The sequence below is a fragment of the Lolium perenne genome, chromosome 5 (assembly GCF_019359855.2).
Source record: "Lolium perenne isolate Kyuss_39 chromosome 5, Kyuss_2.0, whole genome shotgun sequence".
NCBI lineage: Eukaryota > Viridiplantae > Streptophyta > Magnoliopsida > Poales > Poaceae > Lolium > Lolium perenne.
In genome coordinates, this window is record NC_067248.2 from 8,269,747 (window position 1) to 8,413,925 (window position 144,179).

Genomic DNA, 144,179 nt, shown 5'->3' on the forward strand with positions numbered 1-144,179 from the left:
GGGATTTTGGCCGATATGTAAGGTAAAAGGCAAAGATTTGCGGTACCAAAATTCGGATCAACTGGAGCGGCACTACTCTGGCAAAATTCTGCCGTGCCGCCCGTAGTCCAGCCAAATCGAGGTCGTACTCTGACCAAATTGACCTCGGACGATGGCAACGACGAATATGGCTCATTCCGACCTATTCCGTCCGATTCCGGTGATGTCCATGACGACCGGAGCTTGGGGAGAAGCGGCGGCGGACAGCCAGCTAGAACCAACGAAAAAAATAGTGCACTATTTCGGCGTTATAGCGGCGGTATAACGTATTTAGAGAGTGAACGCTATGCTATGCATATTTGGCTTGCTATGACGCTAATCACGCTATTAGCGGCGCTATGCGTGCTAGTTTTCGTAGCGTTATAGCGGCGCTATTTTTATAGCGTTGCAGCGGTGCTATTTTTATATGGAAATCGAGCAGCCGACTAGCTATTTTGGATCTTTTGGTCCACGAGCTTCCGAAATCCCTAGTCTAACAGTAACCATTCAACCCGTTGGAAACCACAGAAGCACATCGACAGTTCTCACTCCTCCTCACACAACGCGTACATGTTGAAGAAGAACAAGAATCAACATCACATCTGTTGACGTGTATAAGTAGATTGCCTAGCCCTTTCCGTAAGTTCGGACTTTTGATTCAAGTGGCTAGTGTATGAAGCTTAACATGGTATCAGAGCGCCAGGTCTCGAGTTCAAATCCTGGCTTTCTCAATTTATTCTAAAAAAAAATCCCCGCAGCCTCCTGCCGTGTGGTCCCGGCCTCCCGCTGCCTTAGTTGTTTCTAGTTTTTCAGTACGATGAGCTGCAATATGCAGTTCTTCTTCTGAATCAGATGATGACCGCATGCATTATCCATCTAGTTCATCATATTTTGATTAATTACTACTTCTGCTATGTAGTTGGCTTTTAATTTTTTGCATGTTGATAGGTTAATTAGTTATCTACTTGTCTACTTGTTGGACTGACAAATCTTTGTCTTCCAATGAGATCAGGACTTTCTCAATTTAATTTGTTGATCGTTGTGATGTGGATAATTTTTGAGCTGCTGAAATCCTTAGTATACATACTACATTGTTATATTTTAACTTTTTATGAAACACTATTTTGTAAAATAGCGTGCTATTAGCACGTTATAATCTTCATAGCATATTTTGGAAGGCCACACTATTTTGTTTAGCGCGCTATTTTTTTCCTTGGCTAGAACAGCAAGCAGCTGGTAAGCTCGCATGCACGTGCTGCTAGCACGCAGCAGGCGGTCGACCACACATACATGCGTGGCGGTAGGCGGCATGGGTCGGGCGCGAGCTCAGTCGAGTGCCTCCCGATCCGCATGCGATGAAAGATGATGGAATGTTTCATGAATATTCTTTTTACAGTTTGAGGATGCGAAATCTTTTTCACCGCGATACTTTTTGCAAAGAATTTGATGTAGTTAATCGCATGCGCCTTTGCCCTTTGGCTGGTTGGAGTATCTTCTAGTGATGCTCTAACCGTGATATACAATTTACTAGACCATATTGGCGCGCTTTGCCGCATCTGTCCAATTTTATAATAATTTTTAGAATAATATAGTAATTATATATTTTTTTTTTGCACAACATGCGTGTATTAAATTTGCGTCAATTTGATCATATGTATTAATTATTTAAAAATAATGTGAGCTTAATTTAATGAGTTTCGAGCCCATATTCCTCGGTAGGATCCAGAGTATACATCAAGAGGGGGAGCATAAACTGTACGCATTGGTGCAAAAACAAAAGAAAAAAGTGTGGTAAAACTTGAAGGGCTGCTCCAAAATTCACACGGTCAAAGAAAGTCATCTTATTCTCAGAAAAGAAGACAATTGCATACATTAGAACTTGATTTGGACCGTAACGCCAGTTCCAAAACGGTAAATACAAGGATTTGGACCGGATGTCAAATCATTGTGGTACGGCCTTGGTGTTCCATTTTACTGTTACTTAATTCTCGGCACAGACTGACCAAATTGTCTCCAAACCTGATTAAACTGTCCATACATTTCAAGAATTCTTATTAGCTCTTTATTCAAAAAAAAATACTCCATCTATTTCCAATTAGATGTCACCAATTTATCTAAAATTTTATATATCTATACACTAAAACAAATAGATGTATATATTTTTTCGATAAAGGGAATATATTAATATCAAAACGATACCAATTACACACAGCTTCTGCAACAACGCAACACCCTAATGGCACTACGGATGCACACAGCCAAAAAAAAGAAAAGAAAACTAAGAAACAAAAGTCCCGCTACAGTATCTCGGGCCTAACAACAGCAATACATCCACCGCCAAGACAACACCTGAAATGCAGAATCTCCAAAAACGACGCCTCCAAGAAGGGAACAGTGCGCGAACACCATCGTCGCCCGATCAACGATCTTAGGTTTTCACCCTGAAGATAGTCCCCGCTCTCAAAACAATGCCTCCAACAAGGTCATTGCCAGGCACAACCAGTTAAGGCCAGACCTTGGGTTTTCACCCTGAAAGATAGGACTCTGAATTTCACCTGTGTTGTCGCCCCCACTTTCATACCGCTGCTATGATGCCCGGAACACCAAGCAAGTCCCTCAACAACGCGGAGACTTGAACCTCCCTTAGCTAGTCCTCCCCTCCGGCCTACATGAACTTCTCTTCTTCCGACTTTCATCATGGATCCATAGTCACTTGATGTCAACACATAAAAAGAGCTTCACGCCGCTCCCTCCAGAACCAATCGGTCGGAATAAAAGCATGGGTGCGCACGATCGAATACCACCGATCCAGCAAACTCCAGGCAAAAAGCACTGTTACATTCGCCGGCGGAGCCTTCCAGAACTCAACACTCCGGCTAGATCACGAGTCCAGGCCTCCGGTAGGTCTTCCTCTTCACGCAAGAGAGACCCTAGGACCACCACCTTTATTCAGGTCGGACCCCCACGTCGGTGACCATCCCGGGCTGGCCACTCCAACCCTCCACCGGCGACTCCGTCGCCGGCTTCCAAGCATCTCCATCTGACCGCCGGAACGCGGTGATAGATCGATAGATCCACCACCACCAACCGCAGGCCAACCCTCTCCGGCGAAGAAGAGGGCCACCTCCACCGTCTTACCCAAGGCTGCTGCCCCGGGCGACCTCGTGTCGCGGGTGAAGCCCGAGATCGCCTCCACTCACCGGCGAGAGGCGGGGGGAAATTGGCGCAGGCCATGAGCCTGGCCGCCGCCCACCACCAGCCCCTATCGGAGTGCTGCGGAGAGCCGACGGGAGGAGGGAGGCCGCAGCGCTGGCCGCCGCCCATCCCAACCGCACCGGCCGAGGGAGAGCCGACGGGAGAAGGGGGCGCAGCGCAGGCCGCCGCCGCCCAACCCATCCGCGCGCCCGCCATGCGTCGAGGAAGGGGATCCGGCCGCCGTCCACCAGGCGTCGACGAGGAAGGGCCCCCGCCGCCGCCACGCCCCGAGGGTCTTTGCCCCGGCGGCGCTAAAGGCGGCGGCGGCGGCGTTTAGGGCTGGGGAGTTACGGGAGGCTGGGGAGTTTACGGGAGGCTATATACGGGTAGATGTATACGCATATAGACTAATTTGCGGTAACAGAGGGAGTAGAATCATCTACGAGTAGGATACTGGATTCAAATTTCTCATAATCAAGGCACACGTGCGAGCTGAAATCCGCTTCTTATAGCATCTTCGCTTGTGACCCCTATACGGTGTCCGACACATAGCCGTATGGGGATGCCCACGGCACATCACAAATTGGGGCGCACCGGCTCCTAGCCGCAACCCACAAACGCGGTCCCCAAGTTACAAATTCAAACATTGCAAACAAACGCCGATCGCATAATTTCCGCGTCCACAAAAACGATCACATAGTCTCAACGATCAAGTCGTCGCAAATATCAACAAATCAATGTCTAGCGAACCCAAAAAATAAGGGGTGCCTAGGCCGGCCGGCATTACATAGCCGCGAGAATCAAGGGGGCGAGATCGTCCACCGGGGAATCAGGCACGACGATGGTCGGCGGTGGCGGTGTAGCGGTCGACGGTGAAGCCTATGTGGCTGGTGGAGTCTGGTGGGGTCGAAGCATCCTGCATAGTCCTATTCGTAGTCGCACGTGGAGTTGCAGCGCTGTGGGCTGTGTTGTTGGTGGAGCTCGCTTCTCGGACATGATCATGGCACGCTACTCTGCGCACCACGCCTTCACATCGTCGTCCATGCCAATTGTCGCTTGTGTCGACGAGCAGGATCACCAAATCCTCCTTTCTCTTCTTCGCCGCGACCTTGGCCTTGATCAGGTTGGCATTTTCCTCCCTGCGAGCATCTGCAAGCACGAACGGGCGGGGGATTCCCATTTCAGGGCGTCAGTTGGCTTGGGGCTGAGCGGGAGGCAGACCTGATGGTCTTGGTTGGGAGGAGGGTAATCTATCTATACCCCTAATAATAAAGGGAGTAAGGTTTCCGTGGTTTGGTACGTGTGTTTCTGTCGTCCGTTTCGTCCGTCGCCTTTTTACCTTCGATCGATTCCAGGAAAAAAAAACGTCTTCGTACCTCACTGGATAGAAATACCCAAGTCGTGTCGGTTCCAGTATCCTACCCATAAATCAGATCGGCCGCCTCCTCTGAGACCTCGAAATTGTTAAACTTCATGCACTAGCCACTTGAACCAAAAGTCCGAACTGGTGGAAAGGGGAAGGCAATCCACATATACATTTCACAACACCCCAACTCGCGTGTGACGGGAGAAGAGAAAGTCAACACGTGAAAAAAGAAGAGCACACCGAAACAGGGCATCAGCGGTGGCTAAAAAGGGGGGCAACAACAATTTTTAGGCTTAATTGCGAAAACCATGTGAAAGCCAAGATTTGAACTCGAGACCTGGGGCTCTGATACCATGTTAAGCTTCATGCCCTAGCCACTTGAACCAAAAGTCCGAACTGGTGGAAAGGGGAAGGCAATCCACATATACATTTCACAACAGAAATCTCGCTATCAGTTCGAATTCCATCAAAGCAATATGTCCCACACCTTGATTTACAACGGAAAGGCGCATAAAGCTCAAGTTCAAGCGGCGAGAGGACCTGGACGTCCGCGACAACAGACCTTGATTTACAACGGAAAGGCGCATGAAGGTCAAGTTCTAGCGGCGAGAGGACCTGGACGTCTGCGACAACATACGGCAGGACACATGCCAACGAGGTGGCTCTGGCTTCGGCACCTAGACCATGCTCTCCATGACGATGGAGCCGCGCTGGGTCGGTGCTGACTCTGGGTACGTCGCACACAAAGGAGACGCCGTGTGCCCGCCGATCGAAAATATCCATGGCGGGATCGAACATACCCGGGCTTGGATCGAAGCTTTGAGGGGGGCGGCGGGCGCTACAGGGCCGGAGCCTGTTGCGGTGGATGTCCAAACGTGAGCCTAGGTAGAACAATGCCTAGCGACGGGAGCTATGGGTCACGTCCATAGACAACCAGCGCCAGCTTTGGGAAGGAACTAAGGAAGCCACGGCGGGGTTCACGACCATGGCACACAGACACAGCCTTGAAAACCCAACCGCCGGCGCTAGCTTGGGAAGGGAGAAACGGCGGGTACGGGCCGTCAGGGTCAGCTCGGGTTCGATGTGATTGGCGGCAGAGGACCGGGGCGTACGTACGTGCGCGCAGGTTCAGGGAGACGGTGAACTCTGCGGGTGTGCAATTCAATGCCACCGAGATGACAAACCAGATCTTCCTGCCGATACGGAGCCGTGCTGGTGCAGATCGTGCCGTGGGGAAACCAACTCCTACAGGCAGCCAGCGCCGGGAGATGCATTGATGCAGTCGTGCAGAAGTAGAGGACGTGCACAATCGCCATGCCATCAGCGACCGCCGCCGGTGCGAAGGGAAAACACGGACCGACCGGCTTAGAGCGCATGCGCGCGTACACGCAGACGACCAGCGGCGCGCAGACGGCCAGCGTGTATGCGCGCCGGTTGCCGGCAGGGTGCGAGACTGCGTTGAGGCGCTTCGTTCCGAGGAGGTCATCCGCGGCTGCCAGTGCTTCCTGGAAAAAGGAGGTACGGAGTACTACTTACTTTGGTACATCGGAATATCTGGGCTGAGTCGTGGAGAAAAGAAAATTGTACTATGTGAAAATCGTGTTTGACTAAATACATCAGCTACCTGTATTCAAAATAAACTACATCAACGATGTTAATTCATCTACTTTCGCAAAAAAAAAAAGGTTAATTGTTCTCACCACCTTGATAAATTGTTTCACAAAGCATTTTTTATTGCCTCCATTAAACTGCTTTTTAAAAGATTCTAGGAAAAGTATGGAACCAGAAAGTCTAATGCTATCATTTACATTCCTGACTTCTTAATTTCTTTTAATCAACTACAAAGTTTATTACTCCATCCGTCCCACGAAACATGTCCGAGGCTTTTTGTCAAAAGTTGGATATATCTAGATACTAATAGGTACATCTAATTTTTGATAAATCTTCGACATATTTTGTAGGATGGAGGAAGTACATATGTATATATGTCTATTTTTGTTTCCGTAGCAACGCACGAGCATATACCGTATAAAATAATGTAAAGATTATTCAAATATATATTTACATATTTCTGTTACACAAAAAGTTGTGGACCTAGGTTTTTAATTGTGAAATTCTCCGTGATCTTCACATGCAAATTAGTTATGAGAAGGTGTATACATACCCTATGGGCGATATAGAGGACAACTCAATCAACAATTGGAGGACATTTGGAATTATATGAAAAATTATTCATTTGATTTGACGTGATGCCGTAGCAACGCACGGGTTTTGTCCTAGTAAGACTGAAATTGAAACGAAACGATATGATAATAATATTTACTATTAAACACGGATCGGTGGATGGTGGTGGTCATATGTTAATAAACCATCGTACGTAAAAAAATCGCCACACGCGCAGCACAAAACCATAATCTGTCCCTCCAAGGCTCCAATCGATCCGAAAGGAAAAAAAAACCAAGGGAAAACCGGCCGGCTAACCATCCACGCACGACTCCTCTTCGTTTCAGACAAAAAAAAAGAAACAGCTGGCCTACCTATCCACGACTCCTCTCCGCATCGAGCACGCCCGCTTAGATCTGTTCCGTATAGAGTACACTCGATTTCCTTGCGGCGTCAGTCTTTTCTAGATACGATTGATTTTCTTGTGATTTCTTGCCACATTACAATCTGTTCCAGATCATGGACGTCTATATATACGAGGCCTAGGCGATGGTGGACGATGACGTCCCCACCAAGCAACCTTGCGCCGCCGCCCCCAGCACCGCCTGACGGCAATCCCGCGCCGCCGCCATCAGCATCGTCCGATAGCAACCCCGTGCCGCCGCCCAACAACCTAGCGCCGCCTGCCACCAACCGCGTTCCGCCGCCATTGGCGCCTTCCTCTGATCCTCAGCCTTCGTATCATTCTTCCCCTGTTCTCAGAGATTCGACGCCGCTATTTGAGCGAGCGATCATTCTCCGTTTTGTTCGAGATGGATTCATCATTCGTACACCAGGGATTGCGATTTGGGAAGGTTCGATTTCGCGCCTTTACGATTTGAGTCGTAATTTTGTCACCGAAGTGGATGACAATGTTTCTGCTCCTCCGGTTGGATCAGCGCGGGAGTGTGGAGGATTTCAAATCTTGTTTGGCCCGATTATTGGATGTGGGTTGGATCGAATTTTCTTGGATCGAGCCCAGCGTTCTCGTTCGCCCATCGGTCGTAGTTGTGAGTGGATCGCGCGGTGTCATGGGGATCCAGATTATTCGATGGCGTCGTCTGTTGGGCCACAGCCCACTACTGTTCATCGGGCCACGCATTTAGCTTCCACAGCGGACAGGATTAGGGTTAACCCTAGATCATTTGGCACTGGATCGGTGGTTTTCGTCACATCGCCTCCACCCACCAGATCTGATCTCCCTCAACCATCTCCTCCTCGTCGCTGGTCTGGAACAACCACTGGTGATCGCAGATCGTTTGCTCAGATTGTTGCCTTGCCGCGGATGGATCGGAGATTCGGAGGGCCGCGCAGATCTTCTCCGAGAAGAAGCAATTACTTCGGGTACCGGCCAAGAGCTGGATCTGATGCAGATCGAAGGGATGAACAGCGTCGATGGGAAGATGAGCGCCGCCGTGAGGAAGATTGGCGTCGCGAAGACGAGAATCGGCGCCGTGAAGAGGAGCGACGACATGCAGATCAAGAGCGCCTCCGATTCGAGGAGCGCAAGAGGCAGGATGAACGCAGGCGTCTGGATGAAGAGCGTCAACGCGAAGCAACCCGTATCTCGGAGAGGGTTGCACGCGAGCGAGCTCTTGCTGAGAAATCTCGCAAAGATGAAGAACTGCGTGCTCGAGATCGATGGGCACACCGCTCGGAGATGGTTCCTGGTACCACCTCCAACTTCAACACCACTCGATCTGCCGAAGTAAGTCCTGTTGCCCCATCCTTGCCATCTTCTAATACTGTTGCAGCAGATGTTCATAGTCCTCAGTTGCAAAATCAGAATAGATCCGCCGTAGTTGCCGATAGTTCTCAATCGCTTGTCTCTCTGCCGGAACCGGTGGGGTCCTCTGTACCACCACCAGTTCCTGCCTCCACCACTGCTGTGACTAGAAGAGTTGATGTTCCGCTCAGAAACCTCTCCTGTTTTTACTGCAATGGTGATCATCACATTTCTGTTTGCCAAGAAAGAGATCCGTGGGATTACAACGCCCCTTTCTTTGGCAGTGAGGAATTTGGGTCAGGGTTTTACTCTATTCCAGTTCCTGAAGAAGATAATTATCCAGTAGAGCAGCTCAACTATGCTCATATCACTGTTGAAAAGGGTGAAGTTAACTGTAGAAATATCGAGCATGAGTTCAATGTCTGGGCTGAGTCTATGAAGATCAATTGGTGTTTCTTTGCAAAAGAAGTTTCTGCTACTGAGTTTAGAACAAGATTTCCATCTGCCAAGACTATTGAAGAGCTGGCCCACTTTGGGAAATTGTTCATGAGGACTGTACCTGGTGCAATCATCAGTTTGGAGAAATGGGCTGGTGACATTGAACCAATTTCCATCATGCAGGAGGCTTGGTTCAGGATTAAGGGCATCCCCATGAAATTCAGGAACAAGTCTACAGTATACTATGCTGCCAGCCTTGTTGGCAAGCCCCTTGCTCTTGACAAGAACTACCTCAGACACTTTGCCTATGTGAGGGTAAAGATTGGCAGTCAGGACCTGGCCTTGGTGCCCAACTCTAGAATTGGTGAGATAAAGAAAGGTTTCTATGAGTTCCAATATTCCAGGGAACTGTTTGACCCTTCCTCTAATACTGGCAACAAGACTGCTGTTCCTACTGATGCTCAAGGTGGTGAAGGTGATTAGGGGACTCCAAAAAGGCAGAGAACAGGCATGCAAGATTCTGATGCAGGTTCTCAATCTGCTCCTCCCAAGGTCTCTGGAAATTACAAGGGTTCTCACAGGCAAACTGCTATGCATGAATCTCCTATTCCTAGGAAAGATACTGGTAAAAGGAAATTGTTTGAGCTGGAGCTTCCATGTGCCCCTGAGAAGAATTTGGTTCCCTCATCTGGTGTTCCTGACAAATCTCCTCCTCTTTCAGAAGTTCACAAGGAGGTGGTTGGGGCACTTGCATCCCTTCCTTCTCACTCCTCTGAGAGCTCTTCTTCACAGAGAGCTGCTGATTCTTACAAGCAATTTCTTACTTCATTGGCTAGATCTAATAGTGACAAAGCCTTTACAATTCAGAAGGAGTACAAGAATCTTCTTGATCCTATTGCTGAAAATGTCAATGAAGAGAGTGATCCTGTTGATGAACTGGTTGATTATGATAGCAGTGACAATTCACAGGATTCTGATACTCCATATTTGACTCAGGGGCAGGGGATCCTTGCTTTGGCTGCTCCCTCCCTTATATCTGAGAGGACTGCAGTTGTTATTCCTGTTGATGGTCCACAACCTGAGCCTGATTCACAAGAAGAACCTCTCTCACAGGTTGATAATCCCATCATTGATGTTCCAGGTGCTGGCAACTCCTCTTCTTCTGGTGGAAATCAACAGCACCCTGCTCCCAGGATGAGTTCCAGAGTTGGAGCCAGAGGCACTCATACCTCAAGGATTGGATCTAGTGTCATGGAGAATATTGAAGCCAGCAATATCCCAGGTACAAATTTAAATACTCACAACTCCTTTGCTTTATTAGATGATGAGGAGATCTTAGCTAGAGCTCTTGAAATGGGAGTTTGTCCTACTTCTTTTTCTCTTGAAAATGTTAATTACCTGAAAGATTTAGAAATTGCTAGACATAATATGGGTGTGGTACAAAACTCTGTTGTGAATTCCAATGATGTTGACTCAAACCCAATCCTGCTGCTGGGTCTGAGTGAGGAGCAAAGTGAAAGTGACAGAGATATAGAAGAGGAGGCCTTCACTCCTGTTTTATCCAGAAGGAAAAGGAGAAATAAAAAGTCTGCCTGTAAGATTGGGAGAAGTGGAACACAGTCGACATCAGGTGATGTCATTTTGGGAGCACAATCAACATCAAGTGCTGCCCAGGTGAAAGCAAGAAATGACCACCCTGTGTGTGGCATTATTGCTGGAACCAGAATTAGGAAACAAAATCAAAAGTATATATGATAGGTGCTTCCCTGAACTGCAGAGGTGTTGGAAAGAAAGGGATGAGTGCCTTCTTGGCAAATTTGATCAAAGAACAACAGCTGGATTTTATTGGTCTCCAGGAAACAATTAAAAAAGATTATTCTTCTGCTTTTCTCAGAAGAATTGACCCTAGTGGTGATTTTGATTGGAAATGGATCAGTTCTGTTGGCAGAAGTGGAGGTATCCTGGGTGGTTTTAGGCTATCCAGATTCACCATTTGTGATACTTCTGTTGGGAAATTTCATATCAAGGTTACCTTGCTTGATCTCAAATTAAATGTGAAATGGTGCTTCATTATCATTTATGGAGCTGCTCAGGCCTCTGATAAGGAGGAATTTCTGGTGGAACTTGGTAACATTTGCAGCAATCAAACTCTACCAATTTTGGTTGGAGGTGATTTCAATATCATGAGATTTTCAAATGAGAAGAACAAACCCATGCCTCATAACAAATGGTCAGATATTTTCAATTCCATCATTAATACCTGTGCCTTGAGAGAGATTCATATGACTGGTGGTCAATACACCTGGTCTAACAATCATTGTGATCCCACTCTGGAAAAATTAGACAGATTTTTGATGAGTAGCTCTTGGGAGGAACTTTTTCCTCTTGTAACAGTTCACAAGTTGGTGAGGGATGTCTCTGATCATAATCCCTTAATTTTAGATACTTTGGATATCATGGTGAAGAAGAGAGATTTTAGATTTGAAAAAAGATGGCTCAAAGAGGATAATTTCCTAGACAGAGTCAAAAGGTGCTGGGAACAACCAGTTCATGCCAGGACGATGCAGACAGATTAATGAAGAAACTAAAAAATGTCAAGAAAACTCTGAAAGGCTGGGGAGCTAATCTGAGCGGGACAGATATCAAAAAAAAGAAAGATATTTCCAATGAATTGAAGGAATTAGAGGAGTTGGAAGAGACTGGTCCACTTTCTCCAGCACAAAGGATAAGGAGAAGTACATTGCAGCAGGACCTGTTGTCTGTATTGGATAATGAAGAATCCTTTTGGAGACAAAGATCTAGAGAGAATTGGCTCCTCCATGGTGATAGCAACTCTGCTTTCTTTCACAGAGCTGCCAATGGGTGTAAAAGAAAGAGAACTATTTTTTCTCTGAAAGATAGGGACACAATTATTCAAGGTGATGCTGCTCTGTTGGAGCATGCTACTGCCTTTTACAAAGATTTATTTGGTCCAGTCACTGACTCTGGGATTAGGCTGAGAGATGATGTCTGGACAGAAAGAGAAAAACTCAATACCCTTGATTGTGCTGAGATGGATAGACAGTTTACCTTGGAAGAGATCAAAGATGTTATTGATCACATGGAGAAAAACAAAGCAGCCGGTCCTGATGGCTTTCCCATTGAATTTTATCAACATTGCTGGGAAATTGTGAAATTTGATATCCTGCATGTTTTCAATGACTTATTTGATCATAAAATTGGCCTGGACAGAATTAATTATGGGGTCATTACCCTTATTCCAAAATCTGCTGATGCTGATGTCATTCAAAAGTTTAGGCCGATTTGTTTGTTACAAGTGTTCTTCAAGATTGTGACAAAGACTTTGACTGTTAGAGTTTCTCCTGTAATGGATAAGCTCTTACTTCCCTGCCAGACAGCTTTTATAAAAGGGAGATACATCTCAGATGGTGTGATGTTGTTTGCAGAAATCCTGAGAGAGGAAAAACCAGGAAGAAACAGGGGGTAGTCTTAAAAATTGACTTTGAAAAAGCATATGATAAGGTAAACTGGGGGTTTCTGTTTGATTGTTGTAGACAGAAAGGCTTCAGTGATAACTGGATGCAGTGGATTAAAAAATCAGTTGCTGGTGGGACCCTCAGTGTCAAGGTTAATGACAAAGTGGGCCCATATTTCACTAGTCACAAGGGAGTGAGGCAAGGTGATCCCTTTGCCCCCTTCCTTTTTAATATGGCTGCTAACAGTCTGGCTAAAATGATCCATTTAGCTCAAGACAATGGGCTAATCACGAGTGGTGATAATATGGTGCAGAATGGGGTTGCAATCTTACAATATCTTTGATGACACCATACTTTTACTACAAGATGATATTCAGCAAGCAATCAATTTGAAGTTCTTGCTTTACATTTTTGAATCCATGTCCTGACTGAAAATCAATTTTGATAAAAGTGAAGCTATGATGATCCTTGATGACAATATAAAACAGAATTTCTTTCTTTGAGTTGTTCAAATGTCGGATGGGCGGTTGGCCAATCAAATATTTGGGGACTCCTGTTTGTGCAAGAAGGGCCTCGAAATCGACATGAGATTCTTGGAGGAAAAAACCAAGAAAAAGATGTGTGGATGGATTGGCAATTCTATGTCCATTGGAGGAAGATTGGTCAAAATTGATGCTTGTTTGGCTAGCACTGCAGTGTATCAGATGTCCTTGAGGTTGCTGCACAAAACAAATATTGAACAGATTGATAAGCCTATTAGATCTTTCTTTTGGGCTGGAAGTGCTGATAAAAGGAAATATCACTTTGTGAAATGGAGATGGATCTGTAAACCAAAGCAAAAAGGTGGCTTAGGTGTTAAAGACTTGACTAAATTTAATATTAGTCTGATGTGTAAGTGGTGGTGGAAGCTGGAGCATGATACTGGGCCTTGGCAGGATTTTATGAGGTTAAAGTATTTGAGAGGAAAAGGCATTTACTTTGCAAAAAACAGACCTGGAGATTCTCCACTTTGGTCTGACATGCTAAAAGTCAGAGAGTTGTATCTCTATGGCAGGAGAATGAATGTTGGGAATGGTTTGTTAACCAGCTTTTGGGGAGATTCTTGGTGTAGCACAAGGCCTCTCAAAGATATGTTCCCTGTACTGTTTGATATTTGTAATGAGCAAAATATTACTGTGGCTGGAGCTGCTGATATGGGATGGAGATTCTCCTACAGAAGATGGCTGACTCCTGATCTCATCATTCAGGAGGCTGGGTTGCTTCAGCTGATGAATCAAGTTAACTTGACTCAGGAAAGTGACATTCCCAGATGGAAATGGTCAAAAAATGGCTGCTTCACTGTGAAATCAGTATACAGACAGATATGTGGGAGTGGTAGGGACAGATCCTTTAAACATTTGTGTAAGAGCAAAATCCCTCTCAAAATCAAAATTTGGCTCTGGCTAATTTGGCATAATGCAATAGCTACCAAGGACAATCTCCTCAAACGAAATTGGTCAGGAAACCCCAACTGCCAGTTCTGCAATGAACCAGAGACCATTTCTCATCTCTTCTTTGGCTGCTCTGCAGCCAAATTTGTCTGGACTGCAGTGGCTACTACTGTCAATTCTCCCACTCGACCTGGGAGTTTCTCCCAATTCTTTTGGTGGTTCCCCCAATTTGCTCCTGTTAGTCGCAATACCCAGATAGCTGGTTTGGCAGCTATCTGCTGGGCCATCTGGAAAACTAGAAATAAAGCCTGTTTTGAGCAAAAAATGATTAGCTCTCCTTTTGATCTAATCAGCTACGCTGCTGTTTTCATGAACTACTGGGCAGGTTTACATGGAGAACAGGATGCATCAGATCTTCGTGCTGGTGCTGACGGGCTCTTACGCCTAGCTGAGGTAGCTGGAGTTAGATCCTCTGGAAATGATGGCCGAGGTGATCGTCTGCGTTTGGAGGACAATAGAACTGGAGAGGATGCAAACGATGATGCTGTTGCTTGATTGCCCTGGGAGTTATGCTTGTAGTTGGTCCCTTTTGGCTGAAGTTGTTAGCCTGTTAAAACTTTCTGTTGGTTTTGTAATCCCCCTTAAAACGCTAGCATTAGGCGGCGATCCTCCGCTTTTTGTTTCTGTTGTTTCGTGAACTCTGGTGTATTTTCGTTATCTCCTTTGATAATGAAAATTCGATCCCTGTTGGATCGTTTGAAAAAAAAAAAATACGAGGCCTAGGCGCCTATGAAAGCTCCAACGAGGAACGAATCTATCTGTACGATCTGTAGGATCTATACATACGTGTTCTATGCATGCTAGAGGCTCTGATCTGATTCCACGGTGAGGATGATGACAGGGACGAGCTAGAAGTCGCGCCATGGCAGGACTCGCCGACGCCAACCTTATCTTCTCGTCGATGTCGCGCTTAGCCGACGCCAATCTTGTCTTCTCGTTGATATCAAATCGGCACACGCGCGATCCATCCCACAGCATGACTGGCTCCACGTCGTTCCTGGAAAAAGAAACAGCTCACTCCGCCCCACATAGTGCACGCGATGCGTACGATGGTATGAGTTCGAAGATGTATCTGTAGCTTAATCGATCCACATGATCCACATCGTGTACGGCAAGATGTAATGAACCTGTATAAATATTCACGGCAACTATCAAACTCCGTGGTGACGTGATCTCCTGAAGCAGCTGTCAGCCCACAGAAGCAAGTACGAAAACCGAACAAAATTATATATGTATACTTAGGTTGCACTCTCTGTTCTCTAATGCATGTCCATGACACTATGACAGCATATTTCCATTTAGCGGAATCAGTCCCCAATCTATGTCGATGCAAGCATATTCCATTGAGCATAAGTAATCCCCAAGATATGTCAATGCAAGCATATCATGTTGTCAGTTTGACTAGAGCAGTTTTTATTTATTTAGAAGCACAGTTTCAAGTTGGTAAGTTCGATGGCTGAAAGTCTGAAAAAAGCATCTTGTTGTATATTCTGGAATAACAATACCATGCTAGACCAATAAAACAACGTGCCAATGCCAATAGTTTTGTAGAACCATGGACATCCAACTTTGTAAGATTAATCATGGCAAGTACCATATGCAAAGATTTTTTTTGGAGACCTAATGAACATCAGCGACAGATATTTGAACTACTTTTTTTTTGCCATTTTCTACATTCTTTGTATCAATGTGGATTTTCAAATGTATTTTTTTTAGATACACAGGGAATTAAGATTAGAGGCCGTAGCAACGCACGAGCATTCAGATAGTATATAGTATTATGTGATTTGGTTGGAAGGTAAATTCATCAATATGGTAGACAAACTTTTTTGGCGAACACCTTAGGGCATGTACAATGGTAGAGAAGACACGTCTTCTCTTAGCTATCCACATCATCTAGAGAGGACACTAACCATAACGTGTACAATGCATCGTCTCTTTGTGTTATCTCTGTCGTCGTGGTGAACGAGCAGATGCCATAGGATGGCTTAGATTTGGGCCGAATGGACGCTAGAGGATTCGGGGGAGGGTTTGTGATCAGGTAGGATGAACTTCCGGATGGTTTCCTCAAGAACTTGGCCAAGGCCAGAGGTTGAAGAAGAAAGACACAAGGAAGAACTCGCTCTAGATCACCATGTTCATTGATTCTCATAAGTTACAGGTTTATGCTTCTCTCTCTGTGTTCCTCACGTACATGCCCGTAAGGAGGGCTGCCCCCTCTCCTTATATAGGGGAGAGGGTGGCTTACAGGGCAAGAAACCCTAATGGCATCTTTGACTAGACAAACTACTTTACAAAGCTACTTTAACCCTAGATGACGCCGGAGTCCTCTTTAATCAGGGCTGCTGATGTCCTCCGGCTTCTTTTAGCGTCATCCCTCTCTTTGGCGCCAGGGCTCTGATTAAAGCCACTTTGCTTAGCTCATCCTTGTCTTCTTGCTCTGAAGAGAATCTTTGACCAGTCCTGCCGACAGACCCTTCAGTCCGGTATCTTCTTTACCGGGTTCCGGCATACCCCCTTGGGGATGCCGGCTTGGCTTCACTTGGCCCAAACTCCTATCTTACCTTCCGGTAAGAATACTAAACCGGTATCTTGATGGCTTAAACCATCCGGTGTGGCATGCCTTTGGCATACTGGGGGTTATCCCCCCAACATTAGTCCCCGAAGCTGGTATAGTCTGGAGGATTCTATCCTACAGACCATGCCAGGTTTTCATCTTCTCAGGATACCGGTTTAATCTCTCCGGCCTGAGCTTGGATCCGGCATCTTTGCCCTTCTTTGTCTTTTCTTTTCTTTGCAAGGCATCTTCCGGCATCTCTCTTTTCCGGCATCATTCGCATTTACTCCTTCCTCGGCGAAGTCGAGAATATTTTGGGCCCCGCGCCTGTCAGTGACATGCGCACTGTTAACTGCCACGCCAGTGTCAGTTGTCACTTCGCTTCGACTCCCGCGCGGTCATTAAATGCCCCACTGCGGATCCCACTAACCACCGGGGATCCTGTGTGCGCTCCCGTGTGGCCTTTCCTTTTTCTCGCGTGTACCTCTTCGCCACGTGGCGGCCCAAGGCGCGAACCGTCGCGGGCCGCGAGGCGAACCGCCGCGGCCCAGCGGTTTTCAGCCCACTTTCTCTCTCCTTTATAAGCACAACCGCCCCTTCTTCTTCATCTTCTTCGCATTCCCCATTCTTCGCGCACAGTGCTCCTTGCCTTTGCGCTTCCGCCGCTCTCCGTCCGTCGTCGCTCGTTCAAGCTCCGGCGCCCGGCGAAATCACACCGTGCTTCCGCCAGACCTCGCCGTGCGGGAATCTTCAGCAGCATCTTCACCGCGCCCGCTGCATTCGTGCTTCTCCGCGAGCTTCTCCGCCTCGCCGTCGACGGTGGTCGTTGGCGACCGCAGGCCCTCTCCTTCGCCGGCGGAAGTCTTCCTTAGTGACCGCGCCGCTCAAGGTTGGTAGCAATTTTACTTTGCTCGCCGTTCGCTTGCTTTTCAGATCTTGGGTCTGCGGTGTTCTTATTTCTTCTTTTTCTTTGGTTTTCTTCTTACTCGTAGATCTTCATGCGGGGTTCAAGTGTGGGATTTCTGTTTTTCTGCCTACCCATCCAATGTCTGACGAGGAATCTTCCTCCGCATCTTCTTCTTCCCTTTCTGTTAAGCGCCGTAGACAATCTTCCGGCGAGTCCACGGCTTCAGATCCGATGGACACCGATTCCGGCAACCAGCAGGAATCCGGTAGCCGTCAAGAGTCCGGTGGCCATCTAGAATCCGGTAGCTTTAGCCAAGCATCCGGTAGCCACCTTGAAGCGAGTAGCTCTGGTGAAGCATCTAATAGCTCCAGCCAATCTTCCGGCGAGGAGCCTTCCCCAATCACCCGCGGAGCCTGGATGGGCTCCAATGTTACTGAATATGAGATCGACTGGTTGTACCGGTCCCGCCGGATTCCGGAAGGGGTAGTCTGCCGGATTCCTGGTGACGAAATCGAACCGGACCCCGAGCCCGGTGAATATGTTGTTTTTCTCGCTCACTTTGAGCGCGGCTTCGGCCTTCCTGCCTCCCCTTTCTTCCGGGAGTTTTTAGATTTCTATGAACTCCAACCTCACCACCTTCCTGGCAACGCCATCTTCTACCTTTCTTGCTATGCCACCTTCATGGAGGCCTATATCGGCATTCGTCCCACTCGTGAGACGTTTGCCCGCTTCTTTTGTTTGCGGATAAACTCCGTCCAGGGCAAGGAAATCCCTAAGCCCAAACCGCCCGTGGAGTGCGGATCTTGCATCGTTGGCTCCCGTCAAGGGAGCACTTTTCTTAAGTTTTCCGGCCTCGAGTCTTGCCGCGCTTGGCAAGGAACCTTTTTCTATGTGAAGAACGAGGGCCGCGCCAATCTTATTGATCTTCCTCCGTTCCAAGCGGGGCCTCCTAGCAGAAACAATTGGAGCTACAACCCGAAGACGGATCACGCCGAAACCAACCGGGTAGTACGCTTCTTGGCTTCTCTGAAGAAGGAGACCAAGATCTGCTCTGATGATATCATCCGCACTTTTATATCGCGCCGGGTGCTTCCTCTGAAGCGCCGCGTGCATAGGATGAGCGAGATGTACGGCCCTGGCGATCCTACCAAGATCACAAGCCGTCCTCTTAGCAAGAAGGATGTTGTTCGCAAGGCTAAGCAGATTTGTCAAACTGCTATGCCATTTGAATGGGAATGGGGCCTCCTTCCCCTCAGCACTGCTAACCCTCCGACCCAAGAAGTAAGGGATTACGCAATTGGGGTAGTTTTTCCGGTAACTTTCTGCTTTTATTAACTTTCCTTTTTTCGTGTTTCAGGCCAAGGACCGCTTCCCCCTCATCCAAGCCGAGCGACGTGGGATTCCGGTGAAGCGCGCCCTTGACTCCTTCGACCCAGATCCCTACATTTTTTGGAAGGATCTGAAGATGGGCAGGACCCCAGCTGCGCGTCTTGGCCGGGACCCGCCGGAGCCAACCGGGTCCTCCGATGACCTGACCATGCTCGAGGTATTTTCTTTTCTGGTCTCTTATACTTTATCGTTATTGCCTTGTTGCGAATTGCTTCTTAGCCATATTCAACTCATAGATCCATGAGCGCGTGCCGCCCCTGCGCGCCGAGGCCGGCTCTGAGTTTGTGGATAAGCTCATGGCCCAGGGCCAAAAGAACAAGCAGCCGGCATCTAATGCCGGTTCCAGCCAGGCCCCTCCCTCCAAGCGCTTCCGGCCCGAGCCCGTGGGGGAGAAGGAAGTGGGCGTGCGCCGCTACGGGCGCAAGGCGATGCCAACTGCTTCCGGGTAAGTTTCTCATTTTCTGGCTTGCCTCTTTTTGCCAAGTTCTTTTTTCGGTTGCTTTTTTCCAACTATTTGTCTTTTCTTTTTCTCAGCCCTGCGCTCAAGCTTGGCCCAAGACCATCGGGCTCTGAAGGATCCGCAAGGACCTCAACCCCTCCTCCTCACTCAGGCCCGGCACCATCTGGTGCCGGCAACACCTCTGCCTCCCTTTCGGGGGGCACAACAAATTCGGGGCGTGCGGCCCCTTCATCATCAGATCACCGCACGGAGGAGGACCTCTCCTTTTTCCCAGAGAACCAAGATACCGGCGCCAGCAACATCGGCGCCGAAGAAGAAGAAGCTGCCGGGCGGGCGGAGCCTCCTGCTCCTCCCGTCCTTGAAAAGACGACAACTTCCGCGCCGGAATCTTCCGCGCCGGAAGGCTCCAAACCGGGTGACGCGCCTAGCGCTCCCCCTTCTCCAAGGACCATCCTTATGCCACCACCAGACGCTCCTCGCGCCAAGCCCTCCAGGGCCGCTCCTACCGCGCCGCCGCCCAAGACTTCCGGGGCCGCTTCTACCGCGCCGCCGCCCAAGACTTCCAAGCTCATCAAGGGGAAGGCGACGGCCTCCAGCGCCCCTTCCGGCGGCCAGCAACCCCTGGTGCTGCACGTCGCCAAGGCCGCCAAGGATGCCGCCACGAAGGCCACCGGCCTCCTTGGCCGCATTGCGAGTTCAGCGCCAAGGCCGGGACACAGGGCACCTTCGCCCTACGCCCAAAAGTGGAACGCCGCGGACATGACTCCGGCAACCCGCGGCACAGGCAGGACAGGCTGCCGGCACCTGACCCTGTCGGGGACCGGTCTTCCGAGGAGCACTTTATGCGGCTTCGCAGCGCCGTGAAAGAGCTCGACAGCGCGTGGTACGATTCCACGAACAACTTGATGGTACGTTCTACTAACTTTTTTCAATCTTTACCGGTTTCCTTGCTTCCGGCTTTGCTGTATCTTTAGTTCATGCCGGTTTCTCTCTTGTCTATCTTCCCAGTCCCCGAGTTTTGTGGTAAGAGCGCAGCTCTTAGCGCAAAACTTAACTCAAAAACTTAGCGTGAAACCGGCACTGCCAGTCCCCGAGTTTCGGGTTAAACACCTTCTTCTTAGCGCACAAATTGTCTTAGAAACGCGCAAAACCGGCACTGCCAGTCCCCAAGTTTCCGGTAAAGAACTTTGTTCTTAGCGCAAAACTTATCTTAGAAATGCGCGAAACCGGCACTGCCGATCCCGAGTTTCGGGTTAAGAACTTTGTTCTTAGCGCAAAACTGAACTTACTTCTTTTTCTTGAACAGCTCACGGCTGACGCTCGGAAGGCCCTCTTCGAGGAGCTTCTATGGGAGCATCGGGAGCTCGCTGAGGCACACGATAAGTGCCAAGGTAATTTTGTACGACCGGCATCTTTTTACCGGAAACCTTTTTTCCTTCTGACACTTATAATTTTTTCTTGACAGTGATCCCGGAAGCTTCCATCGATGCCCTCAGGGAGCAGCTCGCCGCCGCCCAACGTACGATTTTCTCCTTTCTCCTGTTACTTGGTTTCCTTTTCATCTTTACTAGCATAACCTTGTTAACACCCTCTTTTCCGGTTTGCAGGGGAGAAGGATCAGCTCATCCGGCAGCATCAGGAGGAGCTGAACGCCCACAAGACCAGCTACCAGGAGCTCAAGTCTCAGCTCATTCAGCTGGGGCTTGATCATGCCAAGGCCCTCAAAGCCGCTGAAGCGAATGCAGCGGCCAAGTTGGACGAGGCTCTGGAGGACGCCAGCAATGCCACTGTGGTATTGCGAGCTGAGCTGGAGGAGCTGGCCAAGGCCCGGAAGGGTGCCGAGGAGAGAGCTGCGCGCCTGGAGGAGGAGCAGAAGGGGTGCAACCATTTGATCCAGCAAACCGATACCCTTGCCTACCGTAAGTTCTTTTCTTTTACATACTTTGAGTACTGCATACGATCCTTTTTTCTTCCGACTTCATGTTTTCTTTCGCTATCTTGCCTCCCGGTTACATCTTTCCTTCCGGATGCATCTTTCCTTCCGGATGCATCTTTCCTTCCGGATGCATTTTCTCCCGGATTCCTTTCCTTAGCCTTTTTCTTTCTTTGCACAGGCCTCTTTCCGGACTCCCAGAGGTATGCTGTCAAGAAGGTTGACGAGCACCGCACTGCCCAAGGCCAAGCGAATCTCGCCGTGCCATGGACGCCCTATGACCATCTGGTCGCGCTGAATGCGCGGGTGTCTCATATGCGCGCAATAGATCGCAATCTATCTGATATCCCTGATGTAGCTACCCAGCTCTTCAGGATTCTATGGCCGGGCGAGGTGGTGCCGGACACTTTCTCCCTCATCAGCGATCGTCTCATGGGCGCCGGCAAGAGGATCCGCGAGTGGTAGTGCTCTGCCGCCCGTGCTGGAGCGGACTCTGCTCTCCGCGTCGCTTGCTCCTGGTACCCGGAGCTTAACCTGGACGCCCTTACCGGCGTGCGTGAAGGCGCGGAAACCGATCTGGACCCGATCCTCACCGCTAAGCGGCAGGATCGTGCGTACCACATTGCGGAGTACGCCGACATGCGCACCTTCATCCCTCCCCCTCCTAACGTCAAGGACTATCTCGACGAGGAGGAGGATGAAGCCGATGAGGAGCCTCTGGACGACGCTGGTGCCGGCGACGCTCCTCCGGAAGCCCCTGCTGCCTGATGATCTTCCATTAAATGTTTGCCTGCTAGATGTCTTTTGGTCCTGTTTGCCTCAAAACGATGCTTGTTAAATTCTGCCCCGGTATGCCGGGGCTTATGATGTAAAACTTTAAGTCTGCTTGTGGTTGCCGTACAACATTTTATGCCGGTAAATTATACCGGTGTTAATTATCTTATGTTTGCCTTAGCATATTTGCCTCTGGTTTTGCTTTTATCCTGCACCGCAAAGATTTCTAGATTGTTTCCGCATCCAATTCGATGCATACTTGGTTCTTTTGCCTTGGCCCTGCCTGCCTTCTCTGGGCGTTCTTTGGCGTATGAGCACAAGGTTCTTTCACCAAACAAGCATTTTCTTGAACTTAGAAATAATTTCGAAATTTTGCAAAAAACCGGTTAGACCGGGGTTAGTTAAATTTTCCGGATTGTTCTTTCCTGCTCTCCCTCTTCGCAGTTCATGTGCTTATCTCCTACCGGTTTATCTTGCTTGCCATGAAGCCGGTTTGCGGACAGCAGCAGAGTCGAAGACTCCGGTAGGATTTAGCACACTACTAAACCGGAAAGAAAAAACATTCAATAAGCAACCGGTAAACTGAAAAAATAAACAAGTTACATGCAACCTTATTGGGGTAGTCCCCGAGATTCATTCAAGGTTCCGGCATCTTTTATTCATAGCATGCAAGGTACAAAAAGGAACTTCTTACACCACCACTTCAAGAGTAGAAAGGACGCAACAGAGCTACGTTCCATGGACGCTTGCTCTCCTCTCCGGATCTGTCCGCCTTTCCTTTTTTCCACTCCTGTGCATCGATCAGGTAATATGCATCATTGTGAAGCACCTTGCTTACAATGAAGGGACCTTCCCATGGTGGCAAAAGCTTATGCCGGCCTTCAGTGCGCTGCACTAGGCGAAGCACAAGATCTCCTTCCCGGAAAACTCTCGGGTTAACCTTCCGGTTATGGTAGCGCCTGAGGTTTTGCTGGTAAATGGCTGTTCTTGCCAAAGCCAGCTCTCTTGCCTCTTCTAGCAAGTCCACATCGATTTCTCTGGCCTCTTTGACCTCTTGCTCAGTATAGAGCTGTACTCTTGGTGAATCATGAATGATGTCAGTTGGTATGACCGCTTCTGCTCCATAAACCATGAAGAACGGAGTGTATCCGGTAGACCGGTTTGGAGTTGTCCTTATACTCCACAGTACCGATGGTAGCTCATCGAGCCAACATCCCGGTGACTTTTCCACTGCATCAATGAGTCTAGGTTTGATACCGGAAAGTACCAAAGCATTCATTCTTTCCACCTGGCCATTGCCTTGTGGGTGTGCCACTGAGCACAAATCCAACCGGATGCTGTTGTCCTCACAGAACCTTTTGAACTCACCTTGAGCAAAGTTGGTTCCATTGTCAGTGATGATGCTGTGCGGGTATCCATACCGCAAAATGACATCTTTCAAGAATTTTACCGCTGTATGCCCATCACATTTTGCGATAGGTTTTACTTCTAGCCATTTGGTGAATTTATCCACCATGACTAAGATGTGAGTCATCTTTGCTCCTTGCGATTTTGAATGGGCCAACCATATCGAGGCACCAAACAGCAAACGGCCATGTTAACGGTATTGTTTTTAAACCGGACGCTGGGGTATGATTTTGCTTGGCGTACCTCTGGCACCCATTGCATTTTCTTACCAAATCCTCCGCGTTCTCCAAAGCAGTGGGCCAATAAAACCCATGCCGGAATACTTTTGCTACCAGCGCCCTTGATGAAGCATGATGCCCACATTCTCCTTGGTGAATTTCCTCAAGCATTTCTTTCCCTTCTTCCGGCTCCACACATCTTTGAAGGACACCGGTAACGCTTCTCTTGTACACCTCACCATTGATGAATGTATATGCTTTGGACCTTCTTTGTATCCTCCTTGACTCATTTTCGTCATCCGGCAAGGTGCCGTTGATCAGGAATTCCTTAATAGGTTTAACCCATGATGGTGTCTCTCGAACCAAAAACACCGGTGCATCTATCTCCATGCTATCTACCAGCATCATTTCTTCCGGTATGGGTACAACAGTCCCCGAGCTCGCCGGAGCAGTCCCCGAGTTTACCGGTGCAGTCCCCGGGTTTCCTTCATCAATATCCATGGGTACTACATGCGATTCCGGTACAAAAATTGATTCCGATTCTGGGCTTGGTTTGATCGAAGGTGCTCTTAAGTGAGCTAGAGCTATTCCGGGAGGAATTTCTTGCCTGGATGAGCCCAGCTTGGACAAAGCATCCGCGGCTTCATTTTCTGCGCGCGGCACATGGTGAAACTCACACCCTTCAAAGAATCCGGCAATCTTTTGCACGTGAAACCTGTACGAGGCCATGTTGGCATCTTTTGCATCCCAATCCCCGGAACACTGCTGTACCACAAGATCTGAATCTCCATAGCAAATGATCCGGTGTGCACCGATTTCTTTTGCGACCTTAAGCCCATGGATCAAAGCTTCATATTCAGCGACATTATTGGATGCCCTGAAATGTACTTGCAAAACATACCGGAGGTGGTCTCCTTTTGGTGAGGTGAGCACCACACCGGCACCTAGACCCTCTTTGAGCTTGGATCCATCAAAGTGCATTTTCCAGTATTCTATTCTCTGATCTGGCGGTTTGTATTGCATCTCCGCCCAATCGACTAGGAAGTCAGCCAAAGCTTGTGACTTGATGGCATCCCTTCTTTCGTATGCCGGCACGTATGGTGATATCTGGATTGCCCACTTTGCAATCCTTCCGCTATCATCCTTGTTGCACATGATATCGGAAATTGGTGCTTCACTCACCACTTTCATAGGATGTTCCTCAAAGTAGTGTTTGAGTTTTGTGGCGGCCATGTACACGCCATAGGTCATCTTTTGGAAATGAGGGTAGTTTTGTTTTGAGAGGGAGAGCACCTCGCTCAGGTAGTATACCGGCCTCTGGACGGTTTTTCCTTCCTCTTCTCTTTCAACCACAACCACTACACTCACAACCCGGTTTGTTGCTGCTATGTATAACAGCATAGGCTCTCTCTCTAGAGGTGAAGCCAGTATAGGTGCTGTGGTGAGCATCGTTTTTAGCTCCTTAAACGCTGCGTCTGCCTGAGGGGTCCAGACGAACGTATCAGATTTTTTCATTAGAGCATAGAGTGGCAGAGCTTTTTCTCCCAACCTGCTCACGAACCGGCTTAGCGATGCCAAGCTTCCGGTAAACTTTTGCACATCTTTTAGCTCTCGAGGGACAGTCATTCTTTCTATCGCCCGGATCTTAACCGGATTGACTTCTATGCCCCGGCTTGACACCAGGAAACCGAGCAGCTTGCCGGCAGGGACACCAAAGGTGCATTTTGCCGGATTGAGTTTCATCCGGAACCGTCTTAGGTTATCGAATGTTTGCCGGATGTCATCGATTAAGGTGTTTTTTACCTTAGTTTTTATCACAATGTCGTCTACATAGACTTGCACATTCTTTCCGATTTGATCAAACAAGCATTTTTGCATGCAGCGCTGGTACGTTGCACCAGCGTTGCGCAAACCAAAAGGCATAGTGACATAGCAATAAGCCCCGTGCGGGGTAATGAACGCAGTTTTTATTTGATCTTCCTTTTTCAAGGGAATTTGGTGGAAACCGGAATAGGCATCCAGGAAGGACAACAACTCACACCCAGCGGTTGAATCAATCACTTGATCGATCCGTGGTAAAGGAAAAGGGTCTCTTGGGCAAGCCTTGTTTAGGTTGGTGTAGTCGATGCACATATGCCACACCTTCGGAGCTTTTGCCTCCAGGTTCTCATCTTTTTTCTTTTCGACCATTACCGGATTGGCCAGCCACTCTGTGTGCGTGACCTCCACAATGAATCCGGCAACAAGCAGTTTTGTCACCTCTTCTCCTATGATTTTCCTTCTATCTTCAGCGAACCGGCGCAAGGGTTGTCGCACCGGCTTGGCATCTTTCCGGACATTCAAGGAGTGCTCAGCCAGCTCCCTCGGAACACCTACCAAATCATCAGTTGACCAGGCAAAGATATTCCGATTCTCACGGAGGAAGCTGACGAGCGCGCTTTCCTATGCTTGATCGAGTCCGGCACCGATACGAACGGTGCGCTCTGGGTAAGCCGGATCCAGCACAATGTCCTTTGTTTCATTCGTCGGCTTGAATGCCGGTGAGCCCATGTTTTCACTCATTGCCGCTAAGCTCAATTGTGAGGACTGAGCCAGCGCAACAGCTGTTTGCATTCTTTTCTTTTCCTCCGCGATCACCAGCGACTCCGCTAGGTTTGATCCGGCAGACGCAGTTTCCAGTGAGACCTTATAGTTTCCCACCACTGTCAAGGGCCCACGAGGTGCCGGCATCTTCATCTTGAGGTAAGCCGTATGAGTGGTAGCCATGAAAGCTGCCAATGCTGGTCTTCCCAACAACGCATGGTAAGGAATGTCTAGATCCACCACCTCAAACTCAACATTTTCAACCCGGCAATTGTCACGTCCTCCAAATGCCACGTCCACCCGGACTTTTCCTATCGGGGCACAGGACAAGCCAGGAACGATCCCGTGGAACGTTGTGCGCGTTGGCTGAAGCATGTTTTCTGTTATGCCCAACGTACGCATGGTGTGCTTGTACATGATGTTTATGCTGCTGCCGTTGTCTATCAGCACCTTGCTGAACTTCACTCGAGTCTGTGGCCCTTTCATGATTGGATCCACAACAAGAGCGTATCCACCCGGATTTGGCATGATCTTGGGGTGATCCTTAAATGACCAGGTAATTTCCTGATTTGACCACAGCATGTACTTGGGGACTGCCGGCATCACGGCATTGACCTCCATGGAGCGGCGGTGTACACTTTGCCTGTCTGTTGGCTCAGTGACAAAGACAACACAGCACATATCCGGACCCTCGTAAACATTCCGGCCTAAAGGTGCCGGTGGAGGTGGTTGATCATCTTGCTCCACCCGGTTAACTTGCCGGTACTGCCGCCGGTTTGGCTGCACCGTAAAGCGTTTGCCCCGGTAAGTGGCGGTGGTGGCGGTAGCTGTTGCTGCCGCGGCATGTCTTGTGGTGGCTGTGCATCTTTTACCGTTCCCTTTTGCATCAAGTACTTGGTCCAGGTACAATCCTTCGTCAGGTGGTTTGATGGGTGTGCCGGATTCGGTGTGTGCCACCGGCAAGGTTGGTCCATGGCAGCTTCCATGGTGTATTTTGCGGGTTCTTGCCAGTTTCTTTTCTGGACCCAGGGTTTCTTTTCCACCCACTGTTTCTTAGGACCCGCCCATGGCTGCGATCCGGTTCTTTGCCTCATCGCCGCCGGCCTCGGGGTTTTCTGCCGCAGCGGCAACTTGCTGCGGACCGTACCTTCGATCCGGAAAATCTTCTCTTCTTTTGTTATTCCGGTTATCCCGGTGTTGTTCGTGGCGCAGCTGTTCCGGCTCAGGTTGCACTGCCGGCTGCGTTGGGTCTCCCAACGCATAGCTATCTGCCACACGTATCATCTCTGCCAACGTTGTCGGCATGTTCCGCTGCAGCTTTTGCCACAACGGTGAACCTCTCCTGCACCCACTGCTAAACCAAGCAATGGCCTGTGCTTCGATTACCCCTTCACAGGAGTTCCTCGTAGTGTTCCACCGGGCCAGATAATCCCGGTCTGTTTCGTTCGGGCGCTGTACGCACAGAGCGAGTTGCTGACTTTGTTTGGCCTCTCGATAGGTGCTGCTGAAATTGCTCACAAAAGCTTCCTCAAAATCCAGCCAGCCATTTATGCTTCCTGCCGGCAAGTTGTTTAGGCAGATTCTTGCCGGTCCAACCAAAAACGATGGTATGATCCTCACGGCCCAACGCCGATTTCCTCCTCCTGCTACGGTTCCTCCACCGCCTGCGACATATACCGCGGTCATGTAATCCGCGAGCCAATCTTCCGGCTTCGTGGTGCCATCGTATGTTTTTGTGTCACGGGGCAACATAAAGTTGCGAACTGGTGGTTTTTCTTTCATGATCCTTGGGCCAAAGCACTTTGGGCCTGGAGGACCTTCCTCCTCGATCATTTCTGACAAATACACTCTATCCAGACGGTGCCTCGCATCCCGTTCCGGTAAGTATCTCTCTCCCAGACGTTCTCCCAATGGGTTTCGGTATGCTGCCGGTCTCGCAGAATCAGCTTCATCGTAACATTCCGGTACCGCGGCCCTTGCCTGCCGGTACCTTGGGGGATCTATTTCCTCCTCATCGTACGCTGCCCTTGCAGCTCGATAATTTTGCCCGGTCTCATATCTGCCGGCATGATTGTTTCCGGCATAGCCTCCTCTGGCGTAGCCTCGTTCTGCCCCTTGGCTTTTTCTACCGGCATCATGTTGCCCGGCTTGTTGCTTTCCGGCAAGAACCGGATCATACACAGTCATCTGCTGTGCGTTCATCTCTTTTTCTCTTCTTCTATCCGGATGGGGAGATGATGCCTGCCCATGGGACTTGCTTCCGGCATTCTTTGTTGAACGCGCGGACTTTGAGGCCGCGGCCTTGTTCAGCTTAGCTAGCTGCTCAGCATTTTGCTGCTCAATAGTTTCCAGCAGCTCTCTAACACGCTCTTGCTGTTTAGCCAAAGCATCTCCGGAAAGCGACTCGCATAGCTCTACCGCAGCTTTAGCAGCTTTTATAGTTTTATCCGGGCTGCTATACTTAGGCTTTTCCACGATGCTAACAGATGCAGAGGTACTTTTGCCGGCATGAATCTCCTTGCGCAAATCCTGATCTAGGTTGCGAGCTTTTAGCCGGTTTTCCGGCATCCTAGCGACATGCGCGCTAACGAAGCAAAGCCATGGGCAGCGTTGTACTCACGTAGGGTAAGGTTCAGCTCGCGCCGCGCCCGGATGATGTCCTTGCCGCTCTCGAGCACCTTTTGGCGCTGCGCCTCCAGCTCCGCTCGAGCCGGCCGGATCGACGTTTTGCGCGATAGGGGTGGCGAGGACGTTCATCGCCGCTGAAGCGGTGTTCCGGGTGGCGCGGATGACGCTCCCGCCGCGCCGCATCGCGCTCCGGGCGGCTTGGCCGCACGGGTCGAAACCGCGCGACCGGCACCTCCACCCACGGCTTCGTTTCTGCACCAACCACACCGGTCATCATTACCTCGACGCCGGCGGCGCGGCGCAAGACAGAGCCATCTTGGCGGGTCCGGTGCCACCAGCACCGGCGAGAGGCGCTGGCGCACGGGGACGGTGCCGAGGTAGACGCGGTGGCTGCCAAACTCGATGATGCGTCCGTTCTTGGGGAAGATGCCGCCGTTGGCGAAGCAGCCCGCGTTGTCGTTGATGAAGTCCATGGCGTAGATGCGCTGCACCAACGCGGACACCGTACGCTCGCCGGAGATCTCGAGGACGCCCGCCCGAATGTGAACTACATCAAGCGCCACTTCATGCCCCAAGGTGGGCGCCAACAGTCGACGTGGTGAACGAGCAGATGCCATAGGATGGCTTAGATTGGGGCCGAATAGACGCTAGAGGATTCGGGGGAGGGTTTGTGATCAGGTAGGATGAACTTCCGGATGGTTTCCTCAAGAACTTGGCCAAGGCCAGAGGTTGAAGAAGAAAGACAGAAGGAAGAACTCGCTCTAGATCACCATGTTCATTGATTCTCATAAGTTACAGGTTTATGCTTCTCTCTCTGTGTTCCTCACGTACATGCCCGTAAGGAGGGCTGCCCCCTCTCCTTATATAGGGGAGAGGGTGGCTTACAGGGCAAGAAACCCTAATGGCATCTTTGACTAGACAAACTACTTTAACCCTAGATGACGCCGGAGTCCTCTTTAATCAGGGCTGCTGATGTCCTCCGGCTTCTTTTAGCGTCATCCCTCTCTTTGGCGCCAGGGCTCTGATTAAAGCCACTTTGCTTAGCTCATCCTTGTCTTCTTGCTCTGAAGAGAATCTTTGACCGATCCCGCCGACAGACCCTTGATCCGGTATCTTCTTTATCGTTCCCAGATACCCCCTTGGGGATGCCGGCTTGGCTTCACTTGGCCCAAACTCCTATCTTACCTTCCGGTAAGAATACTAAACCGGTATCTTGATGGCTTAAACCATCCGGTTTGGCATGCCTTTGGCATACCGGGGGTTATCCCCCCAACAATCTCTTGCAATTAATGGAAATCAATTAATTTTGGTAGGAAAATAGGCTGCTAAGGGAAGACATGTGGTACAATGGAGCAAATTGTCTTCTCTTATTTTCTAAGGGATCATCCCTTAGTTAAGGGAAGGCAACCTTCTCTTTTTCTATTCTCTCTCCTCCAACTCAGCAAATATCTTACGTGGCGGTTCTAAGGGAAGGCTGACGTCATCCCATTGTTCATGCCCTTAGAGAATTGGATGGATCCAATTTCCCTGAAAAAACAAATATAAGAGTAAACTTGTTTGGAACTTGCTTTTCTCTGCTTCAGAGTTTCCGTTCGATCAAACTGCGCCCTCTCTTCTCGCTGTCCCCGTCTTTGCCGTCAACGCCCACCGCCCGAGCGCCTCCCATCCCTTCACCCTCGCTGCCGGAGCCGCTTATCCTCCACCCCTCCTCCCTTCACCCTGGCCATCTGAGCTCACAGTATCGACAGATCTAGGGAGGGGCAGGCGGGCAGTGGCGCAAGACCAAATTCCTCCATCTCTCCTCATCGTTGACTGCAAGAAGGCCTGGCTATATTTCCAGGAGGTAAGCGTTTCCTAATTATGAATTCCTGCAAACCTGTCTGTCTCAAACTGACTACCTAATCCTTCCATGCTCACACCTAGAATGGAGGACGAAGATGTGCTGAAGCGTATACTTGACGGAGCCGAGGACCCGAAGGATCTTCCATTAGCACTGTTGCAGAAAATCACGGGAAATTTCTCCAGTGACAGAATAATTGGCAAGGGAGCATTTGGAGAGGTTTACAGGGTACAGTTTGGCATTTTACAGTATTATTACTTTTAAAGATCTCGTGCCCACCAAAATATCACTTTAACCTGTACCACTGGTGGAAGCAGAACTTGGACACACCCTAGTTTAGTTTTTAGAGCTAACAATCATTTTAATGCTGACCAACAGGGTGTACTTGGAGAACGGATTGTTGCTGTGAAAAAGATCCATATAAGTGTACACACAATTGATGACAAACTATTTCGTCGTGAGCTTACCAGTCTGATGAAGATTAGTCATGAAAATGTAATCCGCTTTCTTGGGTTCTGTTCTCATGAATATCAAAAACTAATAAAACAGGATGGGTCAGGAAAATTGATCTTGGCCAGCGTATTAGAAAGATTGCTCTGCCTCGAGTACATCAGCAACGGAAGCCTTGATAAACATATTACCGGTACAATGTTTAACTTGTTTTCTTTGCTAGTGCTCAATTTAAACTCAGGGTCAATAACATTTAGGGACAGAATTGAAATCAGAATGTTTTATCATTGCTGGGCACGAAGTTTAACATATCTCCTTTGTTTTTATGTATATATTCTTGGGACCGTATATTCTTCTGCAGATGAATTGAGAGGACTTGACTGGGAAACACGTTATGAAATAATCATCGGTATTTGCGAGGGCCTGCGTTATCTTCACGGGGAAAAGATTATTCATATGGATCTTAAACCGGCAAACATATTATTACATAATCAAGATGACAAATATATTCCCAAAATCACGGATTTCGGTTTGTCAAGACCAAATGAAAACTCGCACACTGTCGGTAAATGTTATGGCACAGAGTAAGCTATGGATTGGAAGAACCATACTTTCTATCATCACATCCCTACATTTACCTGTGTCATAATGCATCACACTATCATATTTTGGTGCAGAGGATATTTGGCTCCAGAATACAGGGACCATAGCGAAACTACACTCGCATGTGATATATATAGTTTGGGTGCCATAATCATACAATTAGTAACAGGGTGTACGGATATCCCTAACGAACATAAGGTAAGAGTAATTTCTCTAACTTTTTAGCACAAGAATACAACACTTTAATATGCATACTATCCTACTGAGTGGCATATCTAATAGAAACAACATGTTTCTTAATGGAGATAGTTTACACTGTAAGATTCTGGGATTATCACAAACAATAATCATTCGTTAAATTTAGGTACTTCGAAGGTGGAGACACAGGTGGAATAAGCCACCGACGCAACTACAATACCAGCAAATAACTAGATGCATCGACATAGCGGGACGCTGCAGGGAACAAACACAGAAATATAGACCCACAATATCAAATATAATCCTCTTTCTGGAACAATCAGAAAGCATACATGGCCAGGTAAGCTAGCTAGTTAAAATACCTTGTAATCAAACCGTGGAAAGGGATACATCATTGGAAGTCAAAGGAGAAAACAACATTAATCATTGAGATCAAAGAGCTAATTAAGTGTGGAACAATCAATTAGTCAACTTAAAGGGTGTGGTAATTTGGTTCCAGATTCAAATACATAGGTTAGCTAATCAGGGTTGGCGTAAATAAGAAGTTAGAGCTATGGAAGCAGAATTTGGAATCAAAGGGGTTTAGAATTAGGAGAACCAAGACCGAGTACTTGTGATGCGACTTTAGTGGTGTTAGGTGCGAAAACGGAGATTTTGTTTAGAAGGAAAAATAGTGCCTAAGAGGGACACCTTCCGATACTTGGGATCGATGCTAGAAAGCAATGGTGATACGATGAGGATGTTTGCCACAGGACACCATTGCTTTGCAGCATTGATCCCAAGTAACGGAAGGTGTCCCTCTTGGGCACTATCTTCCCTTCTAAACTGACATCTCCGTCTTCGCCACCAACACCACTAAAGTCGCATCGCATGTACTCAGTCTTGGTCCTGCTAAGTCTAAACCCCTTTGACTCCAAAGTCTGCCTCCATATCTCTAACTTCCTATTCAAGCCGGCCCGAGTTTCATCTACTAGCACCACATCACCAACAAAGAGCATACACCAAGGAATATCTCCTTGTATATCCTTGGTCACCTCATCCATCACCAAGGAAAACATGCATGGGCTCAAGGCTGACCTTGATGTAGCCCTATCATGATTGGGAAGGTATCGGTCTCACTATCACCTGCGCCGAGCACTTGTCACAACACGATCGTACATATCTCTGATGAGGGTAATGTACTTTGTTGGAATCTTGTGTTTCTCCAGTGCCCACCACATGACCGTCCTTGGTATCTTGTCATACGCCTTCTCCAAGTCGATGAAGACCATATGTAGGTCCTTCTTCCGCTCTCTATATCTCTCCATAAGTTGGCGAAGTAAGAAAATCGCCTCTATAGTTGATCTCCCGGGCATAAAACCAAATTGGTTTTAGTGACATTCGCCACTCTCTTCAAGAGATGCTCGATTATTCTCTTCCAAAGTTTCATAGTATGGCTCATAAGCTTACTATGAAACTTTGGGAGAGAATCATCGAGCATCGCTTGAGGAGAGTGACGGATGTCACTAAAAACCAATTCGAGTTTTATGCCCGGGAGATCGACTACATCGACTACATAGGCGACTTGGTGTATGCTCTTTGCTGATGATGTGGTGCTAGTAGATGAAACTAGGTCCGGCTTGAATAGGAAGTTAGAGATATGGAGGCAGACTTTGGAGTCAAAGGGGTTTAGACTTAGCCTACCCCAACTTTTTTGGGAAAAAGCTTTCATGTTGTTGTTTTATCAATTATACTCCTGTCTGAGGCCCAAACATGTTCTGCTCCTAGTTCTCTAGTTGATCCGTAAGAGCAGGAACAACATGTGATGTTTGATGGGGTTTGCCTATGTAATCTTGTTTCTATGTGATCTAAAAATTTATGCATCACCAACTTATGTCTGATACCATATCTTATCCTCACATATCACTTGGTTGACATGAATTGCATTCACCATTGATCTTTTGCCTCCATAAACGTGGAGTGTAAACATACAGGTTTAGCTTAAATACATTTAAATTTTTTTGCCTTCGTACAAATGCAACTTATAAAATTGAGAGAATATACATCATCATCTAAACACATGACATCTAGCTTTCTTTTTGCAGATAAGTCCTCACTTCAGTGAAGATGACATGCTAGGGATTAAGCCACTCGAACTGCTGCTACCTTCTGAGCTGAAGAACAAGACATCACGCTCAGTTGAGCTGACCAATGGCACCCGTAATTGCATTGCCTTCAACATTGAACTGCCAAGCCTAAGGTACATCGCACTACCAGAAAAAGGCATTGTGCAACCAGAAGCGAAGTGCACTGTGAAGATAACAGTGCAACCACGAGATAACAGTGCAACCGGAAGCGATGCCGACAAGTTCATCGTGAAGAGTATGAAAGTGAGCCAGGTTCTGATGGATGAAGATATCACACAACGCATGTTCGAAGAGGCCGGTGAAGTTGTTGATGACGTGAACCTGGTGGTTGCATATGAGCCTATGAAGCCCCTGAAACTTTCGAGGGAAGACACCAACATGTCAGCTGAGGAAGTCCCCAAGGTGATCAAATGTGATCCGTCTTAATGTGTTTGTATCATTGTATGGGTCTTCTGTCCCTTTCTCCTAGACTGTTTCTTGACGCATAAATTTGTATGCTCCCAGGCAAAGAAGAGAGAGATTGTTGAGTTTGCTTCCGGAAAGGGCAAAAACAAACTTGGTAGCAGAGAAAAAGAAGAGACAGATTCCATGGTAAGCTTAGTCAGATCGATAATCCAACAATCAATATTGATGAAATGACTTATATGTTAATCTATGTATATCGTTGTTATGCATAGGACATCAGTTCAAGAGTTCAAGGACAATGTACCAAGCAAACAAATCAGCACAATTTTTACCCTCCACAAAGCTTTTCACGCAATTATCCTACAAACATGAAATACCTAGGGGGCGAGAGTGACCGAGCCGTGGATGTTACAAGCGGGGCTATGGGTAGCCTGCTCGACAAGCTGGGCAAGCTCGTCACAGAGGACTACAGTCTAGATATGAGCATCAAGAGTGATATCGAGTCTTTATCGGTAGATCTGGTGATGATTCACCTAGACCTCCCCGAGCTGGAAAATGTTGTCCGGGCCAAGTTTTTCATTGACGAAGTGCGGGAGCTGTCATATAACACAGAGGATATGATTGATAGCTTCATGGTGCACGTCGATCCTGACTCCAGTAGCAGTGGCTTCAGAGAGATTATGCATGAGAGTGTAGAGCTGTTGCAGAATGGCACGCCGACTTACCAGCAGATTGGTGATGTGATCAGAGACATCAAGGGCAAAGTTCAGGCTGTGGCTGACAGGAAAAATAAATATATCAAAAATGTTGTAGCCAATGCATCTATCAAAGCTACAACTAACCTTCGGATTTCAGCTATATACGAACATAAAGAACGACTCATTGGCATCAAAGCGCCGAGAGATGAGCTGATAAGGCTACTTGAGGAGGATGGTGATGCATCAAAGCAAAATCTGAGGATAATCTCTATCGTCGGAATGGGAGGGTTGGGCAAGACCACACTTGTCAAGGCAGTGTATGACAAGATGAAAGCATACTGTCCTAAAGCTTTTGTTTCAGTGGGTCAGAATCCAGACGTGAAGACAGTTTTGAAAGACATTCTCGATAAATTTGTAGAATATTTCAAAGCAGAGAACTTGGATGTCGGGGAACTCATAGAAAAAATTAAAGAAATTCTCAAGGATAAGAGGTACCCCCAAAAATTAAAAAAATTATAAAGGATAAGTGGTACACCCCCCCCCCCCCCCCCCCCCCAGATTAGAATTGGACCCGTATGTCACCAAGGATTAAGCAATCCAGTTCAGAAAAAAAAGGATGAAGCAATCAAACACTTCAAATTCAATATTTACTTTGTCCTAAGTCCCATCCATGTATGCTTGTCTACATAATCAAACGAATAAATTTCAAGTGTTGATTCCCCAGTGAAAGTCCATTTGTAGTTTGGATAACACAGTTTTGCACCTGAAAAGATATCTTGTTAAATAATACAACATTTTCACGTTTTCTGGGCTAGACTTATGATACCAATATTGGACTGTATGTAGAATTATCTGGGGCCCTTCTCCTCCTAGTTTTGTGGACCAAACTGAGGGCATGCTATTGTCAGTTTGGTGGAGAAACTTACTGCAATAAAGCTATTATTCTAGTCGGTTCTAATGACCAATCGAATGAGAGAATCTTTTGGGGCTGCTTCTCATTTTGAGCTGCCTGTAAATTTTATTAAGACAAGTCCACAATGCACACCCTCGCTATGGGATAGCTATAGCAAAGACATTTGCAATAATGCAATTGTATGACGCTTGTATAAATATATTAGTAGCATGGATATAGGGTTGCTCACAGCCCACAGCAATATGGAATGAATATTTTGTAGGTTAGACATATTTTTAGGAGGTATTGAAATGCATCCACATGTTATGGATATTTTTTACATAGACATAAAATTTTAAATGGCGCTCTCCTAATTGTACTAAGATTCAATATGCCTTTGTTGTTTCACGTTTTTTGTAGATACTTCATAGTAATTGATGATATATGGGACTCCACGGCATGGTATTTTATTAATTATGCATTTCCAAGAAACAAACATGGCAGTAGAGTGATAACAACAACAAGGAACCATGATGTTGCTCTTGCCTGTTGCGAGAATGCAAGCAAATATGTGTATAGGATCAAACCACTCAATGACGAAGAGTCAAGAAGACTATTCATTATAAGAGCATTTGGTCCTGAAATTTTGTTCCCTGATACAGTTCGGAAACAAGAGATTTCAAAATATATTCTGAAAAAATGTGGTGGTATGCCACTTGCTATTAATAGCATAGCAAGCCTTTTGGCTGGTGAGAAAGACACAACCTGGGAGTATATATGGAAATCTTTGCATGCTCTGACCAAAGGAATAACTGCTCTCGAAAATATGAAGAAAATATTGGATCTTAGCTACACATGTCTTCCTGGTGATCTCAAGACATGTCTCATTTATGTTTGCATGTATCCAGAGGATCGCGAAATAGATAAAAAGGATTTGTTGAGGCAATGGGTAGCTGAAGGTTTCGTGACTAGAAAGGGTCTGCTAGATGCAGAGGATGTTGCTGAAAACAACTTCAAAGCGCTCATCAACATGTGTTTGATTGAACCTGGGAAGATAGACCGCTACAATGATGAAGTGTTGTCTTGCAGTGTACACGATATAATTCTTGAGCTTATAAGATCTAAGTCAAGTGAAATGAATTTTATTCATGTAATTGATGGTTTGAAAGATGTGTCAGGGCAGATCCGTCGAGTCTCAGTCCAGCACAATGATAAAGAGGATAGTAGAGTTCTTGAAACAATCAAAGGGTCACTATCACATGCTCGCTCAGTCTTACTTTACCGAGGCTCACTTTGGGCTGACTTTCTGAAGTACAAGTATGTCAGAGTTCTATACCTTGAAAATTGGAGTTATCTAGAGGGCCTAGACCTCAACGGCATCAGGTGGTTGTTTCTTCTAAGGTATTTAAAAGTTCAAAATCTTGGGTCATCTGTGGTGAACCTACCTGATCAAATTGGAGGGCTACAACAATTGGAGACAATAGATCTAGAAGGAATACAAGAGAAAAATTATCCACCAGATATTGTTAGTTTGCCCTGGTTAAGGCATCTCAGTTATGGCAGACGTGGTAGTGTACTGCCTGACGGGATCGACAGGTTGAAATCATTGCACACCCTAGAAGGTGTATGTTTTCATCGAAGTTCGGTAGACAATATCAAGGGCCTTGGTGAACTGATCAACTTGAGAAAACTAGAGTTCATTTCGTCTGAGCATAAACTATTGAATAAATCGTTCAATATGCGTATGGTTGCGTTGCACTCTTCTATCAGCAAGCTATCTACCAGCCTCAGGATCCTTACAGTGAGAACAGGGTTCAGACTGGATGACTGGAACTGGAGTAGACTAGATGCCTGTGGCTGGAGCAGTTCAATGTTCCCTCGGGTGTCTAATATTCGGGAGCTCAATCTAAGTTTCTGCATTCTTCAAAGGTGCCCTGGGTGGATTAGTCAGCTCGGCAACCTCTGCAAGTTTACTATTTATGTGCGTGAGGTGGCTGATGGCATCACTATCGTTGCAGGGTTGCCTTCACTCGCCTACTACTCTGTTGTGAGTACTAATCCAGGTGAAAAGGAAGAAAGTGTAGTCATCCACAGCGGGATATTCCAATCACTCAAGCACCTGCTTTTCGCCTGTCCAAAAACGTCACTTACATTCGAAGTCGGGGCTATGCCCAAGCTAGAGAAGCTTCAGATATGGTTCCGTTACCACATGTCTCGCCGATTCCTACCGGTTGGCGTCGGCCTCTTGCAAGCTGAAACCCTTAAAAAAATCACTATAGTTATGTTTGAGGATGACATGGAGAATAAAAGCTTCAATTACCTTCGTTCATTTGGCTATATCTCATACCACAAATGTAGGTTCGGGTCCATGTTGACGAGAGCATTTAAGTCGCATTATCCTGATGCTGACATCAAAATTATATTTGATGATAATGAACTCTATGACGATAACAAATGTGATGCTATTCCTGATAATGATGAAGACTCTTGTTGTAGTGAAGATGATGACGAGGTTGTTGATTATGAAGATCATGATAGTGAAGATGATGACGAGGATGTTGATGATGAAGATTATGATAGTGAATTCTTGAAAAAAAAGGATTATGATAGTGAAGATGATGACGAGGATGTTGATGATGAAGATTATGATAGTGAATTCTCGAAAAAAAAAGATTATGATAGTGAAGATGAAGATGAATATTATGATTGTGAAGAATATGGCGGTGCTTCTCCGTAGGCAAATGGATCTCAAACTTCAGCATCGATCCACTGTGGCTACTGGCTACTAATTGAGGCGCTGGACGATTCTGGTAGGATGAGCATTAATACTGACACGCCTCCAATGGTAGACACGTCGGTCCATCTTGCTGTGTTATACACTATATATAAAAGCTAAACAGTGTAGTGCATCTCATATTGATTTGGCTACTGTAGATGAGTAATTTTCGTTCCTTTTCATCCATCCGTCGAGCGACGGGCGTTGTGTTATTTTTCTATCCCCTTCCATGGTTATTTTTCTTCGATTTTTTTGAGAGATCGGGTGACTGGTTACCGGCAGCAACAGATTTGTACCGTGTATTGTTAGCGATCTCCTCCCGGTTCCCTTTTCTTGCTGAACGTGGTTATTTAGTTTGATCAAAGTGGTGGTGCACCCCACCACGGAACAATCGAGCAGTTCTGGACTGGGTCGTGGCAATGAGGCAACGGTCCAGCGAATGTCTCTCTTGAGTATTCCCCGCTATCTCCACCTCCCCTAGGAGCTTTTCCTGATCGCGATCTTTCCATTGGTCGTCCCAATGGCGCGCCTCTGGTCTCCTCTCTCCACCCAACGCCACCACACCTGAGATCGATCTTTCTTTCCCAATTAATGCGTACAGCCAGCCCGTGGGCATCACCTCTGGCCCTGGATGTTTCTCACGCTGGCCATTCCATGCGCCCCGCGCTCGGCCGCCAGAGTCCTGACATGGGCTGCCGCGCCCGCGCGAGCTCCGCTCTGCGTGCTGGCCACCCGCCCGCCCCTGCGCGTGGCCCGCGCCGCCTGTGCTGTGAGGCTGACCTCGGTGGCGGTAGCCGGCAGGCAGGCACGGTGATGCGGGCGGGCGCACCGGCCTCCTGTCCGCAGCTTGCCTTGCTCGCATTGGATCTTCCACAACGCTGCATCCTCTACTTGATCCTCTTGTGCTTCTGCAGGCATGAAGACCCCACAAGATGAGGAATTAGGTTTTTTTTTTTTTTTTTTGAGATTAGATGAGGAATTAGGTGTGTACGGAAATCTGGTGGCTACTTCCATCGAATGAGTGGGTTATTGGCTGACTCCACTGCTTACGGGAGCCCACTAGATCCCTGAAAAAGATACTGCAAGGTGATAGTAACTAAACTTGGCCCCTGATGTGTGCCTTTTTCTGAATTTTTATGTGCATCAAATCCACCTATTGCCGTATATATGCATTTGTTTAATAAATTTTAGAAGCCAATTCATGTAACCTAGATGTGGTCATATTTTGCATCTGCTAGGTTTTAGAGCTATGTATATATTGACATTAACAATATTCATGTTTCGGAAACTAGTTTTTCTGCTTGGATGCACCGCTCATGTTGTGCCAGATTTCAAGTATGCTTTGAGTTCACCATGTTTCTCGAGAACATATCTAGTGATACCACATCTTATTTGAAAGGCTTGGGTCGTCCCCCTCCAGGGCGACTCGGGCCGGAACCCTTGCGAGATTGCAAGCAAATATGTGTATAGGATCAAACCACTCAGTGACGAAGAGTCAAGAAGACTATTCATTAGAAGAGCATTTGGTCCTGAAATTTTGTTCCCTGATACAGTTCGGAAACAAGAGATTTCAAAATATATTCTGAAAAGATGTGGCGGTATGCCACTTGCTATTAATAGCATAGCAGGCCTTTTGGCTGGCGAGGAAGACACAACCTGGGAGTATATATGGAAATCTTTGCATGCTCTGACCGAAGGAATAACTGCTCTTGAAAATATGAAGAAAATATTGGATCTTAGCTACATACGTCTTCCTGGTGATCTCAAGACATGTCTCATTTATGTTTGCATGTATCCAGAGGATCGCGAAATAGATAAAAAGGATTTGTTGAGGCAATGGGTTGCTGAAGGTTTCGTGACTAGAAAGGGTCTGCTAGATGCAGAGGATGTTGCTGAAAAAAACTTCAAAGCGCTCATCGACATGTGTTTGATTGAACCTGGGAAGATAGACCGCTACAATGATGAAGTGTTGTCTTGCAGTGTACACGACATAATTCTTGAGCTTATAAGATCTAAGTCAAGTGAAATGAATTTTATTCATGTAATTGATGGTTTGAAAGATGTGTCAGGGCAGATCCGTCGAGTCTCAGTCCAGCACAATGATAAAGAGGATAGTAGAGTTCTTGAAACAATCAAAGGGTCACTATCACATGTTCGCTCAGTCTTACTTTTCCAAAGCTCACTTTTGCCTGACTTTCTGAAGTACAAGTATGTCAGAGTTCTACACCTTGAAAGTTGGAGTGATCTAGACCTCAACGGCATCAGGTGGTTGTTTCTCCTAAGGTATTTAAAAGTTGGATGGCGTGGTGAGGTGAGCCTACCTGATCAAATTGGAGGGCTAGAACAATTGGAGACAATAGATCTAAAAGGAATGGAAGTGAAAAATTATCCACCAGATATTGTTAGTTTGCCCTGGTTAAGGCATCTCAGATACGGCGGAGCTGGTATTGCACTGCCTGATGGGATCAACAGGTTGAAATCATTGCACACCCTAGAAGGTGTATGTTTTCATGGAAGTTCGGTAGACAATATCAAGGGCCTTGGTGAACTGATCAACTTGAGAAAAATAGAGTTCATTTCGTCTCAGCATGAGCAATCGAAGAAAGAGGGCAATATGCGTATGGTTGCGTTGCACTCTTCTATCAGCAAGCTATCTGCCAGCCTCAGGATCCTTACAATGAGAGATCCCTGGGACTGGAGCAGACTAGATGCCTGGGTCTGGAGCAGTTCAATGTTCCCTCAGGGGTCTAATATTCGGGAGCTCAATCTAAGTTGCTTCAGTTTTCAAAGGTGCCCTGGGTGGATTAGTCAGCTCGGCAACCTCTGCAAGTTTACTATTGTTGTGCGTGAGGTGGCTGATGGCATCACTATCGTTGCAGGGTTGCCTTCACTCGCCTACTACTCTGTGTGTACTAATCCAGGTGAAAAGGAAGAAAGTGTAGTCATCCACAGCGGGATATTCCAATCACTCAAGCACCTGCTTTTCGCCTGTCCAAAAACGTCACTTACCTTCGAAGTCGGGGCTATGCCCAAGCTAGAGAAGCTTCAGATATGGTTCCGTTACCACATGTCTCGCCGATTCCTACCGGTTGGCGTCGGCCTCTTGCAAGCTGAAACCCTTAAAAAAATCACTATAGTTATGTTTGAGGATGACATGGAGAATAAAAGCTTCAATTACCTTCGTTCATTTGGCTATATCTCATACCACAAATGTAGGTTCGGGTCCATGTTGACGAGAGCATTTAAGTCGCATTATCCTGATGCTGACATCAAAATTATATTTGATGATAATGAACTCTATGACGATAACAAATGTGATGCTATTCCTGATAATGATGAAGACTCTTGTTGTAGTGAAGATGATGACGAGGTTGTTGATTATGAAGATCATGATAGTGAAGATTATGACGAGTATGATGATGATGAATATTATTATAGTGAAGATGATGACGGGGATGTTGATGATGAATATTATGATTGTGAAGAATATGGCGGTGCTTCTCCGTAGGCAAATGGATCTCAAACTTCAGCATTGATCCAGGATAACCTGTGGCTACTAATTGAGGTGCTGGAAGATTATGGTAGGATGAGCATTAATACTGACACGCCTCCAATGGTAGACACGTCGGTCCATCTTGGGGCGTTATATATATTATATTATACACTATATAAAAGCTAAACAGTGTAGTGCATCTCATATTGATTTGGCTACTGTATATGAGTAATTTTCGTTCCTTCTCATCCATCCGCTGCGCGACGGGTGTTGTGTTATTTTTCTATCCCCTTGCATGGTTATTTTTCTTCGATTTTTTTCAGAGGTCGGGTGACTGGTTACCGGCAGCAACAGATTTGTACCGTGTATTGTTACCGATCTCCCCCCGTTCCCTTTTCTTGCTGAACGTGGTTATTTAGTTCGGTCAAAGCGGTGGTGCACCCCACCACGGAACAATCGAGCAGTTCTGGATTTTTTTTGAGACCCTCGAGCAGTTCTGGATTGGGTCGTGGCAATGAGCGCAGGACGAGGAGGTCGGCTGCGCGGGGGACCGAGATCGATCTTTCTTTCCCAATTAATGCGTACAGCCAGCCCGTGGGCAGCCCTGGATGTTTCACACGCTGGCCCCTCCATGCTCCCCGCGCTCGCGCGAGCTCCGCTATCCGTGCTGGCCACCCGCCCGCCCCTGCGCGTGGCCCGCTCCGCCTGTGTTGTGAGGCTGACCTCGGTGGCGGTAGGCAGGCACGGAGATGCCGGCGGGGTAAGCTGCTGCCGCTTCATCTCTTATCCCTGGCAGGAGTGTCGACCTCCTCGAGACCTCGACAGTGGAGGCGGGGAAGGCAGCTGCTGCTACTTCATCCTGGGAGTGGGGATCCCGCCGCGGTAAACGCGTGGTACAGTAGCGCTGGATTCTTCTTGTCTCCCCTTCGTGATCTCTTTCTCGTCTCACTACTCCTGTACATTCTCCTTGGCTATTTTCCGATAGGAAGCCAAATATCGGAACTCCCCGCCACCGTCGATCGCGTCCTGAATCGAACGGGATTAGCCTTGAAGCTGTTTTTTCTCGATCGACGCCATTAATGGACGACGATATGTCCGGATATTCCTCCCCTAATCGCCGCTCTGATCCCATCCCCTCCCCCACGTCCCATCCCATACCGATTTGCTTCCTCCGCCAGCTACACTGTGCCGCTCCCATCCGCTCGGCTCGCCGCTACCCTCCCCTCCGCAGCTTGCCTTGCTCGCATTGGATCTTCCACAACGCTGCATCCTCTACTTGATCGTCTCGTGCTTCTGCAGGCATGAAGATCCCACAAGATGATGAATTAGGTGCGTACGGAAATCGGTGGCTACTTCCATCGAATGAGTGGGTTATTGGCTGACTCCACTGCTTACGGGAGCCCACTAGATCCCTGAAAAAGATACTGCAAGGTGATAGTAACTAAACTTGGCCCCTGATGTGTGCCTTTCTCTGAATTTTTATGTGCATCAAATCCACCTATTACCGTATATATGCATTTGTTTAATAAATTTTAGAAGCCAATTCATGTAACCTAGATGTGGTCATATTTTGCATCTGCTAGGTTTTAGAGCTATGTATATATTGACATTAACAATATTCATGTTTTGGAAGCTAATTTTTCTGCTTGGATGCACCGCTCATGTATTATGCTTTGAGTTCACCATGTTTCTCGTTAAATATTCACTAATGCTGATAAATTAGTGACAACCATTGTACGGTTAAACTTTTCAAATATGTTTGCTTCTACATAGATTGTAGCAGGCTGCATATAAACGAAGCTGTTGCTTCTGTTTTCAATCCTTGCATATTAATATGAATATGTTTCGTAACTTTTGAATTAGACCATGCTTCTGAAGCATTATATTTCCCTGGTCATTTTCATTGCGTAATCACAAAAATAGCGACAAACATTGTTTTGCTTTAGTTTTCAAATTTCTCTGCTTCCACAAGGTCATCGTTATGCTCCATTACCTTAAAGTTGACGCTTCTTTCCGACCGATCTGGAATGGAGCTGCTCTAATCTCACTGTGGCAGCCGATCTGATCTTTCCATAGGGGCAATGATCTGATCTGTTAGTGCGGCTCGCCGGCACCAACATCTGCTTGGACTGATTGACGGGGGCGTGCACCTACCAGTGTGGAAAGGAATTATTGCCGTGCGATTTTTGTACATGATTTCTAAGGTTTTGGATCATTACTTTGATGTTGGTTTTGTTGAAATTATTAGGTGGATGATATCAATATTATTGGGACTAAGCTCTACCTCGAGACCATAACCAAGTTGTCAATGAATTTCACCTAAACAACATCGGTAGGAGGACCAACAATGGAAGAAAGGGAGGGTGCGGAGCTAAGGCCTTCTCGATTATTGTCACCACACACCAAAGGAAATGAAGCGAGCGTTTGTAGCACATTATTGGTTAACATACAATGCATCTAGAAAATGTATCTTATTTTAGAATGAAGCTAATCCGTAACATGTATGAAATATGTGATATGAAAATGACAATAGTGGAGACGGGGCATTCAGTCCCGGCCCGTAAGGGGCTCTAGTCCCGGTTTTCCAACCGCGACGCCTTTAGTCCTGGCCCTGTTATCAGCCGGGATAAATGACCCTCCACGTGGCCGCGGTACAGGGTTTGGGCTGGAGGACCTTTAGTCCCGGCCCATAATTCCAACCGCGACTAAATATTATTTTCAATAATTATGTTTTTCATTTTTCTATTTTTTTTCCTAATTTCTTTTTTCCCAATTTCTTTTTTTCCTTTTCCTAATTCTTTGACTTGTTACTCTCTCACTTGGACCATTTTTAATAGTAATTACACTTAATCAGTAGTTAAATTGTAGACTTGGTCATCACTTCTCGGTCGATCACCCATCCTCACACTACTCCACCCTCAGCACGCTTAACTTCTCGGTTCTTTCCTGCTGTGCTCCCGCGAATGTGATTGTACCTTGCTGTAAATACTACCACATCAATCCTATTAACTCTTATACCATTAGACAAACCACAATTGGACAAATAATATATTGAAATCTATAAACCGCAATTGGACAAATAATATATGCTTTATTATGAGAAAAATGTGGGGAATTTGAATATGAAATAATTATGTTTTATTCATTTATTATTATTATTATTATCAAATAATATATGCATGATTGATACAATATGGCCAAATAATTAATATCTTGAAATCTATAAACCGCAATTGGACAAATAATATATGCTTTATTATAAGAAAAATATGGGGAATTTGAATATGAAATAATTATGTTTTTATTCATTTATTATTATCATTATTATCAAATAATATATGCATTATTGATACAATATGGCCAAATAATTAATATCTTGAAATCTATAAACCGCAATTGGACAAATAATATATGCTTTATTATGAGAAAAATATGGGGAATCTGAATATGAAATAATTATGTTTTTATTCATTTATTATTATTATTATAAAAAAATATATGCATTATTCATACAATATGGCCAAATAATTAATCTCTTAAAATCTATAAACCGCAATTGGACAAATAATATATGCTTTATTATGAGAAAAATGTGGGGAATTCGAATATGAAATAATTATGTTTTTATTCATTTTTATTATTATTATCAAATAATATATGCATTATTGATACAATATGGCCAAATAATTAATATCTTGAAATCTATAAACCGCAATTGGACAAATAATATATGCTTTATTATGAGAAAAATGTGGGGAATTTGAATATGAAATAATTATGTTTTTATTCATTTTTTTATTATTATTATCAAATAATATATGAATTATTCATACAATATGGCCAAATAATTAATATCTTGAAATCTATAAACCGCAATTGGACAAATAATATATGCTTTATTATGAGAAAAAATTGGGAATTTGAATATGAAATAATTATGTTTTTATTCATTTTTTATTATTATCAAATAATATATGCATTATGGATGCAATATGGCCAAATAATTAATATCTTGAAATCTATAAACCGCAATTGAAAGACACATAGTTCATATATATTGAAAGACACATAGTTCATACATATTGAAAGACACACAGTTCATACATATTAAAAGACACCTAATTCATATATATTGAAAAACACATAGTTCTTTAAATGTTGAGACGATTGATGGCGTGTATTTCACACGTTCGTTGGGCAACCCCAAGAGGAAGGTATGATGCGCACAGCAGCAAGTTTTCCCTCAGAAAGAAACCAAGGTTTATCGAACCAGGAGGAGCCAAGAAGCACGTTGAAGGTTGATGGCGGCGGGATGTAGTGCGGCGCACCACCAGTGATTCCGGCGCCAACGTGGAACCTGCACAACACAACCAAAGTACTTTGCCCCAACGAAAGCGAGTGAGGTTGTCAATCTCACCGGCTTGCTGTAACAAAGGATTAACCGTATTGTGTGGAAGATGATTGTTTGCGAAACAGTAGAACGATGTGCGATGGGATTGTATTTCAGTAAAGAGAATTGGACCGGGGTCCACAGTTCACTAGAGGTGTCTCTCCCATAAGACGAACAGCATGTTGGGTGAACAAATTACAGTTGGGCAATTGACAAATAAAGAGAGCATGACCATGCACATACATATCATGATGAGTATAGTGAGATTTAATTGGGCATTACGACAAAGTACATAGACCGTCATCCAACTGCATCTATGCCTAAAAAGTCCACCTTCAGGTTATCATCCGAACCCCCTCCAGTATTAAGTTGCTAACAACAGACAATTGCATTAAGTATGGTGCGTAATGTAACTAGTGACTACATCCTTGAACATAGCACTAATGTTTTATCCCTAGTGGCAACAGCACAACACAACCTTAGAACTTTCATCCTTTGTCCCAGTGTCAATGCGGCATGAACCCACTATCGAGCATAAGTACTCCCTCTTGGAGTTACAAGCATCTACTTGGCCGGAGCATCTACTAGTAACGGAGAGCATGCAAGATCATAAACAACACATAGCATAACTTTGATAATCAACATAACAAGTATTCTCTATTCATCGGATCCCAACAAACGCAACATATAGAATTACAGATAGATGATCTTGATCATGTTAGGCAGCTCACAAGATCCGACAATGATAGCACAATGGGGAGAAGACAACCATCTAGCTACTGCTATGGACCCATAGTCCAGGGTAGACTACTCACACATCACACCGGAGGCGACCATGGCGGCGTAGAGTCCTCCGGGAGATGATTCCCCTCTCCGGCAGGTGCCGGAGGCGATCTCCTGGATCCCCCGAGATGGGATCGGCGGCGGCGGCGTCTCGGAAGGTTTTCCGTATCGTGGTTCTCGATGCGGGGGTTTCGTCACGGAGACTTTTTATAGGCGGAAGGGCAGGTCAAGAGGCGGCACGGGGGCCCCACACCACAGCCGGCGCGGCCAAGGGGGCCGCGCCGCCTATAGTGTGGCCCCTCCGTGGCCCCTCTTCGTCTCTCCTTCGGACTTACGGAAGCTTCGTGAGAAAATAGGCCCCTGGGCTTTGATTTCGTCCAATTCCGAGAATATTTCCTTACTAGGATTTACGAAACCAAAAACAGCAGAAAACAACAAGCGGCACTTCGGCATCTTGTTAATAGGTTAGTTCCGAGAAAATGCACGAATATGACATAAAGTGTGCATAAAACATGTAGATAACATCAATAATGTGGCATAGAACATAAGAAATTATCGATACGTCGGAGACGTATCAGCATCCCCAAGCTTAGTTCTGCTCGTCCCAGCGGTAAAAGCGATAACACAGATAATTTACGGAGTGACATGCCATCATAATCTTGATCATACTATTTGTAAAGCATATGTAGTGAATGCAGCGATCAAAACAATGTATATGACATGAGTAAACAAGTGAATCATATAGCAAAGACTTTTCATGAATAGCACTTCAAGACAAGCATCAATTAGTCTTGCATAAGAGTTAACTCATAAAGCAATAATTCAAAGTAAAGGCATTGAAGCAACACAAAAGAAGATTAAGTTTCAGCGGTTGCTTTCAACTTGTAACATGTATATCTCATGGATATTGTCAACATAGAGTAATATAATAAGTGCAATAAGCAAGTATGTAGGAATCAATGCACAGTTCACACAAGTGTTTGCTTCTTGAGGTGGAGAGAAATAGGTGAACTGACTCAACATTGAAAGTAAAAGAATGGTCCTCCATAGAGGAAAAGCATCGATTGCTATATTTGTGCTAGAGCTTTGATTTTGAAAACATGAAACAATTTTGTCAACGGTAGTAATAAAGCATATGCATCATGTAAATTATATCTTATAAGTTGCAAGCCTCATGCATAGTGTACTAATAGTGCCCGCACCTTGTCCTAATTAGCTTGGACTACCGGATCATCACAATGCATTGTTTTTACCAAGTGTCACAACGGGGTACCTCTATGCCGCCTGTATAAAGGTCTAAGGAGAAAGCTCGCATTGGATTTCTCGCTATTGATTATTCTTCAACTTAGACATCCATACCGGGACAACATAGACAACAGATAATGGACTCCTCTTTTATGCATAAGCATATAACAACAATTAATAATTTTCTCATTTGAGATTTGAGGATTGTTGTCCAAAACTGAAACTTCCACCATGGAACATGGCTTTAGTTAGCGGCCCAATGTTCTTCTCCAACATATGCATGCTTAACCCTATGGTGGTAGATCTCTCTTACTTCAGACAAGACGAACATGCATAGCAACTCACATGAAATTCAACAATGAATAGTTGATGGCGTCCCCAGTGAACATGGTTATCGCACAACAAGCAACTTAATAAGAGATAAAGTGCATAATTACATATTCAATACCACAATAGTTTTTAAGCTATTTGTCCCATGAGCTATATATTGCAAAGGTGAATGATGGAATTTTAAAGGTAGCACTCAAGCAATTTACTTTGGAATGGCGGAAAATACCATGTAGTATAGGTAGGTATGGTGGACACAAATGGCATAGTGGTTGGCTCAAGTATTTTGGATGCATGAGAAGTATTCCCTCTCGATACAAGGTTTAGGCTAGCAAGGCTTATTTGAAACAAACACAAGGATGAACCGGTGCAGCAAAACTCACATAAAAGACATATTGAAAACATTATAAGACTCTACACCGTCTTCCTTGTTGTTCAAACTCAATACTAGAAATTATCTAGACCTTAGAGAAACCAAATATGCAAACCAAATTTTAGCATGCTCTATGTATTTCTTCATTAATGGGTGCAAAGCATATGATGCAAGAGCTTAAACATGAGCACAACAATTGCCAAGTATCACATTACCCAAAACATTTATAGCAATTACTACATGTATCATTTTCCAATTCCAACCATATAACTATTTAACGAAGGAGAAACTTCGCCATGAATACTATGAGTAGAAACCAAGGACATACTTGTCCATATGCTACAGCGGAGCGTGTCTCTCTCCCATAAAGTGAATGCTAGGATCCATTTTATTCAAACAAAACAAAAAACAAAAACAAACCGACGCTCCAAGAAAAAGCACATAAGATGTGATGGAATAAAAATATAGTTTCAGGGGAGGAACCTGATAATGTTGTCGATGAAGAAGGGGATGCCTTGGGCATCCCCAAGCTTAGACGCTTGAGTCTTCTTGATATATGCAGGGGTGAACCACCGGGGCATCCCCAAGCTTAGAGCTTTCACTCTCCTTGATCATGTTGCATCATACTCCTCTCTTGATCCTTGAAAACTTCCTCCACACCAAACTTAGAACAACTCATTAGAGGGTTAGCGACAATAAAAATTAACATGTTCAGAGGTGACACAATCATTCTTAACACTTCTGGACATTGCATAATGCTACTGGACATTAGTGGATCAAAGAAATTCATCCAACATAGCGAAAGAGGCAATGCGAAATAAAAGGCAGAATCTGTCAAAACAGAACAGTTCGTATTGACGAATTTTAAAATGGCACCAGACTTGCTCAAATGAAAATGCTCAAATTGAATGAAAGTTGCGTACGTATCTGAGGATCATGCACGTAAATTGGCATAATTTTCTGAGCTACCTACAGGGAGGTGGACCCAGATTCGTGACAGCAAAGAAATCTGGAACTGTGCAGTAATCCAAATCTAGTACTTACTTTTCTATCAACGGCTTAACTTGGCACAACAAAACACAAAACTAAGATAAGGAGAGGTTGCTACAGTAGTAAACAACTTCCAAGACACAAAATAAAAACAAAGTACTGTAGGTAAAAACATGGGTTGTCTCCCATAAGCGCTTTTCTTTAACGCCTTTCAGCTAGGCGCAGAAAGTGTGTATCAAGTATTATCGAGAGATGAAGTGTCAACCTTACCTTGGGCTTTACCCTTACCTTTCTTATTGTTTTTCTTTCCCATTGGTTTAGGAAATGTATGAGTTTCCCCCGTTATAGAGGTGAATTTCAGAGTGCCTTCTCCAACATCAATGACTGCTCCCAATAGTTTCAGCAGGGATCTTCCGAGTGTGAGTTTTCCTGTTTCAACAACAAGATAATCAATGGATATTGTTCTTCCAAGAATGGTTGTATGCACACCTGCGGCTATTCCTTTAGGAATTATAGTAGAGTTATCAATGAGAGTTATTTCCTCTCCTCCTTCCTCGACTCCCCAAAGTTTCAAAGATTTATAAATACTTTCAGGCATAAGGCAAAATTCATACATAATATCACAGTAGGCATGGAGAGTTCGATCACCGATGACAATTTTAACAGCAGGATCCCACAATGAGAGTTTAGAGTTCACTAAAACTTGTTCAAGACGATTAAGAACGTGGCAATAGTTATCATTCAAGCGAGATGTACTTATCTCGAGATTATTTAATCTACTATATATGCTAGTGAGGACTGAATCAAAGTTATTAGCAGAATCATGTGATGCAACCAACTTTTTTATGGCATTAAAAGCTTGATCCCCATTGCAATGAAGGAAATCTCCTCCCACTAAAGTATCCAAAGCATATCTATAGCGAACCATAAGACCAAAATAAAAATTACTAAGGAGCAAACTCAGAGTCATTTGAGGTTCAGTTTTACGATAAGAAGAAAAAAATTCTAGACCAAGCATCCTTAAAACTCTCCTCATCCCCTTGTTTAAAAGTGAAGACTAATTCTTCAGGTGAAGAAGTAACAGGTTCAGAGCTAGACATGGTAACAAAAGTAACTAATTTTTTTTGTATTTTTAATATAGAGTGCAAGACAATAAAGCAAACTAGATAAAGTAAATGCAAGTAAACTAATTTTTTTGTGTTTTTGATATAGCAAACAAGATAGCAAGTAAAGTAAAACTAGCAACTAATTTTTTTGTATTTTGATTTAGTGCAGCAAACAAAGTAGTAAATAAAACTAAGCAAGACAAAAACAAAGTAAAGAGATTGAGAAGTGGAGACTCCCCTTGCAGCGTGTCTTGATCTCCCCGGCAACGGCGCCAGAAAATGTGCTTGATGGCGTGTATTTCACACGTTCGTTGGGCAACCCCAAGAGGAAGGTATGATGCGCACAGCAGCAAGTTTTCCCTCAGAAAGAAACCAAGGTTTATCGAACCAGGAGGAGCCAAGAAGCACGTTGAAGGTTGATGGCGGCGGGATGTAGTGCGGCGCAACACCAGTGATTCCGGCGCCAACGTGGAACCTGCACAACACAACCAAAGTACTTTGCCCCAACGAAACAGTGAGGTTGTCAATCTCACCGGCTTGCTGTAACAAAGGATTAACCGTATTGTGTGGAAGATGATTGTTTGCAGAAAACAGTAGAAACGATGTTGCAGTAGATTGTATTTCAGTAAAGAGAATTGGACCGGGGTCCACAGTTCACTAGAGGTGTCTCTCCCATAAGACGAACATCATGTTGGGTGAACAAATTACAGTTGGGCAATTGACAAATAAAGAGAGCATGACCATGCACATACATATCATGATGAGTATAGTGAGATTTAATTGGCCATTACGACAAAGTACATAGACCGTCATCCAACTGCATCTATGCCTAAAAAGTCCACCTTCAGGTTATCATCCGAACCCCCTCCAGTATTAAGTTGCTAACAACAGACAATTGCATTAAGTATGGTGCGTAATGTAACTAGTGACTACATCCTTGAACATAGCACTAATGTTTTATCCCTAGTGGCAACAACACAACACAACCTTAGAACTTTCATCCTTTGTCCAGGTGTCAATGCAGGCATGAACCCACTATCGAGCATAAGTACTCCCTTTTGGAGTTACAAGCATCTACTTGGCCAGAGCATCTACTAGTAACGGAGAGCATGCAAGATCATAAACAACACATAGCATAACTTTGATAATCAACATAACAAGTATTCTCTATTCATCGGATCCCAACAAACGCAACATATAGAATTACAGATAGATGATCTTGATCATGTTAGGCAGCTCACAAGATCCGACAATGATAGCACAATGGGGAGAAGACAACCATCTAGCTACTGCTATGGACCCATAGTCCAGGGGTAGACTACTCACACATCACACCGGAGGCGACCATGGCGGCGTAGAGTCCTCCGGGAGATGATTCCCCTCTCCGGCAGGGTGCCGGAGGCGATCTCCTGGATCCCCCGAGATGGGATCGGCGGCGGCGGCGTCTCTGGAAGGTTTTCCGTATCGTGGTTCTCGGTACTGGGGGTTTCGTCACGGAGACTTTTTATAGGCGGAAGGGCAGGTCAAGAGGCGGCACGGGGGCCCCACACCACAGGCCGGCGCGGCCAAGGGGGGGGCCGCGCCGCCCTATAGTGTGGCCCCTCCATGGCCCCTCTTCGTCTCTCCTTCGGACTTCTGGAAGCTTCGTGAGAAAATAGGCCCCTGGGCTTTGATTTCGTCCAATTCCGAGAATATTTCCTTACTAGGATTTTTGAAACCAAAAACAGCAGAAAACAGCAACTGGCACTTCGGCATCTTGTTAATAGGTTAGTTCCAGAAAATGCACGAATATGACATAAAGTGTGCATAAAACATGTAGATAACATCAATAATGTGGCATGGAACATAAGAAATTATCGATACGTCGGAGACGTATCAACGATCAACATGGCTATTGTAGCCAACTAGCTGCCAATAACTCCTAGCCATCTCGAAGCCTAGACGAGCGTCCAGCACGGCATAGCGCACTTGCTCGAAGCTCAATGGAACATTGGCCCACCCAAATATGAGTTCATCGTCTTCTTTTTCTTGCACGGCGTCCTTCTTTTTGTACTTCTTCCTCTTCTTCTTCTCAAGATTTGTCCTAATGAGATAATTCGCCAGATCATATAGACTCAGAATGTGATTATTTGTGGGATTCGGGAGTATCTTCTGGAGGTCGTACGCAGAAGTAATGTGAATACCGTACGGAATCAGCATCTCCACATCCTTGCCGATAGCCGCGCCGCAGAATCTGATGGAGCCGTCCTGCAAGAACTGTTGGAGATATGCCCAAGAGGCAATAATAAAGTGGTTATTATATATCTTTATGTTTATGATAAATATTTGCATACCATGCTATAATTGTATTAACCGAAACATTGATACATGTGTGTTATGTGAACAACAAGGAGTCCCTAGTAAGCCTCTTGTATAACTAGCTTGTTGATTAATAGATGATCATAGTTTCATGATCATGAACATTGGATGTCATTAATAACAAGGTTATGTCATTAGATGAATGATATAATGGACACACCCAATTAAGCGTAGCATAAGATCACGTCATTAAGTTTAATTTGCTATATGCTTTCGATACATAGTTACCTAGTCCTTCGACCATGAGATCATGTAAATCACTTATACCGGAAGGGTACTTTGATTACATCAAATACCACTGCGTAAATGGGTGGTTATAAAGGTGGGATTAAGTATTCGGAAAGTATGAGTTGAGGCATATGGATCAAGAGTGGGATATTGTCCATCCCGATGACGGATAGATATACTCTGGGCCCTCTCGGTGGAATGTCGTCTGATTAGCTTGCAAGCATGTGACTTGGTCACAAGAGATGACATGCCACGGTACGAGTAAAGAGTACTTGTCGGAGACGAGGTTGAACAAGGTATGGAGATACCGATGATCAAACCTCGGACAAGTAAAATATCGCGTGACAAAGGGAATCGGTATCGTATGTAAATGGTTCAATCGATCACTAAGTTATCGTTGAATGTGTGGGAGCCATTATGGATCTCCAGATCCCGCTATTGGTTATTGGTCGGAGAAGAGTCTCGACCATGTCTGCATAGTTCACGAACCGTAGGGTGACACACTTAAGGTTTGATGTCGTTTAAGTAGATATGGAATATGGAATGGAGTTCGAATGTTTGTTCGGAGTCTCGGATGGGATCCAGGACATCACGAGGAGGTACGAAATGGTCCGGAGAATAAGATTCATATATAGGAAGTCATTTTCTAGGTTTGAAAATGATCCGGTATTTTTCTGGAAGGTTCTAGAAGGTTCTAGAAGAGTCCGGAAGAAATCACCATGGAAGGTGGGGACTCCACCCACCTTGGCCGGCCAGCCTAAGGGAGGAGGAGTCCCAGGTGGACTCCTCCCCATGGTGGCCGGCCACCCCACCAAAGGAAAGGGGGGAGTCCCACTCCCCCTAGGTTTGGCCATATGGAAGGTTTTGGAGTTGGGGTCTTATTCGAAGATTTTGACCTAACCCTTGGGGATCCACCTATATAATGAGGGAGAGAGGGAGGGGAGCAGCCACACCTTGGCCGCACCACCCCTGCCCCCTTGAGGCCGGCGCCCCAGCCTTCCCCTCTCCCAAACCCTAGCTGCCCCTCCCTCCTCATACTTCTCCTACAGCGCTTAGGCGAAGCCCTGACGGAGATCTCCACCACCACCGCCACCACGCCATCGTGCTGCCGGGATTTCGAGGAGGATCTACTACTTCCGCTGCCCGCTGGAACGGGGAGGAGGACGTCTTCATCAACACCGAACGTGTGACCGAGTACGGAGGTGCTGGCCGTTCGTGGCACCATCAAGATCTTCTACGCGCTTTTGCAAGCGACAAGTGATCGTCTACATCCACCACGAGATCTGATCTCGTTAACGCTTTGTGATCTTCAAGGGTATGTTGATCTTCACCTCGTTGCTACCATCTTCTTGATTGGATCTTGGCTTGTTGTTCGTTCTTGCGATAGGAAATTTTTTGTTTTCTATGCTACGAATCCCAACAGTGGTATCAGAGCCGTGTCTATGCATAGAGTGGTTGCATGAGTAGAACACAATGGTTTTGTGGGCGTTGATGTTTTTGTTGTCTTTAGTTCGTGTACTTTGCATCTTGCGGGATGGTGGGATTAAGCGGCTCGGGCTAACTTTACATGACCGCGTTCATGAGATTTGCTCCACGCTTGACATGCAACTTGGATTGCATAAGTGGCTTTGCGGGTGTCTGCCTCTCCCACCATAGTGAAGATTCAATCTACTCTTTCTATTGACAACACTAGTATCACCGTTGTGGTTCATGTTCATAAGTAGATTGGATCTTACTCGAAAACCCTAAACCACGTAAAATATGCAAACCAAATTAGAGGCGTCTAACTTGTTTTTGCAGGGTTTGGTGATGTGATATGGCCATGATGTGATGATGAATATGTATGAGATGATCATTATTGTATTGTGGCAACCGGCAGGAGCCTTATGGTTGTCTTTAAATTTCATGTTGAAGTATTATTTCAAAGTAGTTGTAATAGTTACTACATGGGAGCACAACCATGAAGACGGCGCCATTGACCTTGACGCTACGCCGACGATGATGGAGATCATGCCCGTTGATGATGGAGATCATGTCCGTGCTTTGGAGATGAAGATCAAAGGCGCAAAGACAAAAGGGCCATATCATATCACATATGAATTGCATGTGATGTTAATCCTTTTATACATCTTATATTGCTTAGATCGCGACGGTAGCATTATAAGATGATCCCTCTCACTAAATATCAAGATAATAAAGTGTTCATCCTTAGTATGCACCGTTGCTAAGACTTGTCATTTCGAAGCATCATGTGATGATCGGGTGTGATAGATTCTACATGTGCATACAACGGGTGCAAGCCAGTTTTGCACACGCGGATACTAAGGTTGCCTTGACGAGCCTAGCATGTACAGACATGGTCTCGGAACACGGGATACCGAAAGGTAGAGCATGAGTCATATGAATGATATGATGAACACTTTGAGTGTTCGCCTTTGAAGCTACATCTTTTCTCGTGATGATCGGAATTGGTGTAGTGGACTTGGTTCGTGTGATCACTAAAACAATGCGAGGGATGTTGTTTTGAGTGGGAGTTCACCTAGTTAATTTAAGAATTAAAATTTGAACTCAATTTATCATAAACTTAGTCTAAACTCTTTGCAAATATGTTGTAGATCATGGCATCCCCCTCCATCAATTTTAACCAGTTCCTAGAGAAAGAAAAGCTTAAAAGCAATGGTAGCAACTTCACCGACTGGTTCCGTCATGTGAGGATTTTCCTCACTGGTGGAAATCTGCAATTTGTGCTCGAAGCACCGCTAGGTTCCCCACCACCACCAGCAGTATCCGAGGAAGAAAAGAATGTTTACGAGACTCGGGTAACTCGGTACTCTCAAATTCAGTGTGCCATCCTGTGCAGCCTAGAGGCGGAGCTCCAAAAGCATTTTGAGCACCACGACCCTTATGAGCTGGTCCATGAGCTAAAAGCTATCTTTGAAACTCATGCGGCCGTGGAAAGCTATGAGGCATCGAAACACTTCTTTGGCTGTTTGATGGAAGAGGGTAGCTCCGTTAGTGAGCATGTGCTCGCTATGTCCGGGCATGCGAAGAAGCTCAGTGACTTGGGGATAGTGATTCCTAATAAGCTGGGTATTCATCGTGTACTCCAATCACTGCCACCAAGTTACAAGAACTTTGTGATGAACTACAACATGCAGAACATGAACAAAGAGTTACCTGAACTCTTTTCCATGCTGAAATCTGCTGAGGTGGAGATACAGAAAGAGCACCAAGTGTTGATGGTCAACAAGACCACCAGTTTCAAGAAGCAGGGCAAGCCTAAGAAGGGCAACTTCAAGAAGGGTAGCAAGAAAGTTGCTGCGCCTCCTGAGAAGCCTAAGGCTGGCCCTAAACCTGATACTGAGTGCTATTACTGCAAGGAGAAGGGGCACTGGAAGCGGAATTGCCCCAAGTACATGGCTGATCTGAAGAGCGGCCTTGTCAAGAAAAAGAAAGGTATATTTGATATACATGTTATAGATGTCTATCTTACTGGTTCTCGTAGTAGTGCCTGGGTATTTGATACTGGTTCGGTTGCTCATATTTGTAACTCAAAACAGGAACTACGGAATAAACGAAGCCTAGCGAGGGACGAGGTGACGATGCGCGTTGGAAATGGATCCAAGGTCGATGTGATCACCGTCGGCACGCTCCCTTTACATCTACCTTCGGGATTAGTTTTAAACCTCAATAATTGTTATTTGGTGCCTGCGTTGAGCATGAACATTATATCTGGATCTTGTTTAATGCAAGACGGTTATTCATTTAAGTCAGAGAATAATGGTTGTTCTATTTATATGAATAATATCTTTTATGGTCATGCACCTGAGATGAATGGTTTATTCTTGTTAAATCTCGATAGTAGTGATACACATGTTCATAACATTGATGCTAAGCGAATTAAATTAAATGATAATTCTACTTATATGTGGCACTGTCGTCTTGGTCATATTGGAGTGAAGCGCATGAAGAAACTCCATTCTGATGGACTTCTTGAGTCACTTGATTTTGAGTCACTTGATAGATGCGAAGCATGTCTAATGGGAAAAATGACTAGGACTCCATTCTCTGGTACAATGGAGCGAGCTACAGACTTATTGGAAATCATACATACCGATGTGTGCGGACCAATGAGTGTAGCATCGCGCGGTGGTTATCGTTATGTTCTAACCTTCACGGATGATCTGAGTAGATATGGGTATATCTATTTCATGAAACATAAGTCCGAAATTTTTGAGAAGTTTAAGGAATTCCAAAGTGAAGTAGAAAATCAACGTAACAAGAAGATTAAGTTTCTGCGTTCTGATCGCGGAGGCGAATATCTGAGTTATGAGTTTGGCATGCATTTAAAGAAATGCGGAATACTTTCACAGTTGACACCGCCGGGAACACCACAGCGCAATGGTGTGTCCGAACGTCGTAATCGAACTCTCTTAGATATGGTTCGTTCTATGATGTCTCTTACTGATTTGCCGTTATCGTTTTGGGGTTATGCTTTAGAGACAGCCGCATTCACTTTAAATAGGGCACCATCTAAATCCGTTGAAACGACACTGTATGAATTATGGTTTAGCAAGAAACCTAAGCTGTCGTTCCTTAAAGTTTGGGGTTGCGAAGCTTATGTAAAGAAGTTACAACCTGACAAGGTAGAACCCAAAGCGGAGAAATGCGTCTTCATAGGATACCCTAAAGAAACTATTGGGTATACTTTCTATCACAGATCCGAAGGCAAAATCTTTGTTGCTAAGAACGGATCCTTTCTTGAGAAGGAGTTTCTCACTAAAGAAGTGACTGGAAGGAAAGTAGAACTCGACGAGGTTGTTGAACCTTCTCTCATAGATCAGTGTAGCGCAGTACCGGAAGATGTTCCTGTGCAGCCTGCACCGATAGGAGAGGAAGCAAATGATAATGATCATGAAACTTCGAACGAGAAAGCTACTAAACCTCGCAGATCGACGAGGGTGCGTACCACTTCTGATTGGTATGATCCCTGTCTAAATGTCATGATTGTGGACAACAATGATGAAGACCCTGCGATGTATGAAGAAGCAATGATGAGCCCAGATTCCAACAAATGGCATGAAGCCATGAAATCCGAAATGGGATCCATGTATGATAACCAAGTATGGACTTTGGTAGACTTACCTGATAGCCGCAAGGCTGTCGAGAATAAATGGATCTTCAAGAGAAAAACAGATGCTGATGGTAATATTACTGTCTATAAAGCTCGACTTGTCGCAAAGGGTTTCCGACAAATTCAAGGAGTTGACTACGATGAGATTTCTCACCTGTAGCGAAGCTAAAGTCTGTGAGGATTTTGTTGGCAATAGCTGCATTTTTCGATTACGAGATTTGGCAGATGGATGTCAAAACGGCGTTCCTTAATGGTGACATTGAGGAAGAGTTGTATATGGTACAACCCAAAGGTTTTGTCGATCCTAAAAATGCTGACAAGGTATGCAAACTTCAGCGTTCCATTTATGGACTGAAGCAAGCATCCCGGAGTTGGAACCGACGCTTTGATAAGGTGATCAAAGACTTCGGGTTTATACAGTGTCATGGAGAGGCCTGTATTTACAAGAAAGTGAGTGGGAGCTCTGTAGCATTCCTGATATTATATGTAGATGACATATTATTGATTGGGAATGATATAGAACTATTAAGCAGTGTAAAAGGTTATTTGAATAAGTGTTTTTCAATGAAAGACCTTGGTGAAGCAGCGTACATTTTAGGCATCAAGATTTATAGAGATAGATCAAGACGCCTAATAGGGCTTTCACAGAGTACATACCTGAACAAGATTCTAAAGAAGTTTAGAATGGATGAAAGCCAGAAAGGGTTCTTGCCTATGTTGCTAGGTAAGGTCTTGAGTAAAACTCAAGGTCCGGCTACGGCAGAAGAAAGAGAGAGGATGAATCAGATCCCCTATGCCTCGACAGTAGGCTCTATCATGTATGCTATGTTGTGTACTAGACCGGATATCGCACATGCTGTTAGTTTGACCAGCAGATATCAAAGTGATCAAGGAATGGAACACTAGACAGCGGTCAAGAATATCCTAAAGTACTTGAAAAGGACTAAGGATATGTTTCTTTGTTATGGTGGTGACCAAGAGCTCGTTGTAACCAGTTACACCGATGCAAGTTGGAACACTGATCCTGATGACTCTAAGTCTCAGTCTGGATACGTGTTTATATTGAATGGTGCTGCAGTAAGCTGGATGAGTTCTAAGCAATGCACGGTGGCGAAGTCTTCAACTGAATCTGAATACATAGCGGCTTCGGAGGCTTCATCGGAAGCGGTATGGATGAAGAGGTTCATTGTTGAGCTTGGTGTGGTTCCTAGTGCATTGGACCCATTAGTCATCTATTGTGACAACATGGGTGCCATCGCCAATGCACAAGAACCAAGGTCACACAAGAAGCTGAAGCATATCAAGCTGCATTTTCATTCGATTCGCGAGTATATCGAAGATGGTGAAGTAAAGATTTGCAAAGTACACACAGATCTGAATGTGGCAGATCCGTTGACTAAAGCTCTCCCTAGGGCAAAACATGACCAACACCAGAATGCCATGGGTGTTAAGTACCTTACCATGTAATCTAGATTATTGACTCTAGTGCAAGTGGGAGACTGTTGGAGATATGCCCAAGAGACAATAATAAAGTGGTTATTATATATCTTTATGTTTATGATAAATGTTTGCATACCATGCTATAATTGTATTAACCGAAACATTGATACATGTGTGTTATGTGAACAACAAGGAGTCCCTAGTAAGCCTCTTGTATAACTAGCTTGTTGATTAATAGATGATCATAGTTTCATGATCATGAACATTGGATGTTATTAATAACAAGGTTATGTCATTAGATGAATGATATAATGGACATACCCAATTAAGCGTAGCATAAGATCACGTCATTAAGTTCAATTTGTTATAAGCTTTCGATACATAGTTACCTAGTCCTTCGACCATGAAATCATGTAAATCACTGTAACGGCCTAGGGTAGTACCCCTATAGATTTTTTTTGCTTGCTCCTTTTTGTTTATGCATCATCATGCATCATGCATCATATCATCCATGTTTTACAAAATAAAATGTAATTTTATAAACCCTAGTTAATTTCTTTTCCCTCTCGTATGGTTTAATGAGACCTCCCCTTCTCTTTCTTTTAAACAAACCCTAAAACCAAACCTACAAACAAATAAAAATAATATTTGAAACTATTTTGTTTCCTTCTCTCTGTTCTCTCGATTTGATTTCAAAATGTTTTAAATAAAAATAGAAAATAAAACAGAAAAAGAAAGAAAAAGAAAAATCTATCCTAACCTAACTAACCAGGCCGCAGCCTTGGGCCTCTCTTCCCCTCTTCCCTTTTCCTTCCTCCTCTGGCCCGAGACGGCCACTCCTTTTGGCCCAGCCCAGCTACACCACGCCGTACCGCTTCGAGGAGAGGCAGCCTCGTGTTGTCGTCTTCCCCTGGCACGGTCACGCCATGTGCCTGAGGAGGCAGTGGTCCTTCTCGCCCACCACCACACCTCAACCACTCGCCCTCCTCTTTATCTCTCCTCGGAAACCCTAGACGCATCTCCTCCCCTCCTGCCGCCGCCCCCTTCTTTTCCCCCTCATTTTTCCTTTTTCTCTGAGAGCAACCGTGAATCACCGCCGCTCCTCCGCCATGGCGCCGCTCGACTCCGACCACCCCGCGCCGCGCCAAGAACCCCAGCAGATGCGCCTCCCTCTCCTCGTTCACCTTCGTGCAAGCAATCGACTCGGGGAACCCGTTGTTGCCCCAATTTTCGCCGTTCCCCTTCCTTCGGCCGCCGGCGTTTCTCGCCAAATACGGCGACCACCGTCCTCCTCTGCCTTCCTCGACCTCGCCAACGCCTTCTCGGTAAACTTCCGCATCTCCTCGACCTCCTCTACCTTCTAATTGCTTCCGGTTACCCCTCTCACCTTGATGCCGCCGCCTTCCTCCGCAGTCGTCGCCGCCGGCGAAGCTCCGTTGGCTCCCAGGTGCCCGCGCCGCCACTTCCTGGTTCGCCACGACGAGGCGCATCCCCGACGCCCACCCTCGCTTCCTGGAACCACCGAGGTGCCCGCGCGCAACGAACCTGAGTCGCAAGTGATCACCGCCATCGCGCGCCATGGACGCCACGTCTTCATCCACATCGTCCGCCACGCGGCATCCACGTCAACCCGCGGGGCCCAGCCGTCAGCGCCCCAGGCTAACCACCCGCTCGGTGAGAAACTGATCTCAGATCCAGATCCGTAGTTTTTGCTTCTAGGCCCCTGCCAGTTCTGGTTCTGAACCCGGCGTCCCTGGCGCCTGCACCTTTTAAGAAAACCCCCTGCACCTCTTCCAAATGAACCTGGGGTCCTCCCCCTTTTCTGAAAATCATTTCTAGGCCCTTTTCTATTTAAATAAATCTGTTTTCTATATTTTAAATACTAAAAACTGTTTATTTAATAACTTTTAATCTGTAACTCCAATTAAAATGTGTTATATATCAATTTTGATCAGAAAAATGTGCTGAACATTAATATGCCATCCATGTCTGCTGTTGCATCATGCTTCATACCATCTCGTGATATTTTGCATTATCACCTAATATGAACATATGGAATATGTGGGATATTATATATATGTGTTGTCCCGGTTCCATTTAAACTTGAAGTAGCTCACCCTTGCCATGCTACTGCCATGCTAATCAACCATTAATTTGTCGGTAGAAATGCAACTCCAACCTAATTTGTTTGTCCGGGTCCCGATCCCGCTTAATGTGGATAAGATGCATTGCACCATCGTTGCCATGCCATGCATGCCTGCATCTGCTCATGCTGATTCTTCCTTCGTAGTAGTAAGACTTGCATGCGTTGTGTGTTCCAGCATTTGCTTCTTCCCGGATAGGATCGCGAAGTGGTGTGGTGAGATACGACAAGTTCTCCGGATGTTCCTCGGCAGGCTTTAACAGGCAAGCATTTCCTAAACTCCTGTCCCTGCAGGAGTCGCTCACCTATTTTATTTTGCCTTCTCCCTTATGCTATCCTTGAGTTACGTTCTTGTCACGTGTCCTATCCACTTGTTACCTCAAGCAGCCCATATTGCCTCCACCACCCTCCTACAGCTGTTGTTTGGTTATCGGGTCTGCCTTGCGAGTCGTAGTGCATGCTAGTGCTGTTATATCTCGTTTCGCCGTTGCTATCTTATCGGGTTATCTGTTGGGGCATCATGACACATGGTTTATGGATATGTTGTTGGAGATAATCACACTTACTTTATTGTTAACAACTAAAATTGTAAGCAGAGGCATCTGTGAGCCCCTTTGCGAAAGCTGAAGGAGATATGCCCTAGAGGCAATAATAAAGTGGTTATTATTTATATCTTTATGTTTATGATAAATGTTTATATATCATGCTAGAATTGTATTAACCGAAACATTAGTACATGTGTGATATGTAGACAAACAAGAAGTCCCTAGTATGCCTCTTAAACTAGCTTGTTGATTAATGGATGATTAGTTTCATAATCATGAACATTGGATGTTATTAATAACAAGGTTATGTCATTGTGTGAATGATATAATGGACACACCCAATTAAGCGTAGCATAAGATCTCGTCATTAAGTTATTTGCTATAAGCTTTTGATACATAGTTACCTAGTCCTTATGACCATGAGATCATGTAAATCACTTATACCGGAAAGGTACTTTGATTACACCAAACACCACTGCGTAAATGGGTGGCTATAAAGGTGGGATTAAGTATCCGGAAAGTATGAGTTGAGGCATATGGATCAACAGTGGGATTTGTCCATCCCGATGACGGATAGATATACTCTGGGCCCTCTCGGTGGAATGTTGTCTAATGTCTTGCAAGCATATGAAAGAGTTCATAAGAGACCACATACCACGGTACGAGTAAAGAGTACTTGTCAGGAGACGAGGTTGAACAAGGTATAGAGTGATACCGAAGATCAAACCTCGGACAAGTAAAATATCGCGAGACAAAGGGAATTGGTAATGTATGTGAATGGTTCATTCGATCACTAAAGTCATCGTTGAATATGTGGGAGCCATTATGGATCTCCAGATCCCGCTATTGGTTATTGGTCGGAGTGAGTACTCAACCATGTCCGCATAGTTCTCGAACCGTAGGGTGACACACTTAAAGTTGGATGTTGAAATGGTAGCACTTGAATTATGGAATGGAGTTCGAATATTTGTTCGGAGTCCCGGATGAGATCCCGGACATCACGAGGAGTTCCGGAATGGTCCGGAGAATAAGATTCATATATAGGATGTCATTTTATGTGAAATAAAATGTCGCGGAAGGTTCTATGGAAGGTTCTAGAAGGTTCTAGAAAAGTCCGGAAGAAACCACCAAGGAAGGTGGAGTCCACATGGGACTCCACCACCATGGCCGGCCAGCCCTAGATGGGGTGGAGTCCCAAGTGGACTCCACCATAGGGGGCCGGCCACCCCCCACATGGGAGGTGGGAATCCCACCTTTGGGTGGGAGTCCTAGTTGGGCTAGGTTTACCCTCCTATGGAAGGTTTTGGTTTCGGGTCTTATTCGAAGACTTGGACACCAACACTTGGGATCCACCTATATAATGAGGGGCCAAGGGAGGGGGCCGGCCACCCCAAGACCATAAGCTGGCCGCCCCCCTTGAGTGGCCGGCCACCCCCTCCCAAACCCTAGCTTTGCTCCTCCACTCCATATTGCCCGCGTAGCTTAAGCGAAGCTCCGCCGGACTTCTTCACCGCCACCGACACCACGCCGTCGTGCTGTCGGATTCAAGAGGAGCTACTACTTCCGCTGCCCGCTGGAATGGGGAGGTGGACGTCGTCTTCATCAACAACCGAACGTGTGACCGAGTACGGAGGTGCTGCCCGTTCGTGGCGCCGGAACCGATCGTGATCAAGATCTTCTACGCGCTTTTGCAAGCGGCAAGTGATCGTCTACCGCAGCAACAAGAGCCTCCTCTTGTAGGCTTTGGAATCTCTTCAAGGGTGAGACTCGATACCCCCTCGTTGCTACCGTCTTCTAGATTGCATCTTGGCTTGGATTGCGTGTTCGCGGTAGGAAAATTTTTGTTTTCTATGCAACGTTATCCTACAGTGGTATCAGAGCCGTGTCTATGCATAGATGGTTGCACGAGTAGAACACAATGGTTTGTGGGCGTTGATGCTCTTGTTATCTTTAGTTTGAGTACTTTGCATCTTTATGGCATAGTGGGATGAAGCGGCTCGGACTAACTTTACATGACCGCGTTCATGAGACTTGTTCCTCGTTCGACATGCAACTTGTATTGCATAAGAGGCTTTGCGGGTGTCTGTCTCTCCTACTATAGTAAAGATTCAATTTACTCTTCTATTGAAAACATTAGTATCAACGTTGTGGTTCATGTTCGTAGGTAGATTAGATCCCTCTCGAAAACCCTAAACCACGTAAAATATGCAAACCAAATTAGAGACGTCTAACTTGTTTTTGCAGGGTTTGGTGATGTGATATGGCCATAATGTGATGATGAATATGTATGAGATGATCATTATTGTATTGTGGCAACCGGCAGGAGCCTTATGGTTGTCTTTAAATTTCATGTTGAGTAGTATTTCAAAGTAGTTGTAATAGTTGCTACATGGAGGACAATCGTGAAGACGGCGCCATTGACCTTGACGCTACGCCGACGATGATGGAGATCATGCCCGAAGATGATGGAGATCATATCCGTGCTTTGGAGATGAAGATCAAAGGCGCAAGAACAAAAGGGCCATATCATATCACATATGAACAGCATGTGATGATAATCCTTTTATGCATCTTATTTTGCTTAGATCGCGACGGTAGCATTATAAGATGATCCCTCACTAAAATCTCAAGATAATAAAGTGTTCATCCTTAGTAGCACCGTTGCCAAGTCTTGTCGTTTGAAGCACCTCGTGATGATCGGGTGTGATAGATTCAATAAGTACATATAACGGGTGCAAGACAGTTTTGCACATGCGGATACTAAGGTGGCCTTGACGAGCCTAGCATGTACGAGACATGGTCTCGGAACACGTGATACCGAAAGGTAGAGCATGAATCATATGGTTGATATGATGAACACTTTGAGTGTTCGCCATTGAAATCACACCTTTTCTCGTGATGATCGGGTTTAGGTGCGGTGGATTTGGTTCGTGTGATCACTAAGACAATGCGAGGGATATTGTTTTGAGTGGGAGTTCACTTAGGTTTTTAATTATGTTGAATTAAAATTTGAACTCAATTTGTCATAAACTTAGTCTAAACTATTGCAAATATATGTTGTAGAGATGGCGTCCCCAATCAATTTTAATCGGTTCTAGAGAAAGAGAAACTTAAGAGCAACGGTAGCAACTTCACCGACTGGTTCCGTCATGTGAGGATCTTCCTCTCTGGCGGAAATCTGCAATTTGTGCTTGATGCACCGCTAGGTGACCCTCCTGCAGAAGATGAATCCGATGAAGTAAAAGCCGTTTACGCGACTCGGAAAACTCGGTACTCTCAAGTTCAGTGTGCCATCCTGTGCAGTCTGGAATCCGATCTTCAAAAACGTTTTGAGCACCATGATCCTCATGAGTTGATGAATGAGCTGAAAGCTATATTCGAGACTCCTGCGGCCGTGGAATGCTATGAAGCATCGAAACATTTCTTCAGCGGTATGATGGAAGAAGGCAGCTCCGTTAGTGAGCACATGCTCGCCATGACCGGGCATGCGAAGAAACTCAGTGACTTGGGAATAGTGATTCCTAACAGACTGGGGATTAATCGTGTCCTTCAATCACTGCCACCAAGTTACAAGAACTTTGTGATGAACTACAATATGCAGAACATGAACAAGGAGTTACCTGAACTCTTTGGCATGCTAAAAGCTGCTGAGATTGAGATCAAGAAAGAGCACCAAGTGTTGATGGTCAACAAGACCACCCGTTCAAGAAACAGGGCAAGTCTAAGGGAAAATTCAAGAAGGGTGGCAAGAAAGCTGCCACGCCTCCTATGAAACCTAAGAACGGCCCTAAGCACGATCTTGAGTGCTATTCTTGCCAAGGAGAAGGGACAACTGGAAGCGTAATTGCTCCAAGTATCTCGGCTGATCTGAAGAGCGGCCTTGTCAAGAAGAAGAAAGAAGGTATATTTGATATACATGTTATAGATGTTCATTTCTTGGTTCTCGTTCTAGTACACAGGTATTTGATACTGGTTCGGTTGCTCATATTTGTAACTCGAAACAGGAACTAAAGAATAAACGACAACTGCTGAAAGATGAAGTGACGATGCGCGTTGGAAATGGATCCAAGGTCAATGTGATCGCAGTCGGCACACTTCCTCTACATCTACCTTCGGGATTAGTTTTAAGCCTAAATAATTGCTATTATGTACCTGCGTTGAGCATGAACATTATATCTGGATCTTGTTTAATGCAAGACGGTTATTCATTCAAGTCTGAGAATAATGGTTGTTCTATTTTTATGAATAATATCTTTTATGGTCGAGCACCACAAAAGAATGGCTTATTTCTATTAGATCTCGATAGTAGTGATACGCATATACATAACATTGATGCTAAGCGAATTAAACTTAATGATAATTCTACTTATATGTGGCACTTGTCGTCTTGGTCATATTGGAGTGAAACGCATGAAGAAACTCCATACCGATGGATTACTTGAATCACTTGACTTTGAGTCACTTGATAGATGCGAAGCATGTCTAATGGGTAAAATGACAAAGACTCCATTTTACGGTATGATGGAGCGAGCACCTGACTTATTGGAAATCATACATACAGATGTATGTGGACCAATGAGCGTAGCATCGCGCGGTGGTTATCGTTATGTTCTAACCTTCACAGATGATCTGAGTAGATATGGGTATATCTATTTCATGAAACATAAATCCGAAACTTTCGAGAAGTTTAAGGAATTTCAAAGTGAAGTAGAAAATCAACGTAACAAGAAGATCAAATTTCTACGATCTGATCGTGGAGGTGAATATCTGAGTTATGAGTTTGGCATGCATTTAAAGAAATGCGGAATACTTTCACAATTGACACCGCCGGGAACACCTCAACGAAACGGTGTGTCCGAACGTCGTAATCGAACTCTCTTAGATATGGTTCGTAGTATGATGTCTCTTACTGATTTGCCGTTATCATTTTGGAGTTATGCATTAGAGACAGCCGCATTCACTTTAAATAGAGCACCATCAAAATCCGTAGAAACGACACCGTATGAATTATGGTTTAATAAGAAACCTAAGATGTCGTTCCTGAAAGTTTGGGGTTGCGAAGCCTATGTAAAGAAGTTACAACCGGACAAGCTAGAACCCAAAGTGGAGAAATGCGTCTTCATAGGATACCCTAAGGAAACTATAGGGTACACTTTCTATCACAAATCCGAAGGCAAAATCTTTGTTGCTAAGAACGGAACCTTTCTTGAGAAAGAATTTCTCACTAAAGAAGTGACTGGAAGAAAAGTAGAACTCGATGAGATTGATGAATCTATACTCGTTGATCAGAGTAGCGCGATCTTGAAGTTGTACCTGTACCGCCTACACCGGCAACGAGAGGAAGCTAATGATAATGATCATGAAACTTCGAACGAGGAAACTACTGAACCTCGCGAGATCGACAAGGGAACGTGCCACTCCTGATTGGTATGATCCTTGTCTAAATGTCATGATTGTAGATAACAATGATGAGGACCTGCGACGTATGAAGAAGCGATGATGAGCCCAGATTCCAACAAATGGCAAGAAGCCATGAAATCCGAAATGGGATCCATGTATGATAACAAAGTATGGACTTTGGTAGACTTACCTGATAGCCGAAAGGCTGTCGAGAATAAATGGATCTTCAAGAGAAAAACAGATGCTGATGGTAATATTACTGTCTATAAAGCTCGACTTGTCGCAAAGGGTTTCCGACAAATTCAAGGAGTTGACTACGATGAGACTTTCTCACCTGTAGCGAAGCTAAAATCTGTGAGGATTTTGTTAGCAATAGCTGCATTTTTCGATTATGAGATTTGGCAGATGGATGTCAAAACGGCGTTCCTTAATGGAGATATTGAGGAAGAGTTGTATATGGTACAACCCAAAGGTTTTGTCGATCCTAAAAATGCTTGACAAAGTATGCAAACTTCAGCGTTCAATCTATGGACTGAAGCAAGCATCAAGAAGTTGGAACCGACGCTTTGATAAGGTGATCAAAGACTTCGGGTTTATACAGTGTCATGGAGAGGCCTGTATTTACAAGAAAGTGAGTGGGAGCTCTGTAGCATTCCTGATATTATATGTAGATGACATATTATTGATCGGGAATGATATAGAACTATTAAGCAATGTTAAGGGTTATTTGAATAATAGTTTTTCAATGAAAGACCTTGGTGAAGCATCGTATATATTAGGCATCAAGATTTATAGAGATAGATCAAGACGCCTAATAGGGCTATCACAGAGTACATATCTGGACAAGATTCTAAAGAAGTTTAGAATGGACGAAAGTAAGAAAGGGTTCTTACCTATGTTACCGAGCAAGGTATTGAGTAAAACTCAAGGACCGGCTACGGCGAGAAGAAAGAGAAAGGATGTGTAACATCCCCTATGCCTCGGCGATTGGATCTATCATGTATGCCATGCTATGTACTAGACCGGATATAGCACATGCTTTGTTAGTTTGACTAGCGAGATATCAAAGTGATCCAGGAATGGAACAACTGGACAGCGGTCAAGAATATCCTGAAGTACTTGAAAAGAACTAAGGATATGTTTCTTTGTTATGGAGGTCACCAAGAGCTCGTTGTAAACGGGTACACCGCTGCTTGTCGGAACACTGATCCTGATGACTCTAAGTCACAATGCAGGTACGTGTTTATATTGAATGGTGCTGCGATAAGCTGGGCAAGCTCGAAGCGGTGCACGGTGGCGAAGTCTTCAACAGAATCAGAGTACATAAGCGGCTTCGGAGGCTTCATCGAAGCGGTATGGATGAAGAGGTTCATTGTAGAGCTCGGTGTGGTTCCTAGTGCATTGGACCCATTAATCATTTCTTGTGATAACATGGGTGCCATCGCCAATGCACAAGAGCCAAGGTCACACAAGAGGCTGAAGCATATCAAGCTGCGTTACCACTCGATTCGCGAGTACATCGAAGATGGAGAAGTAAAGATTTGCAAAGTACACACTGATCTGAATGTAGCAGATCCGTTGACTAAAGCTCTCCCTAGGGCAAAGCATGACCAACACCAGAATGCCATGGGTGTTAGGTATATTACAATGTAATCTAGATTATTGACTCTAGTGCAAGTGGGAGGCGAAGGAGATATGCCCTAGAGGCAATAATAAAGTGGTTATTATTTATATCTTTATGTTTATGATAAATGTTTATATATCATGCTAGAATTGTATTAACCGAAACATTAGTACATGTGTGATATGTAGACAAACAAGAAGTCCCTAGTATGCCTCTTAAACTAGCTTGTTGATTAATGGATGATTAGTTTCATAATCATGAACATTGGATGTTATTAATAACAAGGTTATGTCATTGTGTGAATGATATAATGGACACACCCAATTAAGCGTAGCATAAGATCTCGTCATTAAGTTATTTTCTATAAGCTTTTGATACATAGTTACCTAGTCCTTATGACCATGAGATCATGTAAATCACTTATACCGGAAAGGTACTTTGATTACACCAAACACCACTGCGTAAATGGGTGGCTATAAAGGTGGGATTAAGTATCCGGAAAGTATGAGTTGAGGCATATGGATCAACAGTGGGATTTGTCCATCCCGATGACGGATAGATATACTCTGGGCCCTCTCGGTGGAATGTTGTCTAATGTCTTGCAAGCATATGAAAGAGTTCATAAGAGACCACATACCACGGTACGAGTAAAGAGTACTTGTCAGGAGACGAGGTTGAACAAGGTATAGAGTGATACCGAAGATCAAACCTCGGACAAGTAAAATATCACGAGACAAAGGGAATTGGTAATGTATGTGAATGGTTCATTCGATCACTAAAGTCATCGTTGAATATGTGGGAGCCATTATGGATCTCCAGATCCCGCTATTGGTTATTGGTCGGAGTGAGTACTCAACCATGTCCGCATAGTTCTCGAACCGTAGGGTGACACACTTAAAGTTGGATGTTGAAATGGTAGCACTTGAATTATGGAATGGAGTTCGAATATTTGTTCGGAGTCCCGGATGAGATCCCGGACATCACGAGGAGTTCCGGAATGGTCCGGAGAATAAGATTCATATATAGGATGTCATTTTATGTGAAATAAAATGTCGCGGAAGGTTCTATGGAAGGTTCTAGAAGGTTCTAGAAAAGTCCGGAAGAAACCACCAAGGAAGGTGGAGTCCACATGGGACTCCACCACCATGGCCGGCCAGCCCTAGATGGGGTGGAGTCCCAAGTGGACTCCACCATAGGGGGCCGGCCACCCCCCACATGGGAGGTGGGAATCCCACCTTTGGGTGGGAGTCCTAGTTGGGCTAGGTTTCCCCCCTCCTATGGAAGGTTTTGGTTTCGGGTCTTATTCGAAGACTTGGACACCAACACTTGGGATCCACCTATATAATGAGGGGCCAAGGGAGGGGGCCGGCCACCCCAAGACCATAAGCTGGCCGCCCCCCTTGAGTGGCCGGCCACCCCCTCCCAAACCCTAGCTTTGCTCCTCCACTCCATATTGCCCGCGTAGCTTAAGCGAAGCTCCGCCGGACTTCTTCACCGCCACCGACACCACGCCGTCGTGCTGTCGGATTCAAGAGGAGCTACTACTTCCGCTGCCCGCTGGAACGGGGAGGTGGACGTCGTCTTCATCAACAACCGAACGTGTGACCGAGTACGGAGGTGCTGCCCGTTCGTGGCGCCGGAACCGATCGTGATCAAGATCTTCTACGCGCTTTTGCAAGCGGCAAGTGATCGTCTACCGCAGCAACAAGAGCCTCCTCTTGTAGGCTTTGGAATCTCTTCAAGGGTGAGACTCGATACCCCCTCGTTGCTACCGTCTTCTAGATTGCATCTTGGCTTGGATTGCGTGTTCGCGGTAGGAAAATTTTTGTTTTCTATGCAACGTTATCCTACAAAAGCATCGGAACTTTGACTCGCTAATGTCCCCTAGGACCCGAGTTCTTGTTATCTGTTCCGAGATTGAGCGCTCTACCCGTACGTGGGGACGATTATTGGGACCCCCCTCACCCATTACCTTTTCTCAAGTCAGTTGAAAAGGGGGCCACAACCTTGGTTTTATTTGCCTATGCCATGTATGCCATGCTTTACTTACTGTTGCCTTCGGGTGTTTACTTCCTGTTGCCTTCGGGTGTTTATATTCTGTACTGTACCTTGCGGGACGTTTAGCGAAGCGTGTGGTTTGCACGCCTAGCCGCCGGCGCAAACCCTGAGTCCGTCTCGGAGTACGGCCGGACTTCGTCACGGGTAACTTAGTCGGGTGGCCCCCCTAGACTTTCTTGTTGAACTGGGAACGGTCTTGTTGTGAGACATCGCCTGTCGTAAGCGGGTCGAGCATGCGTATGGTTACATTTGGGCAACCCCTGCAGGGTGTACATCTTATCGATAAGCCGTGTCCGCGGTTATGGACGACTTGGAATTGTATAGCTCGATCATAGAACAACTTACACCTTTATGCTGATGTTAATAATTTGCTAATAACTTGCGTAGTAATATAGCATTACTACAACGGCTACCTAATAAAACTTGTCAACCGTGTGAGTGCCTTTGTAAGTACTTCCTTGCGAGGGGGGAACACATCGGTTGGGTTCTGTTTGCAGAGTATAGAACTGTTAGTTTATGCGCTCTCTCATCTTCTCTGATTAGACGACTGTTGTAGAGTGTCTCTATAGATTTTTAGTGCTTGCGCGCTGCCGCTTAACCCCACCATATTGCCTATGATGTTCCTCTTGCGTCCTCTAAGTCCCCTGCGTGCCTCAAGTACAAAGGACGACTGGTTGACGAATGCTTATACGTCTTGAAGTCTTGTTAAGTACGAACCCGTACTTATTGCTGCTTCTTTGGGACATAACCGGGCAGGTATGAAGTTATGTTCGATGAAGACGACGTTAGCAAGGTTACCCTCCCGGCTTAGCCTGGGCAGGGTTATGGACGCCATTGGTTATCTTTAGGACTCTTAGTCCAATTTGCATCTTGTCCGTACTCGGATGTATTCGATCTTCTGTATGTTTTCGATCTTTGTACTGTATTTGTATCTTGACTCGGTGGAGTCGTTGTTGTAATATATGTTTCTTGTGGGCTCTATTGTAATCCTGTTGTAATGTTACCGCTCGTGTTAATTCCTCTGGCATCACGTGTGTGATTTGTCGCGCACGTCGTGTCGGAGGGCGTCTCAGAATCGATATCATGCGGATTTCGGAGGGATCGCTGGAATCCTCATGGTACCGGTTCCGAGGCGTCACAAGTTGGTATCAGAGCCTCAGGTTGACGGTACCCCACTAGTCCAGCCTGAAGGATAACCTTGCCAACGGACGTTAAGTTAGCGTGTCAAACCTATTTTCTAAAATTCGTTGGATAGTTCTGATTAGCTCTGATTTTTCTCCTTACCTAAATTCTTTCTCCTCTTACCTTTGCGAGTTTTGCATCTTCTCTTATCTGATTCTCTGAGTCTTAGGTTCCGACGTGGGTTGGACGATCTCTGCCTTAACCTAATAGGACTGATCTCTGAAGACCTTCCAGCAGAAGAACATCACCGACGACAACCTTGTCTTCTCCGATTGATATCATCCTTATTTTGTGATCCTTCTTCAATTCCTTGTGCTTTGACCCAATCGAATCTGTTGGGGGGATAACCCCCGGTATGCCAAAGGCATGCCAAACCGGATGGTTTGAGCCATCTTGATACCGGTTTAATGATCTTACCGGAAGCCTAGTAGGAATCCGGGAAGGCAAAGCTAAGCCGGTATCCCCAAAGGGGTATGCCGGAACCCGGTATAGAAGATACCGGAAAGGAGAGCCTGTCGGCAGGACTGGTCAAAGATTCTCTTCAGAGCAAGAAGACAAGGATGAGCTAAGCAAAGTAACTTTATTCAGAGCCCTGGCGCCAAAGAGAGAGGTGACGGAGAAAGAAGCCGGAGGACGTCAGCTTCTATGATAAAAGAAGGCCCCGGTCTCATCTATGATTAAAGTAGCTTTGTACAGTAACTCTGTAAAGTAGTTTGTCCAGTCAAAGATGCCATTAGGGTTTCTTGCTCTGTAAGCCACCCTCTCCCCTATATAAGGAGAGGGGGCAGCCCTCCTTGCGGGCACGATACGATGAGATAGAGGTAGACAGAACTTGTAACCATGCTGTGATCAATGAAGCTAGTGATCTAGTAAAGAGTTCTTCCTCTTGTCTCTCTTCTCGTATACCGGTCTCTGGCTGTGTTCTTGAGGAAAGCATCCGGAAGTTCTTCCCATCTAATCGCAAACCCTCCCCCGAATCCTCTTGCGTCCATTCGGCCCCAATCTAAGCCATCCTATGGCATCTGCTCGTTCACCACGACGACAGTTGGCGCCCACCGTGGGGCTTGAAGTGGCGCATGATGGAGTTCACATTCGGGCGGGCGTCCTCGAGATCTCCGGCGAACGTACGGTGTCCGCGTTGGTGCAGCGCATCTACGCCATGGACTTCATCAACGACAACGCGGGCTGCTTCGCCAACGGCGGCGTCTTCCCCAAGAACGGCCGCATCATCGAGTTCGGCAGCCACCGCGTCTACTTCGGCACCGTCCCCGTGCGCCAGCGCCTCTCGCCGGTGCTGGTGGCACCGGACCCGCCAAGATGGCTCTGTGCTGGCCGCGCTGCCGGCAGCGTCGAGGTAATGATGACCGGTGTGGCTGGTGCAGGAAAGGAGGTTGCGGCTGAAGGTGCCGGTCGCGCGGTTTCGACCCGTGCGGCTAAGCCACCGCTGGAGCGCGGCGCAGGCGCAGCGGGAGCATCATCCGCGCCACCGGAGACACCGCTCCAGGCGGCGATGAACGTCCTCGCCACCCCCATCGCGCAGAACATCGATCCGGCAGCGGCTCAGGCGGAGCTGGAGGCGCAGCGCCAGAAGATGCTGGAGAGCGGCAAGGACATCGTCAGGGCGCAGCGCGAGCTGAACCTAACCATACGTGAGTATAACGCTGCCCATGGCTTTGCTTCTGTTAGCGCGCATGCTGCTAGGATGCCGGAAAACCGGCTAAAAGCTCGCAACCTAGATCAAGATTTGCGCAAAGAGATTCTTACCGGCAAGAGTGCCTCTGCATCTGTTAGCATCGTGGAAAAGCCTAAGTATAGCAGCCCGGATAAAACTATAAAAGCTGCTAAAGCTGCGGTAGAGCTATGCGAGTCGCTTTCCGGAGAGGCTTTGGCAAAACAGCAAGAGCGTGTTAGAGAGCTGCTGGAAACCATAGAGCAGCAAAATGCTGAGCAACTGGCTAAGCTAAACAAGGCAGCGGCCTCGAAATCCGCGCGTTCAACAAAGAATGCCGGTAGCAAATCCCATGGGCAGGCTTCGTCCCCCCATCCGGATAGAAGGAGAGAAAAAGAAGTGAATGCGCAGCAGATGACTGTGTACGATCCGGTTCTTGCCGGAAAGCAACAAGCCGGGCAACATGATGCCGGTAGAAAAAGCCAAGGGGCAGAGCGAGGCTACGCCAGAGGCTATGCCGGAAACAATCATGCCGGTAGATATGAGACCGGGCAAAACTATCGAGCTGCAAGGGCAGCGTACGATGAGGAGGAAATAGATCCCCCAAGGTACCGGCAGGCAAGGGCCGCGGTACCGGAATGTTATGATGAAGCCGATTCTGCAAGACCGGCAGCGTACCGGAACCCATTGGGAGAACGCCTGGGAGAGAGATACTTACCGGAACGGGATGCGAGGCACCGTCTGGATAGAGTGTACTTGTCAGAAATGATCGAGGAGGAAGGTCCTCCAGGTCCAAAGTGCTTTGGCCCAAGGATCATGAAAGAAAAACCACCAGTTCGCAACTTTATGTTGCCCCGTGACACAAAAACATACGATGGCACCACGAAGCCGGAAGATTGGCTCGCGGATTACGTGACCGCAGTATACGTTGCAGGCGGTGGAGGAACCGTAGCAGGAGGAGGAAACCGGCGTTGGGCCGTGAGGATCATACCATCGTTTTTGGTTGGACCGGCAAGAATTTGGCTAAACAACTTGCCAGCAGGAAGCATAAATGGCTGGCTGGATTTTGAGGAGGCCTTTGTGAGCAATTTCAGCAGCACCTATCAGAGGCCAAACAGGCCGCAGCAACTTGCTCTGTGCGTGCAGCGCCCGAACGAAACAGACCGGGATTATCTGGCCCGGTGGAACACCACAAGGAACTCCTGTGAAGGGGTAATCGAGGCACAAGCCATTGCTTGGTTTAGCAGTGGATGCAGAAGAGGTTCACCGTTGTGGCAAAAGTTGCAGCGCAACATGCCGACAACGCTGGCAGAGATGATACGTGTGGCAGATAGCTATGCGTTGGGAGACCCAACGCAGCCGGCAGTGCAACCGGAGCCGGAACAGCTGCGCCACGAACAACACCGGGACAACCGGAATAACAAAAGAAGGGAAGATTTTCCGGATCGAAGGTATGGTCCGCAGCAAGTTGCTGCTGTGCAGGAAAACTCTGAGGCCAGCGGCAGTCAGAGGCAAAAAACCGGATCGCAGCCATGGGCAGGTCCAAAGAAACAATGGGTGGAAAAGAAACCCTGGGTCCAGAAGAGAAACTGGCAAGAACCCGCAAAATACACCATGGAAGCTGCCATGGACCAACCTTGCCGGTGGCACACACCGAATCCGGCACACCCGTCAAACCATCTGACGAAGGATTGTACCTGGACCAAGTACTTGATGCAAAAAGGAACAGCAAAAGATGCGCAGCCACCACAAGACATGCCGCGGCAGCAGCAACAGCTACCGCCACCACCGCCACTTACCGGGGCAAACGCCTTACCGGTGCAGCCAAACCGGCAGCAGTACCAGCAAGTTAACCGGGTGGAGCAAAACGATAACCAACCACCTCCACCGGCACCTTTAGGCCGGAATGTTTACGAAGACCCGCATCTGTGCTGTGTTGTCTTTGTCACTGAGCCAACAGACAGGCAAAGTGTACACCGCCGCTCCATGGAGGTCAATGTTGTGATGCCGGCAGTTCCCAAGTACATGATGTGGTCCAATCAGGAAATTACCTGGTCATCTAAGGATCACCCAAAGATCATGCCGAATCCGGGTGGATATGCTCTTGTTGTGGACCCAATCATGAAAGGGCCGCAAACTCGAGTGAAGTTCAGCAAGGTGCTGATAGACAATGGCAGTAGCATCAACATCATGTACAAGCACACCATGCATACGCTAGGCATAACAGAAAACATGCTTCAGCCAACACGCACAACGTTCCACGGAATTGTTCCGGGCTTGTCCTGCGCCCCGATAGGAAAAGTTCGGGTGGACGTGGCATTTGGAGGACGTGACAATTGCCGGGTGGAAAATCTTGAGTTTGAGGTGGTGGATCTAGACAGTCCCTATCATGCATTGCTGGGGAGACCGGCATTGGCAGCCTACATGGCCACAACTCATACGGCTTACCTCAAAATGAAGATGCCGGCACCTCGTGGACCATTGACTGTGGTGGGAAACTATAAGATCTCACTGGAAACTGCGTCTGCCGGATCGAACCTAGCGGAATCGCTGGTGATCGCGGAGGAAAAGAAAAGAATGCAAACAGCTGTTGCGCTGGCTCAGTCCTCACAATTGAGCTTAGCGGCAATGAGTGAAAACATGGGCTCACCGGCATTCAAGCCAACAAATGAAACAAAGGACATCGTGCTGGATCCGGCTTACCCAGAGCGCACCGTTCGTATCGGTGCCGGCCTTGACCAAGCATAGGAAAGCGCGCTCGTCAGCTTCCTCCGTGAGAATCGGAATATCTTTGCCTGGTCAACTGATGATTTGGTAGGTGTTCCGAGGGAGCTGGCTGAGCACTCTTTAAACGTTCGGAAAGATGCCAAGCCGGTGCGACAACCCTTGCGCCGGTTCGCTGAAGACAGAAGAAAGATCATAGGAGAAGAGGTAACCAAGCTGCTTGTTGCCGGATTCATTGTGGAGGTCACGCACACAGAGTGGCTGGCCAATCCGGTAATGGTTGAAAAGAAGAAAGATGAGAACCTGGAGGCAAAAGCTCCGAAGGTGTGGCGCATGTGCATCGACTACACCAACCTGAACAAGGCTTGCCCAAGAGATCCTTTTCCTTTGCCACGAATCGATCAAGTGATTGATTCAACTGCTGGGTGTGAGTTGTTGTCCTTTCTGGATGCCTATTCCGGTTTCCACCAGATTCCCTTGAAAAAGGAAGATCAAATAAAAACTGCGTTCATTACCCCGCACGGGGCTTATTGCTATGTCACTATGCCTTTTGGTTTGCGCAACGCTGGTGCAACGTACCAGCGCTGTATGCAAAAATGCTTGTTTGATCAAATCGGAAAGAATGTGCAAGTCTATGTGGATGACATTGTGATAAAAACTAAGGTAAAGAACACCTTAATCGATGATATCCGGCAAACGTTCGATAACCTAAGACGGTTCCGGATGAAACTCAATCCGGCAAAATGCACCTTTGGTGTCCCTGCCGGCAAGTTGCTCGGTTTCCTGGTATCAAGCCGGGGCATAGAAGTTAATCCGGTAAAAATCCGGGCAATAGAAAGAATGGCTATCCCTCGAGAGTTAAAAGATGTGCAGAAGTTTACCGGAAGCTTGGCATCGCTGAGCCGGTTTGTAAGCAGGTTGGGAGAAAAAGCTCTGCCACTCTATGCTCTCATGAAAAAATCTGACACGTTCGTCTGGACCCCTCAGGCAGACGCAGCGTTTAAAGAGCTAAAAACAATGCTAGCCACAGCACCTATACTGGCTTCACCTCTAGAAAGGGAGCCAATGCTGTTATACATAGCGGCAACAAACCGGGTGGTGAGTGTAGTAGTTGTAGTTGAAAGAGAAGAGGAAGGAAAAACCGTCCAGAGGCCGGTATACTACCTGAGCGAGGTGCTCTCCCTCTCAAAACAAAACTACCCTCACTTCCAGAAAATGACTTATGGCATGTACATGGCCGCCACAAAACTCAAGCACTACTTTGAGGAGCACCCCATGAAGGTGGTGAGTGAAGCACCAATTTCCGACATCATGTGCAACAAAGACGCCAGCGGCCGGATTGCGAAATGGGCAATCCAGATATCACCATACGTGCCGATGTATGAAAGAAGAGATGCCATAAAATCACAGGCTTTGGCTGATTTCCTTGTTGATTGGGCGGAGATGCAATACAAACCGCCAGATCAGAGGATAGAGTACTGGAAGATGCACTTTGATGGATCCAAGCTCAAGGAGGGTCTAGGTGCCGGTGTGGTGCTTACTTCACCAAAAGGAGACCACCTCCGGTATGTTTTGCAAGTACATTTCAGGGCATCGAACAATGTCGCTGAATATGAAGCTTTAATCCATGGGCTTAAGGTCGCAAAAGAAATCGGTGCACACCGGATCATTTGCTATGGAGATTCAGACCTTGTGGTACAGCAGTGTTCCGGCGATTGGGATGCAAAAGATGCCAACATGGCCTTGTACCGGTTTCACGTGCAAAAGATTGCCGGATTCTTCGAAGGGTGTGAGTTTCACCATGTGCCGCGAGCAGAAAATGAAGCCGCGGATGCTTTGTCCAAGCTGGGCTCATCTAGGCAAGAAATTCCTCCCGGAATAGCTTTGGCTCACTTAAGAGTGCCATCGATCAAACCGAGCCCAGAATCAGAATCAATTTTTGTACCGGAGTCACACGTAGTACCCATGGATATCGATGAAGGGAACCCAGGGACTGCTCCGGCAAGCTCGGGGACTGCTCCGGTAAGCTCGGGGACTGCTGTACCCATACCGGAAGAAATGATGCTGGTGGATAGCATGGAGATAGATGCACCGGTGTTTTTGGTTCGAGAGATACCGTCATGGGTTAAACCTATTAAGGAATTCCTGATCAGCGGCACCTTGCCGGCTGACGAAAATGAATCAAGGAGGATACAAAGAAGGTCCAAAGCTTACACATTCATCAATGGGGAGGTGTACAAGAGAAGCGTTACCGGTGTCCTTCAAAGATGTGTGGAACCGGAGGAAGGGAAAGAAATGCTTGAGGAAATTCACCAAGGAGAATGTGGGCATCACGCTTCATCAAGGGCGCTAGTAGCAAAAGTTTTCCGGCATGGGTTCTATTGGCCCACTGCTTTGGAGAACGCTGAGGATTTGGTAAGAAAATGCAACGGCTGCCAGAGGTACGCCAAGCAAAACCATACCCCAGCATCCGGTTTAAAGACAATACCGCTAACATGGCCATTCGCCGTTTGGTGCCTTGACATGGTTGGACCATTCAAAACTGCAAGAAGCAGCATGACTCACATCTTGGTGATGGTGGATAAGTTCACCAAGTGGCTAGAAGTAAAACCTATCGCAAAGTGTGATGGGCATACAGCGGTGAAATTCCTAAAAGATGTCATTTTGCGGTATGGGTACCCGCATAGCATCATCACTGATAATGGAACCAACTTTGCTCAAGGTGAGTTCAAAAGGTTAATGAAGACAACAACATCCGGTTGGATTTGTGCTCAGTGGCACACCCTCAAGGCAATGGCCAGGTGGAAAGAATGAATGCCTTGGTGCTTTCCGGTATCAAGCCTAGACTCATTGATGCGGTGGAAAAGTCACCGGGATGTTGGCTCGATGAGCTACCATCAGTTCTGTGGAGTATAAGAACGACTCCAAACCGGTCTACCGGATACACTCCCTTCTTCATGGTTTATGGAGCAGAAGCGGTCATACCAACCGACATCATTCATGATTCACCAAGGGTACAGCTCTATACTGAGCAAGAGGTCAAAGAGGCCAGAGAAAATGATGTCGACTTGCTGGAAGAAGCAAGAGAGCTGGCTTTGGCAAGAACAGCCATTTACCAGCAAAACCTAAGACGCTATCATAACCGGAAGGTTAACCCGAGAGTTTTCCGGGAAGGAGATCTTGTACTTCGCCTGGTGCAGCGCACTGAAGGCCGGCATAAGCTCTTGCCACCATGGGAAGGTCCCTTCATTGTAAGCAAGGTGCTTCACAATGATGCGTACTACTTAATCGATGCACAGGAGTGGAAAAAAGGAAAGGCGGACAGGTCCGGAGAGGAGAGCAAGCGTCCATGGAACGTAGCTCTGTTGCGTCCTTTCTACTCTTGAAGTGGTGGTGTAAGAAGTTCCTTTTTGTACCTTATATGCTATGAATAAAAGATGCCGGAACCTTGAATGAATCTCGGGGACTACCCCAACTTAAGTTGCATGTAACTTGTCTATTTTTTCAGTTTACCGGTTGCTTATTGAATGTTTTTTCTTTCCGGTTTAGTAGTGTGCTAAATCCTACCGGAGTCTTCGACTCTGCTGCTGTCCGCAAACCGGCTTCATGGCAAGCAAGATAAACCGGTAGGAGATAAGCACATGAACTGCGAAAAGGGAGAGCAGGAAAGAACAATCCGGAAAATTTAACTAACCCCGGTTAAACCGGTTTTTTGCAAAATTTCAAAGTTATTTCTAAGTTCAAGAAGATGCTTGTTTGGTGAAAGAACCTTGTGCTCATATGCCAAAGAACGCCCAGAGAAGGCAGGCAGAGCCAAGGCAAAAGAACCAAGTATGCATCAAATTGGATGCGGAAACAATTGGGAAATCTTTGCAGTGCAGGATAAAAGCAGAACAAAAAGCAATATGCTAAGGCAAACTTAGAAATACTTAGCTGCCGGTATAACTTACCGGCAGGAAATGTTGTACCACAATCAAAAGCAGATTTAAAGTTTTACATCATAGACCCCGGCATACCGGGGCAGAATTTAACAAATATTGTCTTAAGGCAAGCAGGACCAACAGATATAGCAAGCAAACACTTCAAAGAGAATCATCACGCAGCAGGGGCTTCCGGAGGAGCATCGCCGGCATCAGCATCGTCCAGGAGCTCTTCTTCGGCTTCATCCTCCTCCTCGTCGAGATAGTCCTTGACGCCAGGAGGGGGAGGGATGAAGGTGCGCATGTCGGCATACTCCGCGATGCGGTACGCGCGATCCTGCCGCTTAGCGGTGAGGATCGGGTCCAGATCCGTTTCTGCGTCTTCACGCACGCCGGTAAGGGCGTCCAGATCAAGCTCCGGGTACCAGGAGCAGGCGACGCGGAGGGCGGAGTCCGCTCCAGCGCGGGCAGCAGAGCACTGCCACTCGCGGATCCTCCTGCCGGCGCCCTTGAGACGATCGCTGATGAGGGAGAAGGTGTCCGGCACCTCCTCGCCAGGCCATAAAGTCCTGTAGAGCTGGGTAGCTACATCAGGGATGTCCGACAGATTGCGGTCTATGGCGCGCATATGGGACACCCGCGCGTTAAGCGCGACCAGATGGTCCTTGGGCGTCCATGGCACGGTAAGATCCGCTCGGCCTTGGTCCTTGCGGCGCGCGTCGACCTTCTTGACAGCGTACCTCTGCGAGTCCGGAAAGAGGCCTGTGCGAAGAAAGAAAAAGGTTAAGGAAAAGAGTCCGGAAGAAAAAGAGACCGGAGAGAAAAGAATCCGGAAGAAAAGAGACCGGAAGGAAAGATAACGGAAAGAGAATGGGGACGAAGGAAAAAAGGCTCATATGCAGTAGTCAAAGTGTGAAAGAAAAGAACTTACGGTGGGCGAGTGTGTCGGTTTGCAGGATCAACTGATCGCATTCCTTATGCTCCTCCTCCAGCCGCGCGGCCTTCTCCTCAGCACCCTTCCGGGCCTTGGCCATCTCCTCCAGCTCTGCCCGCAATACCACAGTGGCATTGCAGGCATCCTCCAGAGCCTCGTCCAACTTGGCCGCTGCGGTCACTTCAGCGGCTTTGAGGGCCTTGGCGTGGTCAAGCCCCAGCTGAATCAGCTGAGACTTGAGCTCCTGGTAGCTGGTCTTGAGGGCGTTCAGCTCCTCCTGGTGCTGCCGGCTGAGCTGGTCCTTCTCCCCTGTAACCGAAAAAAAGAGTGTTAACAAGGTTATACTAGTAAAAATGAAAAGAAACCAAGTTCAAAGGAGAAAGGAAAAAAATAGTACGTTGGGCCGCGGCGAGCTGCTCCTTGAGAGCATCGATGGAAGCTTCCGGGATCACTGTTGAACAGAAATTGTAAATGTCACAAGGAAAAAAGGTCTCCGGTAGCAAAGATGCCGGTGGAACAAAAAACTTACCTTGGCACTTGTCATGTGCCTCAGCGAGCTCCCGGTGCTCCCATAAAAGCTCCTCGAAGAGGGCCTTCCGAGCGTCAGCCGTGAGCTGTTCAGGAAAAAGAAGAAATGAGTTAAGTTTTGCGCTAAGAACAAAGTTCTTAACCCGAAACTCGGGGACTGGCAGTGCCGGTTTTGCGCGTTTCTAAGGTAAATTGTGTGTTAAGAAGAAGGCGTTTAACCCGAAACTCGGGGACTGGCAGTGCCGGTTTCACGCTAAGATCTTAAGTTAAGTTTTGCGCTAAGAGCTGCGCTCTCACCACAAAACTCGGGGACTGGCAGTGCCGGTTTTGCGCATTTCTAAGGTAAGTTGTGTGTTAAGAAGAAGGCGTTTAACCCGAAACTCGGGGACTGGCAGTGCCGGTTTCACGCTAAGATCTTAAGTTAAGTTTTGCGCTAAGAGCTGCGCTCTCACCACAAAACTCGGGGACTGGGAAGATAGACAAGAGAGAAACCGGCATGAAACTAAGGAAAAGATAAAACAGAGCCGGAAACGACGAAACCGGCAAAGATTGAAAGTTAGTAGAACGTACCGTCAGATTGTTCGTGGAATCGTACCACGCGCTGTCAAGCTCTTTTACGGCGTTGCGAAGCCGCATGAAGTGCTCCTCAGAACACCGATCCCCGACAGGATCAGGTGCCGGCAGCCGATCCTTGCCCATTCCTCGGGTCGCCGGAGTGATGTCCGCGGCGTTCCACTTTTGAGCATACGGCAGAAGGTGCCCCAGGTCCCGGCCTTGGCGCTGGAACTCCGTGATGCGGCCAAGGAGGCCGGTGGCCTTCATGCTGGCACCTTTGGCGGCCTTGGAGACGTGCAGCACCAAGGGCTGCTGGCCGCCCGATGGGGCGCTGGAGGCCGTCGCCTTCCCCTTGATGAGCTTGGAAGGCTTTGGCGGCGGCGCAGTAGAGGCGGCCCCGGAGGTCTTGGCCGGCGGCGCGTTAGGAGCGGCCCTGGAGGGCTGGGCGCGAGGAGCCTCTGGCGGAGGCATGAGGATGGTGCGTGGACAAGGGGGAGCGCTAGGAGCGTCACCCGTGTTGGAGCCTTCCGGCGCGGAAGATTCCGGCGCGGAAGTTGTTTTCTCAGGGACGGGGGGAGCAGGAGGCTCCGCCCGCCCGGCAGCTTCTTCTTCTCCGGCGCCGATGTTGCTGGCGCCGGTGTCCTGGTGTTCTGGGAGGAAGGAAAGATCCTCCTCCGTGCGGTGATCTGACAATGAAGGGGCCGCACGCCCCGAATTTGTTGTGCCCCCCGAAAGGGAGGCAGAGGTGTTGCCGGCACCAGATGGTGCCGGGCTTGAGCGAGGAGGAGGGGTTGAGGTCCTTGCGGATCCCTCAGAGCCCGATGGCCTTGGGCCAAGCTTGAGAGCGGGGCTGAGAAAAAGAAAAAAGACAAATGGTTGAGAAGAAGCAACCGGAAAAAGAACTTAGCAAAAAAGAGGCAAGCCGGAAAATAAAATTACCCGGAAGCAGTTGGCATCGCCTTGCGTCCGTAGCGGCGCACGCCCACTTCTTTCTCCCCCACGGGCTCCGTCCGGAAGCGCTTGGGGGGAGGAGCATGGCTGGAGCCGGCAGTAGATGCCGGCTGCTTATTCTTTTGGCCCTGGGCCATGAGTTTGTCCACAAACTCAGAGCCGGCCTCGGCGCGCAGGGGCGGCACGCGCTCGTGGATCTGTGAGTTGGATATGGCTAAGAAGCAATTCGCAAGAAAGCAATAGCGGCAAGGTACAGGAAACCGGAAAAGAAAGTACCTCGAGCACGGTCAGGTCATCAGGGTTTCCGGTTGGCTCCGGCGGGTCCCGGCCAAGGCGCGCAGCCGGAGTCTTCCCCATCTTCAGATCCTTCCAAAAGATGTAGGAATCCGGGTCGAAGGAGTCAAAGGCGCGCTTCCGGAGAGTTCCTCGCCGCTCTGCCTGGATGAGAGGGAAGCGGTCCCTGGCCTGAAACAAGATAAAAAGGAAGGTTAACAAAAGCAGAAACTTACCGGCAAAGACAACCCCAATTTGCGCAATCTCTTACTTCTTGAGTCGGACGGTTAGAGGAACTGAGGGGAAGGAGGCCCCATTCCCACGCAAAAGGCATAGCAGTTTGACAAATCTGCTTAGCCTTGCGAACAACGTCCTTCTTGCTGAGAGGACGGCCTGTGATCTTGGTAGGATCGCCTGGGCCATACATCTCGCTCATCCTATGTGCGCGGCGCTTCAGAGGAAGCACCCGGCGCGATATGAAAGTCCGGATGATATCATCAGAACAGATGTTGGTCTCCTTCTTCAAAGAGGCCAAGAAGCGCACTACCCGGTTGGTTTCGGCGTGTTCCGTCCTCGGGTTGTAGCTCCAATTGGTTCTCCTGGGGGGCCCCTCTTGGTATGGAGGAAGATTGATAAGATCGGCGCGGCCGCTGTTCTTCACATAGAAGAAAGTTCCTTGCCAGGCGCGGCAAGACTCGAGGCCGGAAAACTTAAGAAAAGTGCTCCCTTGGCGGGAGCCGACGATGCAAGAGCCGCACTCCACGGGCAGCTTGGGCTTAGGGATTTCCTTGCCCTGGACAGAGTTGATCCGCAAGTTGAAGAAGCGGGCAAACGTCTCACGAGTGGGACGAATGCCGATGTAAGCCTCCATGAAGGTGGCATAGCAAGAAAGATAGAAAATGGCGTTGCCAGGAAGGTGATGAGGTTGGAGTTCGTAAAAATCTAGAAACTCCCGGAAAAAAGAGGAGGCAGGAAGGCCGAAGCCACGCTCAAAGTGAGCAAGAAAAACAACGTACTCATCATCTTCGGGATCCGGTTCGATCTCGTCATCAGGAATCCGGCAGGTAACTCCTTCCGGAATCCTCCGAGACCGGTACAACCAATCGATCTCAAACTCAGTAACGTTGGAGCCCATCCAGGCTCCGCGGGTGATTGGGGAAGGCTCCTCGCCGGAAGATTGGCTGGAGCTGCTAGAGGCTTGGCCAGAGCTACTGGCTTCTTGGCTACCGGAAGCTTGGCTAAAGCTTCCGGATTCTAAGTGGCCGCCGGACTCTTGGAGGCTACCGGATTCCTGCTGATTGCCGGAATCGGTCTCCATTGGATCTGAAGCCGTGGATTCACCGGGAGAGGGTCTACGGCGCTTGAGAGAAAGGGAAGAAGAAGATGCGGAGGAAGATTCCTCGTCAGACATTGCGAGGGTAGGCGAAGAAACAGAAATCCCAAACTTGAACCCCGCGTGAAGATCTACGAGTAAGAAGAAAACCAAAGAAAAAGAGCAAATAAGAACACCAAAGGCCCAAGATCTGGAAGGCAAGCGAACGGCGAGTAAAGTAAAATTAGTACCAACCTTGAGCGGTGCGGTCGCTGAGGGAAGTGTTTGCTGGCGGTGAAGCGGGTCTGCGGTCGCCGGCAAGCACCGTCGACGGCGAGGCGGAGAAGCTCGCGAAGAAACGCAAATGCGGCGGGCGCGATGAAGTTGCTGCCGAAGATCTCCGCACAGCGAAGTCCGGCGGAAGCACGGCGTGAGTTCGCCGGGCGCCGGAGCTTGAACGAGCGACGGCGGACGGAGAGCGGCGGTGGCGCAAAGGCGTGGAGCTCTGTGCGCGAAGGAGGAGAATGCGAAGAAGATGAAGAAGAGGGGGCGGTTGTGTTTATAAAGGAGAGAGAAAGTGGGCAGGGAACCGCTGGGCCGCGGCGGTTCGCCTCGCGGCCCGCGACGGTTCGCACCTTGGGCCGCCACGTGGCGAAGGGATACACGCGAGAAAACGGACGCCACACGGAGGCGCACACGGGATCCCGAAGAGGTAGTGGGATCCGCAGCGGTGCATTAAATGGGCGCGCGGGAGTCGAAGCGATGTGACAACGGACACTGGCGCGTCAGTTACAGTGCGCATGTCTCTGACAGGCGCGGGGCCCGAAATATTCTCGACTTCGCCGAGGAAGGAGTAAAGACACGTGGTACCGGAAAAAAGAGATGCCAGAACGAGCCTTGCAAAGAGAAGAAAAGGAACGAGGGTAAAGGTGCCGGAACTAAGCTCAAGACATGAGTGATTAAACCGGTATCTTAAAAAGATGAAAACCTGGCATGGTCTGTAGGATAGAATCCTCCAGGCTATACCAGCTTCGGGGACTAATGTTGGGGGGATAACCCCCGGTATGCCAAAGGCATGCCAAACCGGATGGTTTGAGCCATCTTGATACCGGTTTAATGATCTTACCGGAAGCCTAGTAGGAATCCGGGAAGGCAAAGCTAAGCCGGTATCCCCAAAGGGGTATGCCGGAACCCGGTATAGAAGATACCGGAAAGGAGAGCCTGTCGGCAGGACTGGTCAAAGATTCTCTTCAGAGCAAGAAAACAAGGATGAGCTAAGCAAAGTAACTTTATTCAGAGCCCTGGCGCCAAAGAGAGAGGTGACGGAGAAAGAAGCCGGAGGACGTCAGCTTCTATGATAAAAGAAGGCCCCGGTCTCATCTATGATTAAAGTAGCTTTGTACAGTAACTCTGTAAAGTAGTTTGTCCAGTCAAAGATGCCATTAGGGTTTCTTGCTCTGTAAGCCACCCTCTCCCCTATATAAGGAGAGGGGGCAGCCCTCCTTGCGGGCACGATATGATGAGATAGAGGTAGACAGAACTTGTAACCATGCTGTGATCAATGAAGCTAGTGATCTAGTAAAGAGTTCTTCCTCTTGTCTCTCTTCTCGTATACCGGTCTCTGGCTGTGTTCTTGAGGAAAGCATCCGGAAGTTCTTCCCATCTAATCGCAAACCCTCCCCCGAATCCTCTTGCGTCCATTCGGCCCCAATCTAAGCCATCCTATGGCATCTGCTCGTTCACCACGACGACAGAATCCTTGCTGAAAATGCTTGTCGATATCGTCAATCTGAGATCTGATAGTTGGTTACACGATTCTCCTATTTATGTTCAGGGTTAATAGTTCGGGTGCGGGATGGATTGGCCCCCATACCGACTACTCTTACTATTCGCCCTTGTTACCTGAATTGTTGGATCCGTGTGACTGTTACTCCTTCCTTTGTTTCTCCGGAGTCATCATCGTCATCGGAACAACGACTTCTTGTTGGTGGTGTCGACCACCCAAGCTGGAGAAAGACTTCTTGTTAGTGGTGTCGAGGAGATCGACACGTCGCCTGAAGACCCGATAGTTCACCTCTCTCCCCCGTACCTTGAGGTGGGATCTTGGGGCGCGATCCCTTGTTAGTGGTGTCGTTTGTAACGGCCCAGGGTAGTACCCCTATAGATGTTTTTTGCTTGCTCCTTTTTGTTTATGCATCATCATGCATCATGCATCATATCATCCATGTTTTACAAAATAAAATGTAATTTTATAAACCCTAGTTAATTTCTTTTCCCTCTCGTATGGTTTAATGAGACCTCCCCTTCTTTTTCTTTTAAACAAACCCTAAAACCAAACCTACAAACAAATAAAAGTAATATTTGAAACTATTTTGTTTCCTTCTCTCTGTTCTCTCGATTTGATTTCAAAATGTTTTAAATAAAAATAGAAAATAAAACAGAAAAAGAAAGAAAAAGAAAAATCTATCCTAACCTAACTAACCAGGCCGCAGCCTTGGGCCTCTCTTCCCCTCTTCCCTTTTCCTTCCTCCTCTGGCCCGAGACGGCCACTCCTTTCGGCCCAGCCCAGCTACACCACGCCGTACCGCTTTGAGGAGAGGCAGCCTCGTGTTGTCGTCTTCCCCTGGCGCGGTCACGCCATGTGCCTGAGGAGGCAGTGGTCCTTCTCGCCCACCACCACACCTCAACCACTCGCCCTCCTCTTTATCTCTCCTCAGAAACCCTAGACGCATCTCCTCCCCTCCTGCCGCCACCCCCTTCTTTTCCCCCTCGTTTTTCCTTTTTCTCTGAGAGCAACCGTGAACCACCGCCGCTCCTCCGCCATGGCGCCGCTCGACTCCGACCACCCTGCGCCGCGCCAAGAACCCCAGCAGATGCGCCTCCCTCTCCTCGTTCACCTTCGTGCAAGCAATCGACTCGGGGAACCCGTTGTTGCCCCAATTTTCGCCGTTCCCCTTCCTTCGGCCGCTGGCGTTTCTCGCCAAATACGGCGACCACCGTCCTCCTCCGCCTTCCTCGACCTCGCCAATGCCTTCTCGGTAAACTTCCGCATCTCCTCGACCTCCTCTACCTTCTAATTGCTTCCGGTTTCCCCTCTCACCTTGATGCCGCCGCCTTCCTCCGCAATCGTCGCTGCCGGCGAAGCTCCGGTGGCTCCCAGGTGCCCGCGCCGCCACTTCCTGGTTCGCCACGACGAGGCGCATCCCCGACGCCCACCCTCGCTTCCTAGAACCACCGAGGTGCCCGCGCGCAACGAACCTGAGTCGCAAGTGATCACCGCCATCGCGCGCCATGGATGCCACGTCTTCATCCACGTCGTCCGCCACGCGGCGTCCACGTCAACCCGCGGGGCCTAGCCGTCAGCGCCCCAGGCTAACCACCCGCTCGGTGAGAAACTGATCTCAGATCCAGATCCGTAGTTTTTGCTTCTAGGCCCCTGCCAGTTCTGGTTCTGAACCCGGCGTCCCTGGCGCCTGCACCTTTTAAGAAAACCCCCTGCACCTCTTCCAAATGAACCTGGGGTCCTCCCCCTTTTCTGAAAATCATTTCCAGGCCCTTTTCTATTTAAATAAATCTGTTTTCTATATTTTAAATACTAAAAACTGTTTATTTAATAACTTTTAATCTGTAACTCCAATTAAAATGTGTTATATATCAATTTTGATTAGAAAAATGTGCTGAACATTAATATGCCATCCATGTCTGCTGTTGCATCATGCTTCATACCATCTCGTGATAGTTTGCATTATCACCTAATATGAACATATGGAATATGTGGGATATTATATATATGTGTTGTCCCGGTTCCATTTAAACTTGAAGTAGCTCACCCTTGCCATGCTACTGCCATGCTAATCAACCATTAATTTATCGGTAGAAATGCAACTCCAACCTAATTTGTTTGTCCGGGTCCCGATCCCGCTTAATGTGGATAAGATGCATTGCTCATGCTGATTCTTCCTTCGTAGTAGTAAGACTTGCATGCGTTGTGTGTTCCAGCATTTGCTTCTTCCCGGATAGGATCGCGAAGTGGTGTGGTGAGATACGACAAGTTCTCTGGATGTTCCTCGGCAGGCTTTAACAGGCAAGCATTTCCTAAACTCCTGTCCCTGCAGGAGTCGCTCACCTATTTTATTTTGCCTTCTCCCTTATGCTATCCTTGAGTTGCGTTCTTGTCACGTGTCCTATCCACTTGTTACCTCAAGCAGCCCATATTGCCTCCACCACCCTCCTACAGCTGTTGTTTGGTTATCGGGTCTGCCTTGCGAGTCGTAGTGCATGCTAGTGCTGTTATATCTCGTTTCGTCGTTGCTATCTTATCGGGTTATCTGTTGGGGCATCATGACACATGGTTTATGGATATGTTGTTGGAGATAATCACACTTACTTTATTGTTAACAACTAAAATTGTAAGCAGAGGCATCTGTGAGCCCCTTTGCGAAAGCATCGGAACTTTGACTCGCTAATGGCCCCTAGGACCCGAGTTCTTCTTATCTGTTCCGAGATTGAGCGCTCTACCCGTACGTGGGGACGATTATTGGGACCCCCCTCACCCATTACCTTTTCTCAAGTCAGTTGAAAAGGGGGCCACAACCTTGGTTTTATTTGCCTATGCCATGTATGCCATGCTTTACTTACTGTTGCCTTCGGGTGTTTACTTCCTATTGCCTTCGGGTGTTTATATTCTGTACTGTACCTTGCGGGACGTTTAGCGAAGCGTGTGGTTTGCACGCCTAGCCGCTGGCACAAACCCTGAGTCCGTCTCGGAGTACGGCCGGACTTCGTCACGGGTAGCTTAGTCGGGTGGCCCCCCTAGACTTTCTTGTTGAACTGGGAACGGTCTTGTTGTGAGACATCGCCTGTCGTAAGCGGGTCGAGCATGCGTATGGTTACATTTGGGCAACCCCTGCAGGGTGTACATCTTATCGATAAGCCGTGTCCGCGGTTATGGACGACTTGGAATTGTATAGCTCGATCATAGAACAACTTACACCTTTATGCTGATGTTAATAATTTGCTAATAACTTGCGTAGTAATATAGCATTACTACAACGGCTACCTAATAAAACTTGTCAACCGTGTGAGTGCCTTTGTAAGTACTTCCTTGCGAGGGGGGAACACATCGGTTGGGTTCTGTTTGCAGAGTATAGAACTGTTAGTTTATGCGCTCTCTCATCTTCTCTGATTAGACGACTGTTGTAGAGTGTCTCTATAGATTTTTAGTGCTTGCGCGCTGCCGCTTAACCCCACCATATTGCCTATGACGTTCCTCTTGCGTCCTCTAAGTCCCCTGCGTGCCTCAAGTACAAAGGACGACTGGTTGACGAATGCTTATACGTCTTGAAGTCTTGTTAAGTATGAACCCGTACTTATTGCTGCTTCTTTGGGACATAACCGGGCAGGTATGAAGTTATGTTCGATGAAGACGATGTTAGCAAGGTTACCCTTCCGGCTTGACCTGGGCAGGGTTATGGACGCCACTGGTTATCTTTAGGACTCTTAGTCCAATTTGCATCTTGTCCGTACTCGGATGTATTCGATCTTCTGTATGTTTTGGATCTTTGTATTGTATTTGTATCTTGACTCGGTGGAGTCGTTGTTGTAATATATGTTTCTTGTGGGCTCTATTGTAATCCTGTTGTAATGTTACCGCTCGTGTTAATTCCTCTGGCATCACGTGTGTGATTTGTCGCGCACGTCGTGTCGGAGGGCGTCTCAGAATCGATATCGTGCGGATTTCGGAGGGATCGCTGGAATCCTCATGGTACCGGTTCCGAGGCGTCACAATCACTTATACCGGAAGGGTACTTTGATTACATCAAACACCACTGCGTAAATGGGTAGTTATAAAGGTGGGATTAAGTATTCGGAAAGTATGAGTTGAGGCATATGGATCAAGAGTGGGATATTGTCCATCCCGATGATGGATAGATATACTCTGGGCCCTCTCGGTGGAATGTCGTCTGATTAGCTTGCAAGCATGTGACTTGGTCACAAGAGATGACATGCCACGGTACGAGTAAAGAGTACTTATCGGAGACGAGGTTGAACAAGGTATGGAGATACCGATGATCAAACCTCGGACAAGTAAAATATCGCGTGACAAAGGGAATCGGTATCGTATGTAAATGGTTCAATCGATCACTAAGTTATCGTTGAATGTGTGGGAGCCATTATGGATCTCCAGATCCCGCTATTGGTTATTGGTCGGAGAAGAGTCTCGACCATGTCTGCATAGTTCACGAACCGTAGGGTGACACACTTAAGGTTTGATGTCGTTTAAGTAGATATGGAATATGGAATGGAGTTCGAATGTTTGTTCGGAGTCTCGGATGGGATCCAGGACATCACGAGGAGGTCCAAAATGGTCCGGAGAATAAGATTCATATATAGGAAGTCATTTTCTAGGTTTGAAAATGATCCGGTATTTTTCTGGAAGGTTCTAGATGGTTCTAGAAGAGTCCGGAAGAAATCACCATGGAAGGTGGAGTCCCAGAGGGACTCCACCCACCTTGGCCGGCCAGCCTAAGGGAGGAGGAGTCCCAGGTGGACTCCTCCCCATGGTGGCCGGCCACCCCACCAAAGGAAAGGGGGGAGTCCCACTCCCCCTAGGTTTGGCCATATGGAAGGTTTTGGAGTTGGGGTCTTATTCGAAGATTTTGACCTAACCCTTGGGGATCTACCTATATAATGAGGGAGAGAGGGAGGGGGCAGCCACACCTTGGCCGCACCACCCCTGCCCCCTTGAGGCCGGCGCCCCAGCCTTCCCCTCTCCCAAACCCTAGCTGCCCCTCCCTCCTCATACTTCTCCTACAGCGCTTAGGCGAAGCCCTGCCGGAGATCTCCACCACCACCGCCACCACGCCGTCGTGCTGCCGGGATTCCGAGGAGGATCTACTACTTCCGCTGCCCGCTGGAACGGGGAGGAAGACGTCTTCATCAACACCGAACGTGTGACCGAGTACGGACGTGCTGCCCGTTCGTGGCACCGTCAAGATCTTCTACGCGCTTTTGCAAGCGGCAAGTGATCGTCTACATCCACCACGAGATCTGATCTCGTTAACGCTTTGTGATCTTCAAGGGTATGTTGATCTTCACCTCGTTGCTACCATCTTCTTGATTGGATCTTGGCTTATTGTTCGTTCTTGCGATAGGAAATTTTTTGTTTTCTATGCTACGAATCCCAACAAGAACTCCTTGAGAGCTTCTGGCACTTGATCAGCCCGACAAATCTGGAATACCAGATTCTCGGATACCACCGAGAGTTGCAGGACGGCGGCAAGCTGATCACCCTCGCGAGGGTTGGTGAACTCGCAATCCAAGCCGACGCACTTGATTGATGCGTTGTCGAGATAGTCCCTCTTCACGTCGCGGATCCACTTCTCCACCCTTCTTACACGGAGCGCGACCGTGACCTTGAAGGACATCCCTTCGGCCATGGGGTGATACACCCGAGTTAGAGGAGCCGGGTCGCGCGCGAGGTGCTCCATCGACGAAGAGGAGAGAGCTTTTGCAATGGTGGAGAGGAGAGAGGAGTTTGTGTGTGTGGCAATGGTGGGAAGATCTAAGCATATATAGGAGTGGAAGATGAAGATGAACAGGCCTAGCCAGCCACCGGGTGATCAATTCCTGTGGCTGGCCGCGCCGGCGGCTCGTAACCCGCGCGACGCTTGATTCGTCGCCGGCCAGTAATGGCGACGCGCGATCGGCTTCCGCGGGATTTGACTTTAAGTCCTGGTTTGGGATACGAGCCGGGACTAAAGGGGGTACCGCAGACGCAGCGTGCCGCAAAACCCTTTAGTCCCGGTTTAGGATACGAGCCGGGTCTAAAGGTTCCTAACAAACCGGGACCTATAGGTGCCGTACGCTTGAGCGTTTACGGGGTGACGTGGCCAGGCCTTTGGTCCCGGCCCAGGACATGGCCGAGACCAAAGGTGCCTGACCAAAGCCCTGTTTTCTACTAGTGTGAGCAGCTGCATATTTTGATACTTGAAGGAAGCAAATGTGTATGTTGTCCGAAATATATCAAGTGATCATTGAAGCAATAGTCTACAGAAACTTTGTTTGATATGTTTCAAAAAAATATTTTTAGTTCGAAGCAAAATTCAGTTGTAATGGAAGCCAAATTCCTTATTACTTGTAAACAAATGTTTACGATTGTACTCGATGGAAGCAATCTTCTATATATAAATAGGAGCACCCCGCTACAAGGAATTCTCTCAACATGCGGCTATGCCACGTCACTTATCTATTTGTCTGCACATGCAACCCTCCACATCATCAAATATGCCATCTTAGAAAGAACAAAACCTGCATGCTCTTCCAGCATGGCATAAATTAATTTAATCTTTTATATTACTGAATATAAACGAAGCCTATTGGTCCTTCGTATGTCTTGCCTTTTGGTGTTTCCATATCAAGCGACCAGCATTGAAGATCCATTCCGATTAATTGGATCCGACGTCTCAACTTCCTATGCTTGGCGTCCAGAACAATCTATGATTCAATGGCACCGTACTTCTGTTTTCTCCATGCCTTTCAATACCAGCTCTTTCTTTACATCTACACTTTGGTTGGCTAGATACATCCGCTATTCTTCGAGGACCGCACCAAGGCGCTCTACGGTGTCACCGATTGATTTGCCGAATTTGATCGTTACCGCTCCTTTGGCCCGGCGGTGCTCCAGGAAATAGGAGCATATGGACGAGAGCACTTGCACGCCAAGAGCAGCGCTGAGCACATGCAAGGACATGGCAGCGGTAAGCATAGCCATAGGCAGTACACGTTTGGGTTTCTCTTTCTCTCTCAACAGTTTGCTTGGACGCACCCTAACTATTCAATACCAACGATTTCCTTTGTAGGATTGCATTGTGTTTCAGCAGATTGCCTTCACACCTTGCTACGAGGCAGAAATTAGAAGGCTATTGAGATTGATTCTGATACCCAATAAATTGATCACCCTGGTCAAGTATCCTGCCATGCAGTCATTCGATTGGTCCTACATGGATAATTTTGCATCCCTTCACAAGCCTCAGATTTTAACGATAGAGGTCAGGAGGGAGCAAAGTGGTTTGCTCCTTGCGGTATTTTTTTTTTTCTGATTCGCATGCTAATCTATCGACAAAACTCAATTCTTTTTCCGCAGATACCATATAAGCTCTGAATGTTATTCGAAGAAAAGACACCATAGTGTGCTTACATAATAATTTGGCCTTACTTTGCATGGCAGTGATATCCTTTATATACATCTTTTTTTTCAAATGATATCCTTTGTATACATCTCTACATGCACAGATTGTTTCATGTGAAGTTTGTTGATCTTCCAGGTTCGATTTGGAAGGTTCTCTTCCAAATTGATCTATGTATTCACTATTGAGTAAGCTGGGAGAGGCAAAACACCGTATGTTGGAAACTATGCTCCTGCTTTGTACATGAGTACAAGATCAGGTACTCTCACATTTTTTTTTTTGGGGTCTAATACCTTTATCTCAGAACGACATGTCTTTTACAAATTTGATTTGTTTTGTTACAACTTCTCTGACACCAGATTTTATTCTCTTTGGTTTATTCTCAGTTTTCTCAAACATTAATCGCTGTAGTAGAAGTCGACAATACATACGCTCACATGGGTGAAAGCCGAAAGTGTGCATTCTGGAAGACGATGCCGGAAAGTGCTAGAAAATAAATTCCTACAAAATTTTCACGAGATTTACTCTTCAGTAATCACGTATGACAAGGAGTATGTAAGAGAGTGTCGTTTAAGAATGATCCATGTTTTAATGTTTCTCTTATCGCTTTTTGTTACTCTACTTCTATATCACTGCTCTCGATTGAAGCTGTATATATAATTTAGATACTTTGTATCCAAGTGTGCTTGCAGCCATATATTTTGACGAGAATGCAACTTTGCATATCAGCGTTTCAAAACATCGACTAACGAAGGGTTCAAATGCCTCTTGAGGTCCATGTCACATGATAGTTTGCTTCGTGTGAATTAATCACATATATAGTTTTCTGTCTACACGTGTCCGCTGCAACGCTCGGGAAGTCATCTAGTTATTTATGTTAGTGGAAGCAATTTGTCTTGATGATAAATAAGCATTTTCTTTTGGAAGCATTTTTAATCAAATGTAAACAGTTATTCATTTTGTTGAAGCATTTCTCTAGTTGAAAGTAATAAATCTCTATTTCGACAGAAGCAGAAGCATTTATTTAGTGGACGAAAACTATATTTTTCGATGCAATTCAAACAGATTATTCCACTGAATCAATATTTTTGAACGACAGAAGCAAAATCTCTGGTTGGCAGGACCATAAATTTTCCTACGAGTACATAATTTCCAATTAGAAATAAATTTGTTCAATATCGATGTTAATTCAATTACATCTGAACATATTTGTGTAGCATGGAAAACGAATTGAAAATTGGTATGCCACCACCCGTGCTTCACAGCTGAACTAACTCCTAAAATTATGGTGATAGGGCGTGATCCTCGCAAGTAGTTAATGGAAAGCAAATAAAGGAAGCTAACCTACAGCAGACCATGTTCTCATGCATCAATCAGACGCTCGAGGAAAATTCCATCGTACGGCAGATGACTAGTCCGATAGAACGCTAGGATTGGCGTCCGATTAGCGGTGCCCTTTTTACAGACATCATTCATCCGGGGTGTGGAGGCAGCCAAGCCAGGCATCGACATCCTCCTGGAGCCTGGGCGGAAGATACCCGCGCCATAGAACGGCATCGTCACGGCAGGACTTCAGCAGGTGTGGAAGAGAGGGGTCCTCGCCGCAGAAGACTTTCGCGTTTCGCTGCTTCAGATGCCATCAGCAAAGCAGAATGAAGGATGACGCCGTGTCGCTCGTGATCGCGCGTGGCGCCAGGATGAGGTGGAGGTCGCTCATATGGGCGCTAGAGGGAACAACCACGCCGACGGTGGCACAGAACCGCGCCACGGGTGGGCAATGAAGCATCATGTAGCGCGCGGTCTCGAGCAGGGACTCGCACAGGGGGAAGCCAGCGGCCAGATGAAGCTTGCGTGGGTGGAGATCTCACCGCCGAAGCAGTTTAGCCGATAGAGCTCGGCGGCGCAGAGCGTGTTTTTGGGCCCAGCGCAGTGCTGCAGGGTGTGCACGCTAGGCTCGCTCCGCAGCGTAACGGCGGCGATCATGGGGCGCAGCAGCTCCCGCTTACGCGCCCCGGCAGTGGAGATGCGAGGGACCAGAATGGTGTCGATGCCGACCAGCAGGACCTGCGCCACGGTCGCTTCAGGTTTGGTGGTGTGGGTGAAGAGGGCACGCCGGGACACCGCGAGGACGCCGTTTGGCAGCCAGGAGTTGTGCCAGAAGGAGACGCGGCGTCCGTCCCCCAGCTTGCGGAGCACCGCCCTGTGGTCACTAGCGGGGGCAGCACGTGTCACCAAGTCGATGGAGCTATCGCCGATCTCCACCCACCGCCAAGCGGCCCACGTCGAGTCCCAGAGCGTATGGAGCCGGTGCAGGAGCTTCACGAGGAGACATGCGTTCTGAACGCCCAGAGTGCGCACGACAAGGCCGCCCTCGTCCTTGGAGCGGCACACACGGTCCCAGGCAACGAGGCATTTGGCGCCAGAAGCGCGTTCCTCGGCGTCCCAGAGAAAGGAACGGCGGAGGGCGTCCAGGGCTTTGATCACCGCCGGCGGAAGCATGAGCGCAACCATCACATGGGTAGGAAGAGAGTCCGGCGTTGACGAGGACAAGGCGTCCAGCCATCGAGAGAAGGAGGGCTCTCCACTCGGACAGATACCTGTCGGCTTTGGCAATGAGGGGGATGAAGGCGTCCAGCGTGAGCTTGTTGCAGGAGAGTGGAAGTCCCAGGTAGGTCTGGGGAAAGCCCTCAATGGCGCAGCCCAGAGTGGCGGTGGCCGAGGCCAGCGTCGTGTCATCCACGGACATGGAAACAAGGGTGCTTTTGGTGAAGTTGATGATGAGGCCCATGGAGGAAGCGAAGCTATCGAGGATCTTCTTCAGCCGCTCCGCCACGCCGGGCTCGGCACGGAGGATGATCAGCGTATCATCAACGTACTGGAGGACGAGCGGCGGGAGCCCATCCACCAGCGGGTGTTGAAGCACACCGTCCTGCTTGACCAACTGCTGAAGAATGTCGGCGACGAGCAGGAAAAGTTACGGGGAGAGGGGGTCGCCTTGCCGCAGCCCCCTCTTGCAGTTGATCCAGTGCCCCGATATGCCGTTCAGCAGCACCGCTGACTTGGAGGAGTGGAAAATGGCGTCCATCCAATCACACCAAAGAGGAGGGAATCCTCTAGCCAGCAAAACCCGCCAAAGGCTAGCTGCCCCAGTCGATGGAGTCAAACGCTTTGGCAAAGTCGAGCTTGAGGACGAGGGTTGGAGCAGCCCCCTTGAAGCAGCATTGGACAATTTCCGTCGCATAGACGAAATTCTCCGAGATGATGTGCCCGACGATGAAGCCAGATTGGTCGACGTCGATCACGCCAGCGATCTGCTTATTGGAGGCGTGTTGTAAGGGCCTTGCACAAAATCTTCATGTCGCAATTTTGTACCGAGATGGGGCGTAACGCGCTGGGAGGGAGCACGCCGTCGCGTTTCCACAGCAGGACGACATGAGCACGGTTAATTCTGTCGAGGTTGACGATGTCGGCATGGAAACCCTCGGCGAGACGCAGCATGTCCGGCCCGATGGCGTGCCAGGAAGCATGGAAGAAGCTGGGCCCCAACACGTCGGGGCCGGGGACGCTGGTGCGGTCCAGTCCAAGAGCAGCAGCCTTGAGCTCTGCAGCGGAGAACTGGGTCACGAGGCGCGGCACATCGACGCGGCGAGCGGTGGAGTAGAGCTGGCCAAGGTCGAAAGCGCAGTGGGTCTCGTGGGCCCGGCCCAGGAGGTCGGAGTAGTAGCCATGCATCGCCAGCGCTTTTGTTGTTGTACCCCGGTGTTGTGCTCCTCTTTAATGGAATAGTTCCTCGTTTAAAAATCTCTTCCTGCTATCCTGGAATACCCAAGGGCTTGGCCAGGATGGCAAATGCGTCCTTGTCCGCGATGCTGTCGTGGCCGCAAACCCCTCCATTGATTTTCTTCAAGAAACCAAGCTCAAACTAACCAATAACCGCAACCTCTGGTCCTAGCTGGAGGAACAGGATGGCAGGATGGATCGTCTTCCATAGGGCTCAACGATGCAACAACTGTTTCAAAGTGGAAGAAGCAGAACCATGGCTGCAGAAGACATGGATTTTGAGATTAGGTAGGAGCAAGAACATTTTGTGCAACTGCTAGTATCTTGATTTGACTATATCCATTCCCATATTTCCATAGGACGATTTGACTATATCCATTCCCATATTTCCATAGGACAACCTCTACATCAACTGAATTGTAATGATCCTGACTCATTTGACTGAATACTATTCAGGATGACATGAGTTTTTAAAAAGACATTTCTCCAAGGCCAGAGAAACAACACACTATAGTAACAGGATGGCAGGATGCATCGTCTTTCATAGGGCTCAACGAGATGACAACTGTTCAAAGTGGAAGAGGCGGAACCATGGCTGCAGAAGACATGGATTTTGAGATTAGGTATGAGCAAAAACATTTTGTGCAACTGCTAGTATCTTGATTTGACTATATCCATTCCCATATTTCCATAGGACAACCTCTACATCAACTGAATTGTCATGTTGACTGAATACTGTTCAGGATGACATGCATTTAAAAAAAAGACATATCCCCAAGGCTAGAGAAACAACACACTATAGCAACAGGATGGCAGGATGCATCGTCTTCCATAGGGCTCAACGAGGCGACAATGGTTTCAAAGTGGAAGAGGCAGAGCCATGGCTGCAGAAGACATGGATTTTGAGATTAGGTATGAGCAAGAACATTTTGTGCAACTGCTAGTATCTTGATTTGACTATATCCATTCCCATATTTCCATAGGACAACCTCTACATCAACTAAATTGTCAGAATGATCCTGACTCATGTTGATTGAATACTGTTCAGGATGACATGCGTTTAAAAAAATACATTTCTCCAAGGCCAGAGAAACAACACACTATAGTAACAGGATGGCAGGATGCATCATCTTCCATAGGGCTCAACAAGGTGAAAACGGTTTCAAAGTGGAAGAGGCAGAGCCATGGCTGCACAAGACATGGATTTTTAGATTAGGTATGAGCAAGAACATTTTGTGCAACTGCTAGTATCTTGATTTGACTATATCCATTCCCATATTTACATAGGACAACCTCTACATCAACTGAATTGCGAGAATGATCCTGACTCATGTTGACTGAATACTGTTTAGGATGACATGTTTTTTTTAAAAAAGACATTTCTCCAAGGCCAGAGAAACAACACACTATAGTAACAGGATGGCAGGATGCATCGTCTTCCATAGGGCTCAACCAGGTGACAACGGTTTCAAAGTGGAAGAGGCAGAGCCATGACTGCAGAGAGTACTTGATCAGAAAGAAAAATGTTGTGGTACCACAGGAGTAAGAAAACTACCGAAGCAAGATTATAACATATTTTTCAAATGTGCTTACCGATTTGTTGTGATCGTCAGATGCATAGGATAATACTTAACATCATTAGACTTCATGCCATGAGCTTAACAAATATCGTGATAAAGAAAAGTTAAGGAGCACACATGATAAGGGTTACTGCAAGCTGATATCTACCACGGTCAACATGCAGCAACCACCAAATGCACCAACCGTGACAGAGAGATCTCAACCAGCTTTTCCTGAGAAATTTCTTGAGAGTTGGAGGAGATATGCTTGTTACTCTTGGACATTTGACATCTCCTTGAGGAACTTGCGGATCACCAATCATAGCCATTCCTTCATCAATCTTGTAAGTGTAGCGACAACTGTTGTTTCCAGGAAGGTGTCTTCCAGTTGGTAGATGTATTTCTTCATAAGGCCTTGTTGAATAATTGAATAAAAAAGGTAGTGTGCATCATTTTGATGCAGAGGCCGAAGGTTTAGACCTAATTTTTGAAAGAACAAGTTCGTAAAGATTTGGAGCTGACCTCAAAGATTTGGTACTAGTGATCGGGCCAACGGGATGAAACTAGTGTTAACGGATAACAAGGCTATTCCACAAACGGGGTTGCTGATAGAGTTGCATAAATGTGGGCATATCATCTCCTAATAGAGACGTAGAGATGGTGCCAACAGCTTAAATCCGGTAAACAAATAGTTGTTTTCATCCCACTTCTTTACATTCTATATAGCTTACATGGTTTGTTTGTTGTTTGATTTGTTCATCTGCTTGAAGCTTCTGTTCTGTACTATTTTTCGTATTCTATTTCGGTTGCTTCATCTAGTCCCTGCTTTATTCAGTCTTCATCCTGCTATTTCTGGAGTTAGCTTGAAGGCCTTGTTTGTCAGTATTAATATGCAGCATACATCTACGCAACCTAACTAACAGGAGCTAGACAAGGTCTACCCCTAGCCTTCAAGCAAATGTGATTCCAAGTGCACCTCTTTTTTTTTCGAGGTTGACGGGGGAAAAAAATCCCGCCGCTTGTTATATTCCACGAAAGTAGCCTGGCAGGCCCATGTTCTTACAAACAGATAGAAGGAAATACAGGGGGTACAAGGGAGAAGAAGACATCTAAATAACGGAAAAAAAAGAAACAAGAGAACACAAGGAAAGAGGAAGGTTAGCAACCGAAGCCAACCGAATCCCCTCGGGAGGCTAGCACCTCAAAGGACAGTCACTATGACTTGGCATGCGAGCGAGGGGTGGCGACGAAAACCTGCAGAACCAAGACCAAGCACAGTCGAAGGGCGTCGGATAGCCGAGACTGGGGCGACGACACCGGTGTGCCGACCCCGTGGTCGAAGGGCGATGCAGGGAAGAGTCACGCCACAAGCACGAACCAAACAAGGCCACAACAAGACGTCACCTTGAGGACCTCAAGCCGACCGCTAGACGGGTATCTCCGAAGAAATACACACCGTAGGCAAGCATACCAGGGGAGCAGGTGGTGGAATACGAGGACACCAACAGAACCACGCGAAGAAGCATCCCGGCACGGTCGAAAGGCGTCGGATAGCCGAGTCCGTGCGGCGACACCGGTGTGCCGCCGGCATTGCTGAAGGCGATGTGCCGCCGAGACCAAACACAGTCGAAGGGCGTCGGATAGCCAAGACTGGGGTGACGACACCAGTGTGCCGACCCCGTGGTCGAGGGTGGCGCAAACTGAGGCAACCCCAGGACGTCCAGGCAGCTCTGTCGGGCAACCATGACAACAACCTCGTCCCGCAAGTATACTAGCGGGCGGTCAGCAGGGCGACAAGAGGCGAGAGCTGTCCCAAGCGTGTCGGGAGGTGCACAGAGCCAAGAGGACGCCTCCACGGAGGAGCACGGCGCCCGCATGCGTCATCGTCCATAGGCTTTCGCCCGGATGTGCAGCTACACCAAAACATCGGAGTAGGCCGACCTCCCCCACCCTGCAGGAGACCGCGGCGAGGGGTGGACACGGGCCACCGGAGAAGGGGGAGCGGTCGAGCTGTAGAGGGCCCACACCCTGGACGGAAGGGCAGCACATGACCCGCCGGGAGGAGGGCAACCACCAGAGGCCCGCCGCAAGGGCACATCGCCAGCGGTCCAAGAGCCGAGCCGCGCGCCAGGTGCCGGGATCAACGGCCGGACAGCCGGGCGAGAACTGGGAGGTGGCCGGAAAATGCAGGAGCCGGGGGCGGGCCTCACGCGAGGAGACCCGAGCCACCACGGCCAGAACCGGCGGGGATGGAAGAGCAGCACCGCGACCCCGCAGGCCCGCACGGCGCCGGGGCGGCGCACAGCAGACGCCGGAGGGCCTCACCACGGCGGAGGGCAGCCGGCAGGCCCAGCCCCGTGGCCTCTTCGGCCAGCCGTCGGGGACGTAGGGCTCCCAGCATGCCCAACACCAGGGCGACGCGCAGGGACGAAGATGCGCCGCCGCCGCCGCGACGGGGCCGCGCGCGCCAGCAGGACGGGCAGCAGGCCGGTGCGGCAGAGCAGGGGCAGCACGCCCGCGCGGCGGAGGAGCAGCGCCGAGGACGAGCACGGCAGGGCCGGCGGCGCACATGGGCGGACGAAGGGGGGATTTTGGATGTGTTGGGGAAGACGAGCCGGAGGTGCTCCCCGCCGGCTCCGTCCGCCGCGGGACGGCCTCCTCCGGCGGCGGCGGGAGTTGTTGGCGAGGTGGGGAGGGGTTGGTGGGCGGCGGCGCGGGGGTCGCCTCGGAGTCGCCCGAGAGCGACCCGGAGGCTAGGGTTTCGTCTCTTCGAGCAACTTCCACATAGCTGAAGCTATGTCATAAGTCTGAGGAAGTGCACCTAATAATCATGCATCACATCTTTCCGGGGGAATATACAGCACAAAAATTATATTGGGTTTCGCACATGATATATTCTGCCCGAGATGGATAACTAGCAATAATTCGTATAAATCTTTCTCCTTACGACTGATCATAATTAGCACTTGCGTGCAGAATAGGTTTAGTAGGCCACTAATTGTACCGAATTGATATTTATAGGTGGTCCAATAAAGCATCGGATTTTCAAGCACAATGTATCTTTTCAGGGTCGAGGGGCTTCTGTAGTGTTCCCATGCATCTCATTTCATTGGAAGGAGGCCAGGGTCCATTGCAGCTAATCTAGCACGGAGCCACGCATCATACACGCACACCACACACGTCCAAATATATACCTACCATCTCTATCGATCTCTTCAGCACGGTCACGGAGCGATGCATATACGACTCATATATCTCTTCAGCCAAGCCAGCCCTTGATGTCCTCGTCTACAGAGCTGACTGATGCCTTCTCCAAAATCACCGAGCATGCACTCGTTTGTTTCCACGAATATGCCCAAATAATAGCTGAAGCGGTTTTTTCTTCTGTGAAAAAGAACCAACATCCATTAACAGTGCCGGCCGTACAAGAACCCCATATATAAAATAATCGCTAAAAAAACAAAAAAGTTGCATTGAAGTCCACGGGGCCAACCATGTTCTTATTGTTCTCGAATGGGACAATGGCACGCCCCATCACGCCGATTGATGGATCTTAGACAAAAGTAATCTAGAAGAAGATAAACAAAAACCTAATTTCGAATTAGGTTTAAAGAGAGATTTGGTGCAGAATACATACTGCCTTTCTGGTCCTTTTTCATTGCTTTATATAGAGGAAAAATACTGTGTCTATTTCGCAAAAAAAAGAAAAATACTGTGTCCAACACGACTTGCATGCCCGACACAACGCAACCACCCATTATAACACTGATTAACAAAACTTGCGTAATACAATATGGGAACATCCCAAACTTTCCTAAGGCATCAAACTACAAACCTACGTAAGCTTTATGTAGTTCTTTACAATGGCTTCTTCACAACTGACCAATCTTCTTCCTCACTTCTAGCAACTTGCCTCTTTCGAATTGCTTTGTCAATATATCCGCAAGCTAATCCTCGATGCTCACATATTCATCCTTGATCTCCCCTTCTTCTATACAATCCATGATGTAGTGAAACCATGTATCAATGTGTTTGCTTCGGTCAGGAAACAACGATTTTTTCACAAAGAAATATTCGATTTGTTGTCTATGTTGAACAACACTTTGCCTAGATCACGGCTAAGATGATCGCCAACGAGGCGTTCCAACTAGGACATGCAGCTATTGTTGCTGAAATATATTCTGCTTCACCTAATGAGAGTGCAACTCATTTATGCTTATGTGACATATATGAAACCATGCTAGTGCCAAGAAAAAATGCCACACTGGTGGTGCTCTTCCGACCATCAATATCACCGGCCGTATAGATTCGCCATCTCTTTGTATGCAAAACCGGAGGTCTTCGACCGTCGTTTGGCACTGACAGGTTCTTCCAAAGTATTTATCAAAAGTGCTTTCTCATGTCCTCCCATAAATTGATACTTCCCTTAGGCAAGTTTTTGATCCATATGTGGGTGGATTCTTTCATCATCGGCAGAAAATACCACATGGCTACGAGCTCGGTAGCGCCCGGTATTTCCATAGTGGCAGCGTAGTCGTCGATCCATATCTCTGGACCCATGCTTGGCTTGTAGCTTCGCAATCCATGAAGCCCCTTGAAGTCATATAGGTACCTTTCAGCGCTAACAACATGTCCGAAATATTTGGGTCCGAGTTGGGAGAAGCTGTTGGAGGTTACCTATCCAAGTTCGACTACCTTAGGGTATGTACAATGTGGTGACGTCAACCTTCCCTTATCCTAGCCACGTAGGATTTTTACTTAGTTGGAGGAGCGAGAAATAAGAAATAGAAGGTTGCCTCCCTTAGCTAAGAGATCATCTCTTAGTAAATAAGAGAAGACTATTTTATGTGTTGTAGGATTGTCTTTCCTTAGCAAATTAATTTCTTACTTAAAACTAATTATTTATCATTATTTGCTAGGGATGACAATAATAGATAATGCATTGTATGAATATCTCTATGGCATTCTCTAGATGAAGTGGAAAACTAAGGGAAGGCATGCCTTCTCTACCATTGTACATGCCTTCTCCTTGGGCTGCTGTGAGCGACTCGATGTTGCCACCTTCAGGAATGCTTTGTGGCTTACACTCTACATCCCATAGGAGCTTCTGGCGGATCCGCTTGAATGTGGCAGCGATCTGAGTGTCTGCGGGTTCCTCGGTGCCTAGGGCAGTATCACCGTTGACGATCATGATGAGGTTGCCGCTGATGGAGAAACGTGTGGAGTGAGTTACGGTACTTGCAGAAGATTGGTCGGGCCGGTATACTCGATGTTGTTTTCCCACAGGGGAGGCCTACCAGGACATACCGTTGTCGTTTCTATCGGTGGAGATGGTTCTTATGCCGGAGATTGGATCGTGGCCCGCATCGGTGAATGCGGCTATCAGTTTGGCGTCGGGGACAGCCTCGCCGTGCGAGCATTGCGGTGTGCCCACGACGGTGCCGATCTGGTCTGATGTTGGGCCGTGTCTGATGCCGGCACGCGCGACTCCTCGTGGGAGTTGTGTGGCATCCATGGCCTCAGACTCCTTTATCACGTCGTCTGTTTCATAGTCGGAGGCAAATTTTATGAACGTGGCGTTGTTGTCCCTGTCACCAATGGGGTTGAGATCAACGAGTGGCTCTGATTCATCGATGGTGTGTGTAAAACCAACTTATGAGGCCGGAAGCTACGCGGGCCGTGATGAGCCACAAGAAGGAGAGATGCATGCCGACATGAGCTTTTGCCATGAGATCATGACATAGCTTCTGATCATGAACGAGATATCGCTAGTGACCAGAGGAAGTGACCCCACCAGGAATACAACTCCTAATGTCAGCCATCACCACATGGTGCTAGTTGTCGTGGTATTGTTGAGGTAGATGCTACATGGGTTAGCTTACATGAAGTGGAGAGAGATAGCCACATTGGATGTCCCTGGCGAGATTGGGAAAGGACACGATGTACCCAGGTTCGGTCCCTCATGGTGGAGGTAAAGACTTACTCTTATTTGATTGTATTGATAGATGTGTTCACAAATTGCCGAGGCTAAGGTAGATAAATGTGATTTGAGGCCTTATATATGACACTTGACCTTGGGTGTACGTCGTTGGTTCCTTGGCTTGCTCTTCACGTTGATATTCGATGGGTCTACTGGGCCTCTACGTCACGCATGACCCTTGAGAGTAGGTCCAACATGAACACGACTAGACTTGGCCACCCTCGTCTTATGCAACGACTTGCTTCGTTCGGCCTATTCGGTTGGATATTCCCTCGTCATGTTGACACAAGATTAAGATCATGATAAAATAGATGGAGAATTGACCAATCTTACATCCCATGACTAGGAAATTTCTCACATACTCCTTTGTCCTTCCCCAAGAAAACCGCTAGTGGCTCGCGATATTTCAGTCTAAAATCAGTGATATAAGAATGAAGTTGCATAGTTTTACTAGGCGGGAAAATTTGATTTTCATAGTTTTTTTCTAAGTGGGAAGTGAAATAAGCATAGCTTGATCGCACTACGTACTCAGAAGTAGAGCCACTAAACTGATTCTTCTGAACAAAATTCAAAAGGTTAAGTACACTAGTGGAAAACGTGGCTTCAGTCCCGGTCCGCATGGGCCATCAGTCCCGGTTTTCGAACCGGGACCAAACAGGCGGGACTAAAGGCTCCCCCCTTTGGTCCCGGTTCAAATGTGCACCGGGTCCAAAGGTCCCGCCACGTGGTGCGGCCAGGGGGCTCCTGGTGGAGGACCTTTGGTCCCGGTTCGTGAGACGAACCGGGACTGGAGGGTCTCTGCCGTGGCAGAGATATTGGCCGTTTCTCTGCCGCGGCAGAGGTTTAGGGTGGAGCAGCGTTTCTCTGCCGCGGCAGAGAAACGGCCAGTTTCTCTGCCGCGTTTCATGGTTTTATATATATTATTCATTCAAATCTGCAATGCATGCATCATTCAAGAAACCACAAACATCGTCATGTATATATAGACATCGTCATGAAATACAGTACAAGTAATGCATGTTTACAATATATAAAGTCGGGACCAAAGGTATCATATCTATTCATATCCCTAATACTGCAGATATACGAACTTCCGATGGTGTTCTCCAGTTCGGGCAATGGCCTCGGTAAGAAAGAATCCCGTGAGTTCCTCTTGAATTGCTCGTATGCGATCCTCCGTTATGAGAGTGTCCCGCAGGCGTATCATCTATATTAAAAAAAAAGGAGATCAATATTTATGAATGTAACTCAATACAATTGATGGTAATAAAATAAGATTAATTGTGAAATATTGTTCACGAACACGAGTGGCGTGTATAGCTTCCTCCGCATCCCTGTGATAGGCCATCTGACGAATGAACTCGCAGACGTAGTATCCATATAACTTATTTCCGGCTTCCTGCCTCATAGACTTTACGAAAAAATAGTTCGATCAAACTAATAATCAAGCATCGTATTGAAACAAAATATCAAAGAGATTCACGGACATAGCTATATATATATATAGTACTACTTACAGGGTAATCTTTAAATGTAAGCTCCGGTTTCCATTTTCCCGGAACAGTATTGATGAACCGTTTCCAAGCCCTGCCCGGCAAAGAAAAAATGAGTAAATGAGTTATTGATTAGTTGATGATATCGTCAAATGAGAACAGATGAAGATGCCGATACGATATTGATTGAAATTACCTCTGTAGCATCGCAACCATGTTCGCCCATTCCGCATGTTCTTTACGTTTCGAGTCCATGACAAGTACGACTCCTTTCTTAAGCTCAATGATTAGGAGAATAAAATGGAAGCTGCACAAGCATAGCTCAATGATTAGAAGAATAAAGTGAAAGCTGCACAAGCATAATGTATGTTATAACACTCACTTGAAGTTGTAAGGAAAGAATATATCCTCTTTGTTTGCTTGCTTCTGTAAAAACAATAGCACGTTGTCCTCTATATTCTTGGCGTACTGTCGAACCGTAACTTCATGGACTGTGTTTGGGTCAATGAACCTGGTATCATGGAGCTTGCCTCTTTTGCATTCGAGCATCTTCATTCTGCATAATTAATATATAGCATACAAAAAGAATATAGTGAGGATAATTGTTAGTGCAAATGAATGAGCTGAGCTACAGATTTAATTACATAAATAAATCACTTACAGGCAGTAGCAACTGATGACAGCTTTGTCGAGGAAGTCTTGATTAAATAACTAAAATAGTTCTTCAAACTCAAGGTTTATCTCCTCCTTCCCCCGGAAGTAATGCTCATCTCTAACTGCCACCGTGAGGTAGCGTTCACACTTTCGACAGGCTTGCAGGTACCATTCATGCAACCTTCACATCTGAGTCCCTAGACGCGCGAGCTGGCCAGGTTTGACGAGATCATGTCCGTATCTATACTTGTTTACGACTTTAGCCGTTGGATAGTAATCTTCATATTGAACATCTGCTCCCTGACCTCTAGCCGCCCGTTCGATCATCGATGCCGTCTCTGGATCATCATAGGACTGCACGACGAAGGGGGGTAAGGACTGATTTTCCTGTTGTCCAAGCTGGGCGATTTTTTCCGCTTTTCTCGCTCTAGAGGACTGTCCAAGAGAGCGGTCATAATCACTTGATAGCTCAGCTCTCTTTATTCTCGTCTCGGCAAAGTGCTTCATTGTATTCGGTGGTATAAACAACTTTGGTGGAGGCTTCTTCGGCGCAAGAAACGCCTTCACCTCGGCGGCTATGACTACGTTGTTTTGCTCAACAGTCATATCATATGGTAACAACTCTGGAGTCCTGGACCTCTTCGGAGCTGATGATCTCTTTGGAGCTTTAATACTTGCCGCGGTACTCTTCCTCTTTTGCTTAGGTGGTTGTATACTTGGAGGAGTTTCCTGACGAGGAGGAGGCGGCGGAGTAGTCTCACGCGGAGGAGACAGCGAAGCCTGAGGAGACTGCTCATGCACATGACAATCATCACGCACAGGAGAATCATCATCGAGCAGAGGAGAATCATCACGCGGAGGAGACTGCGCAGGCGGCGGAGGCGGCGGAGGAGGCGGAGAACGAGATGGAGGTGGCATGCTTGGCTTCGAACCTGGAAACACAATGTTCTCCTTCCGCCATTGAACGGTGGTTCTACGGGCTTCTCCCAGTTTTTTGATTTCCCCATCTTCACCTGCAAGTTGCTCAAGGACCAACTGCTCATAATCTACCATCACTTCATCCACCATCACAACAGCAAAGTCGTCTTGGACCGGACGGCAATGGTAAGTCCTTGCAGGAAACAGAATGCCGATCGCCGCCTTGAAGGATAGGTTGAAACATTTAACATACAGCTCACAAGGATGGCTCTCAGTGAGATCATCCACGGGGGGTAGCGAGGAGGCTCGATCACCTGGTCATCATCATTATCCTACTGAGTGGAAGCTACGCTGCTTTTCCGGTGTTGAGATTGCAGCGGAACGATAGCATCGAGCAATGCAGCATCTACATGCTGCCCCTGAGCCATCTGGGATGTAAGTACTTCGGTTACTTTGGCAAATTGGGCTTGCAGGACGCTCATAGAACTCTCTAAGGACGCTATGCGGTCTGTTTCCCTTGCCTTTCTCCTCTCATGGCTTTTATCAGGAAATCTCTTCCTTTCCGGAGCAAAGCCATACTTCCACGGAACGGAGCCTTCTGTGCCCCGTGTTCGTCCGCCGTGTTCTTTGTTCCCAAGGGTGCGTGTCAGCTCATCGTTCTCTCTTTCGGGCTGGAACTTCCCCTCCTCCACGTCCCTATGTGCTTGTTCCAGGGCTTCAATGGGGTGCTTCAGATGTTCTTTCTTATAGATACACTTCCCTGTTTCTGGGTCTAACCTTCCCCCAATCCCGTAGAACCACTCCTTACACCGTTCGATCCAACCGTGTGTCCCTAATCGGATCCCTTTCCTGATCAGTTCCGCCTCAGCTGCCTGCCACTTAGGACGGTTAGCCCTGTAGCCACCTGGACCTATAATTTGGTGATATTTCTTCAACGCAGCATTTGCCTTATTTGTTGCCGACCTTTTCTTAAATTCTTCTGACTCCGTGTTGTACTTCACGAATTCGTCCCAGTGATCTTTTACCTTCTCACTGTCCGGAGTCTTCTTTTTCTTGATAAGGCCGCGCAATCTTTTCTTGTGGTGCTTGAATAGTTCGGCCATCTTCTTCAAAGCAAAGTCATGGACTGCCTCCTCCATCTCTGCCTTTTTATCGGCATCCTCCTCTGGAGGTACTAGGTTGAAATGTGCCATGAGCTTGGTCAGAAGGCTGCGTTTGGCTACATCATCGATATATAGACCTTGAGCTGTTTCATCTGCAGACAGCTCTACTCCCTTCGGCTTGTGCCATTCTCGAACGGTGATCGGGATGCAGTCCCTAACAAGCACTCCACATTGACTTATAAATAACTTTGCATGCTTCTCGGGAGCAATCGGTTTACCACTCTTATCGATCTCGGTGATGTCACGCCTAACACCGTCGGTCAACTTTTTGGCCGGGCCTCGCTTCGACTTTACAGAAGAAGTGCTCGATCCGGAGGGCTAAAAAATAAATAATTCATCGTCAGTACAAATTAGTTAATGCATCTAGTCAGCAGCGGCTTAATTTATATACCTCGATGATAACTACGGTTCCATCACCGGAGCCATTATGATCTTCTTCCTCACCGGAGCCATCTTCTCTTCGGTCAATATTCTCCGCTCCCTCACCGAAGTCATTCAAAAAAGTTGCGGTGACATCGCCACCGCCATCATCCGGAATACCGTCGTCGCCATCATCCAGAGTACCGTTGGCTATGAGGTTAGCCATGAATTCTTTTTTGGCTTCGTCTCTGTGTCCCTCCATGCTTTCTGCAACGACTTGCAGTTACATATATAGTTATTAATTAAGGATAACGCAGAAAACTGAAATTGGAGTTACATATATAGTTATTAATTAAGGATCGATAATGTAGTGCTGAAAGCAGATAGTGCAGTTACCTGCATACATAGATCGGGCCCATGTTTATTTAACCCTAATACATCGATCACTACTAGAACCTCTCAACGGCGCCGACCGGGTGCTGAACCACGCCAGCTGAACACCCAAAGCCACGGAACAGTAACAGGATCATAGCTAATGTGAGATCCCTGCATAACTTGCCATCCGGTCCTATACATGGTGTCTAACGCATATATGTAACGGCGAATGTGCTCGTCCTCCTCTCTAATGCGCTGAGCTACCACCTCCTGCGGGGCCGGCTCCCTCTGAAACGACCGTGGCCCACGCGACCTCCACCAGAGAATATCCGGGTCGACGACGGGACTCGGATTCCGCACCAAGGTGCACGCCCCGGAAGATAACACCTCCCAGTGCCACCCCGGCGGAGCCCAGTCCCGGACCTCCCCCATCGACAGCATCTGCTCCGGAATGGACCCTCCACGACGCGGCGGCTGGCGCGGCATCGTAGTTACGAAACTAAATCATATATGTACTAACAGAAATACAAAAAACATGATATTGTGCTAAATAAAATAACTTCACTACTTTTTTACTAACAAATATTTCTAACATATAATTTCACTGCTTTTTTACTAACAAATATTTCTAACTAATAAAATTTATCTAACAAATATTACTTTATATTCTAACATGCAAATATTTCTAACATACAATTTTCACAACTTTTTAAATTTCACTAACATATAATTTTTCACAACTTCATAAATTTCACAACTATTTAAATTTCAGTAACAAAATATTTCTAACATATAATTTCACTACTTTTTTACTAACAATTATTTCTAACTAATAAAATTTATCTAACAAATATATAGTTTTTTCTAACATATACATATTTCTAACATAATTTTTTTCACTAACACTAACTATTTTTCTAACTATTTTGCACTACACTAATTAATCTAATGAACTACACTAATTAATCTAACAAATAAATTAAAAAAAAACAAAAAAAACTTAATTTGTGGCTGACCGGTCGGCCGGCCGGAGGAGGAGAAGGCGCCAGCGCTTACCGGCGGAGGGAGGCGCGGTGGAGGGGGCTGGGCGTGCACGGTGGACGGCGAGGAGAGGCAGAGGAGGCGCGGTGGCGGCGGCGGTCGCAGGAGAGGCGGAGGCGCAGCTTGGCGCGCGGGAGATGAGGGCGGGCGGCGCGGGCGGCGGCGTGTGGGGAAGAGGAGGCGGAGGGCGGCGGCGGCGGCGGTGGCGCGCGGAGACGAAGCGACGGCGAGCGGCGCGGCGATTTTGGGCAGCCTGGCGGCATCAACTGCTTCGTCTCCGCGGGATTGATCTCCGCGGAGACGAAGTGTTGGCTTTTATACTCCGGACCCTTTGGTCCCGATTCGTGGCACGAACCGGGACCAAAGGCCTATTTTGCTGTGTTTTTTCCTGCGCGCGCAAAATAGGCCTTTAGTCCCGGTTCGTGCCACGAACCGGGACCAAAGACAAATTTTTTCAAATTTTTTTCGTTCCCGCCTTATTTCAAATCAAAAAAAGGTTTATGATATATCAAAATGTTCAGAAAAAAAATCTCTATCTAATAAAACAATAATTTACATCTGAATTTTAATATAAATTTAAATAACTTATGAATTTGAATTTGAAGCCATGTACTAGCCACCGCCGCCGCCGTGCCACACGTGTCCCTTCCCTGTGCCACGTGTCGCCGCCGCTTCCACGTGCCTCGCCCCGCCGCCGCCGGCGTGCGACGTGTAGACGCCGCTTCCACGTGCCATGCCCCGCCGCTTCCCCGCGCCACGTGTCGCCAAACTTGCCGCGTCGCTTCGCGCGCTATAAAGCGCCGCGTGCGCGCGCAACCACACGTCGCCGTCGCCTCCGCTCATTCGTCTCCGGGATGCCGCCGCGCCGTCGCGGGTCGTCCGGTTTCCGTGGCGTCCGAGCGCGTCCGAACGGTAGGTTCTACGCCGAGATGCGCGTCGGTGGCTTCCGCGTCACCCTCGGCACGTACAACACGCCGGAGCTAGCGGCGCGCGCTTACGACGCGGCCACGTGGCGATTTCGGCGGCCACGGCGCGACATGAACTTCCCGGACGTCGAATCGCTAGAGGAGGCGGAGTTCCTCGCGCCAACGCCGTGCCTCATCGATGCCACGCGGGAGGAAAAGGGCAGGAATAAAAAATTTATTACGATTGAACTAGAATTAAAGTACAGAGCTCAACTGAAAATTAAGATACATGGCCAGATTCGAATGTTGGAGTCATTCAGTCATACTCGTGCCTAGCCCTATAAACGTCGCCACTGTAGTCGTTGTAGTCGCCGACGTCGTCGTCGCTGGCATCGGGGTCACGGTAGTCGAACCTCGGCGGGTGAGTACGCGTGGGCTGGGACTGAGGGTAGCGCAGGCGGGGGCCACGGTAGGCCATGACGCTCTGGAGAGTCCGGCCGCGCCACCACAGCCGACGGCCGGCCTCGTTGAAGTTCGAAGGAGGCAGGCCGTCCTCTTCGTGCCTGGCAAGCGCACTCTCACGTCGATTGATGAAGAAGCCGTCCCAAGTCGGGCTGTAGTCGGGATGCCACTGGGGATTCCTCCGCTGCTCTGGCGTGAGCTCGAAGTAGTAGTGGTTTGTGATGGCCATCTGGCGCGCCACACCTAGAGGGACAGGAGGGACCGATACGCCTCCGACGCTCAGCATCCAGCCGGTGGGGACGCGGTAGCCCGGCGGGCAGGGGTAGTTCGAGGCGCAAAGCGCCTCCGCCTCACGAGGGGTTAGAGATACGACGGAAGCCATGTGAGAGAGTGATGAGAGGTTTGCAGATATGAGTCTAGATGTGATATGGAAATGGAGGCCAAGCCTACATATATATAGTGAAAAATGGCGGGAAGACGGAGGCGGGAAGCGGTGGAAAGCGCGGGAAGAAAATAGGCGGGAACACAGTGGCGCCATAAACTTTCATCCCGGGTGGGGTCTCAAACCGGGACAAAAGATGGGAGGCTTAATCTGGGGGAGGCTTATCTGGGGGGGGGGGGGGGGGTGTAACATCCCAAATTTTAAAACAAAGAGAAAATGAATTTCTTTTTTTTCCAAAAATTGGAACCAACAAAAACTTTATTTAAGTTCTATAAGGTGCATAGTGCCCTTACCCAATTGTTGTGAGTTTTGCCATGATGCTTATGTGAAGTACTTTGAAATGCTCCTAAACCCTAAACCTTACTCTTCTTTTCACCATCCAAGATAAAACAAAATAAAAAGAAATTAAATTAAAAAGAAAAGCCTATGTGAGCAAATAGCCATATTTACAAATAATAAACTATGCCATGTTATACCTTGTTTAGATGGTTTGAAAAACCTCAACAAACCCAACCTATCACTTACGAACTAAATCAAAGATGAAACAAAAATAAAATAAAAATATACATAGAGGCATATGTGGCATATAGCCATAATGGCAAATCTTGAGCTAAGCCCTCATACCTTACCCAAATGGTTTGAAACCATTACCAAACCCAATCTAACCCTAAATGGACCCTAAACCATGCCCAAGTGAATCAAGTGAAACAAAATAGAAGAAAAAAAAGAAAATAAGAATATCACCTCATATGTGCTTATGGCCATTTTTGTAAATCTTTAACCTAGGCCAATTTGACTTGTGCCAATGGTTGGGTAATGTTACTAAGCAACTAAAAACCACTTTGGAATCAAGGAAACCCAAATCAAAGCAAAAGAAATAGCAAATTCTACTCACATATGATAATGGTCAAAATTGACAATATTATCATGACACCCACTTTGAGCCTTTGTACTAAGCAAATCTTAAACCTAACCCTCCCAACTCTTTCCACCTCATCCAAGAGCACATCAAGGTGAACACTTTTTGTGTTGACCACCTTGTCTACTTCTTTCTCCATTTCTTATGGTGATCAAGCAAAGTGGTGACATTGAATCAGATTCTAGATTATGCAATTTTTGGTTTTTCACAAAACAACTCAATTTTTCACACCACCACCACCTTTGTGTTCCAAACATTATTTGAATCAACTCCACCAAAAAGATTTGCAAAATTCAAATATTCATTTCATGCGGCCATTTGGTCGAGCACCTTGTGTGCAAAAATCTGTAAAGTGCATACACCCTTTTACCCATCAGATTTTGGGCTAAACCCAGGACCATTTGTGATCATCACCATTCTGGTACCTTCTCTGGATCAAGCCATGACTTTGCAACCCCTTTTCACTAAAAGAAATGATCAAAACAACCCATGCCATGTACCTTGCCACCACCATGCCACTCCTCCTCTCCTTTCTTCTCTGGTCCCCTCCACCATGTCAACAAGATAGCCCTCACTCTACCACGCACGCTGGTACCCTCCCTGGCCAAAGAAGATCACGCCAACGCTTGGAACGCGACATGCCCGTACGCGCTCAGACGCGCCCAGGCCATGCCAGACGCGCACGGGCACAGCCCTGGACGCGCCAGAGCACACGCGTGCCCCGTCTCCTCCGTCCTCACCTACGCCTCTCCCTCTGCATCGAGCATCACCACCTCTCCAGCTAGCCCGTAGACATGCTCGAATGCACGCGGAGGCACTGTCGCTGTCGGCCCTTTCCAAAGTCCGCCACCAGTACCGCCGCAGACACGGCATCATCCCGAGCTGTCCCTTCTCGCTTTCGCCACGCCAGCTAGCACGCGAGCATCTCCATGATGCAGGCAAGCCCCCGCCGTCCTTGCTTTGCCCTTTCGCGACCCAGAGACGCCGCGCCATGATCGACCGGAGCGCACCCCCGCAGCACCCTCGCGCCGCTATAAATAGACGCCTCCCGCTCCTCATTTCTTCACACCATCCAGCTCTCCTCCCATCTCTGCTTCTCCTCGACCACCTCCCTCACCAGATTGTAGCCGGAGCAGCCCCAATTTGACGCCGGAGCACCGCCAGTACCTGCAGCACCTCGCCGTCGATTGGAGCCACCTCGAGCGACGCCATCGGTACCAGGAGGCTCGCCGTCCACGACAACCTTGCTGCACACCTCTCCGACGATCGCCGGAGCATCGGTAGGCCCTCCGACCCCCTAGCCTCGCCGCGCCAGTGCGCCGTGCCCGTCATCGACGACGACGCACGAGAGCCGCACGATCATCGTCTAATCCAACGCCTCCCCTCGCTCGTACGGATTCACGTTTTAAGTCCCGCTGACAGGTGGGCATCCCACTCGCGCTGGACGCGTAGCTGGGCCGGCCCAGTTCTTTTTCTCTCTGCAACCCAAGTTCTTTCCCGCGCTAGCCCAACCATTTGAATTCGAATTTTTTGATTTAAATCAAATTCCTTGCAGATGCCATTTTCAAATTTAAATAGAATCAAATCTACTGAACCAAATTTGATGAATTTTATATTTTTGAAAAGCTTAGAAAATTATCTAAACAACTACACTGGCCTCAACCCTAGAACTTTTGTAGAATTAATGTGGCAAAAATAACAAGGCAGAGCCATTTGCAAATTCAAACAATTATTAAAAATCAACCATAAATGATTTTGAGTTGATTCCAACTCTCAAAAATCACATTTCTTATACTCTAATTGTTTATGCAAAAATATGACATAGTTGTTTCAAAGGATCATGGGCTAGAGAAAAATAATGTTATGTGGCTATTTCTAGCCCATTTAAATTAATTAAGAATAGTAGTTAAATATTATGAGGGGTAGCCTCTCATTGAAATCACTTTTCCAAGTAAGTGAATGTGAGGTAATGACCTTGGTCTACCAAACCTCATATTTTGATTACTTGAGAATATTAAATCTTTTCCAAATAGTAATTAAATGGTATGAGATGTAGCATCTCATTTAACTCATCTTCCCAAGTAAGGTGAAGTAATGTGATGACCTTAGTTGCAGGGTCTCATCATTGCTTACTTGAGGATATTAAATCAAAGGAGTATTTAAATAGTATGAGAGGTGTCCTCTCATTTAAACCATGGTCCTAAGTAATTCAATAAGAGGTATTGACCTTGGTCTATAGAATCTCCTATTGTATTACTCAGTGATCTTAAATTATTACTATAGTAGTGTTAAATTGCATGAGGTGTAGTACCTCATTTAAATCATTTTCCCAAATGATAAATATGAAGTGTTGACCTTGGTCAACATGTATTCATACCTTATTATTTGAGGAGATTAAATCTTAACAAGATTCAATGAGAGGAAATTATTTCTCAAGGAACATAAATAGAAACCCTAATAACTATTTCAATGAGAGGAAATTATTTTTCTTAACAAGGAAAATAAAGCCAACCATGGTATTAAAATCCTTGTGATGATATTAGATCATCTTGATTGAACCACTAAGGTTATCTAGATTACATAAGTATTGTTTGGTGATTGTTATCTTCGTATCCGTTTATAGACGCTAGTACCGAAGGCTACGAAGGGGAAGACGAGAACATCTACGGAGAAGAAGGAGGACCACTTTGATCAATACACCAACCAAGGCAAGCTAACACCAATGCAAGCTCTACTAGTGCAAGCTATACTCTTGCGAGTTACCCTAATGCAAAGCTCTATTAGAGCAAGGCACCCTTGCACTCTTACTTTATGCTTAATGCTCCAATCCCAAGATTTTTATCTCACACAGCTTTTACTTTGATTATCAAAGCTTCCTTTTATAGTTAACTTTGGTCTAAGTATAGAGTACTACAAGAGTATCAAACTTAGCCTAGAGAGCTGAAACTTAGTTAGCACCCCTCATAACTAGTTGCTAGTGCTAAAACTAAAATTGACTACTTTAGATGGGAACTTGGGAATCAAAGGACTTTGAAAAACCTTGGAATGATGAGTCTTTCTATTGAAAGATTTTGAAGGTGAATATGACATGAATGACTTGGTGATTTTGACCAAAACTGATGATTGGGTTCGGATGCGATACCATTCCAATTTTTGAGTACCCCCACAATACCTGATTATGGGTAGGGCTTAACTGGAAGTTTATGTACTTTAGTATGGGTTCCCTCTAAACAAGCGTCATCGGGGTTATGCCGAAAGCTGCCTCCACAACAAAAGAAACGACGTTAAAGAAGAGGTGAATGTCCGGCCCAAGCCCTGTGCAGTTCCCAGGATGGCAGAATGGCATCACTGGGAGGCCAAGCTCATGGGGAGAGGTGCCTATACTAGGGTATGTAAGTGAAAGGTTATGGTTGATGATCCGCATATTGAGTATGATTATTCAGGGCTATCCCTGACGGATGTAATCAAAAGTTGTGGCACAAGTGTACAACCTCTGCAGAGTGTAAACCTATTCGAATAGCCGCGTCCGCGGTCATGGACAGTTGGAAAGGCCATACTGTTCCGTCATCAGAACTTTTCAGAAATGTTACATGTGACTGGTGACTTGTGATTTGAATTTGAAAGATGAATTTGAATTGAAGCACAACAGAGTTGTGGGAATGACACTAATGTTCCCACTTGAGTTAAGTTAGGCAAATGAAGAGTCTTTGTTTACTAAATGCTTATGAAATAAAACTGGCTTTATGCAAATGAACCTAGAGCTTGGAACCCCCTTACTATAGTTGATAGTGTTTACCTTAGTATTAGTTTGCGAGTACTTTAAAGTACTCATGGCTTTGTCCCTGGCTATTCAAATGGCCAGACTATGAAGAGGAGCCCCAGTACCAGGATGAAGGACAGCAGGATGTCTACGATAACTAGGACTACTCCTGACGTCAACAGTTGCCTGTGGAACTGATGGACCGCAACCGCTACTTCGCTTCCGCTATGTGTTTTGTAATTGATCATTAGATCAACTATTGTATTAAGACTGGATCATGTGATCCTTTGTTGTAAGACAATTATGGTTTGTAATGAATGATGTTCTGTGATATCAATCTATTATGTCTCGCAAAAACAATATTCCTGGGATTGCGATGTATAGCATAATAGGCATCTGGACTTAAAAATCCGGGTGTTGACAAGTTGGTATCAGAGCCATTGTTTGACCTTAGGACGCCTTAGTTAGAATGGACGTCTGAAAAACTTAGTTTCAAAACAAAGAAAGTGAATATTTATAAAAATTTATTCTCCCTCTTATCCTTGAGATCGTTTCAAAAAGATTATTTCTGAAAATTTATTCTCACCCTTATCCTTGAGATCCTTTTTAAAAAAGGGTATTTCTGAAAACTTATTCGCACTCTTATCCTTGAGATCTTTTCAAAAAGACATGCTCTACTTTTCTTTGTACTGATCCATAAAATTTTGCACACCTTGACTTCATACCGCACAAGACCCGCAAGGAATTTGACAACATCCGTGCCTTATACTAACGACAAGCATCTCGCCTATGAAGACGAAGAAACCACCATTCCAGATGAAGAGTAGTATCACTAGAGCACTTGCGTAAATTCGTAGCAAGAGAGCACTAAGTGTGAGTTTTGTATCATGTCCCTTGTATCGTAGAACGAATGAATGGTTCTTAAAACCATTGGTGTGTTAGCTTGTAATGTTTGTTTGGTATGAATGAAAAAGTGTTGTTGGTTTTTACCCCCTCAACACTACTCAAGTTTTGAAACTTTTCAAATTTTATCTCAAACAAACCATAGAAATTTCCCTCTTATCTTATGATCTACCTCATTGTTCAGATGGCCCCTCCTACCCGCAACAACTCCCGTGCCCAGGCCAACCAGATGCACATTGAGCACGCCAAGATGACGGACACCATCAACATCCTTGCAATGGAGCGCAAGGCACTTCGCCATCAGCATGCCAAGAAGGACTACCTCATTGCTCGCCTCCGCGTGAGGATAGCATCACTGGAGCAGCTCATCCCAATACCCAACCATGCCCACAGAGACAAGTCAACTGTGACCTGCTATGAATGTGGAGTTACTGGTCATTACTCCAATGAGTGCCCCAAGAAGCTTGCCAAGACTGCCCCCAATACCGCTGCACCTGCCCAGCAACAGCGCCGCTTTGCAGCTAGAAGGAACCCGAACAACCGCAACGGCCGTCTCTACCACATGAGTGCCTCAGAAGCCCAGGAAGCACCCAATGCCATGCCAAGTATGTTTTACTGTTAACCCCTCAGCCCAATCTCTCTTAGGAACCTAACTTTTCTTAAAATCTCGGGACGAGATTTGTTTAAGGGGGAAGGGTTTGTAACATCCCAAATTTTAAAACAAAGAGAAAATGAATTTCTTTTTTTTCCAAAAATTGGAACCAACAAAAACTTTATTTAAGTTCTATAAGGTGCATAGTGCTCTTACCCAATTGTTGTGAGTTTTGCCATGATGCTTATGTGAAGTACTTTGAAATGCTCCTAAACCCTAAACCTTACTCTTCTTTTCACCATCCAAGATAAAACAAAATAAAAAGAAATTAAATTAAAAAGAAAAGCCTATGTGAGCAAATAGCCATATTTACAAATAATAAACTATGCCATGTTATACCTTGTTTAGATGGTTTGAAAAACCTCAACAAACCCAACCTATCACTTACCAACTAAATCAAAGATGAAACAAAAATAAAATAAAAATATACATAGAGGCATATGTGGCATATAGCCATAATGGCAAATCTTGACCTAAGCCCTCATACCTTACCCAAATGGTTTGAAACCATTACCAAACCCAATCTAACCCTAAATGGACCCTAAACCATGCCCAAGTGAATCAAGTGAAACAAAATAGAAGAAAAAAAAGAAAATAAGAATATCACCTCATATGTGCTTATGGCCATTTTTGTAAATCTTTAACCTAGGCCAATTTGACTTGTGCCAATGGTTGGGTAATGTTACTAAGCAACTAAAAACCACTTTGGAATCAAGGAAACCCAAATCAAAGCAAAAGAAGTAGCAAATTCTACTCACATATGATAATGGTCAAAATTGACAATATTATCATGACACCCACTTTGAGCCTTTGTACTAAGCAAATCTTAAACCTAACCCTCCCAACTCTTTCCACCTCATCCAAGAGCACATCAAGGTGAACACTTTTTGTGTTGACCACCTTGTCTACTTCTTTCTCCATTTCTTATGGTGATCAAGCAAAGTGGTGACATTGAATCAGATTCTAGATTATGCAATTTTTGGTTTTTCACAAAACAACTCAATTTTGCACACCACCACCACCTTTGTGTTCCAAACATTATTTGAATCAACTCCACCAAAAAGATTTGCAAAATTCAAATATTCATTTCATGCGGCCATTTGGTCGAGCACCTTGTGTGCAAAAATCTGTAAAGTGCATACACCCTTTTACCCATCAGATTTTGGGCTAAACCCAGGACCATTTGTGATCATCACCATTCTGGTACCTTCTCTGGATCAAGCCATGACTTTGCAACCCCTTTTCACTAAAAGAAATGATCAAAACAACCCATGCCATGTACCTTGCCACCACCATGCCACTCCTCCTCCCCTTTCTTCTCTGGTCCCCTCCACCATGTCAACAAGATAGCTCTCACTCTACCACGCACGCTGGTACCCTCCCTGGCCAAAGAAGATCACGCCAACGCTTGGAACGCGACATGCCCGTACGCGCCCAGACGCGCCCAGGCCATGCCAGACGCGCACGGGCACAGCCCTGGACGCGCCAGAGCACACGCGTGCCCCGTCTCCTCCGTCCTCCCCTACGCCTCTCCCTCTGCATCGAGCGTCACCACCTCTCCAGCTAGCCCGTAGACATGCTCGAATGCACGCGGAGGCACTGTCGCTGTCGGCCCTTTCCAAAGTCCGCCGCCAGTACCGCCGCAGACACGGCATCATCCCAAGCTGCCCCTTCTCGCTTTCGCCGCGCCAGCTAGCATGCGAGCATCTCCATGATGCAGGCAAGCCCCCGCCGTCCTTGCTTTGCCCTTTCGCGACCCAGAGACGCCGCGCCATGATCGACCGGAGCGCACCCCCGCAGCACCCTCGCGCCGCTATAAATAGACGCCTCCCGCTCCTCATTTCTTCACACCATCCAGCTCTCCTCCCATCTCTGCTTCTCCTCGACCACCTCCCTCCCCAGATTGTAGCCGGAGCAGCCCCAATTTGACGCCGGAGCACCGCCAGTACCTGCAGCACCTCGCCGTCGATTGGAGCCACCTCGAGCGATGCCATCGGTACCAGGAGGCTCGCCGTCCACGACAACCTTGCTGCGCACCTCTCCGACGATCGCCGGAGCATCGGTAGGCCCTCCGACCCCCTAGCCTCGCCGCGCCAGTGCGCCGTGCCCGTCGTCGACGACGACGCACGAGAGCCGCACGATCATCGTCTAATCCAACGCCTCCCCTCGCTCGTACCGATTCACGTTTTAAGTCCCGCTGACAGGTGGAGCCCACCTGTTAGGCAGCCCACTCGCGCTGGACGCGTAGCTGGGCCGGCTCAGTTCTTTTTCTCTCTGCAGCCCAAGTTCTTTCCCGCGCTAGCCCAACCATTTGAATTCGAATTTTTCGATTTAAATCAAATTCCTTGCAGATGCCATTTTCAAATTTAAATAGAATCAAATCTACTGAACCAAATTTGATGAATTTTATATTTTTGAAAAGCTTAGAAAATTATCTAAACAACTACACTGGCCTCAACCCTAGAACTTTTGTAGAATTAATGTGGCAAAAATAACAATGCAGAGCCTTTTGCAAATTCAAACCACTATTAAAAATCAACCATAAATGATTTTGAGTTGATTCCAACTCTCAAAAATCACATTTCTTATACTCTAATTGTTTATGCGAAAATATGACATAGTTGTTTCAAAGGATCATGGGCTAGAGCAAAATAATGCTATGTGGCTATTTCTAGCCCATTTAAATTAATTAAGAATAGTAGTTAAATATTATGAGGGGTAGCCTCTCATTGAAATCACTTTTCCATAGATGGAGGAAAGGGTTGGGAAATCTCCCGTGGCGCAGCTTCTCGAAGATGTCGTTGGTGCACACGCCCTACGGCATCTTCGGAAGTTGCGCCTCGGAAAAATTTCCCTGCAAGCCCGTGAAAGACTACATCTCCTCTAACAGTATTGGGGAAAGGGTTGGGAAATCTCCCGTGGCGCAGCTTCTCGAAGATGTCATTGGTGCACACGCCCTACGGCATCTTCGGAAGTTGCGCCTCGGAAAAATTTCCCTGCAAGCCCGTGAAAGACTACATCTCCTCTAACAGTATTGGGGAAAGGGTTAGGAAATCTCCCGTGGCGCAGCTTCTCGAAGATGTCGTTGGTGCACACGCCCTACGGCATCTTCGGAAGTTGCGCCTCGGAAAAATTTCCCTGCAAGCCCGTGAAAGACTACATCTCCTCTAACAGTATTGGGGAAAGGGTTGGGAAATCTCCCGTGGCGCAGCTTCTCGAAGATGTCGTTGGTGCACACGCTCTACGGCATCTTCGGAAGTTGCACCTCGGAAAAATTTCCCTGCAAGCCCGTGAACGACTCTATAAATATGGTACAAAAAGCCAACCATCTCCACTTTTAATATCTTACATACAGTTACATGATTACACAAAAATAAATGGGAAATTGATTGCCATGTTGAGATACTCATTTGTGCCATTAACATTCTTCAATTAACTTGATGATGGAGCATCTTCATCATTTAACCTTCTGCGGCCGTAACCATGGAGCATCTTCATCATTTAACTTGATGCTTGGGTCAATGTTCACTGTGAAGGGTGGAATTTTATCAAACTTATTATAATCTTCTGACATGTCTGTCTTGTCCTCCACTCCCACGATGTTTCTTTTTCCAGAAAGAAATATGTGGCGCTTTGGCTCATCGTTTGATGTATTCATTTCCTTATGTTTCCTTTTTCTTGGTTTGGTAGACATATCCTTCACATAGAAAACCTGGGCCACATCCTTGGCTAGGACGAATGGTTCGTCTCTATACCCAAGATTGTTGAGATCCACTGTTATCATTCCATACAACTTGTCTACCTGAACCCCGCCTCCTGTGTTCTTGACCCATTTGCACCTAAACAAAGGGACCTTAAAAGAAGGTCCATAGTCAAGTTCCCATATCTCCTCTATGTAACCATAATATGTGTCATTTGGGCCTTTGTTATTTATTGCATCAAAGCGGACACCACTGTTTTGGTTGGTGCTCTTTTTATCTTGGGCGATCATGTAAAATGTATTCACATTTATCTCGTACCCTTGGAAAGTCAATACAGTCGAAGACGGTGTCTGGGCCAACAAGTACAGCTGATCTCCAATAGTCTTGTTATTCATGAGATGTTTTTGCAACCAACCGCCGAAAGTCGACATGTGTTCACGTCTAATCCAATCATCCGACTGCCCCGGGTTCTGGGAGCGTACAAAATTCTTGTGTACATTTATATACGGAGCCACCAAGGTGGAACTTTGTAGAACTGTGTAGTGTGCTTGAGTGAAAGAAATCCCGTCCCTACATATCATTGATTTCCTTCCTAGCGTGCCTTTTCCACTTAGTCTCCCCTCATGCCGCGATTCAGGAACACCAATCGGCTTAAGGTCAGGAATAAAGTCAACACAAAACTCAATGACCTCCTCTGTTCCATAGCCCTTGGAGATGCTTCCTTCTGGCATAGCACGGTTATGAACATATTTCTTTAAGACTCCCATGAACCTCTCGAAGGGGAACATATTGTGTAGAAACACAGGACCGAGAATGGAAATCTCATCGACCAGGTGAACGAGGAGATGCGTCATAATATTGAAGAAGGATGGTGGGAACACCAGCTCAAAACTAACAAGACATTGGACCACATCAATCTGCAACCTCGGTAGAATTTCTAGATTGATTACCTTCTGAGAAATTGCATTGAGGAATGCACATAGCTTCACAATGGGCAGTCGAACATTTTCTGGTAGAAGCCCCCTCAATGCAATCGGAAGCAACTGCGTCATTATCACGTGGCAGTCATGAGACTTCAGGTTCTGGAATTTTTTCTCTGCCATATTTATTATTCCCTTTATATTGGAGGAGAAGCCAGACGGGACCTTGATACTGCTCAGACATTCAAAAAAGATTTCCTTCTCTGCTTTTGTAAGAGCGTAGCTGGAGTAATGACGTCCTTTATCTGTCTCATGCAGTTTGTCGGGGTGTTTCATACGTTGCTGGACCTCCCGTGCTTCTGGTGTATCTTTTGTCTTCCCGTACACGCCCAGGAAGCCTAGCAGGTTCACACAAAGATTCTTCGTCACATGCATCACATCGATTGAAGAGCGGACCTCTAAGACTTTCCAATAGGGTAGATCCCAAAATATAGATTTCTTCTTCCACATGGCCGCATGTCCGGCAGCGTCATTCGGAACAGACCGTCCGCCAGGACCCTTTCCAAATATTACTTCTAGATCCTTGACCATACCAAATATATCAGCACCATTACGGTGGGCAGGCTTCTTCCGGTGATCTGCCTCACCGTTGTAATGCTTGCCTTTCTTTCTTACGGGATGGGTATGCCTAAGAAATCGACGATGCCCCAGGTACACGACATTCTTACATTTGTCCAAATAATCACCTTCGAGCTCATGTAAACAGTGCGTGCATGCATTGTATCCCTTGTTTGACTGTCCTGAAATGTTATCAAGAGCAGGCCAATCATTGATGGTTACGAAAAGCAGCGCTCGTAGGTCAAATTCCTCCTGTTTGTGCTCGTCCCACACAGGTACACCTGCTATGGACCACAGCTGTAGAAGTTCTTCAACTAATGGCTTCAGGTACACATCAATGTCGTTGCCGGGTTGCTTCGGGCCTTGTATGAGCATTGGCATCATAATGAACTTGCGCTTCATGCACAACCAAGGAGGAAGATTATATATACAAAGAGTCACAGGCCAGGTGCTATAGCTGCAGCTCTGCTCTCCAAAAGGATTCATGCCATCTGTACTTAGACCAAACCTTAAGTTCCTTGCATCCTCTGCAAAGTACGGGAACTCTCTATCGATTTTTCTCCACTGGGACCCATCAGCAGGGTGTCTCAACATCTCGTCTTTCTTACGGTCTTCTTTGTGCCATCGCAACAACCTAGCGTGCTCTTTATTTCTGAACAAGCGTTTCAGCCGTGGTATTATATGAGCATACCACATAACCTTGGCAGGAACCCTCTTCCTGGGGCGCTCGCCCTCAACATCACCTGGGTCATCTCATCTGATCTTATACCGCAATGCAGTGCACACCGCGCATGCATCCAAATTCTCGTACTCATCGCGGTAGAGGATCCAGTCATTAATGCATGCATGTATCTTTTGCACATCTAATCCTAGAGGGCAGACAACCTTCTTCGCTTCGTACGTACTGGCGGGCAATTCGTTACCCCTTGGAAGCTTCCTCTTAATTATTGTCAGCAACTTTCCAAATCCTGAGTCAGTGACACCGTTCTCTGCCTTCCATTGCAACAATTCCAGTGTGCTACCTAGCTTTTTATGGCCATCTTCGCAAGTTGGGTATAACAATTTGTTGTGATCCTCTATCATCTGGTCGAAGGCCAACCTTTCCTTTTCAGTTTCACATGCTATCCTTGCATCAGCAATGGCCCGACCAAGATCATCATCAGCAGGCTCATCTGGTGCCTCTTGATCTTCTGCTTCATTGTCTTCATTGCCTTCCGATGGAAAACGACCCCCCTCTGCAGTATCACCGTATTCAGGGAACATGGGATAGCTGTCATCATCCTCTTCCTCTTCTTCATTGTCTTCCATCATAACTCCTCTTTCTCCGTGCTTGGTCCAACAATAGTAACTGGGCATGAAACCGGATCGTAGCAGGTGGCCATGAATGGTACTCGAGTGACCGTAATTTATGATATTCTTACAGTCAACACATGGACAATACATAAAGCCACCATGTTTGTTTGCCTCAGTGTAAGGGTATTTTACCATTATCCATTATTTTGGTAACAATGACACCGTTGCTAAGAGTATTTGGTCTAATACATGTCTATGAGATTATTCCCAGGTATTAGCCAAATAGGTGTAATGGTGTATCAATGGAACAAGAAGGTAAAGGGAGACCCCCCCCCCCCCCATTTCGACAGAAAAGAAGAAGGGCTGATCAGCAACTGGCCGGTCCCAGCTCCGGTCTGACCGGCCGTGGCGCCGGGTGGCCCGGTTCCGACCGGGCCCAGGACCGGTGCACACCGGGTCAATTCCAGTATCGCTGGACCCTTCGCCCGGTGCTGGCCCGGCCTATCCTCCGGTTTGGACCGGCCTGATCCGGTCTCCCGCCCGGTTGACCGGGCCGCGGACCGGCCGCCTGTTCTGCTCGACAAATCTGCTCCGGTCAAGACCCGGTCCCAGCTCCGGTTTGGACCGGACGGTCCGGTCACAGGTCCGGTCTGACCGGACCCTGCGCCGGCCGGCCCGGTCCTAGACCCGGTTGACCGGGTTCCTCGAAGAAAATGCTGAGGTGTCAAGTGGCAACGGCCAAATTTCAAGTGACACTATAAAAGGCCCTTCTCCTACCTCTGGACAGTAAGGCAACACACTACAAGCTGTTCTTGAGCTCTCTCTCTCATACTCCATTGTTAGAAACACCAAAAGCCTCAGATCTCTCTCCTCCTCCACCCAAACTCAAATCCCTCCGGGGAAAAGATAGAGGAGGACCCGATCTACCGTTCTACCAAGCCAAATCAAGTTCCCCCTTGTATTCATCAAGATACTTGCTCTCTAGGGTTCCTTGGAAACCCTAGGTGGGCAAGAGTGGTCCGGAAGCATCCGGGCTGTGGATTTGCTCCTGACAAGATTGTGAAGGTTTGGAGGCTACCTCAAAGTCTACCACAAGTGAGTGAGCTATTCCTTCGTGGGATAGGCTCCGGAGAATAGGGTGAGCCTTCGTGGCGTTGGGGAATCCTTCGTGGGACCTCCACCCCTCCAAACGTGACGTACCTTCTTGCAAAGGAAGGGAACACGGGAATAAACCCTCGTCTCCGCGTGCTATCGGTTATCTCTAACCGAACTCCTTACTTGTGATATAATTGCCTGTGAGAGCCTTCGTGCTCGAGTTACTAGTATCATCATATAGGTTGCCTCACCTAGTTTGCATTAGGCTCACCTTTATATTCCGCAAAGCCTAATATTGCAAAGAAAGAATTAAAATTTGTAGAAACCTATTCACCCCCCCTCTAGGTTTACCATCTCTGAACTTTCACTCAGCCACGGCGATAAAATTACTCAGGCCCGAAGTGAACTCGTCAAAGCGTCGGTCAATGTACATCCATTGCCGATTCATCTGCATGATATAATTAAGCTTATCAAAAACAATTATAGAAAATCACGATTAGTGAAACGATGTATATATATATACACATGCATTTATCAATGACAGATGAAAGGATAAAGTTGTTAACCTCGATGGAGAAGAAAAAAGACAGTTAAGTGTGGCTTGTTTTGTGTGAACTTAAGTGGCAAAACCTCTTAGGCATTTCATCGAACACCTTTTGTGCATGTGAAGAGAGCAAAGCAACATACACACCTCTTGTGATAAGAAGTGAAAAAATGGCTAAGTGTGGCTCACACTTGGGCAGGGGCAAGGTTATATAGGCAGATGGGGACTTTTGTCCCTGTTGGTAAGGCAAACCGGGACCAAAGGGTAGGCCTCTGGTCTCGGTTTGTGATACAAACCGGGACCAAAGGGATCCGAGCCCTGACACAGCCTGCCGCGCTCTGCCGCTGCCCCTTTAGTCCCGGTTTGTATCAAAACCGGGACCAAAGGCCCCAAACGGACCGGGACCAATGGGTGCGGCTGGCCCGCACGGAACAAACCGGGACCAGTGCCCCCCATTGGTCCCGGTTTGGTTCAAAACCGGAACTGTTGCTCCCAGGGGCTTGGGACGAAAGGCCTCTTCTCCACTAGTGGTATAATTTCATAGCTATTAGCTATGATAGTGGGTTAAGTGATGGGTGCACGAAGAAAATTATCTTTTGCGGAAGCAAGCTCCCCTAGCTTCTTGTTTGTCAAATTAATATTTTAAAAAGTTTTCATATAGTGACAAATAAAAGAACTACGGCCAAATAATAAACTAATCTTTTGTGTTTCCAATTAAGAGAAAAATATAAAATAATAATAATAAATAAAATAAACACAAATGAAACCAATTAATGAAATATCTAACGAACTCACAAGGGTAGCATAAATACTTTCCTAGAATGGCGTCAGAAAGAAGGTTGATACATTCAATCCACATTATAGATGCAGCATAGTAGTTTTTTTTTCCTAAGAGACACCAAGTTTAGTTCAACCGGTAAGTATGTGCTTGGAAAGATAACTTGGGGCTAGACTTTGAGAGGTTTGTAGAATCTTTGTTTATAGGAGCAACTGTTATCTTTTGGCTTTTTTTTTTATCATGGATGAAAATAGGCCAGGACCAATGTTTCACTTGCACCTATGCACGCATAATGGGATTAAAAAATAAAATGATGCATCGTTTGAGAAAAAAATAGAGCTACGTGTTCAGAGATATATATATGTTGGTGATGAGTCCTTATGGTACCATAGCTAGCAGTCATAGTTACTATGGATTCAAGTGTCCAACCATGTCATATCTATCTAGCAGCGATACCAGGTTATGAAGATAAATAGACTAAATCATTAAGATCTTTGAGGTCACTCTTGTTTCCTTGAGAATTACTTTCATCTACTATACTCCCCTTACTCACACCAGGTTTCGTGTATAGCTGCCCACTCTCCTCTACTCACACATCTGTATTTATAAGTCTTCGTGGTCTTGGGTACCATGCAAGTCCTAGGATCGAGGTAACGTCAAGAGAACAAAATCATAAAACAATCAATTACAATAACAATCCCATATCATAAGTGCATGTCTGCTGCAAGGGCCTCAGTCCTCAGCCTTTGAGGAATACTCACACATAGCGATAAGATCAACAATCATAAACATTGTAATGAAAATCCTTGTAAATGAATAAATAAACTTGAGATGCCACCAATGGTGAAGGAATCAATAGTACAAGTATGTATAGTGATGGCGAAGACTAGGGGAATTGCTACAAAGATGTTGGTGATGGCGACGGTAGAGCTTCGGTGTCAAGAAATGGAAGCGGTGCTTCTGGCGGCAGCAATTCCTCTCCTCCATATAGTTAGAATGCATGAGCGTACGGTTTCATATATTTTCCATTGTGAATTTCTAGTGGGTTCCTTCACAAAAGTTGTGTGGTTTGACCTAATTAACGGATCAACCGACATATGATAGGGAGAGGCATTACGGTCGGGGTATACCGGAGGTCTACTTATTAAAGTTAGTTCCGCATCATTATTGGAAGCCAGTTGACTTGGGCAATCCTCTAGCACGTGATTCTACCCTTGTTTGATCTGATTTCATCATTAACACGTTCATTTCTCTAAGAAAATAAATAATCAAAGAGATTTGCAGTTAAATGCAACAATTAGTTATTAGCGGCAAGTTGGAGGAATAATCCCATTAAAATATTGAGTAATATCTGTTTTAAACAAGTACAAAAAAATAAGTCCAAAATCATCTCATCATTTATGCCCGGCGGAGACTACAAAGACTTTGGCATGAATGTAACTTGGCCTCAGCAGAATGATCTTCAGATATATACTAGCAAAGACCGGCGCGGCGGCACGCCGCGCCATTGTGGTAGCCACAAGTCGAAGAATAAAAGATGCTTCTACAGCTACGCCAATGTGAGCTACAAATTAAGGGGTAAACAATGAGTAAAAATTTCAGAAGCGAGTATATTATTGTTTTGCAGGGCGGAAGCATCAGCACTGATATTGTATCAAATTGCAGAAGTATGCTCCACAGCTTCATTATCTGCATCCATATACTACTTTAGATCATTTCATTACCGGCAACAACATACTACTGTTAAGGGGTGGACCACTAATAGGATGCAGAATATTGGCCACATAACTGATGGCTAAGTAAAATTTTCAGCAAGATCTGATGTTCAGACTGTAAGGGTGAACCTAGAAGCATCCAGCCCGATGTACGTTCCCGTTCATAGATACATTTCACTAAGTTCCCTATGCAGTAGGATGCACCGTGGTTGCCTAAAATATTACTACTTGACATAAAAGCGTGCAACTGAGTTTGTGTTAAGCTCTTTTGAGAGTGAAGATAACAGTAGTATATGGTTGCAGTCTTGCAGATAATGAAATAGTTTTCTGGGTTTGTCCGTAGATCCTAGTAGTCTCCATTAGCTCTGATTTTGTGGTGCTGCAAAAATATTACTGTGAAATGCAAAGTGAATGTACTCAGCTGACAATCAAATTTCTGGTGATAGGATTTTACACAAAAACGATCTTCTAGAAATTGTTGGCTCATCACCATTTCTGACTTCGTGAGGAACTTGGTGTCTTCTCTCCTTTTTTTTTTTTTTGGAACAGCCTCTTCCTTTCATCTTTCTTTCTTTCTCCTCCTCCCCTGAAGATCTGTTTCTGGAAATCTGGTTTACCACTGATTTGTTAGCAAGTTGTAAAGATTGTTTCTCTTTTGCTTTTCTCTGTATTTGACTTTGGCAAATCAAACCACATTTGCCATCTGTTGATGGTCATTGCTTCTTTGACCATCTGATTTGATCAGTAAGGAGCAGCAGCCCAGAAAACAACCAGTAGTTAAGCCTTTAGCACTATGTAAGCACCAAACTTTATCAAATGTCTACAGAAATAAGCATGATACATACGCAAGAAATAAGGCACGCCATTTACAAGTCGCGAGAGTCATGTGAAGTTGAGAACCGAAATAAAAGATATCAAAGCTTTCTAGCATGACTATCTATAACTGATATTGCCTTCTATTATGTAATAACCAAGTTTGCAAAAGGTAGACAGAATTAAAAAACGACATTTACATGCATAGAACATAGATCATAGATGATAGAGAAAGGTAGGTCTAGCTTGAGGCAACCACGATACATTTCACTAAGTTGTAAACACTGCCTGAAGATAAAAAAACAAATGAGAAAGAAGTAGAAATCATTATTTATAAATCTGAACGAAATTAGAGATCATGTTAGGCCCGTACATGTCGCCCAAGAGTCAAACATCACTTCATGTAAAATGGAATTAATCATGCCAACAACAGGAAAGAGTGCACCATACCAAAATATCAAAAGCTCCAAAGAACACCAGTCATAAAGGCCATCAGTGGTGGCACCCCGTCCAAGCTCCAGAACCGTCACAGTAATCATTGCCACAGTCTGTAGAAGCACACATCATGGTATGCTAGCTTCAGCTTTCAGTTGTTCGCAATGTAGAACGCTCATTCAGGTACATGTGTTGCACTGACCCTTCAACAATCACTCTCCCACCCATGATCTAGACAGATAGCAAGTAAGCCAAAAACTGAGACCGTAAGTCTCAAAATTATTCTTTTTTACTTCCTTAAAATATAATGTATCATGCATTCACCATTTCAAGACTAAATGAAAAGAGCCGTCCCTTCACAAAAATATCAAGCACCATGGGATAGCCATAATCTATTACCTACTATCTCCCAGGCATTTCAGAACTCCACAACGTGATAGTAATACAGTAAGTAGATCTTAGTAGATACAAGTCTAATTAGATTATGTTCCAAAGGAAAATAGAAATTGACATAAGAGATCATCATATTAGAATGCATGTGTTTTTGTTTCACTAAGAGAAGCTTCCATGTACTATAATCAATCTCAAATTAGAGCACTCGGAAAGATGTTCGGTAAATGGATACACATACTTCCAAGTGTTCTTTATTTCAAGAAATCAATGACCCCGACCCTAACTATTTTTATGTAGTATCAATGCAAAAAATACCTGTAACATGTTTCTATCTTAGCCCTATGTAACTAAGAGAACATGTTATAACAGTAACAACAATGATGCGATCATTGCTACATATATGAAGATACTATTCAGTTCTTCATGACATGCCATTGAAGCAAGAAACTTATCAATTAAACATGAATGAGACATAACCTACCATATTTGTCAGCCTGCAAAAGCTTGAGGGCAACTCTCATGTGATGTTATTTGCAACTGTAAGAGAACTAATTAAACATGAATGAGACATAACCTACCATATTTGTCAGCCTGCAAAAGCTTGAGGAAATTCTCCTGTGATGTTATTTGCAACTGTAAGAGAGAACGAATTAGCAATGCTTGAAAAAAATTCGGATCATCGTCTAATGTCCAAAAGAAGAAACCACATCAGCATCTACAGGAAATGAAAAATAAAATAGGACATATAATTCAAACCTTATGTTCAAGACCAATATTTTAGCATCCCTGATTATTCCATCAAACAGTATAAAGTGAAAACACACGACATCTAACGACCAATTGCAAGGATCTTTGTTTGGCAGAGAAAGATAAACCGCAGAATTTGATAATAATGCACTGAAGATCAAGTTAACATGGAGAAAATTTATGCTTCTGGTCTCATACATTGTTCTACTCTCTACAATGCTATCTCCAAAAGATGAAACAATGATTCATGTCAGGTTTAGACGTTCAATGGAATCAGACTTTTCTAGATGTCCACCTATATATCATTATGTATTGGGACATGGTAAATATTTCAAATCTATCAGCATGGCAAACAAAAATGTCTCTAAAATTTGTCAAACATCTTATAGTTTCAATTTTCATTGAGTACATGATAATGGTATTAGTTATAAAAAATGAAAGCCAAGCTTGAACTCCGAAGCTACCACTATCAGCAAAACATCTTTGTGATGTATGAAATACTCCATGGGCAGAAGAAAGCACAAAAAGAAGAAAATTTAACTAACCAAATGGAGAAAGCCTAAAACTAATGTATCATGCCCCTGTTTTCCATGGAAATAGGGTGGAATAATGGGCTCCAACTGAGGATCGTTAGGTAGCAGAAAATTCAAGGTAAAGTATGAGTGGCTCCAAATAAATGAACCTAGCTTTGGTCTCACTTCCATGTGTTTAACACTTCAAATATAGCTTACAACACTGAACATAATGCCACTCATTTACTTCATTGATATAAGAGAAAAGGAACTAAATATTATAGAAACTAACAATTGAAAAACTAATCACACATCAAGAAAATATATGAAGAGTCCAGTTGCTTAATGTAGAAGACTCTGCTACGTGTTAGCAAAATGAAAAGGAAAAGCGACAACATTTACCGATACAGGGGAAACATTCTAAACAAAATTCTTGCAATACACAGTAATTATAAAAATTAAATTTTATGATCATTGTTGTTCTCGTGTTAAGGTACCATAGTTACTGGAACCTGTTGATCTATTATGAAGCAGCTCATGGAGTTGTTTTGGATGGTAGGTACATACAATGACTACTAATTATTCCAGCTGAACCTCTATTGCACACTAAAGAGCAACATCAAACCACAAAGAAAACTAAAAGCTGAATTTTCATTAGATACTTTCAGAGATCTTTTGTTTGTGCTACTATGGATTTGACAGCTAGCTCAATTAAAATTTGATTAAAAAATGCATGTCAAATCGAAGGATGACACTGTAGTAGTTAATAGAACCAGCTTCCCTGGTCATCACAGTTCAACATAGCCCTTAACGTATACACAGTTCCCATTTAACATATGGTACATCCTACAGTGAACCCGGCAGGCACTTGTCCTCCCACAGTAACACAATGGAGCTGGCACATGTTTCTACTGGTCCAAACAATTCACCAACATTACGATGACAACTTCTATTTATCAAAAGTGGCGGTGTTGCACTGAACCTTCTACTTACTGGTCCCATGCTAAATTAGAAACACCAAAAATCAGCAGAAATATCAAACACCCTGAGATAAACAAAATACTATATAGGTAAACATACAATCTTATTGAATACATGTTCAGTTAGTTCTGTAGACAAAAATCATCTACTTTCAAGATCTACAAAGGACCGAAAGCAGATGACTCAATCTTCACCAAACAGTCATAAAGAAAAATTAAGAGCTGAATTTGAGTTCCCTCCATAATTTGACCAAAATGAAAAGTTACATTCGATGCAAAATGTATTTGAAGTTCCAGCCTGATCTCAATTTGTGCCTTGCACTGGACAAAGGACCTACAAGGTAGGATATGCGGACTCGACAAACACTATGCAAAGATGCAGGAACGGGCCAACAAACCAGAAAAAATACCACGTACAACTGAAGAAATCTAAACAGCAGAAATCCAGACAGTAGCTGAAGGATCGATAATGGCTGGTGGGTGCATGCCTATCTCTGCCCAAACGTTGGACCACTGAAGACAACCTGCGAGGGCTGGAGTTGGAGCACCTCACCGTAGCCCACGAGAGGAGCCGTGGCGAGCGGAACAAGATGAACGGAAAACCGAATAGAGCGGAGACAACCCCGCTCAGGCGCCCACGACCTGGCCTACCGCGCCTCGAACACACGCTCCCGGAAGGCTAAGACCACACACCATGGACGTGAGACGCAACGACATCAGAATCGCAATGCCAGCGCGGTGGAGGAGGCGAAGATGCAGAGGAGGACGGCCTCACCGGCGGCCACCACCACAATGCACATTGTATGATTGCCTACATCCGGACAAACAATCCACAATAAGGAAATTCCAGACCCTAAGGCAACGACATGGAATTAAAAATTAGAAATAGATACCAAAAGGATGGAACGAAGAAAAGTGTCCACGGCGCCCGCCATCATGTGGAGTAAGTCGCCAGCAGCTAGAGGGTGGCGCGGGTCAACCAGTCGGCGAACTGACTTTTCTAGCATGTCTTCATCGCCTGCTAGCAGCAATCTACCGCGAGGCAAATCGGCGCCATCGGCCATCCGCACCACAGCGAGGCAAATCGTCACTGTCGGCCATCCGCACCACCGCGAGGCAAATCGGCGCCGTCGGCCATCCGCGGGCGACGAACAGCGAAGAAGAAGAAGAGGCGCCTTAGCCGGAGACGACGACGGGCGCGCTGCTGCTCCATGACACCCCACCTGAGACTGACTGTCGGTGACGAAGCAATGGAGGACGGCTATGACGCTGTCGCTGGTGAGTCGAACCAGCGAACTCCTCTCCAATCTACACTGCCAGCTGCCTCGGGATGGAGAGAAGGGCGCGCTGCCTCGGGATGGAGAGAAAGGCACTCCCATCGGTATCCCCGCCGCCGCGGCCAGCCACTCATCCGTTAGCACCCAGGACAATGAGATGCGTTTCTGGTCGGCGGTGAGGATCTCCGGTGGGAAGCGGCTTCCCGTGCGCGTCGGCCAGAGGGGGCACGGACCACGTCGTGGAGCTAGGTTTGTGGTCCGGATAGGACACTGCATCCCCGCCCACCACCGGCCACCTATAGCCTCCTCTCTTTTCGCCGGCAGCCGCTCCCCATGTCACAGTTCACCACCTCCTTTCTCGCCGCCGACCATCACAAATCGAAGATGCAAACCAGGAAGAGGAAGAGGAAAAAGATGGACTGAAAAGAACGGGTGAGAAAAGAGGATGGTTATCCTCGCCACGGCGGCCCCTCCACCTCGCGCACAGACAAAAAGGAGCCCAAGCCCGGAGCATCGAGGACGGCGCCAGCCATCGGGAGAAGGGGGATTTGGTTTGGCGGTGATACAGGAAAGCAGATGAAGAAGAAGAGAAAACACGTCGGATTTCAAAGTTCAGAAATACGGACCAGTCAAAGCGGTGATCGTGCCACCACTATAGGGCCAAGGGCCCCACCACAAACAAAAACTCTATGTCCACCCACGACAAAGGGAAGCCCAGCACATATATCAAAGAAAAGGAACAACAAAAAATGCAAGAGGACGCCGGATATGTACATAGAAAAACTGCAACGAAAATCAACCAGATTACTAAGTACGTGTCAGCTGCACGTTAATCCAAAAAAAATCTAAAATTAGGAGAAAAAAGATGTTGGTTGCCATTTAATATAGTAGTTATTTATGGGCGGCGATGGTAGGAGTCTCCATGCCATACGTTTAGGTTTTGACATGTCTTGCAGTTAAGTTGATCTCGTGATCTTGTATCCGTTTGCACTAGTACAAAAACGGCTAAAGAATTTGGCTTTTAGTACCAGTTTCCTTACGAACCAGTACTAAAGGTTGTGAATCGGTACTAAAGGTTGCATTAGTACCGGTTTCCCTGCCCAGGGCGATAGCAACCTTTAGTACCGGTTCGTTGGGATCTTTAGTACCGGTTCGTGATACGAATCGGTACTAAAGGGTTTCGCGTCAAATTTAAGACAGAGGTGGGGCCAGCGCTGCACCTTTAGTATCGGTTCGTATAAAGAACCGGTACAAAGGGTCTCCAGCCTTTTTTGCACCCCACGCACCCTCCACCCTCCTTGGATCGCCTTTTTTTCTTTGTAAAATACAAGAAAATGATAGAAAATTCAAAAAATAAACTCTTCGAGATTCTTGTATGTTATGCAACCTACTATTCAGTGAAATTAAGAAATTGAATTTTTGACTTTTTCCAAAATAAATTTGAAAAATGGTCAAACGGCTTTTCTGCTTGCATACGATATCGGAAACAAACGTGTAATATATCAAAATCATCGTGGGAAAAAGTTACATCCGATTCTACCCCCTAGCCTTCAAGCAAATGTGATTCCAAGTGCACCTTTTTTTTCGAGGTTGACGGGGAAAAAATCCCACCGCTTGTTATATTCCACGAAAGTAGCCTGGCAGGCCCATGTTCTTACAAACAAATAGAAGGAAATACATGGGGTACAAGGGAGAAGAAGACATCTAAATAACGGGAAAAAAGAAACAAGAGAACACAAGGGAAGAGGAAGGTTAGCAACCGAAGCCAACCGAATCCCCTCGGGAGGCTAGCACCTCAAAGGACAGTCACTATGACTTGGCATGCGAGCGAGGGGCGGCGACGAAAACCTGCAGAACCAAGACCAAGCACAATCGAAGGGCGTCGGATAGCCGAGACTGGGGCGACGACACCGGTGTGCCGACCCCGTGGTCGAAGGGAGATGCAGGGAAGAGTCACGCCATGATGTCTACGTTCCCCCTCCTTTCCTGTAGACAGTGTTGGGCCTCCAAGAGCAGAGGTTTGTAGAACAGCAGCAAGTTTTCCCTTAAGTGGATCACCCAAGGTTTATCGAACTCAGGGAGGAAGAGGTCAAAGATATCCCTCTCATGCAACCCTGCAACCACAAAGCAAGAAGTCTCTTGTGTCCCCAACACACCTAATAGGTGCACTAGTTCGGCGAAGAGATAGTGAAATACAGGTGGTATGAATATATATGAGCAGTAGCAACGGTGCCAGAAAATAGCTTGCGGGCGTGTAGTTGATGGTGGTGGTATTGCAGCAGTAGTAACGCAGTAAAACAGTAAACAAGCAGCGATAGCAGTATTTAGGAACAAGGCCTAGGGATTGCACTTTCACTAGTGGACACTCTCAACATTGATCACATAACAGAATAGATAAATGCATACTCTACACTTTTGTTGGATGATGAACACATTGCGTAGGATTACACGAACCCTCAATGCCGGAGTTAACAAGCTCCACAATAATGCTCATATTTTAGTAACCTTTAGTGTAAGATAGATCAACAGACTAAACCAAGTACTAACATAGCATGCACACTGTCACCTTCATGCATATGTAGGAGGAATAGATCACATCAATATTATCATAGCAATAGTTAACTTCGCAATCTACAAGAGATCATGATCATAGCATAAACCAAGTACTAACACGGTGCACACACTGTCACCTTTACACACGTGCAGGAGGAATAGAACTACTTTAATACCTTTGCTAGAGTAGCACATAGATAGTAGTGATACAAAACTCATATGAATCTCAATCATGTAAAGCAGCTCATGAGATCATTGTATTGAGGTACATAGGAGAGAGATTAACCACATAGCTACCGGTACAGCCCCGAGCCTCGATGGAGAACTACTCCCTCCTCATGGGAGCAGCAGCGGTGATGAAGATGGCGGTGAAGATGGCAGCGGTGTCGATGGAGAAGCCTTTCGGGGGCACTTCCCCGCTCCGGCAGCGTGCCGGAACAGAGACTCCTGTCCCCCAGATCTTGGCGTCGCGATGGCGGCGGCTCTGGAAGGTTTCTGTGGTTTTCGTCAATCGCGTCGAGGTTTTTAGGTCAGGGGCTTTATATAGGCGAAGAGGCGGCGCAGGAGGGCTTCTGGGGGGCCCACACTATAGGGGGGCGCGGCCCCCCCCTGGCCGCGCCGGGGTGTGGTGTGGGGCCCCCAGGGCTCCCCTCTGGTCCTTCCCGGGTGTTCTGGATGCTTCCGGTGAAAATAGGAACTTGGGCGTTGATTTCGTCCGATTCCGAGAATATTTCGTTACTAGGATTTCTGAAACCAAAAACAGCAGAAAAAATGTGAACTGGCACTTCGGCATCTTGTTAATAGGTTAGTTCCAGAAAATGCACGAATATGACATAAAGTGTGCATAAAACATGTAGATAACATCAATAATGTGGCATGGACCATAAGAAATTATCGATACGTCGGAGACGTATCAGCATCCCCAAGCTTAGTTCTGCTCGTCCCGAGCAGGTAAAACGATAACACAGATAATTTCTGGAGTGACATGCCATCATAACCTTGATCATACTATTTGTAAAGCATATGTAGTGAATGCAGCGATCAAAACAATGTATATGACATGAGTAAACAACTGAATCATAAAGCAAAGACTTTTCATGAATAGTACTTCGAGACAAGCATCAATAAGTCTTGCATAAGAGTTAACTCATAAAGCAATAATTCAAAGTAAAGGTATTGAAGCAACACAAAAGAAGTTTAAGTTTCAGCGGTTGCTTTCAACTTGTAACATGTATATCTCATGGATATTGTCAACATAGAGTAATATAATAAGTGCAATATGCAAGTATGTAGGAATCAATGCACAGTTCACACAAGTGTTTGCTTCTTGAGGTGGAGAGAAATAGGTGAACTGACTCAACATTGAAAGTAAAAGAATGGTCCTTCAAAGAGGAAAGCATCGATTGCTATATTTGTGCTAGAGCTTTGATTTTGAAAACATGAAACAATTTTGACAACGGTAGTAATAAAGCATATGTATCATGTAAATTATATCTTACAAGTTGCAAGCCTCATGCATAGTATACTAATAGTGCCCGCACCTTGTCCTAATTAGCTTGGACTACCGGATCATCACAATGCACATGTTTTAACCAAGTGTCACAAAGGGGTACCTCTATGCCGCCCGTACAAAGGTCTAAGGAGAAAGCTCGCATTGGATTTCTCGCTATTGATTATTCTTCAACTTAGACATCCATACCGGGACAACATAGACAACAGATAATGGACTCCTCTTTTATGCATAAGCATGTAACAACAATTAATAATTTTCTCATTTGAGATTGAGGATATATGTCCAAAACTGAAACTTCCACCATGGATCATGGCTTTAGTTAGCGGCCCAATGTTCTTCCCTAACAATATGCATGCTTAACCATAAGGTGGTAGATCGCTCTTACTTCAGACAAGACGGACATGCATAGCAACTCACATGAAATTCAACAATGAATAGTTGATGGCGTCCCCAGTAAACATGGTTATCGCACAACAAGCAACTTAATAAGAGATAAAGTGCATAATTACATATTCAATACCACAATAGTTTTTAAGCTATTTGTCCCATGAGCTATATATTGCAAAGGTGAATGATGGAATTTTAAAGGTAGCACTCAAGCAATTTACTTTGGAATGGCGGAAAATACCATGTAGTAGGTAGGTATGGTGGACACAAATGGCATAGTGGTTGGCTCAAGGATTTGGATGCATGAGAAGTATTCCCTCTCGATACAAGGTTTAGGCTAGCAAGGCTTATTTGAAATAAACACAAGGATGAACCGGTGCAGCAAAACTCACATAAAAGACATATTGTAAACATTATAAGACTCTACACCGTCTTCCTTGTTGTTCAAACTCAACACTAGAAATTATCTAGACCTTAGAGAAACCAAATATGCAAACCAAATTTAGCATGCTCTATGTATTTCTTCATTAATGGGTGCAAAGCATATGATGCAAGAGCTTAAACATGAGCACAACAATTGCCAAGTATCACATTACCCAAGACATTTATAGCAATTACTACATGTATCATTTTCCAATTCCAACCATATAACAATTTAACGAAGAAGAAACTTCGCCATGAATACTATGAGTAGAAACCAAGGACATACTTGTCCATATGCTACAGCGGAGCGTGTCTCTCTCCCATAAAGTGAATGCTAGGATCCATTTTATTCAAACAAAACAAAAACAAAAACAAACCGACGCTCCAAGAAAAAGCACATAAGATGTGATGGAATAAAAATATAGTTTCAGGGGAGGAACCTGATAATGTTGTCGATGAAGAAGGGGATGTCTTGGGCATCCCCAAGCTTAGACGCTTGAGTCTTCTTAATATATGCAGGGGTGAACCACCGGGGCATCCCCAAGCTTAGAGCTTTCACTCTCCTTGATCATGTTGCATCATACTCCTCTCTTGATCCTTGAAAACTTCCTCCACACCAAACTCGAAACAACTCATTAGAGGGTTAGTGCACAATATAAATTATCATATTCAGAGGTGACACAATCATTCTTAACACTTCTGGACATTGCATAATGCTACTGGACATTAGTGGATCAAAGAAATTCATCCAACATAGTAAAAGAGGCAATGCGAAATAAAAGGCAGAATCTGTCAAAACAGAACAGTTCGTATTGACGAATTTTAAAATGGCACCAGACTTGCTCAAATGAAAATGCTCAAATTGAATGAAAGTTGCGTACATATCTGAGGATCATGCACGTAAATTGGCTTAATTTTCTGAGCTACCTACAGGGAGGTGGACCCAGATTCGTGACAGCAAAGAAATCTGGAACTGCGCAGTAATCCAAATCTAGTACTTACTTTTCTATCAACGGCTTTACTTGGCACAACAAAACACAAAACTAAGATAAGGAGAGGTTGCTACAGTAGTAAACAACTTCCAAGACACAAAATAAAAACCAAGTACTGTAGCAAAATAACACATGGGTTATCTCCCAAGAAGTTCTTTTCTTTATAGCCATTAAGATGGGCTCAACAGTTTTAATGATGCACTCGCAAGAAATAGTATTTGAAGCAAAAGAGAGCATCAAGAGGCAAATACAAAACTCATTTAAGTCTAACATGCTTCCTATGCATAGGAATCTTATAAATAAACAAGTTCATGAAGAGCAAAGTAACAAGCATAGGAAGATAAAACAAGTGTAGCTTCAAAAATTTCAGCACATAGAGAGGCATTTTAGTAACATGAAAATTTCTACAACCATATTTTCCTCTCTCATAATAACTTTCAGTAGCAACATGAGCAAACTCAACAATATAACCATCACATAAAGCATTCTTATCATGAGTCTCATGCATAAAATTATTACTCTCCACATAGGCATAATCAATTTTATTAGTTGTAGTGGGAGCAAATTCAACAAAGTAGCTATCATTATTATTCTCATCAAGTGTAAGAGGCATAGTATAATCACAACAAAATTTACTCTCCATAGTAGGTGGCACTAAAAGACCACTATCATTATAATCATCATAAATAGGAGGCAAAGTATCATCAAAGAAAATTTTCTCCTCAATGCTTGGGGGACTAAAAATATCATGCTCATCAAAGCCAGCCTCCCCAAGCTTAGAATTTTCCATATCATTAGCAACAATGGTGTTCAAAGCGTTCATACTAATATCATTGCTACTAGCATGCAAATAAGATTCCATGGGTTTTTTAATTTTCGCATTAAACAATTCTAAATCAGGAAAAAGATTAAAAAGCTCACCAATTTTTTTGTTGTTTTCCATTATGCCTAGCTAGTGTAAACAAGAAACAAAAAGTTGCAATTGCAGGATCTAAAGGAAATAGCTTCGAGTACTTACAATGGCGGAAAATAGCTTGGTAGCCGAGGTCCGGAGTGTGAGTACCTTTTACCTTTCCTCCCCGACAACGGCGCCAGAAAAGTGCTTGATGTCTACGTTCCCCCTCCTTTCCTGTAGACAGTGTTGGGCCTCCAAGAGCAGAGGTTTGTAGAACAGCAGCAAGTTTTCCCTTAAGTGGATCACCCAAGGTTTATCGAACTCAGGGAGGAAGAGGTCAAAGATATCCCTCTCATGCAACCCTGCAACCACAAAGCAAGAAGTCTCTTGTGTCCCCAACACACCTAATAGGTGCACTAGTTCGGCGAAGAGATAGTGAAATACAGGTGGTATGAATATATATGAGCAGTAGCAACGGTGCCAGAAAATAGCTTGCGGGCGTGTAGTTGATGGTGGTGGTATTGCAGCAGTAGTAACGCAGTAAAACAGTAAACAAGCAGCGATAGCAGTATTTAGGAACAAGGCCTAGGGATTGCACTTT

General features: G+C 46.4%; 3 protein-coding genes and 1 long non-coding RNA gene across 8 annotated transcripts; 2 read left to right on the forward strand and 2 right to left on the reverse strand.

Moving 5' to 3' along the window:
• Positions 1–30,329: 30,329 nt before the first annotated feature.
• Positions 30,330–38,937, forward strand: LOC127299032 (disease resistance protein RGA5). 3 transcript variants are annotated; one of them, XM_051328894.1, is made up of 10 exons: positions 30,330–30,610; positions 30,691–30,835; positions 30,986–31,250; positions 31,419–31,641; positions 31,735–31,858; positions 32,025–32,198; positions 33,943–34,386; positions 34,489–34,575; positions 34,662–35,578; positions 36,400–38,937. In XM_051328894.1, exons 2-10 carry the CDS (start codon positions 30,692–30,694, stop codon positions 38,714–38,716), a joined length of 4,695 nt encoding a protein of 1,564 aa, XP_051184854.1. In that variant the 5' UTR covers positions 30,330–30,610; position 30,691; the 3' UTR covers positions 38,717–38,937. The 3 variants fall into 3 exon arrangements, with proteins under 3 accessions (XP_051184854.1, XP_051184857.1, XP_051184858.1); XM_051328897.1 differs by lacking the exon at positions 32,025–32,198; XM_051328898.1 differs by lacking the exons at positions 30,986–31,250; positions 31,419–31,641; positions 31,735–31,858; positions 32,025–32,198.
• A 1,418-nt stretch (positions 38,938–40,355) lies between these two features.
• Positions 40,356–42,263, forward strand: LOC139831396 (disease resistance protein RGA5-like). The gene has a single exon (XM_071820660.1). The coding sequence runs from the start codon at positions 40,356–40,358 to the stop codon at positions 42,261–42,263; it is 1,908 nt and encodes a 635-aa protein (XP_071676761.1).
• An 11,074-nt stretch (positions 42,264–53,337) lies between these two features.
• LOC127303280 (uncharacterized) lies at positions 53,338–93,930 on the reverse strand. The gene is made up of 2 exons (XM_051334029.2): positions 93,682–93,930; positions 53,338–53,718 (listed from the first exon to the last, which is right to left on the reverse strand). The coding sequence occupies exons 1-2, from the start codon at positions 93,928–93,930 to the stop codon at positions 53,338–53,340; spliced, it is 630 nt and encodes a 209-aa protein (XP_051189989.2).
• Positions 93,931–131,978: 38,048 nt separating this feature from the next.
• LOC127299031 (uncharacterized) lies at positions 131,979–135,379 on the reverse strand. Of its 3 annotated transcripts, none has more exons than XR_011744534.1 (3): positions 132,922–133,403; positions 132,149–132,390; positions 131,979–132,037 (listed from the first exon to the last, which is right to left on the reverse strand). It is a non-coding gene; the product is annotated as an uncharacterized lncRNA (long non-coding RNA). The 3 variants fall into 3 exon arrangements; XR_007850284.2 differs by lacking the exon at positions 131,979–132,037 and adding an exon at positions 133,878–135,379 and having other exon boundaries at positions 132,110–132,390; positions 132,922–133,019; XR_011744535.1 differs by lacking the exon at positions 131,979–132,037 and adding an exon at positions 133,781–133,846 and having other exon boundaries at positions 132,110–132,390; positions 132,922–133,019.
• Positions 135,380–144,179: the final 8,800 nt, after the last annotated feature.

Bases quoted from the DNA above. Each gene is read 5' to 3' on its own strand.
- LOC139831396 (XM_071820660.1), top strand. From the start codon at position 40,356: ATGCCACTTGCTATTAATAGCATAGCAGGCCTTTTGGCTGGCGAGGAA.
- LOC127303280 (XM_051334029.2), bottom strand. From the start codon at position 93,930: ATGGAGCACCTCGCGCGCGACCCGGCTCCTCTAACTCGGGTGTATCAC. The intron at 53,719-93,681 runs GTATTCCAGATT...TATCTCCAACAG, and splicing joins CGGTGGTATCCGAGAATCTG to TTCTTGCAGGACGGCTCCAT.
- LOC127299032 (XM_051328894.1), top strand. From the start codon at position 30,692: ATGGAGGACGAAGATGTGCTGAAGCGTATACTTGACGGAGCCGAGGAC. The intron at 30,836-30,985 runs GTACAGTTTGGC...GCTGACCAACAG, and splicing joins CATTTGGAGAGGTTTACAGG to GGTGTACTTGGAGAACGGAT. The intron at 35,579-36,399 runs GTACCCCCAAAA...CGTTTTTTGTAG, and splicing joins GAAATTCTCAAGGATAAGAG to ATACTTCATAGTAATTGATG.